Below are 144179 nucleotides of genomic sequence, written 5' to 3'. Positions count from 1 at the left end.
ACAGTTCTGTTGTGCCTTGCTCCTGTTCCAGTCTTGTCTTGCAGTTTGTCTTCTTGTGTACCGACCCGGCTTGTTAGTGAAACCTTTCTGGATATCGACCTCGGCTTACCCTCAACTATGTTTACCTCTCCAACTCAAGATCACGGCTATGCGGACTTCGACAACTCTCTACTCTCCAATCCCAGACCACGGTTTAACGGACTTCGACTACGCTGCTCTCTATAATCAAAGACCCCCGCAAGTATACGGACTAACCCACTCTCTCCTACCCAGACCCGGCTATGCTGACAATCCGCCTCCGCTGCTGTCGGTGCATGGTTTCATACCTTCCCACCTCAGTACCGGGGTCTTGTCTTGTTTGTGGGTAGCGCAAGCGTTATAAATAAACAGCAATATTGTGTAACCACTCTTTATTTTACCGCAGATTATATGGCCTATCACTGAGGTGGGAGCCTCAGTCCTATGGGTTACTATTTAATTCTTATAGTGTGTGGTACATGTTGTGTGAGACTGTAGTGACTAGACACAACACAGTGGTAATGAATTATAACAAGCTTTATATACTCGTATAGCTATAATTTGACGTGTAGCTTATCTCATATGAATCAGTACGGTGACTCTTAATCTCAGAATCACTCCATACATATATATATATACTTAAACTATACCAACAGTGCGAACGCTGCACAAACAAATAACTTGTATCTCTGTTCGGCCTCCCAATCATGGGGAACTTGCCTGTAGATACTGGTGTGCTAGCACAATCATTGGAGCTTATAAACTGTGTGTGGGTTGCAGGCCTGGTGCTTCACAAAGATCAAACTGTGATGGCAATATAACCGGAGCTTATATCCTTTGTGGGTTAGGTCACCCACTCCAACCTGGTGTAATTCCCACACATCTTGGCTCCCTAATCTCTCTCTGTAGTAGCCTCTGTCTGCCTGCTTCTCTCTGCACTGTCAGGTCCTGGTCTCTGCTGGGCCCTGCTGTATGCACTGGTCCAGTGGGGCAACTCTCTCTGCAGTTCACTCTCTCTCAGGGGTCCTGCATGGACTCTGTGCCGGATGGGCTTGCACACCCTCACTCCCTCAGCTCCCTTTCCAACTGTCGTTCCACTGGCTAAGCAGTCACATGGTCCAGTGGAATGTAATTCTTAAAGTGGCCATGCCCGGTGCTGATGGCAGACACAGGGGGTTACAGTTGAAACAAAAGTTAAAGTGGCTGCTCAGTGTTGGACAGAGTAGAACTCAGGGTGGAGATGATTGAGAGAGTATGAACGAAGTATAATATATATCCAGAACACAAATTATCGTTCTGAGTTGGCCTATGACAATGCCGGGAGTCATCGAAGCGCCATCCATGATTCCTTTTAAGCACTTAAGCAATGTTGGTCTTTCTCCCTCCTTATAGAGGTAAAGGAGAATTTTAATCCTAATAGAGGTATATTAGCATTTTATCTGGTAGTGTTAGGACCTGTGAACAGGGTCTGCCTTGTCGTGGCTTACAGGCTTACAATGCTTTGGCCAAAGGGTTAAACTAAATGACCCTTTTTCAAGAGAATATATAATTATTTTACTGTGTATTTTTGTCATATTGGATGTAGCATTGGGCTTCTCTGTCTAACCAACCAAATATGTCTTTATGTATTAGCGGCCAAGACATATTCTTAATATTATAAGTATTGTATAAATGTACCATTGAATACTTGATATTTTGTTAACATTAAAAATCAAATATTTTTTTTCCGAGTTAATTTAAATGCTCCTTTAACATGGCTTCTCGACAGAGAGGTGTAACCGTTCAATTATTAACATGCAGATGTACAGGTATGTACTAACTTTCTATTTGAGTGCAGCAGCGTTTTTGAACTGGTGCTGTACTGGGTGGCAGGGAATAGGATTATATTTGTTATAGAACACTTTAAAAGTAAGCTTCATTTATCAGATTTAGTTAATCACATAGACAAAAGATTAAGGATCACATGAGGGAGCTTTTAAAAAAGCACACTTTTATGAAGCACAAATTAGCTGACTAGACAAAATGCTACAACAGGCTGTCATATCTGTACTTTTATTGTGTAATCAGCCCAGAAAGTCAACACTGGATGACCTATCTTGTATTTTAAAAAACCAATACATGAATTTGCAATAAACAGCTCTATTTCAAAAGAGCACACATCCAACGTTTTTCAAATGTGTTTGTTTGGAAATGTAGAATATTTGTGTGTGCTGTTAAGATTATATAGAAAACCATTATATGTCACACTATATGACATTTTCTAGACCATTTCAAGTAGTTTCCGTGTCATGCCATGTCTGAGCACTGACGAGTGTAGTGTTAGGTTTCTTTCTTAACAAGTCTTCCATGGACTTGTACCATTTACAGTTTTGACCCGAAGACAGTGACTGATCCTTGAGCTAAATTCTATTTAAGGAGGGTAGTTGGTGTAGATAGAGCACAGCTTCAGACGCCCTGCAATGTGAAGCAGGGAAAACAAAACCAGGCCACTCCGCAGTAGTATCAAAATGTGTATTAAGCCAGAAAACACATACAGGGAACAAAAATAGGGCAAATACGAAACGCGTAGGTGCGTTCTATTTGCCCTATTTTTGTTCCCTGTATGTGTTTTCTGGCTTAATACACATTTTGATACTACTGCGGAGTGGCCTGGTTTTGTTTTCCCTGCTTCACATTGCAGGGCGTCTGAAGCTGTGCTCTATCTACACCAACTACCCTCCTGGACTTCTCACCTGATGGATTGCACGCTACTGATCCTGAGAGTGCCCCCTGGATGAGCAGGTAAAGTGCCAATGTGCCTTATCTAAATCCTGCTACTCAATGGACATAGTTCCTTCTTCATTATACTGTTAGGGTGATTATTGTGTACATCACGGTGGCTGTCCCAACTGACTCCACTTGTCACTTCCCCTACAGTTATTACGCATTCATTGCTTTATTGAGGGGCACTCCGTCATCGTCAGACCACCAAGCTTATGGTCTTAATTACAAATATGTTATATGAAGTTACCGGTTTGATTCTGAGCACCACATATACCACATCTCTCTAAATTCTATTTAAAGCTGAATTATTTCTCAATAAAAATCCCTGTATAATAAACTATTTTTATACATTGATTCTGTATTTCCATTTTCAGTGGACTAATGTGTTTTGTGAGAATAGTGGTGATCTATAGAGGTTTAAAAGATCACTGCTGCTGCTATTCGTTTAACTATCTCTAGTTCTGTTTTGTACTAGTGAAGTCTTGAAAGGAGGGTAGGAAATAGAATATATGATTTCTCTATAATATTACTCAAGGGAATTCAATAGAATAAGATTTAAAGACAAAGTTCCATATAGGACCAGATTGAACTAGTGAGGATAACATTTTTATTAGGTTAGTATTAGGTGATTGAAGCCTTTTAAAAAATAAAAAAACGGACAAGTATTTTTATTTTTGTTAGAATTGATGCTGACTACAGTATGTTTGCATTGCACCCATTGTAATAAAGTTCATTTTAATGCATTATCTTTCAGATCTTTTTTTTTATACACCGTAAATTGATCACTTGACCAAAACCAGATTACTTTATTATTGAGGTATAAGGCCAACACGATTGAAAATTCCCCTCACCTGTACTTTCACAAATAGTTGAAATACAAATGTTTGTTTTGTTGCTTCTTTTAAAGACAACCCCCTTGTTTAAGCCATTAAACATATCCTTGTAATTAGATTCGATCCTATGTAAGACTGCTTCTTTCTAGCAATAATACCCCATGTAACCCTTCTCTGCCCGGCTTCCAGGGAGATTACGTTGGTGTGCAGGGCGGCCGACAGGATGGGACAGCCAGAACTGCTGTTCTGGGCCTGGAGAGTCAGAGTGTCTGGGCCCAAGCACAGGTACCGCTTATACACATTTTAACAACATTGCATTGTATTTTATATCAGACAGACATGAATATGTTTCTCCCATTAGTGCCCACTCTTAACACTTGAATGGAAGTTCAGTTACTTGGTTGCTCTACGAAGATGTAGGATCCGGCCCCCCTTGTTGCTTCGGAACCAATATCAGTAATAATCCGATAACTCTGGACCCCTAAGGGAATCCTGGTGGGTCTTCCTTACTTGGCACAATACCTTTTGCCTGTTTGGGAACTGCCACTTCCATAAAGACTGAAGAGGAATCTGCGGTTAATGCTGATCCGCCGGCACCCAGGAGCCCTCTTTCCTGAGGACCTCTGTGGAGTGCCATATTCCTTTTCATTAACTATTCAGGACTCCATTCCTTATTTTAGGGATCATAACTTAAGGGGTACTGTCCCTGTCTACAACATAATAAACACAAGGGCCTGGTCTATGTTATTACTTTATATAAATACTTATCTACTGTCCCCAAGACTCCTCTCCTCTTGATCTCCAGGAACTTAACTTTCTCGAAACTTCCCCTTCCCTTATATACTTGTAGCCATGCATAACAATGTCTACAATCATCTCTCCTGCTGGCAGTAAAACCTGGTAAGTTACAGGAATGCCAGCAGTAATCATGGAGGTTTGCCCTCACACCCTGGTGAGGTGCCCTATGTATGGATGGGAGTGCCTACATGCGCTGAGTCCCTAGCTAGTGACATCAGAGATGTGCCTGCTTCCTCAGGTATATAAGGCACTGCACTGCCTAAAGTTAGTGTGGTTGCTGCGGGTTGATGTTACAAGGTGAAGCAGCAAGTTCAAAGGTGCCCACTAGTGCAGTAACTAGTGGCACCCTTCTATATCCAGCCAGAGAAAGCCAACTGTGTCCAGGGACCTGGCACATGGGTTATCTCCCTACGGGGAGAGGGAATCCCACTCCATTGGGAGGGCGTACCTTTTAAAGGGAATCACGGAACAATGTACGGCTGAGACAAGGACTGTGAGGGGCAGCTGGCCCTTATCACCACGCACAATAAATATGGCTTGTTTAACGAGAACCCCATGGTGTGAGTCTGCAATTACTCTCCTGGGGCCCTCACCACCAAGAAGGAGTTCCTCATCAGGACCATCTACCTGCATACGCATAGATCCTGATGAGGTGAAGGCGCTGCACGTGATGTAAGTAGGACTCGCACCCACTACCTCAGATACCTGTCTGGCTTGACATCCCCGAATACCATCATGCGGGAGACTCAGGAGTCCTGTTGCCTACAGGTGCACCACCATACACCGACATGTAACGGGGCTGGATAGACCACAGGGGCTAATGTAAGATTGGGTGGGTCAGACCAGAGACGAACAAGCGTTACATACTATATCCGTGATGTCATAAACAGGGTGGGGCCTTACACATGTCAATAATACTAGTAACCCTTTAGGAGAGGGTAACACCCATATCTTTATATTCCCACACAATCTGAACCAAATTACCATGAAAAACCTTTGTTTCAAAATATGTAAAACAATAAAGAGAGGAAAAAAAGGCCTAATGGAAACATACACGAATAAACAAATATTTAAAAACAAAAAAGGGGTATTCTTCATCTACAGTATGGGGTAAGTACAATAACTCCAAGACATACTTGAAAACGAGAGGTAACTCAATGTATTACTTCCTGGTAAAACATTTTTATAAATAAACTTCTCTTTATTTCAATATCGACTCAAAAGGGGAGCTTCTATAAAGTGATATTGTTGTGCACATACATTTTGAAATTCTACAGAATAATGTATTTTCTATAGTACAATTTAAAACTGAACGATACTTGCAACGTGAATTTGGGAAATTCCACTTTATTTTATTTTAGACTTATTTGGCCCAATGTAAGCATTAGAAGGACTAACCAAACTATTAGGAGAAGTAAGCAAATCTTTGATTTTATACTCCCTTCAATTTAGAGTGGAGAGAAAAAGGAGAGATGTATTTCCAGAGAGGTTTTAACGTTCAGGAGCCATTTATTCAATGCTTGTCAGCTTGTTAAGTGGGGTGAAAAGAAACATTTGGAAGTAATTTTAAAGGGCAGACATTTTGTAGGAAACTTAAAGCTACTGTGTATGCGCGAGGTGCACCAACTACTGAGCCACTGCACATGCGCGAACCTCCCAGACATGGCGGCGCCCTGCAGTGGCAGTCGCTGTGGGTGCCCGGCGACCCGCTCTCCCTGCACTAACCTCCCTGCACCGGAGGTAAGAGGGGGAAGGAGCAGAGGGACCGGGGGACCAGGGGAAACCTGGTTACACTTACATCAAATTCAGCTCTCAACATCCTCTTATAAGGTTCTTTTAAAAAACATTTTGGACAGTTTTAAAATGAGTATCCCACAGTATAAGAAGCACAACAATCCTTATCTTTGAGTTATATTACAAATGGCTCAGATACAAAAGCAACTTGTTTGTATGTAAATATTTGTTTCTGTCCATAATTCAGATAACAGTGCAGTAAGCAATTCAGTGTTCAAAAAGCAAAAGCTTAATTTTTAGCAGCTGTCGCTTTCACCACACTCACTAAATATGATGTTTAAGCAGCATCTAGTGGTTCAAGCTAGAAGTACAAGTGATAAGTTATGTATATGCATAATTACGATTATTATTGTTTGTAAAGTGCCAACATTTTGTAGCATGGTACATATTAATATGAAATCTCAATTTTACAAATACATGCAAAAGTAGCATTTGTAATAGTGTAATACTATTGATTAAATGTTGTACATGAAGTACAAATGACTAATTATAACTACTCACTACACAAATTGTTCAGACAGTAAAATAATATATTACTGTGACGGTGAAGGGGTTAACCAGGCTTATAATAAAGATCAATCCCACGTGGTTAACCCTGACCCGTGTGTTAGGGTCTTATAGTGTCAGCTCTGGGACCTAGATGTCAAAAATATATTACTGCAACTCTATACTGATTTTGCGACATTAAAGAATGATGTGATTTTTGCCTTTACTGGGATGCTGGGATCGGGAGATTTCTAGGCTGTAAGTTTCAGGGTGGGTTTGTTGGAGAAAGTCTTTGCAGAATGTGTCTATGTAGCGGGGTTCCGGAGTTAGGGGATACCCCAAAAGTTGTATCCGGAAATTGAGTGAGATCTTTGGATACAGCTAAGTGCATTACTCCGCCAACCTCGGACCCTGGAAACGTTCTTACAACTCACCGAAAGAGTCCCTGCTGTAGCATCTTCCAGACAAGGTAAATGGGTATGAAGAGGTTAAAATATATCGGCAGGTATACACAGAGTCCTTAGTATAGCAGGGGCTCCCCAGTATAGCAGAGGTACCCACATACATGCTCAGGTATATTGAACCTAGTTTAGGGGTTCAGGGGCTGCTCCAGCTAGTTTATAAAGCTGAGCAGGGTTTTAAAGTGTCTAAAAGTTGAAAAGTATTTTTCTCATGTGTGCCAGGAATGAGGCTAGTGATTTGTAGGGAATAGACACTCATTCCATTCATAACACCAGAATAGGAACTCATAACGTTTAGCACACAGAAGACAGGACACAATATATTTTATTAAATTGGTATAGTTTAATGTGTATATATATTGATAACCTGTAAATGAACTGTGGGATTTCAAAGTCATGGCTACCAGGCTTGGTGCCTATGCATCTGTAAGGAAGCCAGGACTTGAAAGCCTCAGAGATCCCAGAGGTGTGAACCCTTTTGTTAGCAAGGAGGGCTAACTGGAGCACCGATATCCTTAGTTCAAAGGGTCCCTGTGGCCTACCCCAGACTTAGTGGCATTGAGCCGGTGGGGGGTTTGGAATAGTGAATGAGCAAACATGGCGGTTAGTGCACATGCTCTCTCACTGTTCTGAAGCCATAGGTGCCAGCTTTCACAAACCTGGCAAAGTGTGTGAGTGGTTGGAGTTTAAATTCCCAAGCCACTGGTTGGAGGGCAAGCGGTGGTACAGCCTGTCCCGAAGTTTATAAAACAACTCGTCGCCCTCCCAGAACTCTCTCTGCTGTTGTTCTTTCTTGAGTGTTCCATGTGTTCCCAAGTGATTCCAGAAGTCCAATTTGCCATAAGGTCAAGCATGGGTTGGACTGGGCCCAGAGACACCTTGCTGCGATTGCAAGGAGAAAGGCTGCAGGACTTTTAAAACCGGAATGTTTTCTGTCCCCACTTCAGCACTGGACTGTTTTAAAGACTTTATTTCAACTAGGAAAGTCAGTTTGTCAACCCCAGACCTCAGTAAGTGTATCTTTTTCTGTCTATTGTAATTCAATGTGCGTTTGCCAGTTTCTATGCAATAAATTACAATTTATTTTACTTATTGGCTTTGCTCAATGATAAGATCCTGGTGTAAAGGTGTATTTAGCCTGGCCTCCCATGACAATTACATGGTGCTTTCACATTTTCTGAACTTGTGCGGACAAAACAATACAATATAGATAGATAGATAATCACGCATCACGCACTCAATTCTCCTCTTCACTTTTAAAGCTTTACACTCTTCTGCTCCTACTTACATCTCAGCCCTAATTTCTCGCTATGCACCATCCTGACACTTGCGTTCTGCTCAAGGATGTCTTCTCTCTACCCCCTTTGTATCTAAAGCCCTCTCCCACCTTAAACCCTTCTCACTGACTGCCACACACCTCTGGAATGCCCTTACCCTCAATACCCGACTAGCACCCTCTCTATCCACCTTTAAGACCCACCTTAAGACACATTTGCTTAAAGAAGCATATGAGTAGCACCATGGCTAATACTATACAAGATACAGAAAGCTTGGCCCCCTGCACATGCACTTACCTGAATGCCCTCCTACTGTTTCTGTTCGTTTTCCCCACCAATTAGATTGTAAGCTTCCCGGAGCAGGGACTCCTGTTGCGAAATGTTACTTTTATGTTTGAAGCACTTATTCCCATGATCTGTTATTTAAATGATTGTCACATGTCTATTACTAATGTGAAGCGCAATTGTCATGGAACAGGTATACCCCTGTCCGCACTTCTGTTTCACCCCCCCCCCCCTTTTTCTTGTAGCCCTGCTTGTCAGCTTTCTTAATGCCAGCTGTATGTGTTTGGTGCTGCACACAAACATAGTGCTTGTGTGGTAAATGCAGTGCCATTTCCCCTCTCCCAGCAGCTTGCTGCATTAAAGATGTAACATTATTGCTACATGTTGTAGCTTCCCCAGACACTCCTGTGAGTTGCCATGGCAGCCTCAGCCTCTCTCTAATGGGCTAGTCTGCTTTCTCCCCCTCTGCTCTGCCTACAGATGGTCTGTCCCCAGACTATCTTACCACCCAGCATACATTGCTTCTTCCTTTCCACCATTCCTCTGGACTCGTGAGTACCTCGCTGTAACCCCTGTAATGGTGCTGCAGGATTATCTTTTCACCTCCCTTTACTACTAAGCATACACAGAGATTTAGACCTACACCTCTACACAAGAAACTGTATTTACCTATGTAGCCCTTTTTGTGAACCGGCCTGACCCACCCAATCTCACATTGGCCCCTTGTGGTCTAACCGGTCCCTTTCCTTGCGGCACACCTCTTCTAAGGGACTACTGGTAACTGTATCACACCTGTGGCTCCAGGAGATCTGAGCCTCCGCTAGCTGGGAGCCTGGGGAAACCCTTACCATTTACCTGGTGCAGCGCCTCCACTTACCCAGGATCCCCGTTATGAAAGATAGCCCTGGGTAAGAAATACAATAACACACATATATAATACTAACACTTTACTGAACACACTTATAACACATTACATAACATCATGCTCTATCCGCATCACCTTAACCATATCACCTCAGCCCAATGTCTGGTGTTCCCACCCAGTGTCCTGTGATCCCCCACACCCAATGTCCCGTACTCCTACCGAGCTCGTGGGTGACTGCGCAGTCACTAAATTATCTATTAGGCCTGTTGGTGCACTTATGTGGAAATACCTTCCGAGCACTCCGATGCTCGGGCCTGCCACACTCTTCTCAAAGGGTCAGACGTGCGATGTATCCGTCTGATCCTATCCAGGTACTTCTCCAGGACCCCAACGAGGGTCCCACCGCTTCACGGGAACACAACCGTCTCACGGTAACAGCAACCGAATCACGGGAACAGCAACCGCCGCTATCCCTGTCTATCCCTAACTAACCCTAAAGTGACAGGAACCCTAACCTAGGGCCTGTCCCTGATGAACCGCAACCTGGGGTGGCTTGGGGGAAATATCCTAGGGCCTGCGGAGTAATAACCTGCCCCCCTCCCCTAGCTACCCAGTCCTATCTGTAACCTACTAACCACTAGATACTCCTAAAGCACCTGCAGCAGACACACCGCTCTCACGTCAACCTGCAGGTACTCACACACGCTGCACACACTGCGCCCAGCACATGCAGCGACACACACACAGCTAACATAACACACACCATATACTGGAACCCGCAGCAATTAATCCACTGCTCGCACGCTGTGCCTATTTGCCAGTGCGCACAGCCCTATCCGCTGTGGCACTGCCAAACTGCACCTTCCGCACCTAAGGGTGACCTTCCCTATCTAGGGCCGTCCCTTTTCAGTTACCCCCTGCCCTTACCGGGAATTGGGGCCTGCCTGTGGACCTAAGGAGAACCCTTACCTAGTACAGGAGCCACTCGCTCCCTGCACCCTTCCTTCTCCTTCCTCTGCCTCTGCCTGACTGACTCATGCAAAGCCCGGGAAATGTATCTCTTTTCCCGGGCTGAGCTTCCTCCAGCCCTATTGGCCACTATCAGGCACCTGGTGCCTGTCTCCCTATGCCTCCTGGGAATTGTAGTTCCCAGGGGGCTGCCTGAGTACTGGGGCCGCGTGCGCACTTGCCTTGCGCATGCGCGAACTACCAATGGCCGCCACAACCCTTTCCTACACTTCCCTAGTCTCGCGCGATCTCTCTGGGGCCTTCCCTGCACTTTCTGCCTACTGCGCATGCGCGAGACTCTCTGCAATGGCGGCGCCCTCTTCACAAGCCGCCGGGCCGGTGGCAACGCGATCGCGGCCTTAGCGACGGCCCGATCGCGTCCCCGGCAACCGGCCTTCACCGCAGGGCAACGCGCTACTCCCTGCACTGGCCCCCACCCTCGCGAAGTGCCGGCGGGTCCCTCGCAGCCTCCGGCGGCACCCGCTACCACACGGCACTCGCGGAGGGGGGCCAGCAAATGAATTTTTACCTCGGGGCTACACCTACTTTCTCCAAAATAAAGTAAGAAAAGAAACAGACCTTGTTGTGCTTGGAAAAGAGGGCGAGTTGACACTATCTGAGCTAAGTCATCACCACGTGACCCTCTGGCTTCCAGAATAGCAATGTACACTAATGGCGCTATATAAATAAAGACATACATACATACATAAGATAGATAGATAGCCTGGGTCCCCAGTTTGGTCTCCTTACCTCCGATAGCGCAGCAGAGGGGTGCAGGGGCGTCCGGCAAGCGCATCACACACTCAATTCTCCTCTTCACTTTTAAAGCTTTACACTCTTCTGCTCCTACTTACATCTCAGCCCTAATTTCTCGCTATGCACCATCCTGACTCTTGCGTTCTGCTCAAGGATGTCTTCTCTCTACCCCCTTTGTATCTAAAGCCCTCTCCCACCTTAAACCCTTCTCACTGACTGCCCCACACCTCTGGAATGCCCTTCCCCTCAATACCCGACTAGCACCCTCTCTATCCACCTTTAAGACCCACCTTAAGACACACTTGCTTAAAGAAGCATATGGGTAGCACCATGGCTAATACTATACAAGATACATAAAGCTTGGCCCCCTGCAGACACACTTACCTGAATGCCCTCCTACTGTTTCTGTTCGTTGTCCCCACCAATTACACGCATGCACAGAAATGTGATGACACGCATATGCATTTCAACAAGGTTCCAAGTTGTATTTTTTTATTATTCGTTTTAACTTTATTATCCTGTACAAATAAAACATTTAATTCGTTATAAATACTTTTTGTTGTGTGTGTTCATATTTTAAATCTTGTGCAGTTCGAGAATTTTTGTATGGCTAAAAGCTAAGGAGCCTCAGAAAGAACTTCTTTCCCATGTACTTTATATGAACTCATATTTTTAATCTTCATATTACAATTACACACACACACACTTGAAGTACTGTACGTGAATAAAAGACAGGTTGAATTGCAATTACAGTTTTTTTTAAGACAACTCGCGATCGCCCACTTGAGTTTCTCGATGGTATTGCAGACAGCGCTAAAATGCAATTTTGTGCACTGGATCAAAACACTAGTAAACTCGCGTCTTAACGCGGAAAATTTTCAAGAAATCTCGAACCAACATGGGGTGTCCAAAGGAATACAACCCGTGAAATGATCCAATAACGGCCGCTGCATCTGTATATGACTGCAGGTATGTTACAGTATTTATCATTTATCTGACCGTTATGTCTTATTTTTTTTTTTCATTTAATTCCAAGTTTGCACCATTTCACATTGTTTTGTAAAAAAATATATATAGTATGAAATGGTGCAAATTGGTGCACACGAAGTGAAATTTAGAAAAAAATAACATAACTGTCATTTATAAATAACATACACTCAAAGTCGGTGGAGGTGTCACATCTTTCACCATTGTGTCCAGTTTTTTGGCATTCTATTTTTCTTATACAAGAATTACAATTACAAATTAGTCACAGACTGGGTTAATTGCGGAATTCTGCACAAACTTTTTCCACAAGCTTCTTCTAACACAAATAATAATTCTAAAGCATTCTAAAAAATAACCAAGAGACCACATGAGATTATAAACCTAAAGAAAATTATCTTCTAAAAATTGTAGGGAAAATATATATTGAAATTGGAGTATGGAGTGCTGGCAGTGCCTTTGCTATGACAAATTAGGGTTTGTGGATAATGATGCTAGTAAAAGTATTAATTACTACAAAACTCAAGAAAAGTAAACAACAGTCAGTGTTCACAGTTGGTGTTGTGTGACATAACATAATATATTTAATTCAGCGCTTGAATGCATTTGTCATTAGAAACTATTATTGGTTCTTTGTGACTGCTTTGCTTGATCAAGGACAAAATAAGTACAATGATATCCGTTTATCAAATTTGGTTACTGTCAAACAGTGATGGTTATAACTAAACACTGGCCTTATTTCTAGTTGCCCATATCATATTTAATGATGTGTATGTTCTTCAGCAGGTCACATCTGCAGGCGTGTGTGCAATCAGTGTTCTCGTTTATTATTAATTTAGCCTTCCATTGAATGCTTTCTGCCACATGCTGAATATTGATGCTGCAGTGTTGCTGACTGCCAGTCTTTGAACATAAAGAACTCACCATACAGCTCATCTTACCCAAGCAAGTTTGCCTGCTGCCACATAACAGCCAGCCAGCAAGACTGCAATGTATCAACATCTAACAATAGGAATCCAACTACAGACAAACACAACTTTTAAATGACTATATTTGCAGTAAATACTTATTTAACAATCGCTGATGTAATCAAATTCAAAGGATATAAAAATCACACTATGAAGGAACGGACTTAATGGCCTAGTTATTCCTTTTAATGCCTTTTTTTGCTGATAATGCAATACTACATTGCCTACGGATGTGTTGCATTCCACAGGCATCCTCAGAGTCTCAACCAAGCACCAAAAATGCCCTTCTGTTCAGTAGAATCCACCGTAGTGTATCAAGTAGAACCTCCTTTCAATCTCCCACTTACCCCCTCCCCCCACACACAAAATATACACACCACTTCTTAAGTATCTCCTAAAATCTTTTAATGTTTCCCACAGCCACTTCAGGGTCACCCACCCACTTAGTCTTTCCCCTTCACAGTCCTTCGGTACCTTACAATGCCAGTATCCCCTTCCAGTCCCTCAGGGTCTCCCAGAATGCCTTCTCCAGTTCCTCCAGTCCCCAAAGAGTCTTATGGTCTCTTACAGTTCTCTAGTAACTGCTTCTAGTCTTTCAGTGCCTCCTTCCTCTCCCATCAACCCCTGATACACACACACACACACACACACACAACTAACCATAGTGTCCCACTTTTAGTGTATAGGCAATCTATGAAATTGGAGTTCTACCCAGAACACTCAAATATCATTTACTAGGGCCATTTGGGCATTGTTGTCTAATGTGGGTGCTTTCAGAATGGTAGAAGAATAAACACTTGGTAATAAATCTAAAAGAAAAAAGTCTAAACCACTGTGGCTAAATAAACAGGATGGGAGGAAATGGAAAGGAAAAGGCAGTCATTTAGATTCTTAAAGTCAGAAGGGATAGAGGCACCATATCAGAATTTTAAGGAATGTAACAAAAGTTGCAAAAGGGCAATAAGATTAGCAGAAATTGAAAACGAGAAAAGGCTTGCAATATAAAGTGTAATCCACCCTAAAATTTTATTTATGTACCTTAATAATAAAAATATTAGAAATTAGAATATAGGACCCTTTCAGATTGATAAAATAAAAGTAAATAAAGTACCTGGCCCCGATGCATTCACTCAGGAGTTCATAAGGAGCTAAATACAGTAATAGCCAATGATATATTAGATTCAAAGACTCCATTTGCAGAGGCTCAGTACCAAAACACTGGCGTAAAGCAGATGTGGTGCCTATATTTAAAAAGGAAGCTCAACCCAGGAATTACATACCTGTAAACCTGACATCAATAGTGGGAAAGCTACTTGAAGGTTTATTATGGCATAATATTCAGGAATACCTAATGGATAACAAAATAATTAGACAAAGTCAGCATGGATTTATGAAGGATAGGTCATGCCAAACTAGCATTATTAGTTTCATTGAGGAGGTAAGTAGGAATTTAGACCATGGTAATTCAGTTGATGTGGTCTATTTATATTTTGCAAAATCTTTTGATACGGTTCCACACAAGAGGTGAGTGTAGAAAATAAAGTAAATTGGTCTATGTAAAAATATTTGCACCTGGATTGAACACTCAATGAAGGATAGACAACCAAGAGTTGTTATAAATGGAACCTTTTCCGGTTGGGCTAAAGTTGTGCGTGGAGTACCTCAATGATCGGTACAACTGTTTTTTAACGTGTTTATTAATTACCTTAAAGTTGGCATAGAGCACAAAGTCTCCATATTTGCTGATGACACTAAATTGTGTAAGGTACAGATGTGGCACGATACTTGGAGCATGTGTGTCAGGGATTGGACTTCGGCTGAAGTGGATCCCAGTGGCAGGAACAGCAGGGAGCGTAGTAGGGGTCACAAGCAGAGATCGGCAACGAGGAGACTGGAACAGGATGATAGCAATAGCTAGCACAGCAGTAAACACAGGAACCTTGCAGGAGCTAAGAACCAGTATAAACAGGCAAGGGAGGAACAGGAAAGGGAGGGTTATATATGCAGGCTGAGAGGTGGAGCACAGGTGCAGAGGTGTCAGGAGTCAGAGTCTGGAATGTTCCTTAGTTTAGCAGCAGCAATCCCGGTGGACAAGTATAGGTACTGCAGACTAGAACAAGACATTGAGAGTGGCAGCAGTCCCGGTGGCCAAGCATGCCAAATGCTGGAAGGTAGCAGGGGCATTACAGAGTCCAAAAGGCATCACCAGATATTCATAGTGCCCATAACGGGTTCGGAAGGCTGTTTTCCATTCGTCACCGTGTCGAATGCGGACCAAATTATACGCTCCTCTGAGATCTAATTTGGTAAAGATTTTGGCTGACCGAATTCTTTCCAATAGTTCAGGAATCAGAGGTAATGGGTACCTGTTCTTCACCGTAATCTTATTTAGTTCCCGATAGTCAATGCAGGGGCATAGAGAACCGTCTTTCTTTCCCACGAAGAAGAGCGCAGCGCCTGCTGGAGAAGTAGAGGGTCGGATAAAACCCTTTGACAGGTTCTCCTGTAGGTAGTCATTGAGGACCTTCAATTCCAGTTCTGAGAGGGAATAGATTCTTCCAAACGGAATGGCAGCACCCGGTAATAATTCAATGGGACAGTCATAAGAGCGATGTGGGAGAAGCGTATCCGCATTCTTCTTGTCACACACATCTAAAAACTCAGAGTATGGAGCCAGCAGAAGATTTTCTTGAGACGAGGAAATCTTATGTATTCCTACACACTCAGGTATAGGGGTTTTAGGTAGACAGGCTAGCTGACAGTGCTCCGAGGGAAAAGTGAGGGTCTTTGTCTTCCAGTCAATTAGTGGGTTATGGATCATGAGCCATGGAATTCCCAGAATCACTGGAAACAAAGGTGATGGAATGAGACCAAATGAAATCTTCTCCTGGTGATTGGGCTCCATGATTAGTGTTAAGTTACTTGTTTCATGGGTAACAGGTCCAGAGCTCAAGGGAGAACCGTCAACGACTTCCATCCTTTTTGGCGATTCCTTGGCTACAAATGATACCGAATTGTTCTTTGGCGAATTCTATGTCCATAAAATTCCCTGCCGCCCCTGAGTCGACCATTACTGTGGTTGAAAAACTATGTGTTCCTTCCTCGATTATAATAGGAACCAGGAGGTGAGGGTGTAGCGAAGGAGGGTTATCTTTCCATTGAGAAGCAGAGAGAACAGTTTTTGAGATATCGTGCAGCTGATTTCTTCTAGGGCTCTGGAAAGAAGACTGCCTGGACTTGTTTGGGCAATCAGCAACCCATCGTTTCCGCAATATAAACAGAGATCTTCTGTTCGGCGTCTATTCCTTTCCCCGGTTGAGATGGGTCCCCGCAGAGTATTTACTTGCATCGGCTCCTCCTCAGTCTCCCCGGAACGTCTTGGGGTACTGACATCTCTAAACCCGGGGTTGCTTGGCATGAACCCCTGTCTCTCCAATCGTCTTTCCGTAAGCCTCCGATCAATTTGGATGCATAAACGGACAAAGTTCTGAAATCTCTCTGGGGTCTCCACCCGGGCTAGTTCATCTTTAACTTGCTCCGAGAGACCCTGCCGAAAATGGTATTTCTGCGCGGCCTCATTCCACTCAGTATCGTTAACCCATCTGCGGAATTCAGTGGCGTACTCAGCTGCCGAGTGTCTTCCTTGACGAAGATTGTTCAGAGTTGCCTCAGCGGTTGCACTACGATTTGGGTCATCAAAAATAAGACTCATGGCTTCGATTAACTCCTCTAGGTCCCTTAGTAGTGGGCTATCCTGTTCTAACATAGGGGAGACCCAAGCAAGGGCCTCATCCTTGAGCAGGGTTATGATCAGTCCAACCTTGGCTTCGTTGGTATTATAGATGGTAGGCTGAAGCTTGAACACATGTCTGCATTGATTAAGGAAATCCCGAAAAGATTGTTTTTTTCCTCCAAATTTTTCCAGAAGGGTTACACGGGGCGCGGTTTGCACAGTCACAGTCTTTTCAACAGATGCGGTGATTAAGGCTGCACGTAGTTCACGGTTTTCAGCTTCTGCAGCGGCAGCTCGTTCCTCTGAGCGGAGGGCACATCCTTCCGGGTGGACGACACATTCTTCCCAGCGGGCATCCCGTTCTTTCCGGAGGGTATCCTGTTCTTCCACGTGACCAAGATATTTGATAAGGTGTCCTTGTTGTTCTTGGAAACCAACCATGATACATTGTAAGTCCTGGAGTGTCCGAGCCTGGGCCAGGTCTGTTCCGGCGGAATCCATGTTAGGGCCTGTTTATTCTGTCAGGGATTGGACTTCGGCTGAAGTGGATCCCAGTGGCAGGAACAGCAGGGAGCGTAGTAGGGGACACAAGCAGAGATCGGCAACAAGGAGACTGGAACAGGATGATAGCAATAGCTAGCACAGCAGTAAACACAGGAACCTTGCAGGAGCTAAGAACCAGTATAAACAGGCATGGGAGGAACAGGAAAGGGAGGTTTATATATGCAGGCTGAGAGGTGGAGCACAGGTGCAGAGGTGTCAGGTATCAGAGTCTGGAATGTTCCTTAGTTTAGCAGCAGCAACCCCGGTGGACAAGTATAGGTACTGCAGGCTAGAACAAGACATTGAGAGTGGCAGCAGTCCCGGTGGCCAAGCATGGGTACAGCAGGCTAGAGAATATGACAATGTGGACTGCTGTGGGCCATTATCGTGGCCAAGCGCTCCCATGGCCCAGCACAGACGGAATTTCCCAGGAGGATTAATGCAGTGGGGGTCCCTGCTTCAGAATGGGACTCTTGCAGCGTTAATCCTACTGGGTCGCCACCTGTCTGTAGGAGCTGCGCAGAGAGAAGCTGCCCCTCTCTCTGTGTCTCCACACACAGCTCTTACAGCAGATCACAATATTTTTATTTTAGCATGTAGGATTGAAGCAGGGGGTCTCTGGACCTGAATCGCATTCATTTAAGGTCCGGGGACCCCCTGCTTCCCGAGGTACATGCCTCTGTATCGGGTGCCGGTATCTCCTGCAAGTTTAAATCTCAGTCACAGCCCACATGACCAGGACATTTAAACAGCCTCAAGATACCAGCACCCCATACTGAAGCATGTACCTATTACCTCATTAGCCAAATGTGGGTAATAGTGTTTTGGGGCATTAACCAAAATAAAATGCACATACAGTAATTACCAAAACAATAAAATACATTTGAAACATAAAACGCTTGATTGTCACTGTGGATTTCTAGATCCTCTCAATGTAGAGCCTAGATACCCACATTGGCAATCAATATTCAGCTTTAATTTAAAAAATACATTAATCAATGGCGCATGCGCAGTGCGAATCATGGAGGAAGCTGATTAGTACAGCTCCGTTTACAGCTGGATAAAATGTTTTTTTTTTTTTAAATGTCTTAAAATGGCTTGATCCGCATACTGGACCCCTGCAACACTTGTAGGAGAGCTCTTGCCTCATATAAATGCCCTCAAGAGGAAGGGGCAAAAGAAAGGAGACCATGAAACCGGACATAACAAACTTCTTTAGACGGTGCACAAGGGCTGTTAACATGGGGGAGACGAGCACAGCTACGTTAGGATGTTCCAGAGGTCTCGCAGGCTCAGCAACTTTCGGAGTGGGCCCGAGGTCCAATGAACGCATCAGAATTGCAGGTAATTTATCTGTCTGTGTGTGTGTCATAGGAGGAGCTGAGGGGAAGGTATGAGGAGGAGATCTGAGGAGCTGAGGGATAGGTATGAGGAGCAGATCTGAGGAGCTGAGGGGAAGGTATGAGGAGATCTGAGGAGCTGAGGGGAAGGTATGAGGAGGGGGAGATATGAGGAGCTGAGGGGAAGGTATGAGGAGGAGATCTGAGGGGAAGGTATGAGGAGGGGGAGATATGAGGAGCTGAAGGGAAGGTATGAGGAGGGGGATATATGAGGAGCTGAGGGGAAGGTATGAGGAGGGGGAGATATGAGGAGCTGAGGGAAAGGTATGAGGAGGGGAAGGTATGAGGAGGGGAGGGGAGAAGATATGAGGAGGGGAGAAGGTCTGAGGAGGGGAGTGGAAGGAATGAGGAGGGGGAGGGGAAGGTATGAGGAGGGGTGGGGAAGGTATGAGGAGGGGGGGGGAAGGTATGAGGAGGGGTGGGGAAGGTATGAGGAGCTGAGGGGAAGGTATGAGGGGGAGATATGAGGAGCTGAGGGAAAGGTATGAGGAGGGGGAGATATGAGGAGCTGAGGGGGAAGGTATGAGGAGGGGGAGACATGAGGAGGGGGAGATATGAGGAACTGAGGGGAAAGTATGAGGAGCTGAGGGGAAGGTATGAGGAGCTGAGGGGAAGGTATGAGGAGGTGAGGGGAAGGTATGAGGAGGGGAGGGGAAGGTATGAGGGGAGGGGAAGGTATGAGAAGGGGAGGGGAAGGTATGAGGAGGGGTGGGGAAGGTATGAGGAGGGGTGGGGAAGGTATGAGGAGAGGTGGGGAAGGTATGATGAGTGGAGGGGAATGTATGAAGAGGGGAGGGGAAGGTATGAGGGGAGGGGAAGGTATGAGGAGGGGTGGGGAAGGTATGAGGAGGGGTGGGGAAGGTATGAGGAGGGGTGGGGAAGGTATGATGAGGGGAGGGGAATGTATGAGGAGGGGAGGGGAAGGTATGAGGGGAGGGGAAGGTATGAGGAGGGGTGGGGAAGGTATGAGGAGGGGTGGGGAAGGTATGAGGAGGGGTGGGGAAGGTATGAGGGAGAGATATGAGGAGGGGGAGATATGAGGAGCTGAGGGGAAGGTATGAGTAGCTGAGGGGAAGGTATGGGGAAGGTATGGAAGACAGGGATGTCCAATGCTACATCAAATTGACAAAACATATATGGTAATGAGTATAAATTTTAAATACTTGAATAATAATAGTAATTACTTGTTTTTTTGGATTAACGACGCTTTGGCCAAAGGGTTTAACTAAAAAAAACAAGTAATTACTATTATTATTGAAGTATTTAAACTTTATACTCATTACCATATATGTTTTGTCAATTTGATGTAGCATTGGGCACTCCTGTCTTCTGTTGTATACATTTGCCACGCTCAGTAGCACTCATTTTGGCATAAATATATATTCATGATGTGGTGGATGTAGGAGTTACAGCTACCTGGGAATATGTGTGTTAATCAATTTCTGACTGGTAACAGTCAAATGGAGGTTGGTGGCACCTCCCCCCAGAGCTCGCCCCTCCCCACCTTTTTAACTTGGGAGGTTCTGGCAATTTGCTGAATGGACAAGACTCACTGCAGTTGCTTCCCCTCATAAAGAGGTAACAGGAAGGGTTCACAGTTTTAGTGTTAGGACCTGCATTTTTGGTTTACCTTGACGTTGGTATGCAGGCTTACGATGCTTTGGCCAAAGGGTTTAACTAAAAAAACAAGTAATTACTATTATTATTCAAGTATTTAAACTTTATACTCATTACCATATATGTTTTGTCAATTTGATGTAGCATTGGGCACCCCTGTCTTCTGTTTTGATTTATCACAAGAAATTGATGCAGATGAAGAGGGTGAAAATGGTGATTTTTCAGATAGTGATCCAAGACCTTTTCATCTGAAGTCGCAGCTTGGACAATGAAGATGAAAACTTTGAAGTGAAGATAAGTCTATAAAGCTGTGTGAGATAGCAGCATGTGGGGAATTGAAGGATGGGAATGTGTGTAAGGTCCCCTTTGGATGGTTCTGGTGACACTGACTTCCCAGTGGACTCTGGTGTAGAAATACATGTTGGTAAAATCATTGCTATAGCTGAAGACGTTAAGAACATAGGAAATCACTTCTTCAAATCTCAGAACTGGGAGATGGCAACAAAGTACAATAAGGCTCTAAGATATATAGAAAGCTGCAAAGCTTCCACAGGAGATGACATCATATCTAAGTTAAATCCTACAGCTGTGAACTGTAATGTGAACAATGCTGCCTGTAAACGGAAGTTTTCTGATTGGTGAGCAGTGATTGAAAGCCGTCATGAGGCTCTTGAAATTGATCCATCTAGCACCAAAGCAATTTACCGACCAACTCAAGGCTGGCTAGGATTACCAGATTATGAACAGGAGCATCTGAAGGTTTATGAACTAGCACACGATGACAAAGCCATCAGCAATGAAATACTTCAGGTTAAGCATATAATGTAGACTCTCTGGTCCGGAACATCCTGATTCCAAGTAAAGGGTGGGGAGAGGAATCATTTTGTTTAATGGATTGGGCAGGTCTCTAGCAAAAACCTGGCAGTAAAGAGAAGCTTAAGAGAGGGAGTACTGTTCTGATTCCATCTCACAGTACTACTTATAGACCTGTACAGAGATGTCAGGTGCATGCCCAAAACTGGTAAGAACCAGAACAGTCCATGAGGCAAGCTGACATCTTAGTTTGGGTATAACACCCCACCTAGTCTGTTAGTTCTTTGCTTTTCAAACTTTCTGTTTACAGGTCAGGGATCAGGTTATTCTTTTTCCCTAGCACTGCTACTTTCCCTGTCCCTTTTTATCAGACTTCCAGGTCTACTGTTCTTCAGATACCTTCTGTTTTTTTGTTTTGTATTCCCTTTGCAGTATTTGCATGTAGCACCACAGTTTCTTGCAGTTTACTTTAGTTTGTCTAGTTACTCCCTTTGGCCTTTATGCACGTCTGCTTTTTGCCTATCCCCTAGCTACCATAGGTTTTTGGTGTAGCGCTGCACATTTTGCAGACTCCATTTTGATTTCCCAGTCTTAGAATTTAATGTAAAACAAAAATAAAATCAGTTTTGATCTATTTTGGTCTCCTGTCTTTTGTGCGTTTCTGTTACCTCCAAGGGTTTCATGCATCCTGATATTCATGTGTACATAGGTTTTACATATTAACTGATGGAGGAAAGAAGAGAAATAAGCACTTGTCAATATGTACAGTTGGTAAATGTGGTTTCACAATACATTTAAATAATGATTTAATTTACAACATAAATAATACAAAGAAATAGGCATATAATACAGGGCTAAGAGCAACACATAGTAGTAATACTGTACATAAGAAAATATAATGGAACATAATTCTGCAATCCAACAGATCATGCATTAAAGTGAAAACAAGTATCAGGATAACATTCTCTCATTTTTAATGTATTATTAAATAATAATTAAATAATAATATGTTTAATAGTTCAGTAAATCTTAGACCTTAATATCTGTTAAAGCAAAACGATTGTATGTTTTTAGCAATGAATATCATTTATTTTAGGTTCTAGTAAGGAACGCACACATAATGGGAGAAAGAATGCAGATGAGCTTCCAGTAATCAGTGATCAGTTATAAATCAATTTATAGGAAATCACAATTGCAGTAATTTCTAGGGTCCTACACCAAATAATGTTATCGCCATATCAGTCCAATAAATATATAGAAGTAAATTTATTCAACAAACCTTTTTTGGGTTGCTTTATTTCATGACTCGCAACATTATACATTGACAAGCTTTCAGAAACAAAGCCATATTACTTAATCAGGTCAGAGTTAATTAGCAAATACTGATTATTTACATTTTGTTGGAAAAACAAGAACAGAGAAAATGTATTTTGTTTTTATAGTCATAAATTAAAAAGGTTCTTCATTAAACTGTGATCGTGCCGACAGGGTGAATCAGGTAAAAGCAGTCTATTGTGCTTTATACGGAGGAGTGGTGGTTGTGGACAGGGAGATTAGGATAAAGCGTTAAAAATTCATGCACCACAATAATGTTCAGTAATATATATTCCACATCTTTGCTCAAAAGAAACAGGTTCTATACACAAACTCAATTGGGGATATATATCAAGTATCCCAAACAAGAGCATTGCTCCAAAAAACAGGTGCAAAGACTGTGTTACTTTGTTTCAGTATATCAAAATGCTTTCCACTTGTACCAGTGAGAATTTTCAGGAGAAATTTCAGGAGTTTGGGGAAGAGAGAGTAAATGCAATATTTTATTGAGAAATGTATCAAAATGTGCACTTGTAAACTGTTGCAGATCGCCTTTTTATTTACAGAACACACTACTAAACCGCTACTAGATGCTTGAACATCTGGCCAAAAGTATTGTCAGAGGTACACAAAACAGAACCAGATATATAATATCAACAAACCGCTCCACAAAAGAATTGTGTCACAGAAACTTCTCAAATTATGCACTCAATATGCAAATTTATGAAAATATATTTATTGAAAAATTCAAGTGTAGAAAAGTCAAAATAATTATAGCCTAAGAATCTTGCATATACATACATATATACATATCATAGAAAAAGAACAAAAAGCACTCAGTAATAATAGTCAATGGTGTGGGTGCAGATCCTATAATGAAGAATAAGCAATACGATACCGTTTGGAAACGAAATCAGCAGGCAGCACTCCAGAATTGAACGAACAAGTGTATTGAAAAAATAAACACAAAACCAACGTTTCGGTCCACGAATGGGACCTTTGTCAAGGTGGTGCAGTTACAGGACAGAAGTGAACACATATATATACCCCTAGAATACTCCCAAATAACAAGTGCTGCACATCAAGTTGATTGCACAGCGGACCTCAATGTGAGCACTCAGTACAAGGTGTACTTAGCAGATCAATAGGAAATATAGTGGAAGCCACTGCAGGGGGATTAAAGTTCACACAGTGGCTCCCAAGCCAAAAGTGGTGTGTGTAGGCTCCACATGTCTGTGTGTGCAATCAACTTGATGTGCAGCACTTGTTATTTGGGAGTATTCTAGGGGTATAAATGTGTTCACTTCTATCCTGTAACTGCACCACCTTGACAAAGGTCCCATTCGTGGACCGAAACATTGGTTTTGTGTTTATTTTTTCAATACACTTGTTTGTTCAATTCTGGAGTGCTGCCTGCTGATTTAGTTTCCAAACAGTATCGTATTGCTATAAAAGAAAAACACAGTACAAGTGCGCAACTATAATGAATAAACAGAGTGAATTGAAATAAAGTGCATTAACCACTTAATACCCAAGTGAGTATAAGTAACTAGGTTACCAATAATGAGCGTCTGCTGCTGTGATAGGGTGGTCCAAGACCCTGAATCTAGACAAAACAAAACACCGCACAACGCTCATGGTGAAGAATGAACAATTTATATTAAAAAGTAATTCAAGGTTCTGCGTGCATCAGATAAAGGTAAAACAGGCATGTAACTGTAACTATGACAGTTGTTACCACTCAGGTATCAGGACACAGGAGAAGGCTGCAGCGGATCACCCAATGTCAGGAATCTGCAGTCATATCAGGCTGTGCTTTCATCTGCTGGGCTCTTTAGAAGCGGAGGGTTCCCTTTAGGCTTCCACGTAATCCAGGTAGATAAGTCCCAAGCTCCGTTTAGGAGTAGCTGGTAGAGGGACAGTCTCACCGATCAGGGTCAGCTCAACCAGCAAAGTTGATAGAATACTAAGGGTACTAGTAGATCAATAAAAGTATAATTCCAACTAGTTTCGTAGCAACTATAAAGGCCTGTTTCCCTGATGAAGTGGCCTTTATAGTGGCCTAAAGTTTCATTTGTTGCGACGAAACGCGTCAGGAACGTACCTTGCGACATTACGTCATCACGTTGTGTGCATCCTTTACGGCCGGGGAGCACATGGAGCTATAGTGAGGCTTACTCTGATACCACATTGATTTGGAGGATTTCGAGTGAACTGGAAAGACAGCGCTGTTTGGGAGACTGATTCCAGATGATCTTGGACTCTGCTGCGGTTCGGACTTGCCTTGGTGGTGATTATTAATCACATACTGCTTATATTTAACCTTTACATTGTGAGTGTTTTTAATCCCCCCATCCACTCTTCCCTACAATAAATGTTAGTGTTACACTATGAGGTGTGTGCTCTCTGTTTTGTTTTTCATATATATATATATCTCTATATATATATATAAATATATATATATAGATATATATATATATAACACACACACACACACACACACACACACACACACACACACACACACACACACACACACTATAGTAAATGTATAGGCAGTATTAAATGGGTAAGTATTTCATGTACAACAATAACATTTAAAAAGCACATATGAAAATAGCACTCAGCCTGTCCGCCGTCAGCTCCAGGGTCCCCCGATCTGTGACTTGCATGTGGATCAGCCGTTAAGTGTGTAGTAGTCGACATGGCAACCCTCAGAAGAGTCTCTTATGTGATACAAAGTCGCAGGGGTGTCAGCTAGGTAGCAAAAAGTTATTGGTGCCAACACACCTGGGTGATGTCAGATCTAACTTGTAAGTAGCCTTAGACAACAGGCTCACTGGATACAGTTCCTCAGCTACTTTTCCTTTAGTCTACTGAATAATCCCAGGATGTTCGTGCTGTCACAGGACAAAGTTACCAGTGTACAGTATACAAAATACATAAGTTTTAGAAACGTTTGTATGTTTGTATATTTTTCCTGCCTTTACTACAGTGTATATATATCTATATATAGATGTCCAGTGTTCGACAATTATATACATTTACACGCTCGGGGCGTGTGTATTTAACCCCCGGGCGAGTAAATATTGGCCCAAGCAGCACACGTGTTTTTTAAATTTCCCGCGCTCGCGCTGCTGTTTTTCCCGCGCTCGCACTGCTGTTTTTCTCGCGCTGGAGAAAGAAAAAAAAGCCGGAGGCGGGTTCATGTTGTTGGGGGAGATTACCCCGCCTCCGGCTCTCTGAGCAACTTTCCCTCCTCAGCGCTTCCACTCCTCCCCCTTCCGGCAGCCAGCCCCTTCCACGCCTGTCTGCCTCAGGCCCCTGCAGGGCCATCTGTCGCCCCCCCCTCCCATCGGCCCATCCGCCCCCCCTCCACCCCAATCTCTCCCGGCCTCAGTGACCCCCCTCACCCCAATCTCTCCCGGCCTGCGTGACCCCCTCCTCACCCCAATCTCTCCCGGCCTCAGTGACCCCCCTCACCTCAATCTCTCCTGGCCTCCGTGACCCCCCCCTCACCCCAATCTCTCCCGGGCCTCAGTGACCCCCCCTCACCCCAATCTCTCCCGGCCTCCGTGACCCCCCCTCACCCCAATCTCTCCCGGCCTCCGTGACCCCCCCCCGACACCCCAATCTCCCCCCCCCGACACCCCAAATCTCCCCACTCACTCCCGATCTCGCCTCCAACTCCGTGTCCCCGGCCTCCGGTGACCAGCCGCATCACTAGCCCCCCCACTCCTCTCTCCCCTGTGCCCGGATCCCTCACTGCCACCCGGTGACCCGCAGCGACAGCCGCCAAGGCCAAGGGCGACACCCGGCCTGCCGCTTCCTCGGCTGTCACAGAGACCGGAGACCACAGCGATCCACGCTGAGTAAGGGGGGGGAGAGTGTGTGTAGGGGGGGGAAGAGAGTGTGTGTGTGTAGGGGGAGAGTGTGTGTGTGCGTGTAGGGGGGGAGAGTGTGTGCGTGTGTGTATGGGGGAGAGAGTGTGTGTGTGTATATGTGTGTGTGTGTGTGTGTATATATATATGTGGGAGTGTGTGTGTGTATATATGTGGGAGTGTGTGTGTTTGTATATATGTGGGAGTGTGTGTGTGTATATATATGTGGGTGTGTGTGTATATATGTGGGAGTGTGTGTATATGTGGGAGTGTGTGTGTATATATATGTGGGAGTGTGTGTGTATATATGTGGGAGTGTGTGTGTATATATGTGGGAGTGTGTGTGTGTGTATATGTGGGAGTGTGTGTATATATGTGGGAGTGTGTGTGTATATGTGGGAGTGTGTGTATATATGTGGGAGTGTGTGTGTGTATATATGTGGGAGTGTGTGTGTGTGTGTGTATATATGTGGGTGTGTGTGTGTGTGTGTGTATATATGTGGGAGTGTGTGTGTGTGTGTATATATATGTGGGAGTGTGTGTGTATATATGTGGGAGTGTGTGTGTGTGTGTGTGTATATATGTGGGAGTGTGTGTGTGTATATATGTGGGAGTGTGTGTGTGTATATATGTGGGAGTGTGTGTGTATATATGTGGGTGTGTGTGTATATATGTGGGAGTGTGTGTATATATGTGGGAGTGTGTGTATATATGGGAGTGTGTGTATATATGGGTGTGTGTGTGTGTGTGTGTGTGTGTGTATATGGGAGTGTGTGTATATATGGGTGTGTGTATATATATATATATATATATATATATATATATATATATGGGAAAATGTGTGTGACACCAGAGGTACCCCCCCCCCAATCAGTCACCTGCCCCGGTCAGTCAGTCACCCCTGCACCGGTCAGTCAGTCACCCCTGCCCCGGTCAGTCAGTCACCCCTGCCCCGGTCAGTCAGTCACCCCTGTCCCGGTCAGTCAGTCACCCCTGTCCAGGTTAGTCAGTCACCCCTGCCCCCCTCTCTGGTCTCCCCCCTCTCTGGTCTCCCCCCCGTCTCCCCTCTCTCTGGTCTCCCCCGTCTCCCCTCTTTCTGGTCTCCCCCCGTCTCCCCTCTCTCTCTGGTCTCCCCCGTCTCCCCTCTCTCTGGTCTCCCCCGTCTACCCTCTCTCTGGTCTCCCCCGTCTCCCCTCTTTCTGGTCTCCCCCCTCTCTCTGGTCTCCCCCGTCTCCCCTCTCTCTGGTCTCCCCCGTCTCCCCTCTCTCTGGTCTCTTTCTCCCCTCTCTTTCTCTCCCCCTCCGTCTCCTTCTCTCTCCTGTCTCTTTCTCTCTCTCCCTCCTCTGTCTCTTTTTCTCTCTCCCTCCTCTTTTTTCTCTTTCTCTCTCTTTCCTCTCCTCTCTCTCTCCCTCTCTCTCTCTCCCCCTCTCTGTATCTGGATATCTTATTTACCCTATATATCTTAACTGTCCTATACTACACCAAAATAACTTATACTGCTTTCTTCCAGATCTGACTCAAGCTTCACACGGAAGACATCGGAACCCCCCCTAACCCAGAAGACAGGTAGGGAACACATCCCCTCCAACTTATAACATTGCGGGAATGAGGTACCTGGACATTGAGGGACTGCGGATCAGGTAAGATCCCAGGCGGGATTGCTGCTTTAGATATTGTGAAGCGGGGACATCCAGACACTGGTTAAGGGGTTCAGGAAACTAGTCATTCACCTGTGGCTTTTATTTCTAGATCCGACATTTACACACACACACGTAACAAGGACTAATTGTAGTATAATGTAATAAATACATTTGTCAAAAACGAATGTTGTTCTGACTAGGAATTTATTAAATGTATTTTATTTATATATTTTATTTTAAAGCGGGGTTGGGGGCGAGTAGATTTTTTGGTTGGGCGAGTAGATTTTTGGGTGATTTGTCGAACACTGTAGATGTCTATATAGATTTTGTTCCAGTCATATTTAGATACGCACACAAACACGATAATGGAACTCATAAATCTGACCTACATAAAAATGACTAGGAGAGGCAGCATGTATGAAAAAACAAATGCAATGTCCAATAGTGCAATTGAAATAAACCAGAAGTAGTAATATAAGGTGTGCCATCAGCACAGATCTGTCAGAGCAATAAGCATATGCTGCCTCAAAATGGTAGATTTGTTGTGATTAATAAGAGAAGATGCACAGAAAGTGACAGCAGTTAAAAACCACTTTGTCCACCTAGTCTGGTCATTTTACTACCTGCTGTAATACCTTTAACTCCATTACATCCTTGGCGTTACAACATTGTTAGGATATAGGATAGTCATGTGAACTCCCGTATTGTATTGGCCACCACCACCTTTGTTGGGAGGCTGCACCATGAACTTGCCGCCCTTTCTGTGTAGACATATTCTCTCGCATTTGCCCTAAACCTCCCACCCCAGATCGTCAGAGCATGGTCTCTTGTTCTAGCACATCTCACTCTTAAAGATGAAATCTCAGCCGGCCCGTTGATTTATTAGGGGCTTTTGAATGTGGAAACGTGTTTAATTTACCCTTATCCCAACCTGTCTTTATTAGAGAACCAAACAAATTAAGAGGAGGTGGGGGGGGGGGAGCCTCCGGCTGTACAAGCACCCGATGAATGGTTGCATTACACAAAAGGGAGTAGCCAGAGGAAAACAAACCCCTCCCATGTCAAACTTTAAAAAATAATATTTATAGGCGTCAGATTTGTTAAAAAGGATATCAATTACCCAGACGAGACCCCTTAAACATGTCACTGGAATTAGTTAGTTATTTGGTCCAAGGAAGGACTGCCCCTTTAAAAACATGCCTCACTGTTGCACTTTATTCATATCCTTGATGCATTTGAATGTTTCTATTATATTAACATGGTCTCTTCCAAACTGTTAAGTCTTTCCTGACAAGTTTTGAAAGAAAAACCATGCACCATTTTATTTACTTTGATACATCATATGATGTATATATCAAAATCTCCCTAACTCCTATAGGCACGCCCTCAATTACTGGTGAAAACCAGAGCAAACTTAAAATAATTTGGTGCACATAAGAGACGTGTAAAATACTTCAGTTTATAAGCAAAAGAGGTATGTGTTCTTTGAATCAAAGATTAACATGTATCATTATGATAAAATCTTACCCAGTCACTTTTCCATAATGACATTTCTAAGTGATTAAATGGTACTCTATTGAATGGAAATCTGTTGCCAATGATCTATATAAGAAAAACAGAGGCGCTCTCTTGTGCAAAATGGCAAATATTATAGTGAATATTTGGTGATAGTGAATAATGAAATAGTGTTATTTAAATCAGTGAAATATATCAATAAATTATACGATGCTCGAACGATGAGGAACATCCTTTGAACCTTAGGAAATGTTGGTAGTTGGATAAGGGGAGCTCAGGATCATGAAAGAGATAAAATGTGCAATATTGCAATAACCATAAGGTCTTGAAGAATAGTGATAATTATGTAAGTGGTCAGTGTACCACTACTCACATGGCCCAGATAAAGTGTAGACACAAAGGTTTCTTTAAAAGAATGATCCTTGTCTATCACAGCTGCTGGATGCCTTGGGAGCATAGATCCCTTCTTAGAAATAGAAAAAATCATGTACTCTGTACTTGCATATAAAACAACATCAGCAGCCTCAAATCGGAGCACAGTAGCAGCATGGACGGCGCGTCGCCTGGTTTCCTCAGTTCATGGGATTCTTCCCTTCCGCGTTCTTTGCGTGATGCCGATTGGCTCTGGGACTCCGTTAACATCCTATGACCAATGTTCGACAAACCTATACATTTGCTCGCCCCGGGCGAGTGGATTTAACCCCCGGACGAGTAAATATTGGCCCAAGCAGCACACGTTTGGTAGTAGGTGGCGAGTAGATTTTTTTTTTTGTGGCGAGTAGATTTTTTGGTGATTTGTCAACCACTGCCTATGACCATCACGGTTTCCTGACGAAGCAGCACACGTTGAAGAAATACCGTGAACTTTTGGAGCCATCACAGCCGCCGTAGGATGTTGACTGAGTCCCAGGGCCAATCAGCATCACGCAAAGAACGTGTCCCCAGCGACTGATGGACGAGGATCATTCTTTTAAAGAAACCTTTGTGTCTACACTTTCTGGGCCATGTGAGTAGTGGTACTGACCATTTACATAATTAGCACTATTCAAGACCTTTTGGTTATTGCAATATATGCATATTTTCTCTTTCATGATCCTGCGCTCCCCTTATCCAACTGCCAATGATCTTTATCAGAAGGCAAGCTCAAGATTGGATAGATAAACTCCAGCAGGTTTATTTTTGAGCTGATAGAAGAGAGACCATCAGTTCTGTCAATTGATAAGTAGATAGAAGATATCATGTTTTTGGGATGGATGACATTAAACAGGCATTGAATGTTTAAGGGTAGGAATTGTAGGTTTACATTTTGCAGCATTTTTTTCATTAGTGACCAATAGAATTGGCTTCGCTATGAGGGCAGATTATTTGTATAAAAACTGCTTCAGCAGTAAAGCAACACAGGAAACTGCGATAAACATATTAAACAGTAGAAATAAAAAATATGCCTTCCGGAATTTGGAATCGTAAGAATTGAAAATGTTGTTTTTATTAATGCATGTATTTGATAAAACTAGGATTAGCCAGGCTCTTACCACAAAGGTGTTCACTTGTGAACGAACATAGCCCATAGACTCCACAACCAATTTGCAGCCATATGAAATGTCCATGAGAGAGGGAGGGGAACTCAATATTGAAAGGAACTGCACTCTTTCAACTAGAACTGTGATTAACTCTCTTCAAAAATTACCAGAACTGCAGACACTTCTCATCAATATCTTCCCCACCACATTTAACTAGAAAGTTCAAAGCAATAGGAGACACACACACAGACACTAGGAAATTCTGGGTTTTCATAGAAATAAATCCTCCTCCTGTAGCTAAAGGCACCACTCTGCAACATCTCACAGTAGCAATGCACACTGCTTGATATATTATTCCCTCCCATTAAATGAACCTGGAGGTTCCCAGAGTCTGCTCTGTGGTCCCCCTAAAGCTGGGGTTCCTGTGACATGCAGAAATATTTGCCTACTGGACACAATGGCTACTTGCTCAGGGTTTGCTTTGGCAGTCAATAGAAAGCAGTAAAAACAACGGGAGAGAACGTTGAGACTTTCTGTTGGCGACCATGTTCGTATTTTAAATCATTTTGAGAAACCTACATGCAAATTAAAAATCCCTTTCAACCGGGAGGATCCCTGGGTGTCAAGGAGTCACATATGAGCTCCGGTGTACTAAGCATTTATATGAATGGGAGTAAAAGCGGGCTAAAGCTCATCAGCCTTTTATGTAGTTGGGCCTTAGGCTACAAATACTTTAAAGGCAAAGAACACAAAAACCACCTATAGATTTTAGGATTTAAAACAGTCGTTACACAAGCAAAGCATTTAGTTACGATAACAAAATTGATTAATATAACTTCTATATTTGCCCGATTTACTTAAAAAGGCACCGATTGAACACATTTAACCCTTTAAATCTGCCACCAAAAGTTCTCTGTACTATGTGGGACTGCCAATTTAACTAGCTAATGCTTGGATCCAAGATTTACATTATTTAAGAATAATATACATGACAAGTGACAAATTACTACCATTTCTGTGAATACACATACTAAGAATTTTAGCTACTTTTTTATGTTTTTATTGTGAAATATTGGATTTAGAAAAAAAATATACAAAATGCCAACAATAAGATGTGCAAGTACAGTATTCCCATAGTCTATACAGGTGAAAAAGCTTAACAGCTTCATTTTAAACTGCATATTTGGACAAATATACATTATGAAGTTTGGACAGCGATATTCACAAGCTTAAATGCACAAAACTTGAGCCAAAATGGCTCTCACTGGATAACGTTACTTAACAGTTGAAATCAGACTAGAAAGCACAATACATTACATCTTATCCAATCCACGTTAAAAGAAAACCCATTTGATATTTCAATTCACTAAAGACCAAAAAAAGACCATGGATATAATTCAAATATACTTTTTTTTTTTTTTTTTTTTTTTAACATTTAGTAAAACGTTCAAGGTTAAAAAAAAAATGAGGTTATGAAATAGATATAGATATAACAATCTGAACTTAATACTGTGAAGCCCCTAAAAAGTTAAGATGCTAAATATTTTCAATGAAGAAAGTTTGTTTAGCTTCTTAAATACAGAATGCCATTTGTAAAATCTTTCTGTGTGGGAAAATTGGCATTTGCCTTTTAGGAGTGAAGATAGAATAAAATCAACAATATATGTAAACATATAATAAGGGAGACTTAAGAAAAAAAGCGCTAAACATTTATTCATACTGCACTCCCGAATATCAATTGAAATAAATGTTATGCATAATCAGCCAGCCAAAACCACAGTAAGTATGACAGCAGTCCAAGCAGAACCCTTAATTTATTTTATTAAACATTTTGAACACATTTATTTATAGTGTTGAGGTTTAAAATATATACCTTTTGATACTGACTTGACAAGTAAAACATAACTGAAAAAAAGCAAAAACGAATGATAGTTTTTAACGTATTTGTGATATTTGTGTAAGCGTGCTTGTTGTAATTTTCTCAAAGAAAACCGATTTAGTCACAGGTTGAAACCGTAAAGCAGTGTGCATCTTTGTTTTGGGACATATTTTCGACTCAGATTAGTATAAGGATTTCCAACATGCAGCATTTCTCGTTGTAGCAGCTTCACTTCAGATTTTAAATAAAAATTGGCACAGTATATGGATTTATTATGGAAGCATATTGGATTCTTCTGTATCAAAGCTTTAAACAAAAATTAGTTAATGGATGCAATTTACATTGGAGGCTCAACCTGATGTGCAAAAGTATTTTTTTCCCCCTCTAAACCATACAAGATCTCATCATTTTTGCACCTCTCTTAGCAACACACTTTGATGTTATGACAGATGGAGTACCTAAAATACCTGTGATGGTGAATTAGCAACCATTAGAAAATAAACCTAATGTAAAGACTGTTGGATATCGTTTTAAATGGGCAGTCCAACTTTGGGAATATATAGCAACTAGTATAATAAACAATAAAATATATTGTAATAAACCACGGTCTACTATTTCTAATAGTGAATTAAATTACCTTAAACGATGAGAACTATTTATAGTAAAGTCTGAAACATCACAGAACATACAATACATGCTGGGTTTTTTACGTGTTAGTTTGGCATGTCAGAGAAGACAGCACCAAAATGTTAAAAATTTGCTTGCTCAGGGATGTGTTCTTTACAAGTTGAGGAAAATATATGACAACCCTTAATAGGCCAGAAAGAGAAAACTTAAAGATAAATGATTTCCCTAAAAGTTTCCCATACAAATTTAAAAACAAATGTAGAGCAAAGATGATTAAAAATGAATAAATGTATTTTAAAGTTAATACCTTTTAATGGTTAGCCGATGTTATGTTTTTCTCCTATGAGCCAATAGCAAAACCATCCACTTTCTAAAGCAGAACACCATTGAATGATCTCATAGTGCAGCATATTATCAGGATAAAAACTGTGTAGGTATATGCAATTGTTAAATACAAACATTTTGCACGATTGCATGGGACGGTTACAGACATAGCGCACATTATTTGATGAGTATTTTAAAAAAGCCGTCCTTTTACAATATACAGGTAGTAAACTGGAGGATATGGCATCTTTTCTTTTGCCCATGGAAGGATATAGAGAGCATGTTTTCCACATGCAGGGGACATGACATTGCAAATAACATTTGTGTTGGCCGGGCTTGCAACTCATTGCAGCCTCATTCAGTCTTTAAATAAAAGTACTTTCAGTAACTGCATTACTGAAACCACCTCTCTCCATGTAGTACTGAAGAATTTAGAGATTGAGAATAAAATATGATCACACCAAATTGAGACAAATCATGTAATACATACACACCTATTTATGCAGTTTTTTTTAAATATATATATATAAATATATATTATGTTATTCACCATACTTTTGGGGGGAGTGAACGTACACAGGGAAAAATATAACTGTGCCCACAACTTATAAATGAAACACACTGAATTATATTCTAGAAAAACAAATCTAATTTAATGTTCCTAAAAATAAACACAATTTATCAGGTTTAACTTTAAAACTCAGGTCCTCGCTCCAAAAACGTCCCACAATTGTGTTGCTTGATCAAACTGGTTTAAAGGTAGACTAGCAGATTTGATCTTTAGTTAATCTTTGCAATTTATACATTGATATGTACAAAAGCAATCAAACATGGTTTTAATACATAGAAAACTCCATATGTACAACAGCCCCAACATTCCTATAAATTAATATTACAGCAAAGGCACTTGCAAGTAAAAATCTACAACAGCTCTTACAAACGCACACATTTCCCTGCAGGCACTGTACAATATAGATAAACAGAGGATTTCCATTATCGTAGTATGAAATACAAACTACAGTACCTGATACCATAAATCTCAACTTTAATTTGTACAGTAGTTTTTTTTTTTTTAACTCCTTCATTGCTGGACAGGTCTGCAATATAATGGACTTGCAATGCATTGTTGGCCTCCCCAGCATGAAAGGCGATAAGCACCATGATTAATCCTGCCATATAGTTTTTAAAAAAAAGAAGAAAAAAAAAAGTGTAAAATATCTACTCACTAAAAAATGATAATGTGTTTGCCACAGCAGATGTAAGAAGCTCATTAAAATGCGAGCATCTACATAAAGCGAGGCCAGCTGCTGTGCTGAGTTTACCCATTTATTGCCTTTTAGAAAAAGAACACTAGTGTAATGATTCTCCTTTGCAATGGTTTAACACCATTGCAGAAATCAAACAGATGCGTCTTCAAGCCAGTTGAAGTTGGTTTGCACGTTAATTACAGTTTAAAAGTAATTAAAAATCACGTACTAACTATAAAAAGTGTACCAATTCATCTGGGGTACCAAAGAATTTCTCTTGTCGCTAAATGTTTTTTTTTTTTTTTTTTAAGGGCTTCACAGAATTACTCTAAATGTGTTCACAAATTAAAATGTCCTCAAGGAGATAGTATGCTGCCACTTTTATCAAATTTTTTACCCTTTGACAAGGCTGCAACTTGTTTCAGTAATTCACGATTTCTGCCCTGGAAGAATGAAAAAGTTACATTTATTACATTTCCAACTCAAATATATTAAACTATACACACACTATTTTACTTCAAAGAAAATATATTGAGTTAACTCCTTTTAAAGCATATCCTGGGTAAAAAAATATGTAAATTACATTAAAAATGATAGTTACAGAAAGAAACTGAAAGGTATGAAACAGCAGAATTCTTGAAAGATCCTAAATGGGTGTCTGTTTTAAGATACTGTAAATTGTTCCAGTAGGGAGGTGCTCAGTAAGAGAAGAGCAACCAGTTTCTTTATTCAATCTCATCACCTTAGATCAGTCTCCAGAAACCTGCATATGGTTCTAAGTGCTGTATGCAGTGAGGAGCCTGCTCAAATAACTAGGCAATGTGTCCTAACGTATTTGAGTTTCACAGGAAAAAATGACCTTGTGTCCAGACTCTAGGGATAACCAATGCTCTGTTAACATCTCAATAATAGGTGTTTTTGTGGTGCTGAACTATACACTATGTTCCCCAAAGTCAATAATTGGCACTGTTGTGCAATGTGGTTCATGACCACGATACTTAGGCAAGCTTTAATTATATAAAGCATGCCTTCGTTCGGTATACGTTTTGAACATCAGCTTGTCAATATGAAAATCAAATGTTAGTAGTATCTGTCGATGGAGGCTTTAAAGGTGTAGCTTTTGTCTCAAATACCATCGTTACGGTTTTGCAACTCAGCAAAAACTTTGGTTTTGAGTGATTCAGCTTACGACCTTTGAGGAAAATCGACCCCAGTACATTTTAAAGGCGAGTAGCACATCCAACAAAGTATTCATTGAACATGTTGACAATGGATGGGCGATTACATAAAACAGTATTACCATGTTTGATAATCAAAAGTTCCTGGCAGCTAGAGAAGCTAAAATATATTATTGATTAAATTCCAGAATGTTGCAGGATTTGTTGTTTTTTGATAGAACTTGTCAGAGTAATACAGTCCTTGCTCATCTTGTGTTTGTAATTTATCGAGAGTAGAGCAAGTTAAATGGAATCTATTCCACAAAATCTCCCTGAAGCGTCACAGCGCAAGATGTAGCCCATGGAAGGTGGATCCCTCAGACCAATTCTGCATAATGCAGCATGGATATCACAGAAATGTTGGAAAACCAACTGGAAATACTCAAGTGCAAGATCCGGTCTGGTATCAAATTGATTCAAAGCAAAATTCTATGCAGTTGTTAATGTACAAATGCAGAGCCCCAAGTCTTATTCTTATTTATGTTTTGTCTTTTAAGCATGAAGACTGAAGCTTTCATTGACACTTCAGTTTATCTTTCCACATTTAATGCTGCTGTTCTTTTAATTTATACAATACACTTGATATACACAGTGTACACCCACAGAATATATTATGTACACACAAGTGTATGTAACACACACAGTTTTTTTACCTGCAGTAGTTCAACAGATTCTTTGTGACCTTTTTCCATCACATTCATTTTCGTCCTCAAGTTAGACTCTTGATATTGGAAGTCCGCCTTCAACTCCGTTAGCTAATGGACACAAGAGTGCAGGGATGTATTTTTCAGAGAACACAGTGTTGAACAAAATGTTATCGTTTGGCTAGAATACATGTTTAAATCTGCTACATGGCTAGTTAGAGAAGTTATTCTAAACTATTTTTTCGAGAAAAAAAAAAAAACGAAAAAAAATTAAAAAACACATGCATTTTTAAATGTACACACACACACACACACACACACACACACACACACACACACACACACACACACACACACACACACACACACACACACACACACACACACACACACACACACACACACACACACACACACACACACACACAATTTAGACTGTGTGAGATATATATATATATATTTTTTTTTATTTTTATTTTTTTTGTCGAGTGCTACAGAGCTAAACACAATTTGGTTCCCAAGATACATACTGGTGAAGTTACGAAAATTACTTCTTGTTTTTTTTTTTTTTATAAAGGGGATTTAAAAGGCTTTCAAATACAACCAAAAATATCAGTTGGAGATCAAAACAGAATTAAAAAAACAAATTTCAGTTGATTAAAAAAAAAGTTGCATAAAACCACGTCTGTGATGGAAGGGCTATGGCACCGGCTATGGCACCGGTGCTGCCAACATCCTGGCTTCAGGGTCATGTGATTGCCTATCCCCGCCAGTTTTGGTCAGCACTATACAAACAAACGGGACATTATACACCGTGAACATCAAAAAGGTCACAAGTATCCCAGCTTCTGCAACATGGACTGAGCAGAGTGGTTAAATGCCTCAATTAAGTGCAATTAAAATGCCTTACCTTCTTATCTTTCTCTAAAATGGTTTGGTCTCTCTGTTGCAAAAGACGTTTGAGTGACATCACTTCTTCTTTCAATTGACTGATGAGGACAAAATTGTCGGTACCACCAGTGTCTGCTGACTGATTGATTGAGCTACTAAACACAAACAAAAATATAATTTAAAAAAAATAATAAAATGAACTCAAGTGTAGAACATGATTGGCAGGCTCCATTTACTATTCCCCATAGTTTTACTCTATAACTAACTATAAGAACACAACTTGGAGATAACCAAGAGAAAACACTAAGGCCGCAATTATAGTGCTCGCGACTTTTGAAGACAAGATTTTATTGGGGGGGGGGGGGGGGGGGTGAGGAGTTTGCGCGACTGTCACCTCACATGAGCGAATCAGCCAATGAGGGCGAACTGCTCACGTGACGTCTTGGCCACGCCCCCCGATCGAGTGCATGTTTTGTGTCCACGCCTCTACTATAATCTTAGCGTAACATTATTTCCCACACATTACATTTTTGCTCAGAAACATATATACTGAAATGTTCCAGCACTCACTGTCTATTGGAAAAAATGTCAAAACCGGAGTATGTCAAAATATGATTTTAATGAAGATAGCAAAATATACAATAAACCTGGAACAATGTCACGTTGGCAGGAAATACACAAAATGGACCCTGGGGATAGTGATGTGGGGTCAAATATACAAGGGAAGGGATAACACAATAGGAGAGGAAGGAACAACAAATAAAAGAGGGGGAGTATGTAGTGGGTGGGTAACCAGCATTACATACACAGCAGGAGAGAGAGGATTATCCAGACCCAGACCAAGGACTTTACAGTTGGCTTTTGTATCTATTGAGAATTTCATTGTCCTACTAGGATCTGGACTCAGTGAACCTTTTTCTGATTATAGTTATTGCATTTTGTGTTTAGTTGTGTTCTATATAGTGGGGTTATAAGGGTTTAGGGAAGTACCTTTTGTACCTGACCTACAGGCAGAGGATTTTTATACATTTTTTGTATAAACCAGTACTCTGTATCACCAGGTGGATTTATATGTTCACTGTGTTTAGTGTCCCCATATATCTTATCGGTCCAAGGACCTATTAAATGTTGCTATTTTAATTGATTCATTTTTACTTTCATGTGTTAGGGACCCATTCATGATTTGTAATTTTACATCTGTCTCTCTACAGTTCACTGTGTCATACATTTGGTTACTACTGTGGTAGGCGAGTGCATGAAATAGGGGCTTTCCTCTGAGCCTACTTTCCCCTTCTAAGGGGTAAAGCTCAGATTATTTGTGTGTATATGCTATTTGTATATGCTAAGAAGCCACTTCCCTATGCTGGAGAAGATAAAAGCTCCAACCAAGCAGATGGGACTTCAAATATCCGGCACCAAGAAGCACATTCACAGCATATTGCAAAAGGGTCTTAATCATGTAATAGAAAAAAAAGACACATAGCTTGAAAGTCCCCAAAGAGAACACCGATAGGTAAGATGACATTGGTTTGTGTGGAGGTTCACATGGGTCTCAATTAAATAGAAGTTTAGATGCTGAATCTTCACAAGAACTAGATGCACTATAGCTGCCATGGTATATATTATGGTTTTGCAATACTTCCTTCATACATTTAGTTTAGGATGATGTAGTGGCTTGTCACTGGAATTAGCACCAGTGATCTGTCTTCAACATTTTAATTCTTTGTTGCCAAACAACGGTTAGAGAAGTAGCATTTTGAGTGGACATACTGAGCCAACTTAGGCCCGGGTCATGGTGCCTTCGCTCACGCGGGGGTGTGGAGGCTGTGATTAAGCGGGTGCTTTCCCTGGCCACGGTGGACGGGCCATGGGGGGTGTGCCTAGGGGCGTCACGGAGTTGGTTCGCCCTCATTGGGCGAACCACTCACGTGACCGGCCTGTCGCACCAAGAAATCATTTGAACTGATTTCTTGCGCAACGCGCACCCCCTCTTGCTTCCGCGCGCATGCCGCATGGACGCAAACACTGCCTTAAGGCAGTCTGTTCGCTCAGCGTGCGGACGCCTCCGCACGGTCTGTGGTACCATGGCCCCAGCCTTAAAGTGCTTAATCTCAGACTCGCACTACATCACCATTCAAATAACCAGCTATTGTTCTACAAGTCTGACACTTTTCTAAAAGTGCCTCATGGTTGCCACTGCCACAATAAAACCGGTGCCAAGTATCTGCAGGACATTTGTCAGGAAGTCCCCTAAAAGTAACAGAAGCTTGAAAACTTGTCAACAAAATGTGAATGACAATCAAATTTGTTCATTATTAACTCTCAAAAAAAAAATAATAATAATAAAATAGAGAGATAGATATATCTCAACAACCCTTTTGGCTTTGAACGACAATTTGAAGCTGATGGTATTACTGCACCTTGCACGCTTCATTTTATGCCTATTGTAAATTCATGCTATACAACTATGCTAGAGGAAAGGATAGTGCTAAAGGTCAGTAATGGTGTATTCCACTAACTAAAAAAAGGGAATGATGAATTGCATGTTACTTTAGAAAAAAGAAAAAAAACTGCTTTTATGGATGCTTAATAATTTACCTATCTCCATTGGATGGCTTGGTTTCCATTTTGGGCTTTTTCTTTGGAGGTTCATTCTGAATTGCTGTAGTGGATTTATGACTGCAATGCACAGTGTATAGAAAAGAAAGCACACGGTTTATCATCAGATAGTTTTCCATTGAAAAATAAGATTATCGTTCAGAATCTCAACAGCAACGCTGCATATGCAAAGAAAAGATTCCTAGACTGGCAGTTGGTATAAATTCCAAGGGTCAGAGGAAAGACTCAACAAATATGGTATTGACAAGAGCAGGTAAATTCCTAATCTCAATAGTACACATGAGCAACCACAATGAATCTGAGAGGTGGTTACGAGGAGAAAAGTGAATTCTAATTTCCTATAAAATTAAAAAAATAAAAAATAAAACAAAGGAAGAACGTTCCCAAAACATTTTGAGAAATAATTGGACAACTTAAGAACCACTTAGCCCACCAAAAGTCTGCCTATTTTCCCATCTGCTGTAAAACCTCAGACCACCATTTGTTGCCGACCTTTTTTTGGTTAAGGAACCCCATGTGAAATTCTGAGGAACCCCCAACCCACTCTAATAGCGTGTCTGAGAACAGATGCATTTGAACTTCTTCTGTATTTGGTACAATTTTTAAATGACAGGAAACCCTTTAAGGATGCCCAGGGAACCCTGGTTGAAAAAGACTTGTCTATCCCAATATTTTTTTAATTCCCTGTGTTAGCCTTTACCACCTATGTTGGGATGATAGCTCGAGAATCTACCACCTTTTCCATGAAATAGTACTCCCTTATACATCCCCTCAATCTACCACCCTCCAGCTTCAGAGACTGGCCTCTTGTTCTAACATTTATCTTGCTGTGAAATATACTTCCCTCCTGTACCTTGTAGAAACCATTCATGTATTTGAAAGTTTCTATCATATCCCCTCTCCAGTCTCCCTCCTCCAAGCTGTACATATTAAGGTCATTCAGTCTATCCTTATAAGTTTTATAATGTACACCATGTACCATTTTAGTAGCCCTTCCCTGCACAACCTATACTGCAATTTATTTATATCTTTCTGGATATTTGGCATCTGGAACTGAACACTATACTCTAGGTATGGGGTGCACAAACTTCCTCTGTCGTGCCTCCCACCCCTGCCTTCTCTGCCCCTGGGTTGCGCCCCCCCCCCTTACCTTGAATGCGGCGTCAAATTATCCTGCAGCGTCATTTGACGCTCATCGCCATGGAGACAAGTGGACGCGAGGCCTGGTAAGTGAATTTACAGGTCTCGCGGCGAACAGCGGGGGCCTCTAACTACCGCGTCCCGCCCTAAAATCTGTCGTATCCCCCAGTTTGCACACCCCTGCTCTAGGTGATATCTTAGGGTGATCTATAAAAAGGTGGCATTACTCCCACTAGAACAACCCAGCATCCTGCTGGCCATGTATTTTAAGTCTCTGCATACATAAAGATTTTTAATCGCACGAACTGCTAGATAATTACTTATCGGATTGGAAAGGGGAGCCATATCAAAATTTGGTAAGACATCTAAAACAATACCTGATTTTTTTTTTAAATAAATAAATTAAATAAGAGGCTCAAAAAAGTGCCTGATAAAGTTTTACGTGCAAAAAGGCTAAGAACTAGTCTAAAATAAATCAAACTTCACATTAATATAATTAGTTATACACCTCCTGAGATTGCCAAATTTGTCCCACATCTTGTATTTATAGGTTTTCATTTAGCAGATAAAGATGATCATGTTAAGATACAAACCTCTGAAGCAATGTAATTAGGTAAAAAAAATATCAAAAACTCAAGTTTACTTAACACCCACCTTTGTTTCCATATTCCCTGCTCTGGTTCTGGACTCAGACTGCCAATTCTGTAACACAGAAAGAAGCAAATCTTCTTGAACATCTTTCTTGCACTTCAATTACATATGGCTAATTATTTACTGAAAGTGACCTTGTTTTGAGGTCTGAATTTAGACCTCGTGTGAGCTGCTGAATGAAACAGCTATGGGCATGTTTTCAATACCTTAGATCAGGGGTGGCCAACAGCAGTCCTCAACGGCCGCCACCAACAGGCCAGGTATTGGGGGTATCCCTGCTTGAGCAGAGGTGGCGCAATCTTGACTGAGCCACCTGTGCTGAAGCTGGGATATTCTGAAAACCTGACATTGTGATGGCCCTTGAGGACTGAAGTTTGTCACCCCTTCATTATGCATGCCTTTCGTATAATTATTATTATTTTTTTTTAAACAAACATTGTACAATAAAACAATCTATACTTGTTTTTATGGTACATCTACCCACATTTAGGTCAATGTAAAATAAAATCTGTTGCTCTTTTCTTGCTGGATGGATCCAACATGGAGCTACCAGAGTGATCAAATCATAGTAATAGGCTTATTATGTTTGATATAAGTGATTTTAGCAAGCATAAGTATTTTAATGATTTTAAGCCCCGGGGGTTGCTTTGGAAGGTTTTTTTTTTAAAATCTAAATCGCTTTTGTGATGGGACCGTTTGTGGGACAATGGATATACAGGCAATGTTCATTTCCATTTCTAAATTACTTTCCGAAAAGGAGCAAAAGAGATGCCAACATTGCCCAAACTGCTAAAATATAACACAAAAAAAAAGGATATATATATATTTTTTTAAATAAACATCAGCAGAAAAATAAATTATTTACTTGTGGTGGCCGCTGCCGTGCCTGTGGTGGTGATGATGATTGTGGTGATGGTGTTTAGAATTATGTTGGTCTTTCTCAGTTAGAGATGAGGATGAAGAATTAGAATGGGATGAACCCAAACTTTTCCGCTGCTCTTTAGTCTTCTGAAGCACCCTCTTGTACGATAGTGTGCAAAGCCAGCATAACAACTTTCCATCAACCTTATTAACAAAGAACAAGACTGGTTAAAGCCTGTCAGGTGAAACATGTATTACAACTGAATAAAAAAAGTGAATGCATGTGTTCAAATTGCAGGTACATTCATTTTATCCATCAATCTCTACAAAGTACATAAGAAGTATTTAGGAGACGTATGCGAGGGTACATTAAGCAGATCTTTAAAAGAGGTCTGATGGTAAGAAAGAGTACTAGAATAAGTCTAATTCCTGACTCTTGTACAAGCAATGGGCAAGACCATGCCACTTTATTACCCAAAAACCACTTCAAGCTTATTGAGCCCTTGCTTTAGCAAGAACTACTCTTTGGAGATTGCTTTTAAATGTGCATGCTACTCCAATGAGCTGCATAACACAGCTTTTAAAGAATCAATATAACCTGCACCATGAACCTTAATCCCTTCACTTTACCAAAATAACTGCAAATGATTTAAAACTAGAGACTCGCCTCCTTAATGACAGATCAATCCGTAAATAATGTGACCGCGCCATTTGTTTCACCAGGATCACAACTGGGACAAGCACCAGACCAAATATTCACTAGTTTTAGCGCAGCAAGTCACCATCAGTATGGCAGTATATCCAGGAAATGGAAAACACCATCTACTCCATTGTTGAGAAAAATATTACTTTTTGAATCAATAGATTTTCATTGACACGTTCAGTCGTTTGATGCATTATTGCTTTTGGATAATATAAGCAGTGCCTGTTAACTCCCAGTTTCTTTGGTTAGTGTTTTACACTTAAATATTTTAGCACCACCATATACTGTACATACAGTAAGTACCTTTCTTCTTCCCTCCTCCTTACGATCAAAAGCACATTGTTGTTTGCATTGTTCACAGGTCTGAGGAGGTCCGTATTTTTTCTCTGAGTTGGTGCAACGTTGACACTTTGTGCCAATGAATGCTGCTATGATGTTACAGTACTGACAAGGCTTGGGCTGTAATGGTTACAAAAAAATACTATGTTAATCTTGCGAATAAATCAGTGGCTTGCAATCAAACAGCAGTGATTATTTACAGATGGGTAAAGGAGTTTCTTAGGCAAGTTTCCACCAAAGAAAGAAAAAAAAAAAAAAAAAAACCCCCACATAAAGAGTAGTGCAAACTCAAAAGATGTATTAAGGGCACCACTTCAAGTTTACAAATGGAAAGCTATACCAACGTATTTGTATGTGTATTCTGGAAATGTGAGTGTTTGAGGCTTTTTCAAATCTTCATTGACGACATCTGCCATAATTTTACAGTATTGGTTTACAACAAAACAAAAAACAACACTAAACTGCACACCGATCACAAGGTAAATAGTGATTTCATATATATGGTTCCTACGTGTACCAAACTCCATACATTTCTTTCCTCCATCAAGTTAGATAGTTGAGATGTAGACAGCATATACACATACCAGTTTATAGTGTAAATATTAATAACAATTGGATTCAAAAGTTGACAACACAAAACAGTAAGTATTCCCAATTGTAACTAAAGGCGGACAAAGACAGGAAGAAACCAAGTCCTTTCTAATGTGACTTCCAAATGTGTTCAACACATTTTGGATGTCACAGGCATACAGAAAAGGTCACAATCAACTATATTTGCTGATAAATACCCTACCATTGCAGATGTACATTCTAATCAGTCAGCCTTTATCACAGAGGCTACCCTGGTTATAGCTGTTCATGTGACTTGTAATGGTTGTTATTTCTGTATGTGGGCATGTTTATTTATATAGCGCCATCACTGTACGCAGCATATTACAGAATTAGCAAGACTGTACAGGGGACATGTATGTGCAAACATTTTGTTCTACTATTGGAGAATGTACGCGTTTCCCCTCATGGATACATATGGCTATATGTGAGTTTTGTTTTCAAGTGGCTTATTAGTTATAAATGGTAGGCACGTGTAAATACGGCAGACAACCTTTATTTGTATGTTGAGCACTGTTATGATCAAATACGAACTTACCGTTCCAAATTGCTTAACATTTTGTGCACATTTCTTGCATATTGTGTTGGTTTTACTAGAAAAACAAGAGAATCATGAGGAACAAGTGAAATTAAAGATGAAAATGAATCCATAAAACTATTTAAACTAGGTTTCCCAAACATTTAAAAAAAAAAACTGTACATCCATACGAAGTGCATTCATTCTCCATTAAAAGATCCTGTAAAGTAGTTGTTCAAACATCTCCTTAGCAAGAGCAGGTATTTGGTCCGGTTATGTTATTTAGTCCCTGAAGAGGTTTCCATGTGGTTCAACTGAGAATTCTGTTGGACTTCGGGGCCTATCCATTGTTTTTCCCCTTTCTGTAGTTGTTAAAACGTGTTTTTTTTTTAATGTGTTCCTAGCAATGTTTCCAAACATTGCAACATGACGTTTATGGTAAGTTCACTGGCCTCATCTACGCCTTAGCCTGTCCCCATTCATTCCAGTTGAAATTGTCAACATGGGGTGTGACAATTGGTCTAAATGTGTTATGTGCCCCAGAAGCTGATCAGGCCTTTGACTTCAACTGGGAATTTGGTCTGAAAAGGCTCTATTGACTCTCATAGAATCAGACCCTAAATCTGATCACTGAATTAGGGCAAACACGATTGCTATTGAGTTTCTAATCGCACCATTGCAAGACTTTAATTGATTATTAAAAAAAATCTCTACTTGTCTGTTTTTTATAAAGGCATCAATACCCTAATGTTAACCTATTAAACATATCACCGTTACTGACTACATTTGATCGTGTGTGGGATTGCACTTTATGCAACTACTACTTCTCCCTTATCGCCAACATGAACATTCCATGGTGCAACGCCAGAGCACCGCCTGGTTCCCCTTACACATTAAAAATGTATTCACATATCTGACAGGAGTGCAACTTTAAAAACATACTGAATGAAAGTCCTTACCTCTCCTGTTGAAATTCTGACCTGCAGTATGTGCATTTTACCATGGGGTGAGCAATTCGACACTCCTACAAAAACAAAAAGCAATGCGAGTTGATATTGCGTCAAACAGATTTACTTAATATGTTATGCTATTAACAAACTGCTTACATATTAAAGTGTGGGATGAATTCTCTATACTGACTTATTTATTCTCACAGGTGCATTTTTAGAATAAAGTTTGATATGGAGATTGGCAATAGACCAGGGAATGTAACGAAATCAGTGTGGACAGCAATAGTAAAGCTAAAAATCTTTGGTCCTTCAATATGCTGTGAAGCCGTCTTCACACGTGCTGGAGAAGACAGCTTCACAACATTTTGCATGGGGGCTGTGTCAATCTTGCAATCTCATTTCTGTTACATGTACACCCCAATGAGTTCATGCTGAACGAGATTATATATATATATATATATATATATATATATATATATATAGTGGTTGACAAATCACCAAAAAATCTACTCGCCACCTAGTACCAAACGTGTGCTGCTTGGGCCAATATTTACTCGCCCGGGGGTTAAATCCACTCGCCCGGGGCGAGCAAATGTATAGGTTTGTCGAACACTGTATATATATATATACAGTGTTCGGCAAACCTATACACTGTATATAAATATACAGTGTTCGGCAAACCTATACATTTGCTCGCCCCGGGCGAGTGGATTTAACCCCCGGGCGAGTAAATATTGGCCCAAGCAGCACACGTTTGGTACTAGGTGGCGAGTAGATTTTTTTGTGTGGCGAGTAGATTTTTTGGTGATTTGTCAACCACTATATATATATATATATATATATATATATATATATATATTATACACACACACTTCTCTTGTGTAAGGAGGTCAAAGGTAGATTCATTTCCTAAATGGTGACAGTGGCACTGGGATTTGAATAGTGTCCATCCAAACCAAGACCATTGCCCCTAAAACATAAATCTATTTTTCCAATTGAGAACACGGATGTAGATTTCATTTCAAACTCGCAGTTGTACAGACAAGGAAGATTTGTGCTGTGCATGACATGGACAGCAAAAGCTAATGTAGTATAAACAGGCAGGACACCTTTCCAACCCCGCACCCACCTTCCCTCCCGCACTGTACAGCAAGTATTTTTGTTGTTGTTAAGGAACCCTATAATTATATTGTGAAATTCTGGTTAACCCTAACCCTCTTTAATAGCAAGTCATAGATCAAATGCATAAATTGTTCTGTATTTGGTACAATTTTCAAATGCATAGAGTACGCATAGAGGAACAATGAGAAATCCTATAAATATGGTGCACACCTAAGGTTAATAAAGAAGTTATTGTAACATCGATAAAATATAACTTTTCACACACCAGTGTACATACATGTATATTAAAAGTTATATCGATTTACAATAATGTCTTCAATAACCTCTACACTTCGTAGGTGTGCACCATATTTATAGGATTTATCTCGCAGTGTGCTCCTCTACGCACACCCCCATATGGTTAGACACATCTCGTACAGTAGGTAGCACCCCCATGTACATTTCACCTTCTGCTTGAACGAGGATTCTGTTTAATAAAACAAATTTAAAATGGACCTGAAAATTGCAAGGATCCCTTTAGGGTTGCCCGGGGGAAAACACACGGAAAGGTTAAAAGCCGCATCTCTACGATAACCCTAGCAAGGCCCCGCAGCAGTTAGCGGGCGGCTGCTCCTGTGCATGGGCGATTTGACGGTCTTGCTTTGTTGACCCCTATCCGAAGTGAGCGCTCGGATAACCGCGGCCCACAAGGCAAGTTATTACACAGCCACAGGGCCATCAACCCCGCTAACTGCGCTAGCGATGCCGATTTCCGCTTTTAAACTTCAGTGCGTTTCGTTTGGTGGTTTCCACGGATGAGCTTCAGGTTTATTGCACCGGTGCTGGTTACACGGGAGGATGTCGGCCTGGCCACTATGCGGTGTCCTTATCTGCACAGACACACAAGGCCTTGCCGGCTGAGGAAGAATACCTTGCACAGCTGCTGGCCCTGGGAGAGCTCCTCGAAAGGATACCGCTGGTTACACTTGGTGCAGGCGTACAGAGCCGAGGCCATCCTCCGCCGGCAGCCACCGATCAGTGGAGGGGCGGAAGTGGTGGGAGGGGAACGAGGAAGCCGAGGCACGTAGGGATGAGGAGAGAGTCCGCGCCGCTTCCGTCTGACCCCAGGAAGATGTGAGCGCGCAGTCCTCGCGTCGGGTTCTTTCACGGAATCACGCCTCGCGCCGTGTTCAGTGCGGCTCGTGCCGTGTGGGTCTCGCGCCGCGTTCAGTGCGGCTCGCGCCCGGCCGTTCGCCCTTCTCCTCACTACACACAGAGCCCGTCCTTCAGCAAGTTATTTTTATTAATTTCCTACCACCTTGACTTCTTTGGGTTATGTACGTGCTGTTTTAAAACAGAGTTGTAATATTGAATTGCCTCAACTTCGCAGTGCCTTCTTTCTTTTTGTTTCCTCGGCGTCACTCTGCCCTCCCTAGGTGTAAAAAAATAAAAATAAATAAAAAATGGGGAAAATAAAACCCTGTAACCGGATACTGACAAATCTGTAGCACGACAAAGGAAAAGCAGCGAGGACCAATCAGACCCGCCTGTCAGGAGGCGGGAACCACACGTTTGAAATAACGTGGCCTATGGCACAGAGCGGCTCCGCCTCTCCACCTATCAGAGAGCACGTATGGGTTTCGTAACGACGCATTGACGCCGAAGCTGAACGGGAGGTTCTATTTTCCATGCTTATTATCGTGTTGTCACCTATGCCTCTCCCGCAGCGGAAGGGTTAACGACGACAGCCGTGACGTTAAATCACACATGCCTCGCTGAGGCGGGGTGGGCTGAATGCCTGAGCCGTTAGTGTTAGTGGGTAGCTCACGTCGGCTGACATGTACTTGCAAGAATGTGTTATCGTCCCCAACATAGGAAGAAGCCCCGTCCCTCCCCAACACTACTATTCGACTAGAAGACCCCGCGCGGCTGATTTCATTGGCTTGCACAGGTGTCCGTCAAAAGCCAGGCGCGTGGGTGACGCATGCAAGCTGAGGTGTGACGTCACCATAACCCCTCCTGCCTTTCTCACTCCCCGCCCTTTGTGTCTGAGGAGCAGCCTCGCAGTGCCTACCTGCCGCTGCAGGGGATCATGGGAAGCGCGGGGTGACCCGGATGAACGGGCGACACTCAGGGAAGCCACCCGTTAACCGCGCGGAAGATGGCCGCCGCCTACCCATTGAAAACGGTGAGATGGAGATAGTGTTTGTGTTCATAAAGGCATACACCCCACCTGTACATATTTAGCAGGTGCAATACATGTGTGTGGATCCTGTAAAACCGGTTATACCTATGACGGCAGTGGATATTCACAGTTGAGTGCAAATAGCCGCACGGCTATTCGCACTCAGTAAACATCCCAGCCTGGAATCGAACCCTTGTCCCTTTACGGCTATTCGCACTCAGTAGAACTTAACTGAGTGCGAATAGCCAAGCTGTTATGAACAGGTTTCTATGCCTTTATTCACCAAGAAAAAATCAGAAAGTCTTATAGCTCAGTGGTTATGCTCCAGGCCATTCGCATAGTGGACCAGGGTTCCATTCCAGGCAGCGATGTTTATTTTTTCCATTTTATTTTCTACTGAGTGCAAATAGCCGCACGGCTATTTGCACTCAGTAGAACTTAACTGAGTGTGACTAGCCGAGCTAGTAGAACTTAACTGAGTGCGAATAGCCGAGCTGTTATGAACACGTTTCTATGGAACTTAACTGAGTGCGAATAGCCGAGCTCTTATATACAGGTTTCTATGCCTTTAATCACCAGGAAAAATCAGGAAGTCTTATAGCTCAGTGGTTATGCAGCAGGCCATTAGCATAGGGGACCAGGGTTCGATTCCTGGCAGGGATGTTTATTTTTTCCATTTTTTTTTCTACTGAGTGCAAATAGCCGCACGGCAGTAGAAAATAAAATGGAAAAAAATGAACATCCCAGCCAGGAATCGAACCCAGGTCTCCTGTACTAATGGCCTGGAGCATAACCACTGAGCTCTAAGACTTTCTAATGCTTTCTAGGGCACAGAGGCATAGAAACCTACTGACAGGACAGTGTTCCTAACAGCTCAGCTATTCACACTCAGTCCTCAGTTAAGTTGCTCGGCTATTCGCACTCAGTCCTCAGTTAAGTTGCACGGCTATTCGCACTCAGTCCTCAGTTAAGTTGCTCGGCTATTCGCACTCAGTCCTCAGTTCAGTTGCACGGCTATTCGCACTCAGTCCTCAGTAAAGTTGCACGGCTATTCGCACTCAGTCCTCAGTTCAGTTGCACGGCTATTCGCACTCAGTCCTCAGTTCAGTTGCACGGCTATTCGCACTCAGTCCTCAGTTAAGTTGCACGGCTATTCGCACTCAGTCCTCAGTTCAGTTGCACGGCTATTCGCACTCAGTCCTCAGTTCAGTTGCACGGCTATTCGCACTCAGTCCTCAGTTCAGTTGCACGGCTATTCGCACTCAGTCCTCAGTTAAGTTGCACGGCTAATCGCACTCAGTCCTCAGTTCAGTTGCACGGCTATTCGCACTCAGTCCTCAGTTCAGTTGCACGGCTATTCGCACTCAGTCCTCAGTTCAGTTGCACGGCTATTCGCACTCAGTCCTCAGTTAAGTTGCTCGGCTATTCGCACTCAGTCCTCAGTTAAGTTGCTCGGCTATTCGCACTCAGTCCTCAGTTAAGTTGCTCGGCTATTCGCACTCAGTCCTCAGTTCAGTTGCACGGCTATTCGCACTCACTCCTCAGTTCAGTTGCACGGCTATTCGCACTCAGTCCTCAGTTAAGTTGCACGGCTATTCGCACTCAGTCCTCAGTTAAGTTGCTCGGCTATTCGCACTCAGTCCTCAGTTAAGTTGCACGGCTATTCGCACTCAGTCCTCAGTTCAGTTGCACGGCTATTCGCACTCAGTCCTCAGTTCAGTTGCACGGCTATTCGCACTCAGTCCTCAGTTAAGTTGCACGGCTATTCGCACTCAGTCCTCAGTTAAGTTGCTCGGCTATTCGCACTCAGTCCTCAGTTCAGTTGCACGGCTATTCGCACTCAGTCCTCAGTTAAGTTGCACGGCTATTCGCACTCAGTCCTCAGTTCAGTTGCACGGCTATTCGCACTCAGTCCTCAGTTCAGTTGCACGGCTATTCGCACTCAGTCCTCAGTTAAGTTGCACGGCTATTCGCACTCAGTCCTCAGTTCAGTTGCACGGCTATTCGCACTCAGTCCTCAGTTCAGTTGCACGGCTATTCGCACTCAGTCCTCAGTTAAGTTGCACGGCTATTCGCACTCAGTCCTCAGTAAAGTTGCTCGGCTATTCGCACTCAGTCCTCAGTTCAGTTGCACGGCTATTCGCACTCAGTCCTCAGTTAAGTTGCACGGCTATTCGCACTCAGTCCTCAGTTCAGTTGCACGGCTATTCGCACTCAGTCCTCAGTTAAGTTGCACGGCTATTCGCACTCAGTCCTCAGTTCAGTTGCACGGCTATTCGCACTCAGTCCTCAGTTCAGTTGCACGGCTATTCGCACTCAGTCCTCAGTTAAGTTGCACGGCTATTCGCACTCAGTCCTCAGTTCAGTTGCACGGCTATTCGCACTCAGTCCTCAGTTCAGTTGCACGGCTATTCGCACTCAGTCCTCAGTTAAGTTGCACGGCTAATCGCACTCAGTCCTCAGTTCAGTTGCACGGCTATTCGCACTCAGTCCTCAGTTCAGTTGCACGGCTATTCGCACTCAGTCCTCAGTTCAGTTGCACGGCTATTCGCACTCAGTCCTCAGTTAAGTTGCACGGCTATTCGCACTCAGTCCTCAGTTAAGTTGCACGGCTATTCGCACTCAGTCCTCAGTTCAGTTGCACGGCTATTCGCACTCAGTCCTCAGTTCAGTTGCACGGCTATTCGCACTCAGTCCTCAGTTCAGTTGCACGGCTATTCGCACTCAGTCCTCAGTTATGTTGCTCGGCTATTCGCACTCAGTCCTCAGTTAAGTTGCACGGCTATTCGCACTCAGTCCTCAGTTAAGTTGCTCGGCTATTCGCACTCAGTCCTCAGTTAAGTTGCACGGCTATTCGCACTCAGTCCTCAGTTCAGTTGCACGGCTATTCGCACTCAGTCCTCAGTTCAGTTGCACGGCTATTCGCACTCAGTCCTCAGTTAAGTTGCACGGCTATTCGCACTCAGTCCTCAGTTCAGTTGCACGGCTATTCGCACTCAGTCCTCAGTTCAGTTGCACGGCTATTCGCACTCAGTCCTCAGTAAAGTTGCACGGCTATTCGCACTCAGTCCTCAGTTCAGTTGCACGGCTATTCGCACTCAGTCCTCAGTTCAGTTGCACGGCTATTCGCACTCAGTCCTCAGTTAAGTTGCACGGCTATTCGCACTCAGTCCTCAGTTCAGTTGCACGGCTATTCGCACTCAGTCCTCAGTTCAGTTGCACGGCTATTCGCACTCAGTCCTCAGTTCAGTTGCACGGCTATTCGCACTCAGTCCTCAGTTAAGTTGCACGGCTAATCGCACTCAGTCCTCAGTTCAGTTGCACGGCTATTCGCACTCAGTCCTCAGTTCAGTTGCACGGCTATTCGCACTCAGTCCTCAGTTCAGTTGCACGGCTATTCGCACTCAGTCCTCAGTTAAGTTGCACGGCTATTCGCACTCAGTCCTCAGTTAAGTTGCTCGGCTATTCGCACTCAGTCCTCAGTTAAGTTGCTCGGCTATTCGCACTCAGTCCTCAGTTAAGTTGCTCGGCTATTCGCACTCAGTCCTCAGTTCAGTTGCACGGCTATTCGCACTCACTCCTCAGTTCAGTTGCACGGCTATTCGCACTCAGTCCTCAGTTAAGTTGCACGGCTATTCGCACTCAGTCCTCAGTTAAGTTGCTCGGCTATTCGCACTCAGTCCTCAGTTAAGTTGCACGGCTATTCGCACTCAGTCCTCAGTTCAGTTGCACGGCTATTCGCACTCAGTCCTCAGTTAAGTTGCACGGCTATTCGCACTCAGTCCTCAGTTAAGTTGCTCGGCTATTCGCACTCAGTCCTCAGTTCAGTTGCACGGCTATTCGCACTCAGTCCTCAGTTAAGTTGCACGGCTATTCGCACTCAGTCCTCAGTTCAGTTGCACGGCTATTCGCACTCAGTCCTCAGTTAAGTTGCACGGCTATTCGCACTCAGTCCTCAGTTCAGTTGCACGGCTATTCGCACTCAGTCCTCAGTTCAGTTGCACGGCTATTCGCACTCAGTCCTCAGTTAAGTTGCACGGCTATTCGCACTCAGTCCTCAGTTAAGTTGCTCGGCTATTCGCACTCAGTCCTCAGTTAAGTTGCTCGGCTATTCGCACTCAGTCCTCAGTAAAGTTGCACGGCTATTCGCACTCAGTCCTCAGTAAAGTTGCACGGCTATTCGCACTCAGTCCTCAGTTCAGTTGCACGGCTATTCGCACTCAGTCCTCAGTTCAGTTGCACGGCTATTCGCACTCAGTCCTCAGTTCAGTTGCACGGCTATTCGCACTCAGTCCTCAGTTCAGTTGCACGGCTATTCGCACTCAGTCCTCAGTTAAGTTGCACGGCTAATCGCACTCAGTCCTCAGTTCAGTTGCACGGCTATTCGCACTCAGTCCTCAGTTCAGTTGCACGGCTATTCGCACTCAGTCCTCAGTTAAGTTGCTCGGCTATTCGCACTCAGTCCTCAGTTAAGTTGCACGGCTATTCGCACTCAGTCCTCAGTTCAGTTGCACGGCTATTCGCACTCAGTCCTCAGTTCAGTTGCACGGCTATTCGCACTCAGTCCTCAGTTAAGTTGCACGGCTATTCGCACTCAGTCCTCAGTTAAGTTGCTCGGCTATTCGCACTCAGTCCTCAGTTCAGTTGCACGGCTATTCGCACTCAGTCCTCAGTTAAGTTGCACGGCTATTCGCACTCAGTCCTCAGTTCAGTTGCACGGCTATTCGCACTCAGTCCTCAGTTCAGTTGCACGGCTATTCGCACTCAGTCCTCAGTTAAGTTGCACGGCTATTCGCACTCAGTCCTCAGTTCAGTTGCACGGCTATTCGCACTCAGTCCTCAGTTCAGTTGCACGGCTATTCGCACTCAGTCCTCAGTTAAGTTGCACGGCTATTCGCACTCAGTCCTCAGTAAAGTTGCTCGGCTATTCGCACTCAGTCCTCAGTTCAGTTGCACGGCTATTCGCACTCAGTCCTCAGTTAAGTTGCACGGCTATTCGCACTCAGTCCTCAGTTCAGTTGCACGGCTATTCGCACTCAGTCCTCAGTTAAGTTGCACGGCTATTCGCACTCAGTCCTCAGTTCAGTTGCACGGCTATTCGCACTCAGTCCTCAGTTCAGTTGCACGGCTATTCGCACTCAGTCCTCAGTTAAGTTGCACGCTATTCGCACTCAGTCCTCAGTTCAGTTGCACGGCTATTCGCACTCAGTCCTCAGTTCAGTTGCACGGCTATTCGCACTCAGTCCTCAGTTAAGTTGCACGGCTAATCGCACTCAGTCCTCAGTTCAGTTGCACGGCTATTCGCACTCAGTCCTCAGTTCAGTTGCACGGCTATTCGCACTCAGTCCTCAGTTCAGTTGCACGGCTATTCGCACTCAGTCCTCAGTTAAGTTGCACGGCTATTCGCACTCAGTCCTCAGTTAAGTTGCACGGCTATTCGCACTCAGTCCTCAGTTCAGTTGCACGGCTATTCGCACTCAGTCCTCAGTTCAGTTGCACGGCTATTCGCACTCAGTCCTCAGTTCAGTTGCACGGCTATTCGCACTCAGTCCTCAGTTATGTTGCTCGGCTATTCGCACTCAGTCCTCAGTTAAGTTGCACGGCTATTCGCACTCAGTCCTCAGTTAAGTTGCTCGGCTATTCGCACTCAGTCCTCAGTTAAGTTGCACGGCTATTCGCACTCAGTCCTCAGTTCAGTTGCACGGCTATTCGCACTCAGTCCTCAGTTCAGTTGCACGGCTATTCGCACTCAGTCCTCAGTTAAGTTGCACGGCTATTCGCACTCAGTCCTCAGTTCAGTTGCACGGCTATTCGCACTCAGTCCTCAGTTCAGTTGCACGGCTATTCGCACTCAGTCCTCAGTAAAGTTGCACGGCTATTCGCACTCAGTCCTCAGTTCAGTTGCACGGCTATTCGCACTCAGTCCTCAGTTCAGTTGCACGGCTATTCGCACTCAGTCCTCAGTTAAGTTGCACGGCTATTCGCACTCAGTCCTCAGTTCAGTTGCACGGCTATTCGCACTCAGTCCTCAGTTCAGTTGCACGGCTATTCGCACTCAGTCCTCAGTTCAGTTGCACGGCTATTCGCACTCAGTCCTCAGTTAAGTTGCACGGCTAATCGCACTCAGTCCTCAGTTCAGTTGCACGGCTATTCGCACTCAGTCCTCAGTTCAGTTGCACGGCTATTCGCACTCAGTCCTCAGTTCAGTTGCACGGCTATTCGCACTCAGTCCTCAGTTAAGTTGCACGGCTATTCGCACTCAGTCCTCAGTTAAGTTGCTCGGCTATTCGCACTCAGTCCTCAGTTAAGTTGCTCGGCTATTCGCACTCAGTCCTCAGTTAAGTTGCTCGGCTATTCGCACTCAGTCCTCAGTTCAGTTGCACGGCTATTCGCACTCACTCCTCAGTTCAGTTGCACGGCTATTCGCACTCAGTCCTCAGTTAAGTTGCACGGCTATTCGCACTCAGTCCTCAGTTAAGTTGCTCGGCTATTCGCACTCAGTCCTCAGTTAAGTTGCACGGCTATTCGCACTCAGTCCTCAGTTCAGTTGCACGGCTATTCGCACTCAGTCCTCAGTTAAGTTGCACGGCTATTCGCACTCAGTCCTCAGTTAAGTTGCTCGGCTATTCGCACTCAGTCCTCAGTTCAGTTGCACGGCTATTCGCACTCAGTCCTCAGTTAAGTTGCACGGCTATTCGCACTCAGTCCTCAGTTCAGTTGCACGGCTATTCGCACTCAGTCCTCAGTTAAGTTGCACGGCTATTCGCACTCAGTCCTCAGTTCAGTTGCACGGCTATTCGCACTCAGTCCTCAGTTAAGTTGCACGGCTATTCGCACTCAGTCCTCAGTTCAGTTGCACGGCTATTCGCACTCAGTCCTCAGTTCAGTTGCACGGCTATTCGCACTCAGTCCTCAGTTAAGTTGCACGGCTAATCGCACTCAGTCCTCAGTTCAGTTGCACGGCTATTCGCACTCAGTCCTCAGTTCAGTTGCACGGCTATTCGCACTCAGTCCTCAGTTCAGTTGCACGGCTATTCGCACTCAGTCCTCAGTTAAGTTGCACGGCTATTCGCACTCAGTCCTCAGTTAAGTTGCACGGCTATTCGCACTCAGTCCTCAGTTCAGTTGCACGGCTATTCGCACTCAGTCCTCAGTTCAGTTGCACGGCTATTCGCACTCAGTCCTCAGTTCAGTTGCACGGCTATTCGCACTCAGTCCTCAGTTATGTTGCTCGGCTATTCGCACTCAGTCCTCAGTTAAGTTGCACGGCTATTCGCACTCAGTCCTCAGTTAAGTTGCTCGGCTATTCGCACTCAGTCCTCAGTTAAGTTGCACGGCTATTCGCACTCAGTCCTCAGTTCAGTTGCACGGCTATTCGCACTCAGTCCTCAGTTCAGTTGCACGGCTATTCGCACTCAGTCCTCAGTTAAGTTGCACGGCTATTCGCACTCAGTCCTCAGTTCAGTTGCACGGCTATTCGCACTCAGTCCTCAGTTCAGTTGCACGGCTATTCGCACTCAGTCCTCAGTAAAGTTGCACGGCTATTCGCACTCAGTCCTCAGTTCAGTTGCACGGCTATTCGCACTCAGTCCTCAGTTCAGTTGCACGGCTATTCGCACTCAGTCCTCAGTTAAGTTGCACGGCTATTCGCACTCAGTCCTCAGTTCAGTTGCACGGCTATTCGCACTCAGTCCTCAGTTCAGTTGCACGGCTATTCGCACTCAGTCCTCAGTTCAGTTGCACGGCTATTCGCACTCAGTCCTCAGTTAAGTTGCACGGCTAATCGCACTCAGTCCTCAGTTCAGTTGCACGGCTATTCGCACTCAGTCCTCAGTTCAGTTGCACGGCTATTCGCACTCAGTCCTCAGTTCAGTTGCACGGCTATTCGCACTCAGTCCTCAGTTAAGTTGCACGGCTATTCGCACTCAGTCCTCAGTTAAGTTGCTCGGCTATTCGCACTCAGTCCTCAGTTAAGTTGCTCGGCTATTCGCACTCAGTCCTCAGTTAAGTTGCTCGGCTATTCGCACTCAGTCCTCAGTTCAGTTGCACGGCTATTCGCACTCACTCCTCAGTTCAGTTGCACGGCTATTCGCACTCAGTCCTCAGTTAAGTTGCACGGCTATTCGCACTCAGTCCTCAGTTAAGTTGCTCGGCTATTCGCACTCAGTCCTCAGTTAAGTTGCACGGCTATTCGCACTCAGTCCTCAGTTCAGTTGCACGGCTATTCGCACTCAGTCCTCAGTTAAGTTGCACGGCTATTCGCACTCAGTCCTCAGTTAAGTTGCTCGGCTATTCGCACTCAGTCCTCAGTTCAGTTGCACGGCTATTCGCACTCAGTCCTCAGTTAAGTTGCACGGCTATTCGCACTCAGTCCTCAGTTCAGTTGCACGGCTATTCGCACTCAGTCCTCAGTTAAGTTGCACGGCTATTCGCACTCAGTCCTCAGTTCAGTTGCACGGCTATTCGCACTCAGTCCTCAGTTCAGTTGCACGGCTATTCGCACTCAGTCCTCAGTTAAGTTGCACGGCTATTCGCACTCAGTCCTCAGTTAAGTTGCTCGGCTATTCGCACTCAGTCCTCAGTTAAGTTGCTCGGCTATTCGCACTCAGTCCTCAGTAAAGTTGCACGGCTATTCGCACTCAGTCCTCAGTAAAGTTGCACGGCTATTCGCACTCAGTCCTCAGTTCAGTTGCACGGCTATTCGCACTCAGTCCTCAGTTCAGTTGCACGGCTATTCGCACTCAGTCCTCAGTTCAGTTGCACGGCTATTCGCACTCAGTCCTCAGTTCAGTTGCACGGCTATTCGCACTCAGTCCTCAGTTAAGTTGCACGGCTAATCGCACTCAGTCCTCAGTTCAGTTGCACGGCTATTCGCACTCAGTCCTCAGTTCAGTTGCACGGCTATTCGCACTCAGTCCTCAGTTAAGTTGCTCGGCTATTCGCACTCAGTCCTCAGTTAAGTTGCACGGCTATTCGCACTCAGTCCTCAGTTCAGTTGCACGGCTATTCGCACTCAGTCCTCAGTTCAGTTGCACGGCTATTCGCACTCAGTCCTCAGTTAAGTTGCACGGCTATTCGCACTCAGTCCTCAGTTAAGTTGCTCGGCTATTCGCACTCAGTCCTCAGTTCAGTTGCACGGCTATTCGCACTCAGTCCTCAGTTAAGTTGCACGGCTATTCGCACTCAGTCCTCAGTTCAGTTGCACGGCTATTCGCACTCAGTCCTCAGTTCAGTTGCACGGCTATTCGCACTCAGTCCTCAGTTAAGTTGCACGGCTATTCGCACTCAGTCCTCAGTTCAGTTGCACGGCTATTCGCACTCAGTCCTCAGTTCAGTTGCACGGCTATTCGCACTCAGTCCTCAGTTAAGTTGCACGGCTATTCGCACTCAGTCCTCAGTAAAGTTGCTCGGCTATTCGCACTCAGTCCTCAGTTCAGTTGCACGGCTATTCGCACTCAGTCCTCAGTTAAGTTGCACGGCTATTCGCACTCAGTCCTCAGTTCAGTTGCACGGCTATTCGCACTCAGTCCTCAGTTAAGTTGCACGGCTATTCGCACTCAGTCCTCAGTTCAGTTGCACGGCTATTCGCACTCAGTCCTCAGTTCAGTTGCACGGCTATTCGCACTCAGTCCTCAGTTAAGTTGCACGGCTATTCGCACTCAGTCCTCAGTTCAGTTGCACGGCTATTCGCACTCAGTCCTCAGTTCAGTTGCACGGCTATTCGCACTCAGTCCTCAGTTAAGTTGCACGGCTAATCGCACTCAGTCCTCAGTTCAGTTGCACGGCTATTCGCACTCAGTCCTCAGTTCAGTTGCACGGCTATTCGCACTCAGTCCTCAGTTCAGTTGCACGGCTATTCGCACTCAGTCCTCAGTTAAGTTGCACGGCTATTCGCACTCAGTCCTCAGTTAAGTTGCACGGCTATTCGCACTCAGTCCTCAGTTCAGTTGCACGGCTATTCGCACTCAGTCCTCAGTTCAGTTGCACGGCTATTCGCACTCAGTCCTCAGTTCAGTTGCACGGCTATTCGCACTCAGTCCTCAGTTATGTTGCTCGGCTATTCGCACTCAGTCCTCAGTTAAGTTGCACGGCTATTCGCACTCAGTCCTCAGTTAAGTTGCTCGGCTATTCGCACTCAGTCCTCAGTTAAGTTGCACGGCTATTCGCACTCAGTCCTCAGTTCAGTTGCACGGCTATTCGCACTCAGTCCTCAGTTCAGTTGCACGGCTATTCGCACTCAGTCCTCAGTTAAGTTGCACGGCTATTCGCACTCAGTCCTCAGTTCAGTTGCACGGCTATTCGCACTCAGTCCTCAGTTCAGTTGCACGGCTATTCGCACTCAGTCCTCAGTAAAGTTGCACGGCTATTCGCACTCAGTCCTCAGTTCAGTTGCACGGCTATTCGCACTCAGTCCTCAGTTCAGTTGCACGGCTATTCGCACTCAGTCCTCAGTTAAGTTGCACGGCTATTCGCACTCAGTCCTCAGTTCAGTTGCACGGCTATTCGCACTCAGTCCTCAGTTCAGTTGCACGGCTATTCGCACTCAGTCCTCAGTTCAGTTGCACGGCTATTCGCACTCAGTCCTCAGTTAAGTTGCACGGCTAATCGCACTCAGTCCTCAGTTCAGTTGCACGGCTATTCGCACTCAGTCCTCAGTTCAGTTGCACGGCTATTCGCACTCAGTCCTCAGTTCAGTTGCACGGCTATTCGCACTCAGTCCTCAGTTAAGTTGCACGGCTATTCGCACTCAGTCCTCAGTTAAGTTGCTCGGCTATTCGCACTCAGTCCTCAGTTAAGTTGCTCGGCTATTCGCACTCAGTCCTCAGTTAAGTTGCTCGGCTATTCGCACTCAGTCCTCAGTTCAGTTGCACTGCTATTCGCACTCACTCCTCAGTTCAGTTGCACGGCTATTCGCACTCAGTCCTCAGTTAAGTTGCACGGCTATTCGCACTCAGTCCTCAGTTAAGTTGCTCGGCTATTCGCACTCAGTCCTCAGTTAAGTTGCACGGCTATTCGCACTCAGTCCTCAGTTCAGTTGCACGGCTATTCGCACTCAGTCCTCAGTTAAGTTGCACGGCTATTCGCACTCAGTCCTCAGTTAAGTTGCTCGGCTATTCGCACTCAGTCCTCAGTTCAGTTGCACGGCTATTCGCACTCAGTCCTCAGTTAAGTTGCACGGCTATTCGCACTCAGTCCTCAGTTCAGTTGCACGGCTATTCGCACTCAGTCCTCAGTTAAGTTGCACGGCTATTCGCACTCAGTCCTCAGTTCAGTTGCACGGCTATTCGCACTCAGTCCTCAGTTCAGTTGCACGGCTATTCGCACTCAGTCCTCAGTTAAGTTGCACGGCTATTCGCACTCAGTCCTCAGTTAAGTTGCTCGGCTATTCGCACTCAGTCCTCAGTTAAGTTGCTCGGCTATTCGCACTCAGTCCTCAGTAAAGTTGCACGGCTATTCGCACTCAGTCCTCAGTAAAGTTGCACGGCTATTCGCACTCAGTCCTCAGTTCAGTTGCACGGCTATTCGCACTCAGTCCTCAGTTCAGTTGCACGGCTATTCGCACTCAGTCCTCAGTTCAGTTGCACGGCTATTCGCACTCAGTCCTCAGTTAAGTTGCACGGCTATTCGCACTCAGTCCTCAGTTCAGTTGCACGGCTATTCGCACTCAGTCCTCAGTTCAGTTGCACGGCTATTCGCACTCAGTAGGAAATAAAATGTAAAAAAATAAACACTCCCCTATTGACATTCTATACCCCCTGTATCTGTAATCAGCGCGGCTTTAGGCTGAGTCCCCAGTCAGCACTGTGGCACGCGCGCGGCGCATGCTCAGGCCTACAACGCGATCTGCGTTCTGAGGGGAGAGAGAACGTTTGCGATGGGAGGGGGCGTGGCGGTAGGTTTGCGGGGGCGTGGCCATGATGTCCCGCGGCTGGTACGCCCTCATTGGCTGAACCGCCGGCGCGGCCTGGCCACGCCTCCATCGCAAATGCCAATCTCAAACTCCCCTGCCAGCTTGGGGAAAGGTGAGCGACACGGTAGGGACTGGGACGGAAGGAACTGGGTGGGCGGGGCTTGATCGCACAGGCCTGCGCTGTAGTACTTACTTGGACCGCAGCCTTCGGAGCAGCTTACGCATGCGTGCGCAGGCGTGTGTAAATGCCGGCGACAGCCAAGTTTAAATATACGCTCTGAGGGGAGCGGAGGAGGGGTCACGTGACAGCAAAAATCCAATGGGGATGAGGGACTAGACTCGTCTCCCGCCCCACCTCCGCCACACCCTCGCCCCGCCCCCAAAGCGCGCTCACTGCCTCACCTGTCAGGCCACAAAAAAGCACCAGCTTCTGTAGGCGAGGCAGAGCAGGAGCGCGGCCCGAGGCACCATGCCAGAGTCCTTAGGCGCGCTGCTGCTTGGCACTGAGCCTCTGCAGCCGCAATGAGAGCAGCTTTAGCAGGGGCTCGCGCACGCTTCCGCACGCCTGCGGATGCGTGTCTTAATAAATCTTTCGTTTCTTAGCTTGCCAGAGCGCAGGGCCGGTCACGTGAACGTTTCTGCCAATGAGGGCGCACCAGCTCCGTGACGTCACTGGCCCGCCCCCAGACACGCCCACGGACGGCGCGCGCTGTAAGGCCATGGAAAGCACCGCTTTCCCTCAGCCTCAGCGCACCTCCGCATGGCTTCAGTCTCTATGGACTAAGCCTTAGGCTGCGGCCTGGGAGGGAGCGTGGCGTGCTGGCACACGAGCGCTGCGCCCTTGCTCGGCCGTGCAATTTGTGGCTAGGTGCACGCTCATCTGGGGGCGCGGCCACAACGGCACTGAGCTGGTTCGCCCTCATTAGGTGAACCGCTTAGGTAGGCGCGGCGGTCCCAGTCACTGCCACAGCGCACTGCTCGGCGTGCGCTGTGCATGTAAGCACCACCTCTCAATGGGGAAGGGCCCAGTACGCACCTTCACGCTGAAGGTGCAGCCACGGTGTGCTGCAAGTTTTTATAAACACAATGAAATTTATTTTGCCTGTTTCTAGCGAGCTGAAGGAGCTATGAGATGTAATTAGCTGGAATAGCTGTGAGTAAAGCTGTATGTCCCTTGATGTTCAAGTTCTGTTTAAAATATTTTCTCAGTGGCCTTAAGCATTGATAAGTTTGGTATGTTTGAATATGTAAATGAGTTTTCCCCCCCTCCCCCCTCTTAACTTTTTGCTGTTAATTGACCAACTCAAAAAAGCTGAATTATTGGGGCAGGGGGAGGGTCATATGACTGCTTTAGATGTATAAAACACATATCCCCCTTGCATTGGCCTCTTAAGCGTGATGCATTTAAAGTTACAATAATAGTTAGACTCTAGTTTGACTAGAGGTGCCTGGGGGACTGCATCCTTTCTGCAAACTCTTACTCAAGGCAACAAATGGTGAGCATATATGACCACACTATGATCCCATGCTTGTTAATCTGCATAATTTAACCCCCCCCCACCCCCCCCCACCCCTTTACAACTTATTTCACTGCAGCCTCTTCCAAAACAGCCTGCACAAAACACTGAAACCCAGATTTGACAATAGCATTGCAATGCAGCAAAACATTTGACAAGGAACAGGCACACCCTTGCTGTTTAGACTGCACACACTCACAACAGCTCCATGCAGAAATGCCTACCTGTGACATCATGAACCTGCTATGTATCTTAATTTTTTTCTTTCTCCTGGCCTCATGGAGATGTTATACCCTCTATCCACAACAAACTCATCCATCCTGGCCCACAACCAACATCACCAGACACCCTGGACTACTCAAAAGCCTTGCTCTATCTACTGAATGTTGGTGGAGATCTCTAAAAACCAGCACACAACCACTGCTCACTCTAATGGCAAACACCACAAATATACAACTTGCAAAGAACTACCCAAATTCCTACTCGTACTGTTACTCTCCTTAGCAGGTGATATTGAACCTAACCCAGGTTCTCCCATTTCAGCTCTGTCCCATGCCCCTGAGAATTCTACCTTTAATTTCAAAAAAGGGGTATTTGTCGCCCATATAAACATCCTGAGCCTGCTGCCCAAACTGGAAAGCACTAAGGGCATGGTGCCTTATGCATAAACAAAAACCATCGTTCTTACCGTAACATGGCTAACCCATAAAACACCAGATGCAAATATCGCCATCAAAGGATACTCCATTTTTTGGAGAGATAGGTCAAAGAGAGGAGAAGGAGTGTTATTTTATATTGCAGACACATTAAAATTTACACTGTTACATTGCCCCCCAAGCCCACCCTCTTTTGAAATAGTAGTCGGCTAAATCTGCCGCCCCTTTTCTAAGACCATCTTTCTCCCTGCCATCTACCGGCTCCCTAAAGCCCCTCTACAATCCCTGACAGATATCACCCAATTTCTTGGCTACATTTCCTCTCGGAATGAGATGAGTGAGCTGCTAGTTCTTTGTGATTTCAACTGAAATTGGCTTTACCCACAAAAAGCCACATTCAACTCAAGTCACTTAACCTATCAAAACTCCTTTTTCAAGCCACACGGACAAACCTGAAATTGCATAACCATTCCTTGATAGACTGGATTCTCTCCTCAAACCCCAGCAGAATCCAATCCTCTGGCATCCTGCCTGATATTTTCAGTGATCATGCAATAGTGTATTGTGTAAGGAACATTAAACAGCCTCATTCAAGCCCTAAAGTTCTCCTCACTAGAAGTTTTAAAAACTTTAACCCACAACAGTTTCTGGATGACCTTAACAACTGCCCATGGCACAGAATCGAAGTAATTCACGAACCTGATTCAGCGCTCGAATAGTTCAACTCAGAGTTCTAAAAACTCTGCAATAACCATGCTCCACTACGCAAAACAAGGGGCAAACAAGACACGCACAATATTACTCTGACAATCTCCACCAAAATACATAAAACCCAGCTAACTTCTGGAAGGTTATCAACAATATATTCCAGCCTCCTAACCATCAACAATCAAGTTATATCACTAAAGGGGGATATTACTCTGACAAACCCCACTGACATTGCAAATGCATTCAATGATTACTTTGTGGGTTGTGCCACTAACTTATTAGCGAAACGCAGGCCAAACCTCAAACCTGAATCTCATCCAGGGAGTACACACATAGCCCCACCCGCATCCAACACTGCCCACAATTTTCATTTTGGCCCAGTATCTGAAGAGGTGATTACACAAGCACTCCTCAAACTAAAAATAAGCTGGCAATGCGGACCCGACTTAGTACAATCCAAGTTCCTATGACTTGGTGTCCCAACCATTGACAAACCAATTGCTTCCATAGTCAACTCTATCCTGTCAGCAGGCCATATCCCTAATACCTGCAAAACTGCCAGAGTTGTCCCAATCTTCAAAAGTGAAGACAAAAGCACTGTCTGAAACTACAGGCCAATCTCACCTCTCCCAATGCTATCCAAAGTCATGGAAAATTGTGTCCACTCCCAATTAAACGATTTCTTGAACAAATTAAATTACCCTTGCCAATTCCAATCGGGCTTTCGCACCAAACACTCCACTATAACTACCCTGCTAAAAGATTGCAATTAAATCCAGTGTGGAATGGAACGGGGACAACTCACTGGTGCAGTGTGCCGAGTTTTTTCAAAGACTTTTGACACAGTTGATCATGCTATCCTGCTTAACAAACTCCAGAGCTCTGGAATAGGGAAACATGCTTTAAACTGGTTTCAGTCCTACCTATCAGGAAGATCCCAACATGTGTCCATCTCAGGCTCTAACTCCAACCCCCTGGATATCACCTGTGGTGTCCCGCAAGGCTCTGTTCTGGGGGCCCTACTCTTCTCAGTGTTCAGCAATGATCTTCACACAGCTTTTAAGGAAACCTCAATACACATGTATGCAGACGACACAATCCTATATGCACACAGCCATAGCCTCTCTGACCTTCAACACATAATTCAGTCTGACTTTTTGACAGTCGAAAACTGGATTTCACCAAACAACCAGCTTTTATAACACTAACAAGACTGTAACAATGGTATATGGGACCAAGACTACATTTTGAAAGCTTCCAGTCACTTAGCTCCTGATTAGAACCAACGCTAACACCACCCTAACCCCTGTCACTAGTTTTAAATACCTGGGCTTATGGTCTGACTCCCACTTAACATTTGGAATGCACAATGATACCCTGACAACCAAGACCTATGCCAAACTAGGGGTACTTTACAGGAACAAATCCTCCCTAAGTCTCCTGATCAGAAAGCGTATTGCACAGCAGATGCTAATGCCAATTATTGACTATGGAGACATAGTATATGGCTCGGCTCTTCAAACCCACTTTAGCAAACTTGACACCCTCTACAATTCCATTTGTCGTTTTGTTCTCCAATGCAACTACAACACACATCACTGTGAAATGCTCAAAGAACTAGATTGGTCATCACTAGAGTCTAGGCGCAAAGTTCACCTTTCCTGTCTTGCCTTTAAATTATTCATAGGCAAGCTAACCAGCTACCTGAACAAGCTCCTCACCCCTAGCACTTGCAGCACTCATCATCTGAGATCAGACTCCAAAAGACTATTCATGGTCCCAAGGCTCAACAAAGTATCCGCCCGCTCCTCCTTCTCTTACCGTGAACCCAAAACTGGAACAGTCTCCCGGAGACTCTCACATCCACCACCAGTCAAAGCTCTTTCATAACTAGGGCTGTCTCACATTTTAACCTGGTCTGTAACTGTTTCATACGCCCATAATATATATTATCTCTAACTGTGCACGCAATGTCTTGTATATAATGTATACCGTGCTCATTATGTAACTGTACTTGTAACCATGTATTATTTGTCTTCTCTGTGCCCAGGACATACTTGAAAATGAGAGGTAACTCTCAATGTATTAATTCCAGGTACAATATTTTATAAATTAATAATTTTACAACTTGCGACGGAGATGTGGCAACGCCATCACCGGCGGTTCTCCCATTGAGAGCGAACCTGATGCATGTCGCCATGCCCACGCACCCACAAATCCCGTACCATGCTCCCTCCTGTTGCAAGCTCCCTCTCTACATGTCAGACCGCAGAGCGCGGTTAGCGCTGTGCACGCTTTGCCCGCCGGCGGGCGCGAGTGTCACAGTTAGGACTGGGATCCCAGCACAACGTGACGCGCTCGAGATGGCAAATTCAATTTAGCTTGCTGTATAAGCGTCTCAAGCCCCAATGCTCACCCTGCCCAGACACAGTATGCATAAAGCTTTAATACCAATTATAAAATGTTTCACGAAATATGTGCTGTACACCATTGATCTTAATCAGTGTCGCCAACAGCGAGGGAGAAATGGACACCCACACACCACCCCACCACACACGTTCTCTCCCGGTATGTCGCCTTGTTCCGGCTGCTGTTGATCAAGTTGTGGTCGATTATAAGTAATTTGCTGAGAAACAATAGAAGTCAAAACATAGCTTTTAGCATGTTGACATTATTCTGAGAAAGCGATCGCAGTATACCAAAGGTTGTTTATTCTTTTTATGGCTATGTGAGATTGCACCTTCAATAGCCAGAGCTGAATGTGGAGTCTGCAGACTCACTAGTCTCCTAAATGACAGGGCGTCAGAAGGGAGCGCGTCACGTTGGTGCGTGGTATGTCGCAACATTCTGTCTGCTGTGTATGATTGCACACCGCCCAGCAGACAGGCGCCAACGCTGCGTTGTGAAGCCACGTGTGTGAACGCTGCATAACTCTTGTCTCACTGGCTGAGCGCTATGTCTGCTCCAAAGCGTTCTGTTCAAACTCATGCGGCTCAGTCACGGTGGTGTGTGTGTGTTAGTTCATCCTTACTCTTGCTGGTGTCAGCGACTGTTGCTGGTGGCCTCTTCTGCCAGCGGTGACATCACTTCCGTCACCCCTGCATTCCGCTTCAAATCAACTCCATTTACTGTCACTGGATTTTGCTAAGGTGCTATGTGCCGCTAAAGAAATTTAACTTCAAAAACTAGAATAACGCTATTTCACAAATAATGGCTAGCCATCCTGTTTTCTTAGTACTTTAATTTCAGCTAAGTAACATGATTCATAGTCGGAAAAATGACAACTGCTGATCAATACTTAAGCACAATAAATGACACGTAAATATAGATGCGCGCCTGTGTGACGTTTTCGTAAACACTTGAAATTTAGCTCATCTACATTTCGATACTGAGTTGCAAGTGTCCAGAATTATTTTATGGTAACTTTTAATATATTTTTCATATTTATACTTTCCTTGTTTCCATAATTTTTATGTATTTGAAAATATTTGGAGCACATTGTTGTGCGTGCTAATAAATAACATCCAATGACAACAATTTAACAATTAACCTTAAAAGTGATCTAAATGAATATTGTGTGTGTATGTTTCCATTATTTTGGGGTTGTATAATTTTTTTTACTCAAAAATTAAAAAAAAAAAAAGATACTGTAGAAGCATTAGCAACTTATGATCGCACAGAAATACTGTACGCGCATACTTCATAAAAGAAGCTAACCAAAATATAATAATTAGTGATTAAAGGAAGTGCAGGGTGCATTTTTAACACCAATGAGCCCCCTAATCAAGTTATGGATATTTCCACACATTGATGTAAATTTACATAAAATTGAAAATGTGCAAAATTAAAAAAACAAAGAAAAAATAGAATGCAAATAAAGCCAATTTTATACTATTTTAACAATTAATGTTTTCAGTAGTTTAAAAATTATACATCTTATACTATATTTGTGAAAGCACTGTATGCATCTCCTGTGTCCCTAGGGGAAATCTCATTGGTCCCTTGTGCCGACCGTCCACGCACACCTCTCATTGGCCTGAGGCAGAGTGACGGTCCAAAACACACACACACATATACACACATATACATAGAGAAGTAGATAGATGTATCTATAGGCATACCCCGCTTTAAGTACACTCACTTTAAGTACACTCACGAGTAAGGACATAGCGAACAATAGGCAAACGGCAGCTCAGTCATGCAACCGTCATGAACAGCAATACCGGCTCCCTACCTGTACCGAAGCTGTGCGCAAGCGGGGAGACTATAGAGCCTGTTACAAATGCCTTATTTACATCAGTTATGCATATATAGGATGATTGCAGTACAGTACATGCCTCGATAAGTGGGAAAAAGGGAGTGCTTCACTTTAAGTACATTTTCGCTTTACATACATGCTCCGGTCCCATTGTATACATTAATGCGAGAGAGAGGGTTAGGGAGAGAGAGAGTGCGAGAGGGGAGTTAGAGGGGCATGTGGGGGGGGGGGGGCTGACCGACCGGGGCGTGGCTGGCCGACCGACCGGGGTGTGGCTGACCGATGCTGACAGTACTGTATGTGTTGGCTGACTGGCACTGAGTAATACTGCAACATATACAGTACTGTATACACACACTCCCATATAAATATACACACACCTATATATAGATATAGGTATATAGATATAGGTATATAGATATATATATATATACTACACACACACATATATACACACACACATACATAGATATATATACACACGCACACGCACGCACACACACACACGGAAAGGGGCGGGTGTCAGGGTTCTGCTCGCCACAAACCAGGACCGGACCGCGAGGCTGAGGTAGGGTTGTAAAAGCACCGACCTGAGACCGCGCAGGCTGATCCGGATTGCGCAGTTCGTTGTCATACGTAGCAGGATCAGGAAAGGAGAAGACAGCGTCGTCGTTGTACAAGCCAGGGTCAGGACAGGAGATATCAGGATAAACATTGTTCAGGCAAGAGTTCGGCAACAGGTAGTCAGGAGAGCCCCGCTTCAGCTTAGGAGCGCGGGGTTGGCCTCTGCGCGAGCGACGACCATGGCCCATGGTACTGGTCACAGGAGATGGTAGGCAGACCAGAATAGCACACCGCTTTGCTGCACGGGTGCACCAGTGCTACAGCGCAAGAGTCCTGAGCGGCTGGGGAATCCTCTGTAACAGCGCAGGAACCAGGACACGGCCTCTCTAGATTAGGGAAAGAGTAGGCCCCAGGAACCAGGAAGCTGAAGATCCACAGGGAAACCTCCGCTACAGTGCAGGAATCAGGAGACTGAAGGGCGCGGGGGATACCTTTGCCTCAGTGCAGGAAAGCAGGAAGCTGAAGACATAGGGGATACCTTTGCTTCAGCGCAGGAGAACAAGCGGGAGCTTGAAGGAAGCTGAAGGACGCAGGGCGGAACCTCCGTATCAGCATAGGAGAACAAGCGGCTTGAAGGGAGCTGAAGGACGCAGGGCGGAACCTGGTATCAGCATAGGAGAACAAGCGGCTTGAAGGAAGCTGAAGGACGCAGGGCGTAACCTGGTATCAGCATAGGAGAACAAGCGAGGGCTTGTGGCAAAACAGTAGACATCCAGTTAGGACTATGCTCGGCAGGGAGCATTATGGGAAGACAGTACTTAAAGGCCAGCGGGACAATCCCCGGCGGGGGTGTGAAGGTACTGCTCCAATGAGTGAATGCAAGTATGGTTGCAGTGAAAGGCTGCACAGCTGCAGTAGATACCAGAGGGAGTGTGTATTGCTTTGGTGAGTGAATCCAGGCTGCAGCAAACATCAGGAGAGGTGCTCCAGGACTGCACCGGTCTGCAAGGTAAGGCAACCAGTAAACCGCGGAGCGGATTCCTTACAGGGGGGTTAAGGCCGCGACCAGCACCACCAGGCGCCCCCCCCTACCCGCTTGAGGGGCATCCCCACTCTCATCTTCCGCCCCGGGGGGGGGGGAGGGGGGGAAGAGCCGGGGACAGGAGAACGCCCCGCTAACACCAACATAACCGGGACAGGAGGGAAGGCACAAAGAATTAAAATAATACTTACTGTGTCCGTGTCCTCCATGGAATGGCTGCTCGTTGGGGGCGGGCTAATATATAGAGTCTGGCCGCGCGCCCACAAAGCCTGGGAGCGCGCGCCAATCAGATGGTAGGGAGGGGGAGTATTTGTTTTGTTTCTGCAAGCGCGAGCGCGGGAAATTTAAAAAAAAAACACATGTGCTGCTTGGGCCAATAGTTGCTCGGCCAGAGGGTAAATCCACTATCTGGCCATGTAAATGTATAAATTGTTAATACAAAAAGGTTGTATTAAGTGTGTTTATGTGACTTTTTGTGGTATATATATATATATATATATATATATATTTATGTGTATATATATATGTGTATATATATATATATATATATATATATATATATATATATATATATATATATATATATATATATATATATCTCTGTCTCTCTCACTAGGAATGTGTATTAATATAAAAAATAGCTGCAATAAAATAAATCTAAAAAAAAAATTACCCAAACACACCCAAAAATCAGACTTACCAGCAGGGGGGGGGGGGCGTGGCGCAAGGGTGCTTGCGGGTGGTGGTGGCGGTACTGCGGGTGGGGGAACAATGCTGCGGGGGGACGGCAGTACAGGGGTTTCCCGCGGCTGCGTGGGTTGTCTAGCGGCTGTGGTGTGTGGCGGGACAGCCCTGTCATGGGGGGGTAGGGAGGGGTGGCGGTGCAGAGGGTGGGGGTGGCGGTGCAGCGGGGAGCCCGGAGGCTGGTCACAGCAGTTGCCTCCAGCCCCGCTGCAGGCATCACGCCACTGCTCACGCGCGCACCAGTGTGCTGCGGTGGCGGGCCGATGCTGGGCCGATGGGGGGGTCACAGCAGTTGACATCAGCCATGAAGCACCTGTCTCGCCAGCTCCCACGTGAAACAGGGCTCCCTCTGACGCCGGCGTGCCGGAAACTTAACCATGACTACATCCGGCGCTACCACAGGGAGACACCGCCATTTTTTTGCAGCAATTTCTTTTTTATTAACAGGCGCCCGGCCGCGCTGGGGCCCGGGCGGCCGGGTCAGGGACGCCAGAACCCTTTCTCCCCCGCTGTTGGCGGCCCTGATTAAGATGGCGCGCTGTCTAAGGCCAGGGAAAGCACCCGCTTTCCCTGAGCCTCAGCGCGCCTCCGCACGCCAGCAGGAACCCTGGCCAAGGCCTTATGTGTCTGGCCAGGGTGAGCATTGGGGCTTGAGACGCTTGCAGAGCAAGCTAAATTGAATTTGCCGCCTCCAAGAGGTTCACCTAATGAGGGCGAACCAGCTCAGTGCCGTTGTGGCCGCGCCCCCAGATGAGCGTGCACCTAGCCACAAATTGCACGGCCGAGCAAGGGCGCAGCGCTCGTGTGCCAGCACGCCACGCTCCCTCCCAGGCCGCAGCCTAAGGCTTAGTCCATAGAGACTGAAGCCGTGCGGAGGTGCGCTGAGGCTGAGGGAAAGCGGTGCTTTCCATGGCCTTACAGCGCGCGCCGTCCGTGGGCGTGTCTGGGGGCGGGCCAGTGACATCACGGAGCTGGTGCGCCCTCATTGGCCGAAACGTTCACGTGACCGGCCCTGCGCTCTGGCAAGCTAAGAAACGAAAGATTTATTAAGACACGCTTCCGCAGGCGTGCGGAAGCGTGCGCGAGCCCCTGCTAAAGCTGCTCTCATTGCGGCTGCAGAGGCTCAGTGCCAAGCAGCAGCGCGCCTAAGGACTCTGGCATGGTGCCTCGGGCCGCGCTCCTGCTCTGCCTCGCCTACAGAAGCTGGTGCTTTTTTTGTGGCCTGACAGGTGAGGCAGTGAGCGCGCTTTGGGGGCGGGGCGAGGGTGTGGCGAAGGTGGGGCGGGAGACGAGTCTAGTCCCTCATCCCCATTGGATTTTTGCTGTCACGTGTCCCCTCCTCCGCTCCCCTCAGAGCGTATATTTAAACTTGGCTGTCGCCGGCATTTACACACGCCTGCGCACGCATGCGTAAGCTGCTCCGAAGGCTGCGGTCCAAGTAAGTACTACAGCGCAGGCCTGTGCGATCAAGCCCCGCCCACCCAGTTCCTTCCGTCCCAGTCCCTACCGTGTCGCTCACCTTTCCCCAAGCTGGCAGGGGAGTTTGAGATTGGCATTTGCGATGGAGGCGTGGCCAGGCCCCCGCCGGCGGTTCAGCCAATGAGGGCGTACCAGCCGCGGGACATCATGGCCACGCCCCCGCAAACCTACAGCCACGCCCCCTCCCATCGCAAACGTTCTCTCTCCCCTCAGAACGCAGATCGCGTTGTAGGCCTGAGCATGCGCCGCGCGCGTGCCACAGTGCTGACTGGGGACTCAGCCTAAAGCCGCGCTGATTACAGATACATGGGGTATAGAATGTCAATAGGGGAGTGTTTATTTTTATACATTTTATTTCCTACTGAGTGCGAATAGCCGTGCAACTGAACTGAGGACTGAGTGCGAATAGCCGTGCAACTGAACTGAGGACTGAGTGCGAATAGCCGTGCAACTGAACTGAGGACTGAGTGCGAATAGCCGTGCAACTTTACTGAGGACTGAGTGCGAATAGCCGTGCAACTGAACTGAGGACTGAGTGCGAATAGCCGAGCAACTTAACTGAGGACTGAGTGCGAATAGCCGTGCAACTTAACTGAGGACTGAGTGCGAATAGCCGTGCAACTGAACTGAGGACTGAGTGCGAGTAGCCGTGCAACTGAACTGAGGACTGAGTGCGAATAGCCGTGCAACTTAACTGAGGACTGAGTGCGAATAGCCGAGCAACTTAACTGAGGACTGAGTGTGAATAGCCGTGCAACTGAACTGAGGACTGAGTGCGAATAGCCGTGCAACTTAACTGAGGACTGAGTGCGAATAGCCGTGCAACTGAACTGAGGACTGAGTGCGAATAGCCGTGCAACTTAACTGAGGACTGAGTGCGAATAGCCGTGCAACTTAACTGAGGACTGAGTGCGAATAGCCGTGCAACTGAACTGAGGACTGAGTGCGAATAGCCGTGCAACTGAACTGAGGACTGAGTGCGAATAGCCGTGCAACTTAACTGAGGACTGAGTGCGAATAGCCGTGCAACTGAACTGAGGACTGAGTGCGAATAGCCGTGCAACTGAACTGAGGACTGAGTGCGAATAGCCGTGCAACTTAACTGAGGACTGAGTGCGAATAGCCGTGCAACTGAACTGAGGACTGAGTGCGAATAGCCGAGCAACTTAACTGAGGACTGAGTGCGAATAGCCGAGCAACTTAACTGAGGACTGAGTGCGAATAGCCGTGCAACTGAACTGAGGACTGAGTGCGAATAGCCAAGCTGTTAGGAACACGTTCCTGTCAGTAGGTTTCTATGCCTCTGTGCCCTAGAAAGCATTAGAAAGTCTTATAGCTCAGTGGTTATGCTCCAGGCCATTAGTACAGGAGACCTGGGTTCGATTCCTGGCTGGGATGTTCAATTTTTTCCATTTTATTTCCTACTGAGTGCGAATAGCCGTGCAACTGAACTGAGGACTGAGTGCGAATAGCCGTGCAACTGAACTGAGGACTGAGTGCGAATAGCCGTGCAACTGAACTGAGGACTGAGTGCGAATAGCCGTGCAACTTTACTGAGGACTGAGTGCGAATAGCCGTGCAACTGAACTGAGGACTGAGTGCGAATAGCCGAGCAACTTAACTGAGGACTGAGTGCGAATAGCCGTGCAACTTAACTGAGGACTGAGTGCGAATAGCCGTGCAACTGAACTGAGGACTGAGTGCGAATAGCCGTGCAACTGAACTGAGGACTGAGTGCGAATAGCCGTGCAACTTAACTGAGGACTGAGTGCGAATAGCCGAGCAACTTAACTGAGGACTGAGTGCGAATAGCCGAGCAACTTAACTGAGGACTGAGTGCGAATAGCCGTGCAACTTAACTGAGGACTGAGTGCGAATAGCCGTGCAACTGAACTGAGGACTGAGTGCGAATAGCCGTGCAACTGAACTGAGGACTGAGTGCGAATAGCCGTGCAACTGAACTGAGGACTGAGTGCGAATAGCCGTGCAACTGAACTGAGGACTGAGTGCGAATAGCCGCGCAACTGAACTGAGGACTGAGTGCGAATAGCCGTGCAACTGAACTGAGGACTGAGTGCGAATAGCCGTGCAACTTAACTGAGGACTGAGTGCGAATAGCCGTGCAACTGAACTGAGGACTGAGTGCGAATAGCCGTGCAACTTAACTGAGGACTGAGTGCGAATAGCCGTGCAACTGAACTGAGGACTGAGTGCGAATAGCCGAGCAACTTAACTGAGGACTGAGTGCGAATAGCCGTGCAACTGAACTGAGGACTGAGTGCGAATAGCCGAGCAACTTAACTGAGGACTGAGTGCGAATAGCCGTGCAACTTAACTGAGGACTGAGTGCGAATAGCCGTGCAACTGAACTGAGGACTGAGTGCGAATAGCCGTGCAACTGAACTGAGGACTGAGTGCGAATAGCCGTGCAACTTAACTGAGGACTGAGTGCGAATAGCCGTGCAACTGAACTGAGGACTGAGTGCGAATAGCCGAGCAACTTAACTGAGGACTGAGTGCGAATAGCCGTGCAACTTAACTGAGGACTGAGTGCGAATAGCCGTGCAACTGAACTGAGGACTGAGTGCGAATAGCCGTGCAACTGAACTGAGGACTGAGTGCGAATAGCCGTGCAACTTAACTGAGGACTGAGTGCGAATAGCCGTGCAACTGAACTGAGGACTGAGTGCGAATAGCCGTGCAACTGAACTGAGGACTGAGTGCGAATAGCCGTGCAACTTAACTGAGGACTGAGTGCGAATAGCCGAGCAACTTAACTGAGGACTGAGTGCGAATAGCCGTGCAACTTAACTGAGGACTGAGTGCGAATAGCCGAGCAACATAACTGAGGACTGAGTGCGAATAGCCGTGCAACTGAACTGAGGACTGAGTGCGAATAGCCGAGCAACTTAACTGAGGACTGAGTGCGAATAGCCGAGCAACTTAACTGAGGACTGAGTGCGAATAGCCGAGCAACTTAACTGAGGACTGAGTGCGAATAGCCGTGCAACTTAACTGAGGACTGAGTGCGAATAGCCGTGCAACTGAACTGAGGACTGAGTGCGAATAGCCGTGCAACTGAACTGAGGACTGAGTGCGAATAGCCGTGCAACTGAACTGAGGACTGAGTGCGAATAGCCGTGCAACTTAACTGAGGACTGAGTGCGAATAGCCGCGCAACTGAACTGAGGACTGAGTGCGAATAGCCGTGCAACTGAACTGAGGACTGAGTGCGAATAGCCGTGCAACTTAACTGAGGACTGAGTGCGAATAGCCGTGCAACTGAACTGAGGACTGAGTGCGAATAGCCAAGCTGTTAGGAACACTTTCCTGTCAGTAGGTTTCTATGCCTCTATGCCTCTGTGCCCTAGAAAGCATTAGAAAGTCTTATAGCTCAGTGGTTATGCTCCAGGCCATTAGTACAGGAGACCTGGGTTCGATTCCTGGCTGGGATGTTCAATTTTTTCCATTTTATTTCCTACTGAGTGCGAATAGCCGTGCAACTGAACTGAGGACTGAGTGCGAATAGCCGTGCAACTGAACTGAGGACTGAGTGCGAATAGCCGTGCAACTGAACTGAGGACTGAGTGCGAATAGCCGAGCAACATAACTGAGGACTGAGTGCGAATAGCCGTGCAACTGAACTGAGGACTGAGTGCGAATAGCCGTGCAACTGAACTGAGGACTGAGTGCGAATAGCCGTGCAACTTAACTGAGGACTGAGTGCGAATAGCCGTGCAACTGAACTGAGGACTGAGTGCGAATAGCCGTGCAACTGAACTGAGGACTGAGTGCGAATAGCCGTGCGAATAGCCGTGCAACTTAACTGAGGACTGAGTGCGAATAGCCGAGCAACTTAACTGAGGACTGAGTGCGAATAGCCGTGCAACTTAACTGAGGACTGAGTGCGAATAGCCGAGCAACATAACTGAGGACTGAGTGCGAATAGCCGTGCAACTGAACTGAGGACTGAGTGCGAATAGCCGTGCAACTGAACTGAGGACTGAGTGCGAATAGCCGTGCAACTGAACTGAGGACTGAGTGCGAATAGCCGTGCAACTTAACTGAGGACTGAGTGCGAATAGCCGTGCAACTTAACTGAGGACTGAGTGCGAATAGCCGTGCAACTGAACTGAGGACTGAGTGCGAATAGCCGTGCAACTGAACTGAGGACTGAGTGCGAATAGCCGTGCAACTGAACTGAGGACTGAGTGCGATTAGCCGTGCAACTTAACTGAGGACTGAGTGCGAATAGCCGTGCAACTGAACTGAGGACTGAGTGCGAATAGCCGTGCAACTGAACTGAGGACTGAGTGCGAATAGCCGTGCAACTTAACTGAGGACTGAGTGCGAATAGCCGTGCAACTGAACTGAGGACTGAGTGCGAATAGCCGTGCAACTGAACTGAGGACTGAGTGCGAATAGCCGTGCAACTTAACTGAGGACTGAGTGCGAATAGCCGTGCAACTGAACTGAGGACTGAGTGCGAATAGCCGTGCAACTTAACTGAGGACTGAGTGCGAATAGCCGTGCAACTGAACTGAGGACTGAGTGCGAATAGCCGAGCAACTTTACTGAGGACTGAGTGCGAATAGCCGTGCAACTTAACTGAGGACTGAGTGCGAATAGCCGTGCAACTGAACTGAGGACTGAGTGCGAATAGCCGTGCAACTGAACTGAGGACTGAGTGCGAATAGCCGTGCAACTTAACTGAGGACTGAGTGCGAATAGCCGTGCAACTGAACTGAGGACTGAGTGCGAATAGCCGAGCAACTTAACTGAGGACTGAGTGCGAATAGCCGTGCAACTTAACTGAGGACTGAGTGCGAATAGCCGTGCAACTGAACTGAGGACTGAGTGCGAATAGCCGTGCAACTGAACTGAGGACTGAGTGCGAATAGCCGTGCAACTTAACTGAGGACTGAGTGCGAATAGCCGAGCAACTTAACTGAGGACTGAGTGCGAATAGCCGTGCAACTTAACTGAGGACTGAGTGCGAATAGCCGTGCAACTGAACTGAGGAGTGAGTGCGAATAGCCGTGCAACTGAACTGAGGACTGAGTGCGAATAGCCGAGCAACTTAACTGAGGACTGAGTGCGAATAGCCGAGCAACTTAACTGAGGACTGAGTGCGAATAGCCGAGCAACTTAACTGAGGACTGAGTGCGAATAGCCGTGCAACTTAACTGAGGACTGAGTGCGAATAGCCGTGCAACTGAACTGAGGACTGAGTGCGAATAGCCGTGCAACTGAACTGAGGACTGAGTGCGAATAGCCGTGCAACTGAACTGAGGACTGAGTGCGATTAGCCGTGCAACTTAACTGAGGACTGAGTGCGAATAGCCGTGCAACTGAACTGAGGACTGAGTGCGAATAGCCGTGCAACTGAACTGAGGACTGAGTGCGAATAGCCGTGCAACTGAACTGAGGACTGAGTGCGAATAGCCGTGCAACTTAACTGAGGACTGAGTGCGAATAGCCGTGCAACTGAACTGAGGACTGAGTGCGAATAGCCGTGCAACTGAACTGAGGACTGAGTGCGAATAGCCGTGCAACTTTACTGAGGACTGAGTGCGAATAGCCGTGCAACTTTACTGAGGACTGAGTGCGAATAGCCGAGCAACTTAACTGAGGACTGAGTGCGAATAGCCGTGCAACTTAACTGAGGACTGAGTGCGAATAGCCGAGCAACTTAACTGAGGACTGAGTGTGAATAGCTGAGCTGTTAGGAACACTGTCCTGTCAGTAGGTTTCTATGCCTCTGTGCCCTAGAAAGCATTAGAAAGTCTTAGAGCTCAGTGGTTATGCTCCAGGCCATTAGTACAGGAGACCTGGGTTCGATTCCTGGCTGGGATGTTCATTTTTTTCCATTTTATTTTCTACTGCCGTGCGGCTATTTGCACTCAGTAGAAAAAAAAATGGAAAAAATAAACATCCCTGCCAGGAATCGAACCCTGGTCCCCTATGCTAATGGCCTGCTGCATAACCACTGAGCTATAAGACTTCCTGATTTTTCCTGGTGATTAAAGGCATAGAAACCTGTATATAAGAGCTCGGCTATTCGCACTCAGTTAAGTTCCATAGAAACGTGTTCATAACAGCTCGGCTATTCGCACTCAGTTAAGTTCTACTAGCTCGGCTAGTCACACTCAGTTAAGTTCTACTGAGTGCAAATAGCCGCACGGCTATTCGCACTCAGTAGAAAATAAAATGGAAAAAATAAACATCGCTGCCTGGAATGGAACCCTGGTCCACTATGCGAATGGCCTGGAGCATAACCACTGAGCTATAAGACTTTCTGATTTTTTCCTGGTGAATAAAGGCATAGAAACCTGTTCATAACAGCTCGGCTATTCGCACTCAGTTAAGTTCTACTGAGTGCGAATAGCCGTAAAGGGACAAGGGTTCGATTCCAGGCTGGGATGTTTACTGAGTGCGAATAGCCGTGCGGCTATTTGCACTCAACTGTGAATATCCACTGCCACCTATGACACAGAAGGGTTTTGCGTGTATTTGAAGATGCATAGGTTAAGGGACTAACATAGGAATTGCTTAGGCTACGCTTCTAGTGCCGGCTACGGTTGCTGGAAAAATCAAATTGAGATGACTTCAAGTGATCGCGACCAAGCCGCGCGCTTGCTATAAGCGCACGCGATGGCGGCAATGCATTTGTTTTTATGCAATGTCGCCATCGCTATAAGCGCAGCCTCCCAAGTACCTCCGCCCAGCACAAGTACAGGAACTAGAGTGGTACATATTTTTATGTTTGTGTCATGTATGGCACACCTGTGAGCGCGTGACTGTATGTATGACAAGGATTAATACACGCATCAATACTAACAAAATGCCCATCTCCTCTCAATGTCTCGTATCATGCAGGGATGCAACCAGGGTTGCCATTACTATGGGTTTGGGCTACGGGTTTACCTTTTTTAAACCTCCGGGTGGCGGCGTTCGGCTGCGGCATCTCTTCGCATCCTTGGTGTCCTCCCGGCATCTCCCACCAGCAACTGCTGTTAAATGGCGCCTTGTTGCCACCACAACAGGACGCCTTGTGGTGTTGTGCCACGTTGCAATAACGTGATGTCACGTAGCACCATAAGGCGTCCCGTTGTCATGGCAACTAGATGCTTCGTGAAGCCCCATTGTCATGGCAATGTGGGGCCGTGTGACGCCACCCAGCTATATTGACAGCAGTTGCAGGGGGAGATGTCGGAAGGATGCCATAGGCTGCAGGGAGACGCTGCCGAAAGTAAGCGCTAAATTTTAAAATGTCGTCGTCGGGTTAACCTTCTATAGAAGGTGACAACCCTTTGTGCAACAAAGTGAGTAGTGAAACATTCACATGGAAAAAACAAGACCCTATCCAGTGCACTAAAAAAAAAAATTAATGAACTCCAAAATAATTACATTTTGTTGGATATCAAAACTCAATCTAAAAAAAGCCTAACTATGGCAACTCGGTAAATATTGTATAGAACGAGCCTGGGTCATGTAAGAGTTGTAATGTGTCAAACGTAAGGGAGAAGTGGGAGAGACCACTGACATGGGCATACGCTGGTAACATAGATTTCATTACGGGTAGCTTGTCTATGGATCACAGTTATACATCGCCCTGTATATATGTACATATAGGTAGTTTATCACAAATTAAAGTTTGGTACATCATTACAAATCCTACATGACCCAGGCTTGTCCTATACAGTATTTACAGAGTTTAAGCTCGGGTTTTTTTTTTAAATGGTTTTTAGATCTAATAAAATGTTGTTATTTTGAGTTCATTATTAGAAGGTTTTCATTGAGTGCACTGCATAGGGTTCTGTTCATTCCATGTGTATGTCACAGCAATCTAGCTGATTGACTTATCCTAGCATGGTCCCTCAAATGAATAATATGTCCCCTTCAATCCGTCACGTTTGTCATGAACACACCTTATATATGTGACCAGGGTTAATACATACAGCTGACTCACCTTCACCTGTTCACAGGTCCCTCGAGTGAATAATGTCTACGATCAATCTGTCACAATATATCTTTAAACCGCTGCCAAGCTACACCTTTTTCTCACTCATGATGCAACTACAATTCTAATTCACTCCACCTTGTCTTGAGTACTGCAATTTTTTTCTAGTTGGCATTCCCTTTGTCTGCTTATCTCATCACTCCACGTCTGCTGTTCCACTACGCAAATCTGTACACTGGCTTCCCATAGCCGCCTCATAATCAAATGTAAAATTGTAGCTCTGACTCGCAAAGCTCTCAATGACGCTGACCCCCGCCCCCCTTATATCTCCGTCCGCTGGTGGGGTGTGTGGTAGGTGCATCAGGGGAGGAGTGTATGGAAGAAGAGCTGATAAGACTCTTCTTCCCTTTTTAGCAGAGATTATCAAAAAGTCCCCAAATTGCACGCGCTTTGTGACCCACACAGTATGTTTAGAGTAGTAATTTGCAGTAGTGCAAAGTAATGGAGTGATGAGCTAACTAATATTTAAGTATAGATACTCAAGGGTAGTGATAGCGAAATTGTAGTGGATTCAAAGTGTTGTTCTTTAATGAAACAAATAATTGGGGTGATAATAATACCTGAGAGAAGCGTCACTGCTATGAGGAGGCACAGTCATGAAGCCTAAGGCTAAGGCCCCGCTCCCTCAGTCAGCGCACCCGCACTGCAGACAGGCGGCACGCTGACAGGCACAGACCGCAATATGCGGTCTGTAGGGAGCCGGGGCGGGAGTTGGAGGGGGGGTGTGGTTTGAGCAGAGGGACCCGCTACTCCCTCTCCCTCCACGGGCTCGGTCTCCCGGGCTGCAGGAGGGAGTTGCTGCGGGCTGCTGTAAGGTAAGCAGCTCCCTTCCCCCTCCTCACACACGCTGATACACACACACACACCACCCCCTTCCTTGTGTAGGAAGCTGTCTGACAGCTCCCGCCCCCGCCGCTGATAGGCTCATCAGCGCACCACGTGACGCGTCACCGCTCGGGATCACAATTTTCTTGCATCCCCTGGCGGCTGACGCGTCACAGCGCGTAGTGAGCCGAGCAGCGAGGGGGGACTGGGACTTGCTCAGAAGGATTCACCTGCTGGTGGGGAACGCTCACGTGGCTACCCGTGCCGCCGGGCGCAGCGGGTCCCAGCCCTAAGAACTAACAATAGAGTGCAAATGTGTATGAAGCACACTAATATATTTGGCTATGTGCCAATTCTAAAAATCATAATGAGCTCTGGATAGTTTCATCGTGGTTGCATCAGTTGAATACTGTAGTTTCCGTCTGCTGTCAACCATGTGTAGAGCGGCATGGGAGATTGGTATATAGGTCGTATCGTCTTGGTGCCTGTGCAGTAGTGGTAACACTGTTGCTGTACATATGTATAATGTAGCAAATGAAAATCTGATCCGTGAAAGGATTGTAGTCAGTGATGAAGTAGACCAACCCGGAGTGCGTCTAAATTGTTAATCAGATGCTGGAAGTGATCTTTAGGATAGTGGCGGCTTGTTGGGGGAGCACTCGAGCCGGGGTTAATGTACAGGGGTTGGTGCAGCAGTGGTAATTCTTGGGTGCTACCACTTATTAGTTTGTTGCTCAGGTAGTGTTTCACAATAGCAAACACAGATGGACACCGGATAGTGGTTATACTGTATCTGTGAGCGTGTTCACCTTTGCAAATAAGCAGTATGGTCCGTGGATGATTATAGCGAATGAACCAATAGAACTCCCTATGATGTATCTAATTGTTAAATGGAGGGAGTAATCTTCGGTTATTGGTGGCTCGTGGGAGAGCACTCGAGCTGTGGGTCATGCGCCGTGGTTGCTGCAACAGTGGTAGCTGTTGAATATATCCGTTTGTTATTCGTTAGCTGCTCGAATGGTGTTTCACCGTGGAGAACACAGAGAAGGATACCGGAGCCAGGAAGAGAACCGCCTTCACACCTCGTGGAGGTGGTGGAACACTTGTGTCAGGGATCAAGAGCAGCAACAGCTGCATCAGTGGTAAATATTGGTGGACACAGCGACTCGTGAGGGAGCACTGAAACCGGGGTTCATGTGCCGCTGTTGCTGCCACAGTGGTAACACTTAGGCCGTGCATATAGTGCTCGCGACGCTGCCCAAAAACAAATACATTGCCGCTGCGTGTGCTTATAGTAAGCATGACGGTGGCAATGCGACGTCATGTCGTGGACTTTGTAAGCCGGGAATATTTGATTTTTCCAGGGCTGTCACCTAATGTGACAGCTCCTGAACAAATCAAATGCCCGGAAGCCCGTGCAGCAAAGCGAAATATAACTTTCTCTAAAGGCGATGGGTGACGTCGCCGGTCACGGGCACTATACGCGCAGCCTTAGGTGTATCAACTCGACGTTTTGTTGCCCGAATAGTGTTTTGCTGTGGCAGGCACAGAGATGATCACCGGAGCCAGCTAGTGGACTGCCCGGTATATTAGCTAGTGTCCACACTTCGTGAAGGTGGCGGGTCGCTGTGGTTAAATCATATCGAGGACCAAGAGCAGCAACGGCTGCAGCATTGGTTTACGGGCTGTGTATTGGAAATAGTTCGTGGCAGAGCACTTCTGGATATCGGAGCCAGCTGGGGGACAGCACAATATGCAGGCTAATGTCCAGATATCGTAGAGATGGCGGCTCATGATAGAGCACTGATACCGGGAACTACGAGCAGCGCCGGCTGCAACGGTCGTAGGTATGCATAAACCGTTTAAGTTCCTGTTTACATATAAACGGACATATATATTTCCAGTTTGGGTACAGCAACCTGGTTTGCAGGCTAACGCACAAACTGAATCAAGGTGGTTGCTCGTGGCAGTGCACTCGTAGTAGACAGCTTGCCGCAATGTCTGCAGTTCTGATAAGTGAGTAGACGGGTGTCTGTGTCAAATAGTATTTCGCGGTGGAACTGATGGCAGTAAAGGTGAGGAACGAGACCACCCATGATGTATTTGTGAGGAAGCACACCATGATGGCTAACCTGTACAATGTTGACGTAATGAGGCAGGTTCGATCAACAAAAGATCATTCAAGAGAGCTGGTCCCAGCCATGTTCAATTTTGGAGATAGTCCGGTTCCAGAATACGGGAAGAAACCGCAACAAGAAAAGATGGCTTGTAGACAAGGTTTTCTCAACGCATGAATGGGACATAGGGAAGGCTCAGTGAGTTCAACACAAGATTAAGATTCGTCTTCGTGATTCTCGCCCTTTTTGAGAGAGGTCACAGAGATTGGCCCCAGCTGATGTGGCAGATGTGAGGAGACACCTCCAGGAACTAATGAGAGCTGGCATAATTTCTGAATCCAGAAGCCCGTATGTATCACCCATAGTGTTAGCCCGGAAAAAAAGGGAGCTGTGAGGCTGTGTATCGACTATCTCGTGTGTGTGTGTGTGTGTATCTATAGCTAGCAAAAAATGGTGAATATGCAAATCCCTAACACACTATCAGTGTCAGTAGGGGTCCAGTAAATTGATCCATGTGGTGAAGATAGATGATGGGTATAAATACCAACCGGCAAATTGTGGCAGATCCGATGGCTTTTGGTTTATAAATCTTTAACTACCAACCTTTTTTGCTTCTAAAATGGAGAGTCCCAATTGAGCTGATCCGGGATTTCCGCCAATTGCGCACCTGTCAGCTGGGACCTCCCGTGAGCACGACGGTGGGAAAGCTCAAAATGAATAAAGACAATCTGCTGACGTCAAAGAGCCGGAATGGCCACACCGCTGTAACAAGGTAGCCGCAAAAGTAAGCAGTATCGTGGGACTCCAACGAACGATCCTTTGCAGCCGAAGATCACTTTGGAGCAGAGTACCCGCAGATGTCAAATGGTACGTAAAGACCCATCAACCGATCCTCCGCTGCCAGGAACCACACAAGGTTGCCGCAAATGTTGGGTGGCACTGTGAAACTCCATTGATCCTCCTCCAGCCGGAATTCCCTGATTAGTACACAGCAGATGTCTGCAAATGTGGAGACAATTCTGTAAATCACTTGCAGACATATACATATTAAAGTGTGTATGTATGGATGGATCTATACATCACGCTCTGGAGAGACATTTTTGGACACATTTTGATGCAACAGATTTTTGTATCTTGGGTCCCTGTTTATTATAGCAAAAACAATGCTTTTAAGACCCTGGCAGATATGATATAGATAGAGAGATCTCTATCTCTCTTTCTCTCATTGCAATTGAGTAAGGAGTTAATATTAATTCATTGAAAGTACCTTGCGCAGGAGAAAGGTTAGTTGGCTAGAGTAGCTGTGTATTAACCATGGTTGCATATGTAACACCTTTTGTATTGGGGAGCACCAACAGGTCAGGCTTTTGTCCTCTGGTTCTTGGTACAGCGTCCCCATCCTATGAGGGTACTGCCAGACACAGGATAGGTACCCATAGTCACCTTCTTTACCCCTTGAATGACTCCAGGCTCAGACGGTATAATCAACTGGTCTTTATTGCAGTACAACGCATGCCTCCATGCTCTCTCTTGATCCCTGGAGCAGCCCCAAGAGTCCCTACTTAGCTCCCTTACCCCCTGATGGGGCAAGGGAGATGCGCTCCGACTCCCACTGAGGGAGGGAAGGGAAGACACAATTTAGTGGAGTGCCAGCTTTTATACCCGGGGGAGGGGCAGGTCGAGGTACTGACAGGCATCACACCATCTGCATGTGACCCAGTCAGTACCCTCCCCAGGCATGACACTCCAACTTGCCAGTAGGCCTGCACCTGGACATGATAACATTGTAGCTATCCAGGCTGCAACTGCAAGCTAGGGCCTGTGCAGGAGTTTAACCGCAACACTGCCTGTTCCTATCAGGACTTGTAGTGTTGAGGCCAGTGGAAAGGCTATAGCCAGGGGCACTAGGCTACACATATCTTAGTCAAATGCTTACTTGTGGGCTGCTTGTGACAGTTGGTATATGTGGACAGATTGAGGGTATATATTGTTCTTTTGAGGGACCTTTTGCAAAGGTGAAAAGTGTGGATTAACCCTTCTCCCATATACAGGTCACGTGCTCACAGGTGTGCTGTATGTGACGGCTGTTCTCCCCCAAATCTCCCAATTCTCCTGTGGGAGTGCAGTCGCCAATGATATATGAATGTGTCATTTTGGTTTTGTTAAATGGCCATTAATTGCGAGATCAATTTATTTTTTTTAAGAAAAATTAAATTCCAAAATTGGGTTTCCTTAAGAATCAGTGGTTGAAATAGAATCCTCTGTGCTCTTGCTGGGGTGTTCAAACTTTTTTTTTTACTTTGCACTCCCCCCCTTTACCTTCTCTCCAGTGGGGTGGCGTCATTTGACGTTACGTTGTCATGGTGACAAGCAGCGGAAGAGGCTGTCACGAAGGCCATACGCACTCCCCCAGCATTTTTTTAAAATGTTGTGGGGAAGACCACTGGGCCTCTAAGTGCTGCGCCCCCAGGAAGTTTTATCTCCCCCCCCAGTTCGCTCACCCCTGCTCTATAGAATCAAATTTGGTTTTATATCTTACAATGTCAACCTAATTTTGTCTTTCTGTGTTATTCCTACTTTCTTAGGTTTATATGCGAGGGAGATGTTTGCTGTTTTGTTGCAGTGAAAGAGGTTGAATAGTTGGTTCATGTTATCTTAACTCCGGCTTAATAATTGAGTTTAAATGTACAAAAAAAGTTTAACTGGATTAGAAGTTGATGTAGTGTAGACGTTCTTCATACAATGTTGAATCAATGCTATATTGGCATGGTGTCAACTATAATCTTAGTTAATATTTACATACAAAAAAATGTGTCTTTTTCCCCTCCCCTTTCTATTTATGTTCATGCGAGACACTATCCTTTGTAAACAGTCATGTATGACTGTTGTCCTAAAGAAAACCACATTTAAATCGGAGACGCTCGTTTCTGTACCCGTAGTCATGTAGCATAATGCACTGTTTCCTGTCTGACAAGATTTATTTTCTAAATCTGGTATGAACTTAATTTAATTCTAATGGCAAACATTGCGACTTTGCGGCCAGCATCAATTCTTATGTATCCATCCATAGAGGGGCAACCGCGCGGGCTGATCGATCAGGCTGCCTAAAGGCAGTGATCGCGTCTATACAGCGTGCGCGCAATGGGGCAGTTCGCCCAATGAAACCAGCTCCGTGACGTCAGTGGCCCGCCCATAGACGCGCCCCCGGACGGCGCGCGTACTAAGGCCAGGGAAAGCACCCGCTTTCCCTCAGCCTCCGCGCGCCTCCGCACGGCTGCATTGTCTATGGACGAAGCCGTAGGCCTGGGACATAGTTCCTTTAACAGTGCTGAGGCGCGCTGAGGCTCAGGAAAAGCGGTGCTTTCCCTGGCCTTACACAGCGCGCCGTCAGGGGGCGGGACGGGGGCGGCCAAGTGACGTCCCGGAGCTGGTTCGCCCTCATTGGGCGAAGCAAGACAATCACGCGCTTCCCCAAGCGTGCTGAGGCGTGTGCGAGCCCCTGCTAAAGCCGCTCTCATTGCGGCTGCAAGGGCTCATGACCATGCCCTAGGCCTTAGAGGGCAAGAAGCTTTGTGTGGACTGCCATAAAGCAGCAGCAGGGGAGTCAAATGAATACTTTCCTATCTTGGATGAAAGATACAGTAACGCAGAGTGTTCTGCGGTGAAGCCAGCACAAAGGAGAGCAAGGTCTCAGACCAGCCTGTATAAAGTGAGAGACTCCTCATCGGACGAGATGATGTATTACCAGGTATCGGAAGGGGAGTGTTATTCGTCAGAGCAAGAAATGCAAGCTGAAGAATCAGAATTTGATTTAGAAATGGTGGATCCTCTTATAAAGGCAATGAGAGAAACATTGGAGTTGGAGGATACGGAGAAATTGCTCAGAAATCAGATTATTTTGGAGAAGGCAGAAGAAACCCAGATGTTTTCCAATTCATCAAGTAATCAAGGATATGATACAAATGGCATTATCACAGCCGGATAGAAAAGTAAATATTCCCAAAAAGTTTAACAGAATGTATCCTTTTTTCACAAGAAGACGTAAAACACTGGGAAGTCAGTCCTAAGATTGCAGCAATTTCCAGGGTGTCAAGAAAAACCACTGTACCAGTTAAAGATGCAGCATCTCTCAAAGATGTGATGGATCGTGTTTTGAAAAAAGCATATGTGACAGCAGGTACAGCATGCAAACCGGTGATATCAAAGACATCAGTGGCAAGAGCAATGCGGATATGGATTGCTAATATAGAAGAAGCATTGGAGAAAGGAGTGAAGAAAACTTCTATTCTAAAGGCGGTGTCAGAAATCAGGTGGGCAGCCGACTACATAGCAGAAGCGTCGCTGGATGCAGTGAGACTGGCCCCAAGTCAATGGCCTGTACAGTAACAGCAAGAAGAGCGCTATGGCTCAGTCACTGGATGGCAGACACAGATTAGATCTAATACAGAGTGCTTTTCCTGGTAATGTACAGGGTAATAAAAGCTTCTGTCAGACTTAGAACTATGGGCCTCATGCAGAGAGCATAGAATTTTAAAATTGGCGAATTTCATAAAAAGTAGCTTTTTTGGAGAGTTTTATTCTCCATATGCAGAAAAGTGCGAATTCTGCTATGTTTAACATGGATGCGTGTGGCGAGTTTAAATTGGCGAGATGCGCGCTTCAGAAACGTGTAAAAACAAATTCGCGCCTTTTTTTCCCCTTTACTATAGGCGGCGAGCGCCATCTTGCCATCTTTTCCTGGCGCGGCAAAAATGCGAGAATCGCGCCATTTTTTGGCGCGAACAGCCGCTATATGCCGTTCGCACCTCTCTGCATTCGGAGAGTTTTAAAAATGGCGAGATGGAGGTTCTCGCCAGCCGCGAGGCGAGTTTTAGCAATTGAAAAAACAAAATGGCGCGTTTTTCGGAACTCGCCGTTTTCTGCGCGAAATTGAACAAAAAATGGCGAGTTTTGAAATAACGATGCTCTCTGCATGAGGCCCTATGTCACTAATTTTGACAGTTTTATTATAAATCATTCTTCCTGGTAATGCACAGGTTATTAAGAATTTATATTAGTGTTAGGGACCCTTGAGATGTGATCTACAGTGTAGTGGCTCTGGGGCTTACAATAATTTGGCCAAAATGTTATACTAAAAGACCATTTTATTTAATAGATATCTATACATAAATATTTAGGCACTGTACCGTGTATAAGTTTCACTGGATGTGCACTGAGCTCTGTCTGTGTTTTATGTTCTGTCTCTGGTTTCAAATATATATTGCCATGCTCAGTAGCACTCCTCTGTGACACTTATATGCTTATATATATATGTTGTGGTTATTTTGGGGGTTCAATATGAGCTTGTAGGTGTCCTGCATGTCTTTCTCAGTAACCGAGAAATGTAGAAAATCATTTTTCACTGAAGGAGTAGTGGAGGCATGAAGTATGTTCCCAGTAGAGGATGGGAGATGCTGACACTGAAAGCTTATATAAGGTTCTAGTTAGTAGGCAAATGGGAGAGCGGAAGGAGCAGGGGGATTGATTATTTTCTGCAATACATTTTGGCTTTATTGCTTGAGCCAAAAGTCAGTCAGTGTAGCTGGGGGTCATAACGCATGACATTTTTCTCAAAAATGTTTAACACCTATTGAGATTTCCTAACTAATGAGACTACATGCCACATACTATTCTATACTATTCTATTAAATTTGTTATTGTCTCATTTTGTTTTTCTTCAGCTGCATGATCCCTTATCTGGAAGCTCTAAAGAACCATCCACACAAGATGCACAATCTACAAGCTCGTATGCAGTCTACCCGAGACCAAAGCCTTTCATCAATTCAGAATTACAGCGTTCCCATGAGAAACCAGTTCTTGCATATCCGCAAAGCAATAGTAGAGGTAACACATTTTATAAGTACTTGTTTTTCAGAAGAGGCGTTGCTTGTATTCCCTTTTATTTATTTTTTATTATTTTTTAGAATCTTGGAGATTTTGAGTCTTAATTTTTGTGTTCTTGTTCCCTTCCCATTTATCTCAAAAGAAAAACAGTATACATTGTCAGCTGTCATTAAGTTAGAGCTGTTCATGATGTCTCTTGCTTCAGAGTTCACAAGTTTCTATTGAACTGTATAATTTTTAAGAATGAGGAGAGTGGGCTGTGATCATTTTAGTAATTTCTTAGATGAGCAGTTTATCTCGTTTATGTTTTTCAAGAAAATCTCCTTTATACTTGGCTAGAGGTGAAGAAATTGTTAAACATTTGAACACACTGTAAACCAGGGGTGTCAAACTCGGTCCTCATAGGCCAGGTTTTATGGATATTCCTGCTTCAGCACAGGTGACTCAATCAGGCATATCCATAAAACCTGGCCTGTAAGTTGTTCATGAAGACTGCGTTTGACACATCCTCTCTAAACGTTCTCATACTTTATCAGTAACTGTATTTGTTGTATAACATTTTGTTCTTGGCTATTTTAGGCTTTGATTATGTACTATACAAACAAGGGACAAGACCCTATTAGAAATGGTTGTTTTAATAATTAATATTGTTAGAGATTGCTACAATTCGTAACGTTTTCTCTGACTTAAGTCTGCCACAAAAGCAAGTAACGTCAAACGTTATCAATTTAATGTGGTTGGAGAGTATTTTTCTGTGACATGATTGGCGCTTTTAGGTAAGATGTGTGACCGAAGGCAATGTTTTCAAGATTCACATTGTCGCACATTATCATTTCTAGTACTTCTGATCAGGGTGTAACCACTCTTTCTACAGACAAATTATCTTCCCCTTATGCGTGGTTTCTCTGAAGCATGCTGAATGCACACAGGTCCGATGGTGTCATTATTGATTCATGTGATTTTACAGAAACAGAAAGAATGAACTATTTGCCTGAAAAGTGTAAATAGTGATTTTATATTTTTTTTAAGAATGATTTCATTTATTTAAGGCAACCAATTATTACATTTGTATATTTTGAAACCTAGATTTGTCTGCAAGATGTCTGTTTAAGCTGATTCTGGTTCCAACCTTTCATTGTATCAGACAACACTGTCTTCACATAAGTAATTTGAAACTTTTGGTAAACTGATGGCACCTGTTAATTATTCATAAGCCAGTGGTTAGACAGCTATATTGCGTCATTAACTCCATTTTGTAATATCTGATCTTACTAACCTTTTCAATATTATAGTAGCTAAACCTATCATGTATTTCAGTAAGACGGTTTGAGAAGTATTTTTCTGTTGCAATACCATTCTCCACAAAATAAACTAAAAACTTGACTATAGACTAAAACATAGCCTGAAACAATGTTTTTTTTTGTTTTTTTTGTTATAACCTTTCCTTTAAACTAGTACGGCATTATGTTACATTGTAGGAGAGTAGATATTTTTTTTAATCTCCATGCCATTCCTAAATGCGTTTTGGATGATTATGTGATGGGATAATGTCTTCCTGAGTGCACCCATATCTTTGCTTTTGAAGGAAGTTTGTTTTGGCCTATATTGAATTAGAATTTTTAGGCATATTCTGTCCATGGTGGGGGAAACACTATTGTGAGTTTTTTGGGGTGCAAACCCCACCCAAGAATGAAAGTGGACCCCTCCTATTTTAACTTTAGGTGAGGATCACAACCTACCCAGTATGATAAAGCTCCCCAAGGTTGGCTCCACTCACCCAAGCTGCCATAAATATTTAGAAGCCACAGAAATAAATTCTGGGATTGTAGAGTTGACTGCATAACTTAATATTTAACGAAAGAAAGATATCCATGTCCATCCTTTTGGTTTCAAAAGAAGGCATCCTCTCTAACCTTTCAATATTCTGGGTGATGCTCTTTAGGAGACCACTCTCCTATGACGTAACTGTTAATTATGCTGCACATGTTGGGGCTTGGGTGGGAACCTCTTTGGGGTATAATGGTTTTTCCCCCTTGGACATTTCATGACTGTTGCTGTGGGTGGAACCTATGTGAAGGTCCTGCAAAGCTGTGTAAGGCTGCGCTTATAGTGACGGTGACGCGACGTCAAAACAAATGCTTTGCCGCTGTCGAGTGCACTTATAGTAAGCGCAGAGTGATGGCTTGGTCGCGATCGCTGGAAGTCATCTCAATTTGATTTGTCCAGCGACCGTCGCTATAAGCGTAGCCTTATTAGAGAAGGAAATGCTACTACAATAAGAGCTTATCTTATGTATATATGCAGTTAGACATTTCTGTAATGTTTGGGGTAAAAGATTAAACCATGGACATTATTTTACTCTTTTTAGCAGCTAGCAATAAAGCACATATGTTTTGCCTAGGTTTAAATAATATTATTTATAATATTCTTTATCATTGTGTGCTTTTAACACTGCCAGTACTAAAAACGATAATGTATTCACCGCTCAGTAGTAGAAATGTCCCCAACACTCAAAATATTAAATGTCACTTTTGCTTAGATAAAAATTAAGTTGTGGGATCTCTTAAGTAGGCCATATAAACACTGTACTGTACACAAAGGGTAGAACATAAGATTTGAGACCTCACTTTAACATTTCAGGGTTGCCATGTTTGATAGATATAGATACATATCATTATTTTTATTTGTTTTTTAAATCCTATACGGGATTTAAAATGAAGGCATCTATTGCCCATTGTGACGAACGCCACTACCGGTCTGCACATGTCTGTTAAAACATCCAGCTGACTCGCTTACCTCCCCGCAGGGCACTAAAAATGAGCAATATCTCCCCAAAAAACATCACACTACACCTCAATTACGCTGCCACCACTAAGACTAATTTTGGGTTTTACTCCTTTTGAGTCCTTTTCTAGTCCCATTGACTAGAACAAATTATGTAATTTTATACAAACCCAATGTGTCAAAATGTGTTTAATCTCTTCAAAAAAGGTTCAATTAGAGTCCAAAGACTGTGCTTATGTTTTGAATTTTAAAATGCGAAACGTGTATGGTGCTTGTTGCAGAAAAAGGAATGTTACAGAGACCTACAATATATATACAGACAGTTTTTATTTAAAAACAAAAAACATGGCCTTATATGTTGCCACCTATTCGACTCCTCAAGAGGTCATGAGATTTAAAATTAACATTTCTGTGTTTATTGGTATAACACCCCCCTCGGATGATTTTCTGATTTTTATTTTGTACTCCATTTCATTTTATGCTCAAACTTTACCTCGGTGACCAGGACAGGCCAACCTCTTAGTCCTGGTCACAGAAGTAAATCTTTCATGACCTGGCTGGGAGAGAGAATGGTTTGTTGTAAACCCAAATGAATAACCCAAATGAATCTGAATATAAAAATCAACATAACTCTCCCTATAAAGGGGGAAACAAGTATCTGAGAAATGCAACCCAGACACCCTGTCATATTTAAGGTCAGTATAATCCTATATTTTGGCTCGTCAAAAAAAAAAATAATATATATATATATCTCTATCTCTCTATCTCTCTCATCTCAATTGCAACAAGAACAGCCAAGGACATTTGTCCTCTAGCTATTCAGCTAGTGTAGTTTGGAACACAGGAGGTTTTACATACATTATTTGCAGTGTGTGAGCTAGCCGCATATTTCATTTAATCAGTTACACACTCAAACTGTTTTTAACAATTTGAGTATATATATTTATAATAGGATGTATTAAAGCTTATTTTTAAACATACCTGGGCGATCCAACAAACATCATATACATCAAGGTGTTTGTCCTTCACTATCAACGTCAATGTCCTAGCTAGTTCTCTGGATAAAGGTTTAGTTGTACAATGAGAGGATACCAACCGGTACGCTTATTAGTATAGTATCTTACTGTATACCGGCATGTTTGGGGTTAATTAGGAGTGCACCTCACAAAAGGATAAATCAATATCCCCTTGTTTTTGTTTTTCAGCAAGCTTCCAAGGAAGTTATTTATCCTGGGCTGTACCCTATAAATAGAGCGAGCTTCTCCTGTCATTTTTGTTTAACTGTACATAGGATCAAACTGCTAAACTGCTATTTTGTATTTTATTTTTACATGTGACTGACCAGATTTCTTTCTTTCTCCATATATAGCTATATTCTCCGCGTTAAAAAATCTTCAAGAAAAGATCCGTAAATTAGAACTAGAACGGGTTAATGCCGAGGATAGCATGAAGCGTTTGTCGCATGAAACTGTAGAGTACAAAAAACGGATAGATAAGCAAATTCAATTCAAAGATGGCTTCAAGACTGAAGGATCCAGACAGAATAAAGGTATGTTTTTAATACTCAACCATAACCCTTTGCAATAGTATTAATTCTGAACACAGACAAGATTTGGAAACTATGAATATAGATTTATATTTTGGATAGACAAACATTTTGGACCCTTTCATTTTTATTTCTAAAAATGTTTTACCAGGAAGTAATACATTGAGTTACCTCTCGTTTTCAAGTATGTCCTGGGCACAGTTATGAGTTATGATGACACATACACAGTTAGATTAAGTGAGCAGGGTTATACATTATATACAAGACATTGCATGCACAGTTAGAGATTCCGTAATATATGGTATAGGCGTATGTAACCGTTACAGACCAGTTTAAAATGAGACCGCTTTAGTTTAGAAAGAACTTAGACTGGTGGTGGCTTTGAGAGTCTCCGGTAGATTGTTCCAGTTGTGAGATGAACGGTAAGAGGAGGAGCGGCTGGATACTTTGTTGAACTTTGAGACCATGAACAGTGTGACGGGAGCTTTGAAACAGGCTATTAATAATACACCAAAAAAAAATATATATATATATAACTGGGTTGAACTGGGACGAGACTTAGATATGATAAAATATAATTTATTCCTTGATAAAGGTGAACACACGAGATATACAAATAACAGGCAAAATATAGACACTTACTTAAAGATGGAAATGATGAAACAGTCACATCTGGACTGGCAGTTCATACAGCAATCTTCATCATCCCAAGACACGAAAAGCCATGAAAAGACCTTGCATGTAGACATTGCATAGCATTTCTCTCAGCAATCAAGATGGTATAGAAGAACACAGGATAAAGGGTGAACAACCGTTTATAAACCTTTTGTAACCCTATCCTTAACATTAAGTACAGGTGATTGGTTTTCAATTACCTGTAGCCACTCACTAACATGGGAACACATTTTGATACATGCCCCCCAGCTAGTTGGCACATGCTCAGTTGGACTCTGGGGTCTCATTTCTGCAGCCCCACATTTGCATCAAGAATGCCAGCCAGTCTACTAAACGGAATTTCTGGCAGGATACCCTTTGTTGTAAGGTGTGAAATGGGACACTTATAGCCTGCTCTGGTTTGAGTCATCTCCGCCCTCCTGTAAACAGTGTAGGTGATAAACTCCTTTGAACAGCACTTAAATTCTAGACATTTTGATGCTTTCCCTGACCATCTGCTGCCTTATGGCCAAGGGAATTTCCTCTGGTTTTTGTCCATACCTTGGGACACAGTATTAAAGATAAAACACAAACATATTAAAATATCCGGTTCCGTTGGGTCCAGCGGGTCCAAACTTCCCAGTTCTCAATGCCGGAACTGGGACACCCTATGGTCCAATTTGCGACTTGCTACGACCGGAGTTACACAAATACACTTTAAACCGTTTTTCATTTTAATACAAAAATTCCGCTGTAAATTAAATCACAGTGTTTCACTAAATCCCCATTGAAAACAACGGGCTTCGCCGCCATAGACCTTCAATGGCAAACCGCCGCCGCTGGCGGCTATGGGAATCCGCCGCCATAGACTTTCAACGGGGCCACGCCGCCGTTGAAGTCAAGGGGGTTTTTCCGCCATTGCCGGTCAATGGAGATTGGCCGCCATTGAAGTCTATGGGAAAAGTCCCGAACTTTCAAGGGGGTCCATACTCCGTCGGGTTGGTCCAAGAGGGTCAAGGATGGTTCTGCAGCGATGCCGGGGCAGTGACTACAGGTACCCCAAACCCTGGCCCTCTGGACCCTCCGGAACCGGAGATATGGATTCCTAAATTTCAGCTTTTTACACTTAGCCGTTTTCTTGAGCTGTTTCTGCCGCCGCCATTGGAACCTATGGCGCGACCCGCTCTTCTGGACCCCCGATAAGGGTCGAACCGAGGATTCGGGGACCCGGTTGTGGTAGAGTGGGGGGAGGCCTAGGAACTAGGGGCAAAAATAATTTTATTTCTAGGTGCTCTAGAACTGTTTATTCCCACGCCACTTGTCGTTGAACTTGACTGCTAAGTGATCAAAGCTCTCTTATTGAAAAAGTATCCGCTTTGCGGTTTTGCGGTTTGGACGGCAGCCAACTCGTTCCTGGAAAGGGCCCGTCGAGGAACCTCCATTGAAGTCAATGGGCCCATTGACTTACAATGGGAAACCGCCGCTCCTCCTCTCGGACGCCACCTGCTGGTCTTCACAGGGAACAGGACCAAAACAGCAAGATTCGCCATTAGAATGCATTGAGCCCTAATGGCGGCCTATGGGACCCTGCAAAATGGTGCCTGAAAAGGCGGGAAAATTACACAAAGGGCTATAATCATTAAAGATCTATTAACCCTTGTACTCCTGGATGGATCCTAGTGTGTTGTTGTGTGTTACTCGGGCGCTAGCTCTAACCGGCACTTGGTTAATGGATGTGTATTTTAAAGATTGAAAGGGTATAATACAACCTTAATCGAAGTACTCTTGAAAAGTCCTCGTGTGACTCAAATTACCCCACTAGGGTCTATCCTGGACCCTTGATATATATGAAACAAAAGAAGAGATGGGGGAGCACAATGTGAGGGGGATGTAATATCTTTCACTGACGGTCAATGTGGTGTTGTAGACTCTATTGATCCCTCATAGAAAGAAAAACTCCTTGGATAGGGAGTTTGCGTACAGATGTGTAATCACAGGGTTAGATGGAATAATAAATAAACTTACACGGCCTTGTGTAAGTTGTATCCCATCAAGGTTTCTTTTACTTCTTTTCGTGTCTTGCTTCTGAATTGTGGTGCTTCTTTCTTTCTGGTCCTTTTGTCTCCTTTGGGTCGGTGTATTCTTGACTGTAGTTCGCCTCTCGTGCGGATGTAAGTGTAAACAATAAAAGAAGGCAATTAGGCACATACATACACAAGTCTGCTGCGGTATGGGGGTGGAGCAATATGATATTGCATGTATCAAATACTGATGGATAATATCCCACTCACAAGGCCTAATGTGAGTGATCTCCTATATCCGTATCTTGTTAACACCAATACGATTAACCAATCCTTGGGTGGATAACATATAGCCAATGACCAGGGCTCAAATGTTCAAACCTGGTGGGGGAGGGATAATATGTTATCCACCCAAGGATTGGTTAATCGTATTGGTGTTAACAAGATACGGATATAGGAGATCACTCACATTAGGCCTTGTGAGTGGGATATTATCCATCAGTATTTGATACATGCAATATCATATTGCTCCACCCCCATACCGCGGCAGACTTGTGTATGTATGTGCCTAATTGCCTTCTTTTATTGTTTACACTTACATCCGCACGAGAGGCGAACTACAGTCAAGAATACACCGACCCAAAGGAGAAAAAAGGACCAGAAAGAAAGAAGCACCACCATTCAGAAGCAACACACGAAAAGAAGTAAAAGAAACCTTGATGGGATACAACTTCCACAAGGCCGTGTAAGTTTATTTATTATTCCATCTAACCCTGTGATTACACATCTGTACGCAAACTCCCTATCCAAGGAGTTTTTCTTTCTATGAGGGATCAATAGAGTCTACAACACCACATTGACCGTCAGTGAAAGATATTACATCCCCCTCACATTGTGCTCCCCCATCTCTTCTTTTGGATCCTAGTGTGTGTGTGATGCAGACACTGATATAACAATAAAACATGGGAACAGGGATATACATTTTCATGTTATAACAAGGGTTAAATCACATTTCTGGACCTCAGCCCAGTTAACCCCTTGTCTCCCTGGTGAGGTCAGGGGATGGCCAAATGGGGTGCAACCCCTTTAATACCGGGCCACCCCCTTTCGATCGTCACAAACAGTCTTTTGGAGTAATTTCCTTTGAAACTAGAGCTTTGTGCTTGTACTTTTTTGTTTTTGAGAGCAATGGCATGGACATAAAACGAGCAAAATGTTAAACTCTTGTTTAATTACATCAAGTAAAGCCATTACTGAAATCTGTTTTGTTTTTTTTGTTTGTTTTTTAACTGATAAAAAAAAAATACAAATTGCTCTAGTCTGATTGTTTTTAAATGTTTGAATCTCTGTATATAAAGAGTAAAGTACAGCTCAACCCCGTTATAGCGTGATCCACTAGAACGCGGATCCGCATACAACGCAGTGTGAGCGTGGCTCCTGTTTTTACAAAAACAAAGTGGTTTTTTGGGGGGGGGGGGGTTTGGCAAACTTCCAGGATTTGCCGGGATGAATATTCGGACACACACACACCACCCGCTCCATGTACTTATTTATTTGCTACCGCTGTGAAAAGTGTGAGCGGGTGGTCTCTTTAGAGTCAGAGATTGCTGATCTTAAGAGGCAACTTGCAATATTGAGGGACATTGGCAATCTTGAAAGGGAATTAGAGCTCACTGAGCAGGCCCTTGCTTCGACTAGTGGTGCAGATGGTGGCGCTGTTAATGAGAAGCAGGTAGGTTGCTGGGTGACAGAAGGGGAAGAAGGGGCGATAGGGAGAGGCAGGTCGTTTCTGAGCTGACACATCCCAATAGATTTGCCATGTTGAGTGAAGATATTGGGAATGTTGGGGCAGAAATGGCAAGGCTGGGGGAGACTAATTCCTCTAGCAGCCAGGGGAATAGTTCCTCCAGCACAGAGGGGACTCAGGATGCTCAGATACAAAGAAAGATTGTGGTGGTAGGGGACTCCATTATTAGGAAGGTAGATAGGGCAATCTGTTGCCAGGACCGCATGAACCGAACAGTTTGTTGTCTTCCGGGTGCTCGGGTTCGGCACATTGCGGATCGGGTAGACAGATTGTTGGGGGGGGGGGGGGGGCTGGGATTGACCCGGCGGTCTTGGTACACGTTGGCACCAATGGCAAAGTTAGAGAAAGATGGAGGGTCCTAAAAAATGATTACAGGGATCTAGGCCAAACGCTTAAGGCAAGGACCTCCAAGGTAGTATTTTCTGAAATACTATCAGTGCCATGCGCTACCGCAGGAAGACAGTCAGAGATCAGGGAGGTTAATGCATGGCTAAGAAAGTGGTGCAGGAAGGAGGGGTTTGTGTTTTTAGAGAACTGGGACTCCTTTTCTGAGAGGTGCCATCTATATTCTAGGGACGGATTGCACCTCAATGAAGAGGGATCTTCTGTGCTAGGGGAGAATGCTAAAAAGGTTGGAGGAGATTTTAAACTAGGATGGAGTGGGGAGGGGAATGAAACAGATAATGAACTAAATGGAATAGATGAGGATACAAGGTGGTATGGAGGTAGAATGGGGGCAAGTGCAAGTTTGACAAGCAGTGAGACACCTATAGTAAATACAGATAATACTAGTAAACTTCTAAAGACTAAACAAAGTGGGCGCAGAAAGGAAGGAGCAGATAAGATAATAGTACAGGCAGAAAAAAAACTGAAATGCATGCTTGCTAATGCAAGAAGCCTGACAGATAAAATGGGGGAGCTTGAATTAATAGCTGCAAGGGAGCAGTATGATATCATAGGCATTACTGAAACATGGTGGGATAAAACTCATGACTGGACAGTTAATTTAGAGGGTTATTCTCTTTTTCGGAAGGATCGAACAAATAGAAGGGGAGGTGGAGTATGTTTATATGTTAAACCGGATCTAAAACATATTATAAGGGATGATGTCTATGAAGGGAATGATGAAAATGTAGAGACTTTGTGGATAGAAATTAGCAGTGGAGGTAAAAGTATAAAGAAAATGTTTGTGGGAATATGCTATAAACTACCAAATATCTGTGAGATTGAGGAAGCTAAAATACTTTTGCAAATGGAGAAGGCATCAAAACTGGGTCATGTTTGCATAATGGGGGATTTTAATTATCCAGACATAGACTGGGGCAATGAGTTTAGCGTTACAACAAAAGGGAACAGGTTTTTGGGGGTGCTTAAAGACAATTATATGACCCAAATTATTGAGGAACCAACCAGGAGAGGGGCAGTTCTGGATTTGGTCATATCAAACAATGTAGAAATAATAACAAATATTCAAGTCCTGGAACATTTGGGTAACAGTGATCATAACATGGTCTCATTTTAAATAAATTATCAATAAACAGATTACTTGGGTTCAACAAAGATACCTTCAACTTTGGAAAGGCAGATTTTAATAAACTTGAGGTCTAATCTAGTAGTAATACAATGGGATGATGTTTTTGCAGGGCAAAATGTAGAAGATAAATGGGCAGTCTTTAAAACATTGTTAGAAAAGCACACTTATCAGTGTATACCCTTGGGTAATAAGTATAAAAGAAATAAGTCAAAACCAATGTGGCTAAATAAACAGGTAGGGGAGGAAATGGACAAGAAGAGGAAGGTGTTTAGATTCTTTAAGTCAGAAGGGACAGAGACATCGTATCAGAATTATAAGGAATGTAACAAAAATTACAAAAGGGCAATCAAAATAGCAAAAATGGATAATGAAAAAAGGATTGCAATAGAAAGTAAGGTCAACCCTAAAAAATTCTTTAAGTACCTTAATAACAAAAAAATGAGAAAAGAAAATATAGGACCCTGTCAGTGTGAGATGGGTAGGCAGATTATTGGAGATAAGGAAAAAGCTGAGGTATTAAACAAATTCTTTGCCTCTGTGTTTACCAGGGAAGAATCAAGTTCAATAGTAGTGCCGCAGGAGGAAGCCACAACCTCCATATTAATGAACAATTGGTTAACTGAGGAACAAGTTCATAAGCGACTTGAAAAAATTAAACTTAATAAGGCACCTGGCCCCGATGGCATACATCCAAGAGTTCTCAAAGAGTTAAGCTTAGTAATAGCAAAACCATTATATTTAATATTCAAGGACTCCATTTCCACAGGCTCAGTACCACAAGATTGGCGTAAAGCAAATGTGGTGCCTATATTTAAAAAGGGAGCTAGATCACAACCGGGAAATTACAGGCCTGTAAGCCTTTCAATAGTAGGGAAACTACTTGAAGGTTTAATACGGGATAATATTCAGGAATACCTATTGGAAAATAAAATTATTAGTAATAGTCAGCATGGATTTATGAAGGATAGATCTTGCCAAACTAAACTTATTTGTTTCTTTGAGGAGGTAAGTAGGAATCTAGACCAGGGTAATGCCGTTGATGTGGTCTACTTAGATTTTGCAAAGGCTTTTGATACGGTTTCACACGAGGTTGGTGTACAAAATAAAGAAAGTTGGACTCAGTAATAATATATGCACCTGGATTGAAAACTGGTTAAAGGACAGACAACAGAGGGTTGTCATAAATGGAACTTTTTCAGGTTGGGCTAAAGTCATGAGTGGAGTACCTCAGGGATCGGTACTGGGACCCCTGCTTTTTAACTTGTTTATTAATGACCTTGAGGTTGGGATCGAGAGCAAAGTCTCCATCTTTGCTGATGATACTAAATTGTGTAAGGTAATAGAATCAGAGCAGGATGTAATTTCTCTTCAGAAGGACTTGGAGAGACTGGAAACGTGGGCAGGTAAATGGCAAATGAGGTTTAATACAGATAAATGTAAGGTTATGCATTTGGGATGCAAGAATAAAAAGGCGACTTACAAATTAAATGGAGATATATTGGGGGAATCCTTGATGGAGAAGGATTTAGGAGTGCGTGTTGACAGCAGGCTTAGCAATAGTGCCCAATGTCATGCAGTAGCTGCAAAGGCAAACAAGATCTTATCTTGCATCAAATGGGCAATGGATGGAAGGGAAGTAAACATAATTATGCCCCTTTACAAAGCATTAGTAAGACCACACCTTGAATATGGAGTACAATTTTGGGCACCAATCCTAAGAAAAGACATTATGGAACTAGAGAGAGTGCAGAGAAGAGCCACCAAATTAATAAAGGGGATGGACATTCTAACTTATGAGGAGAGGCTAGCTAAATTAGATTTATTTACATTAGAAAAGAGGCATCTAAGAGGGGATATAATAACTATATACAAATATATTCAGGGACAATACAAGGAGCTTTCAAAAGAACTATTCATCCCACGGACAGTACAAAGAACTCGGGGCCATCCCTTAAGGTTGGAGGAAAGGAAATTTCACCAGCAACAAAGGAAAGATTTCTTTACAATAAGGGCAGTTAAAATGTGGAATTCATTACCCATGGAGACTGTGATGGCAGATACAATAGATTTGTTCAAAAAAAGGTTGGACATCTTTTTAGATGGGAAAGGTATACAGGGATATACCAAATAAGTATACATGGGAAGGATGTTGATCCAGGGATTAATCCGATTGCAAATTCTTGGAGTCGGGAAGGAATTAATTTTTCCCCTTAATGGGGTTTTTTCTTTGCCTTCCTCTGGATCAATAAGTATAGATATAGGATAAAATATATGTTGTCTAAATTTAGCATAGGTTGAACTTGATGGACCTATGTCTTTTTTCAACCTCATCTACTATGTAACTATGTAACATCTTGGCTGCAATTTCTCCCATGTTGTCCTAGCATTTTTTTCGTTGCCTGCTATTTGTGTTGCACACTAGATGTCACTTTAAAGCAAATGAGTGAAATGCACACTTTCAAAGATTAATAATACTCCATAGTATTCAATAAACGGAGGATTGCATTTTTTAATGCAATAAGGAAATGGGCCAAGGAACGAGAATCCATGGGGAGGAGGGGGGGGGGCAGCCGGAAACCAGAGATGAAGTTTCCATACCACAAGCCGTCTGCAATTCGCTCCTCTCCTAGGTCCTGTCTGGCAAGTGATGCTACAGCTGCTTGTGCGTAACCTCTAGTCACCTCAGAGCGTACCCATCCTCCAGCGATCCCCAGAGGCAGGCACTGCATTGGGAGATAGAAGTGAGCGTGATGGAGAGATCATTGCCGCACTGTTGAGCCTGCTTGAGATTCCATATACAATATGTGCATCAAAGTACCTCTGATTGCTCTGCAATTTCCTCTTTAAATGAAAATTCCCCCAAAACACAATGTTAAAGAACTAAAAACAAATGTTCTGGGTGCTTTAGGCAGAACACCCGCTGTGTCTGTTCATCTCTCTGCAGGAGAAAACACAAGAGGCGGGAGACTGGAAACATTTTCAGGAGACTCACTGAATTTCAGGGCGAGTTGGCAACAATGTAACTCAGACCAATAGTTTAACCACAGACTAACATTTTCCCTCACCCCATATAAATGCTGCAGCAGCAGCGCTCTGGTCCAAGCCAAGCACTCCAAAACCATAAATACCTAGAGCAGATGCTAAATCCTCCCAAAGCCTAAAAAACAACTTTAGCCACTCGGACTGAAGCTTTTGTCTTCTCCCATGAATGTCCCTCTAGATTCTTACAACAAACAGGACAGACGGAGAAAGGAAGAAAAAGAGAAGACCTCACCCCATTTCTCTCTCACACACACACACACACACACACACACACACACACACACACACCAGCAAGGCATGAAGCTGAGCACCTGCACGGGACCAAAAGAAATTTGCAGTTGCCCCGGGTAATGCGCTGATTGGCATCAGTCTGACACACATCTCCTACGTCTCTTGATTGTGGGGATTGTGCTGCTGCCGGCGCCTCCACCTCTCCCCATCCCTTACACAGACAAACTCCCCCTCCGGCGGAACCCCTGATCGGGTGCAGTGGCCATTTTTTCCCCGCAATCCCTGTTATAATGCGGTGGCAATATGTGGACCCCAAGCACCGCGTTATAACTGGGTTCAGCTGTACGTTCATAAAATGGGCATTTTTAACACTTAAAACAAAGTAATACATACCAAATTATTTTGCAAAAAAATGATTTTATGCTTCGAAATCATTGTTCAGAAAAAGCATCTTCTAATATAGGCGTGCGCAAACAGGAGGACGGGGTCGTGAGATTTTCTGGGGGGGGAGGCGACGCTTACAGATGCCCTGCACTTTTCCCCAAAGCATTGAAATGCCGGGAAACCACGCAAGGTTCTTGCCTTGTCTCCAACTTCGCATCACCATGCAAAGCGGCATCAAACAACGCCGTGGGATCACGTGACGTTACATGACCCGCAGCGCCATTCGATGCCGGAGACCAGGTAAGGGGGGGAGCAGGCAGGGCGGCGCAGGCAGAAAAGTTTGCACACCCCTGTTCTAATAGATGAAGAATCAAAAATTAAAACCCGGTGTTGGTGTTCATTTCAATTATATGAAATAAAGTATATTGTTGAACAAATGTAATCAATTTCACAGTGGTAATAGCATAAAGCCTGTGTATCTTCATGGCTTTTCTAAATCTGTCATTTTTAGTATGGCAATGTTGGCCTACTTTTACCAAGATGTCTTGAATTGCACACTCAACTGTCCTACAGTATTTTTTAGTTAGTCTCAGAGTTCTGCAGTCCAGATTATCTTGTTGGTGATCAACATTCAACTGTGTCACAAAACATTGTATTTGAATCCTATAGTTTATCTCTGGAAGATGAAGCAATTGTGCTGTTTTAGCCGGAGTCTGTTTATTGATATTACTCGGTCATGTTTGGGCTTACAATAGACTTGCTAAATATCTTCATCTTGTAATGTCCTCATATACAGCACCAGTATTTCATGGCGTTTTTTTTATTTTCAGATCTGTCCACCCAATTGTCGGCTGCAGAGTCTCGATGCGACCTTTTGGAAAAACAGCTGGTGTACATGAGGAAAATGGTACAAAATGCTGAAAGCGAGAGAACTTCAGTGCTAGAAAAACAGGTAAATGACTGCCGTGCGCATTAACGTTGGTATCCATATGCAGTTAATGCTCCATATTGAATTTTATGAGGTTATTCATTAAACTCTGGTGGTGCTTTGCATGGAAACTCCCGTTGAAGTCCATGCGATGTTCTGTACGATAGTGTACTGATCAGCACTATCAAACTTGAATGAATTCGTTTTTTTATTATGTTGAGCAACTTTTATTTACCCTGCTTTTCATAAATATTTAAAAATTACTTATTTCATTCTTGCTTATTTCTAAATTATGGTTACTTCTGTCTTTTTTTATTTATTTTTTTTGGTACTCAACCCCATTTTCATAACCTGCACATTTCCGTTTACTTTGTTTAGGTATCACTTGAAGGTGATCGAAACCTTGAACAATTACATTTACAATCCAAACTAGAAAAGTTAGATGTGCTGGAACAGGAATACCTGAAACTTACCACAATGCAAGTGCTGGCAGAGGTCAGTAATGTGCTGTTAACGTGCTCCGCTCGTGTGTTTTTGAGTGAGTGGAAAAACTTCAGAAGCCTATTTCTACCTCCTTTAATCTCTGTGTTGGGATTCTTATTTGTTTCTTGCACCTCTCTAGAGAACATCTTTTATTGGCTATCAGGGTTTCATTATTTATTTTTTAAATGGCCGCTGGTCTGTGTGGCCATTTTAGAATTTTGTAGCCAAACATATTTTTCGATCTTCCACCAAATTTATTTTACAAAATGTGTTCAAAGTTATTTCGTTTTCTCAAATACTTTAGTCTCCTTCCTGGGTTTATTGCTTCTTTTTTGCATCCCTGTTCTGGGCCCAGCCCATTTAGATGCAGGGGCGATGGGGAGGTGTCCAAGAGCAACTGTGATATGGTTTGTAGCGTGCCTGTGACGTCACATGAGCGGTTCGCCCTCATTGGCTGAACTGCGCACGTGACCCGACAGTCGCGCGGCAAATCAAAAGATTTTGTCCCCCGAAAAATAGGCCTCACTGTCGCTCTCGTGCACACGCGATCCTATGGCCGTGTGCATTGCCTTACAGCCTTTTGTTTGCGGCACGTGCGACGGAACACGCGCTGACTATGGACACGGCCTAACAGAGCAGCTCTGTTCTTGCTGATACTGGCCCCGCCCCCAGATACTTGCCCCGCCTCCTCTGCCTCTAAAACCAGGACATTTTAAAGATTTCAAACTAATTGTCAGGACACAGGGACCTGTACTGCAAATCCGTGACGTCTGGGCACCCTAACCTTTTAAGAGAAGGGGACTGTGGTATACAGTGTAAATGTGCATTACACATCATCTTTTGGATGAGTTAAAAAAAAAGTGATTTTAATAGATTTTATTTATTTATTTATTTTTGTGATCTTGTCTTGCTTTTTAGAACAAAATTCGTGAAATGGAACAGAAGCTCAGAGAAGAGGAGCATCAACGCAAATTAGTACAAGAAAAAGCAACACAGGTAACTTTCATTGTTGGTAATTACATAACATTCTAATGTGCAGATATTTGTCTGCTAGGACTTCAAATGTGCACATAGCGGAGTCGCTGTCCCTCCCCTATTTATTAGGGGGTCCAATTTATTCCATTTCTGAGAAATGATCCAACATGTGGGTCTAGGATCAGGGGTTTTGTGGGTTTTTTTTTTCTTCCCTCATTTACTATGCATAATGGGAACCAAGGTGTAACGTTACTGCCTGCAGAACAGGATACGGACCCGCAGGACAGAGGTAGGGAGTAATACACAAACCTTGGCCTGGGATCAGAGGCCTGAGATGCAGGGATAGTTGGATATGGTTCCAAGGTCGAGGCAGGCAAGGAGTAGTCAGGTCCGGTTTCAGGGTCGAGAGAGGCAGCATGCAAAACAAAGGCAATATATATATATATATATATATGTATGCGTGAGTTAATCTGTTTTATATTACAGTGCTTGCTTTCTACTTGTACCGACGCTGTTACACGTGATTCTGATTGATGGGAATTATTGTGCCAATGTAACTTTTTTGAAAAAATTTTTTTATAAAAATGTTTTACCAGGAAGTAATACATTGAGAGTTACCTCTCGTTTTCAAGTATGTCCTGGGCACAGAGTTCTAAAAATACATTGTATTCACAGTAATGGTCATGAAAAAAAATAGGTGAATAGGTTACGTTACCGGTTTGTATTTGGAGTCGTTTATTAGGGACCATGTGCAGGGTCTTGTATAACTTTATTAAAATACTGTACAGCTTTGAAATATAAATCTACTTTGTGATTTTGGAATTACAGGAAATATTGCCGTGTGTGTGTGTGTGTGTGTGTTCAATGTCATACTTTGTGAAACCGTAGGTTCCAGGAGACAGATCAGCTGTTGTTAACCCGGATTAGATATCCTACATTTATTAAACAAAAAAAACAAGTAGTCTAACTATAACCAGTTTCAATATTTTCACTAGAACCATTTTACAAAGACAAAATATATGGTACCATATTTACTTAGCAGTGCTAATTCATGAGACTCCTGGCATTGGAAGACTTTTCCTTGAGTCCATTCACTTAAATGGGCCGTAAGATGTCTTCCACTGCGCCAGAGTGTGGAGAGTCTTATGGAATAGCACCGCCTGGCAACTATGGGCCGTGATCTGCCCAGAGAGGATAAAATAAATAGAACGCAGTAATATTGGGAGTTAAATGGTAACCACAACCTTGTTGGATTTAAAAAAAATATATATACATATATATTTATATATATATATATATATATATATATATATATATATATATATATATATATATTTCGTCGTGCCACCATAATGGGCAAAGTTTTTGAAATATATGTACACACGGGAAGAAATAACAAATATGTTGTGAATACAATTTAAATCATTAAAAGCACAAAGTCTTACCTCCATTCCATTATAGTGTCCGGTATATTTTATCCTTTTTCAGAATTATGACCACTTAACTATAAGGCAGTATTCTGGTGGCCCTGTGACAATGAAAAATTGTGTTTTTTTATTTGAAAGCTGAAGCTGCTGTCACAAAAGGCATCATTGCTACCAAGAGATCGACTATTGAAGCCTCCAAAAAGGGCTCATCGGCGGTGCCTAATGCGACTATCTCCAGCTTTATCTTATCCATTTCTTCACCTCCAACTTCAAGCGTTAGGACTGCAGAAGACAAGACTGCTGGTAAAACCAGAGTTACAGCTCTGCAAAACCAGAAGGACACTGATCAAGTTAAAAAATCTCCTCCGGAGGATGTTACATAAATATAGAAAGCATATGAGACAAAGAAGAGCCCTGCAGAAGTCATCTCTTTTATTTGAAGTACTTCTGCGACGACTGCAGAAAAGCATTCTGCTGTTGAAGTTGAGCCAACATGCCTATAAAAACAGAGCCTCTGATCTTGATTGTTCTTTGCCTTATTCTGTTCCACTATCTACGTCTGACAGGTCACTGCAAGAACAAGCGCAATATAAGATACATTTGTCAAGTACCCATATGTATGGCTACAAACCTGGGGCACGATATCCACTGAAGCAGAATCGGCATTCTACCCTAAAGTTAGGAGACAAGCGACAAACCCAGAAATTTGCTAAATTCTCTGCTTATCTGTCACAATGTCCATGTTTACCTCAGAAATCAAGAAAGTACGGGGAAGCTTTATCTAAACGGATATCTGGACAACGTACGTCTCCAGTCCATCAGACAGATGTGCTCTTTTCCAGACCATTGAAAGCCTGTGAGGGATCAGTACAATCCTCATCACTTGGAATAGGTTGCATGACTCCCTTGGGAAGACGTCAGAAAATACCCCAGATGGTAGATTTACATTCAGCACCTGCTAGTTTAAATGAGAAAACACCAAAAGTGGCATTTACAGGATCAAAACCTATAGCGTTGGCTAAAAAGAATCCAAAGGGGATTGTGCCACATTCGGTTTCTATGTACAGGGGTCTAACGGGGCCAGGAAGATCATTCTTGCCGTCGGCATGTTTAATCATCTCTCAGAGCAACCCATATGATCCATCTACATACATAGTACATACGAGCATGGCTAAGAAGAAGCCCAAAGCCATATCCTCTCGACCTGTAACTTTTTTTGAGCATTGCTCGCAAGGAACCAAAAGGTTCAACATTTGCAATGTCTGTGCATATGACCAGAGGTCAAAAGAAACAAAAAAGGGTCAACCATCTGGCCGTAATCTCAAAAAGAGCTGCAGGGACAAGCCCAATGGTCAAATCTTTAAACTAGCTATCAAAAGTCGCCATCGGCTACATCCTCCATGGCAGTAACAAATAAACTGTCATATAAGTCTAGATTCCTGGATAGATCTTGTTGTCCTTAAGGAGCCACAACTTTGTCTGTGCGAAGAAAGAAAAAAACGACGACAATGAAAAACTTTCATTAGTCTTAGGAAGATGTTGGAGGTTCAAATCACCATTCATATGATGAATCTCTGGCTGTTAATATGAAGCTACATTATGTCATTGTGGTTTTCAAATAAATTAGACTTGGAGAAGTTGTAAAATTGGTCACATTTGAAAAAAATCTATGTATGAATTGTTTTGTTGCCGCAGTCATCTAGGTTTACTACTGGTATATTTTAATCAATATTCATTTAATATTTTCCAGTATTATTCATTTAAGAGTCGACAATCAGTTAATGAACTTGAGCTTTTTTGATTATTTTTTTTTCTTCATTTCTATTGTTTTTTTATTTTTTATTAAATTGCTCTCCTTATCGTGTTTCTGTTGCACAAAGCATTCACATGACACTGTTGCATGTGCATTTTTAGTTTATAGTATGTCGTTTGTGTGTGTATCTAGATCGCTTTTGCTATACCCACTTCTATTGCAAATGGCAATAGGTTAGGTTTCCATACATGTCATTGATAACCCAACAGAGTCCCCCCTGGTGTTCAATCTTATCATTGATCCCAGCATTCCACAATCCGTCTCATAAGATGCACGCAATATATAGATGGTGGAGGCACACAGTTGTTGCTGCAGAAAGAACTTTCTCAGATATGCCTGAATCTATGTATGGTATGCGTCTGCTTCTATTGTACTGTATATATTTATATAATGCCCACAGTGTTCTTAGCACTTTACAAAAGAGACCGTCCAGTACAGGGAATTATAGTGCAATAAACAAAATTTGACACTAGAAAAGGCAATCCCTGCCTCGGAGTACATATAATCTAAATCAGCGGTGCGCAAACTGGGGGGCGCGAGATTAACTGCGGGGGGGGGGGGGGGCAGGGTTTACAGAGGCCCTGCACGCTTTCCGAAGGCACTTAAATTAAGTGCCGGGGAAGATGCAAAGGCCTCTGTAAACCTTACTTACGTGGTTCAACCGGCATCTGGAGACGCGGGGTCATGTGACATCATGACGCCCTGACGCTGGTAACCACGGCAAGGGGGGGAAGGGGTGCGTGGAGAACAGGACAGCCGGCAGCGGGGGCGCAGGGGAAAAAGATTGCGCTCCCCTGATCTAAGTGGTATGTTAGAGACTTGGAGATGGCAAGTGAGAGGATAAGTGCAGTAAATGGCAGTGCTTGACTGGTTGGTAGGAGTGAATGTGGGTCTGGGATATAAGCCAGGAGTCTAGGTTAATGAAATGCGAAATTTAATAGGTGCGTTTTAATGTTTGACTTCAAGGTGTGGAGAAAGGGTGCTTGACATATACTGAGTGAGGGAGTTCCACAGGTAAGTGGAAAAAGTGTGGAAAGGAGACCATTATGGGTAGAGCGTAGAATATGAGCAGTGGCATGAATGTGAATGGAGAAGGATAAGGAGGAGTCAAATGTAAAATGTCTGAGACCTGAAGAAGAGACCGGTGTGTCCTAAAACTTGCGTGTAGAGGGAGAGGGGGCTGGCCCGGTATTGAAGGGGTTGCACCCCATTTGGCCACCACCTGACCTCACCAGGGAGGCAAGGGGTTAACTGGACTGCGGTCAAGGAAGGTGGCTTACACCTTGTCATGTCATGAAAATGTATGTTCCCCTGTTCGCATGTTTCATTATAATCCTGTATTTTAAAGATGTTTTAAAGTGCATTTCTATATCTCCAGTTCTGGAGGTCGCAGAGAGTTGATATTTGGCCAATATGTGGAGTCACTGTAGGCATTAAGAACTGGCAAATTTCGACTCACTGAGCCCACCAAAATGGAACTTATTAATATGTGTAGATATTAAAGTGTATATGTATGGTATTTTGGATCTGCCCTGAAAATGCAGACCCCATCTGCTATGCTAATAGGTCATGAAGGGCAGCCGGCTGATTGAGCCTAAGCACTGTGATCAAAAGTTAACTGCCTGATCGTTTACACTAAGTACTAATCAACAGATCAAGTACTAATCAACAGACTCTGCCACTCTAATTGTTACCTGAGGGTGGAGAATCATCAAACTGGAGTGGTTTGTAAGTGTTATGTCTACACGTACAAACAATGAAGATACTTCATTTGATAGACTGGTCGTCGCCCCTGATTTAATTATGGGGCTACCCATAGAGTCCCAGTACACATGGGCTAATTAGCTGGGGGGCATGGGTTAATCTGTGTCTCCACGTTAGGGATTGGATACAGATAATTGTTCACCAATAGTCTGTATTCAATGTTAAGAATAGGGTTACACAGGTATATAAACTGTGTCAACCCTACAGTTTTTAGTTCTTCTTCTGATACCATCTTGAATGTCACCGGATTGCTGGAGAATTGCTAGCTGATACTTCTCCATCCCCCAACCCTAAGTAAGTGTTACCTTCTTGTCTGTTAATTGTACTTTTTAAGGAATAAATACATTTTATTATATCTAAGCCTTGTTCAGTTCAACCCAGATATTTGGTGTTCATTATATCTTGTCATAAGCTACCGTGACAAGCTCTATAATTAACTGGTGGCAAGCGGTGGGATTGAACTGAACCTATATTACAGTGTTCTGCGGGACTCTGTCATATAGTGGGAACTCGAGAGTAATTGCGAGTTCCTGGGACTAAAGATATTGAACACACAGTAGTGCAACAGTTAACACAAGTTGTAACACCACCTCACTGCTGCGACCGTGAACCATGAGCGAGGCTGAAGGCTCATCCAACATGAGGACCCAAGCTCAGCTGAAGGACAAGTGCCGTGAATATGGACTGCCCTATGAGAACCAAGAGGTCGCAGACATGGTTGACGCAATCGGTGACTATGAAGCCAGGCTTGCAGAGCCTCAGGATACGGCTCAGCTTGCCCTTATACAGCCACCCGGAGATCAGGGAAGGAACCTAGTGCCGGGGCGGTGGAATCCCAGGGAGGGAACGAGTGCACCTCCCGGGAGCAGTGCAACAGGAGGGGTACTGGTTGCTGCGGCTACCAGTCCGTTCACCCCTGAAATGTTGGCACTGATTACTGCGTGGGGAGACAGAGGGACACCGGAGGAGCGGCTGAAGTTTATCACTATGGCAGTGAACAGACCCGCTTATTGCCCCCCTGTCCAACCCAACAACGATGAACTTAAACTGTGTCAGCACAGTCTCACCAAGTTCGTGGAAGGTTCTGATCAGATCGACAGTTTTCTAAAGAACTTTGAGACAGTGTCGGCGGTACAAAGTGCTTCCCCAGCATAGGGTTGCACGTTTTGACCCCTTACTGTCCAGCTTGGCTAAGCAGACGATGATGGAGCTTCCAGATGAGTATGCTGATGACTATGACCACCTGAAAGAACTGTTATTGTTTCAGTACGGTTTTACCCCTGAAGCCTACCGGGGTAAATTCCGGCAGGAAGAGAGGCAGCCCCAGGAGTCCTATGTTACCTACGTGACCCGCATGGCTTTGTACGGGATACGCTGGGTGGAGGGCTATGAGGCACGGACTTACCAACGCCTGCTGGACCTCATCTTTCAGGAGCAGCTCATGCAGCAGTGCCCGCCGGCGGTGAGGGCTTGGGTGTACGACAAGAAGCCCAAGACTTACCGGGAGGCGGCGAGGCTTGCAGACGACTATGTGGCCAGCCGAGCCCTGATGACAGCCAAAGCAGTAGCCAAGGTGGGGCGGCACCGGCCAGAAAGTCTGCCAATACCCCCCAATGGACTCAGAGGCCGCCTGTGGGCATCAGTCCACCGAAGGCGGGGGAGCTCCGGCACGAGCGCCGGTGCTACAACTGCAACCGCCCTGGTCACATCAGACCAGATTGCCCGGAACCCCTGCGTTCCGGCGGACCCCATCAGGGGCAACGCACCCCAGCTGCGAAGCCGGTAGCCCGCGTGCGGGTGGCTTCCACCACAGACTCCGGACTGGTCATGGAACCAACTCCCAGCGAGACGTCCCAGGCAGCACCTGTCCCGGTTTCATCGGTGCCTACAGCTAGGAGCGGAGGACATCTCTGCGCGGACATGCAGCAGACGGGCGGCCGGAGCAGACATCTCACCCCGGTCACAGTCGGTGACCGGCAAGCAGTTGGCTTGCTGGATTCAGGAGCTGCAGTGACCCTGGTCCGACCTGATATGGTCCGGCCAGAGGAATTGATCCCAGGCCCTGGGATACAGATCACTGTGGCCGACGGAGAGCCACGTTTCCTGCAAGTGGCCAGAATCTTTTTGGATTGGGGAGGGCAAGGGTGTGCGGGAGGTGGGGGTTTTACCCGGTTTGGATGCCGATGTTCTTCTTAGCAACGATCTGGGTCCGATGACCTGCACCTACGACCGAGTGCCCAAACCCGCTGCAGTGGCGGCAGTTACCCGGAGCCAGACAGCGGCAATGGCGGCGGCGCCAGTCCCCCAGCCTATGTGACCAACATTAGCGGAGGGTGCAGAGGAGCCCGGGAAGGTAAGCCAGGATCAGTTGCAACCACAGACGGACTTACTGTTCCCCCTTCACCCTTCCCCATTCTCCGGACAATGACATGACTGGGGGTGGCCAGAATTAGGAGCCCAGTTTAGGGAGGCAGTGAAGACAGACCCTGGCCGGCATGAGACTCCGGGCGTCCGAATCTCAGGCAGGGGAAGGCACTGAGCACTGCCTATGGTATAAGGGACTCCTGTATAGAGAAGAAAATAAAGAGCTTACTGGGGTTCTGTGTTTAGAGAAGAAGGGAACCCAGGGATAGAGGAGGGATTGACTGGTAAGCGACAGCTGGTAGTGCCCCAGGGGTACCGACAGCAACTGTTACGGATAGCTCACTCTATTCCGTTAGCGGGACATCAGGGGGTCACCAGAACGCGAGCCCGGTTATTACAGCGTTACTACTGGTCGGGGGCATTTCGAGATGTAGGCACTTTCTGCCTCTCTTGTGATGCCTGTCAGCGAGTGGGTAAGGCGGGCGACCGTGTGAAGGCACCCCTGAAACCCCTACCGATAATAGGGGAACCCTTCCAGAAAGTAGCGATGGATCTTGTAGGACCCCTTATGATTCCTAGCAGGTCAGGGAAGCTCTACACCTCACGGTGGTGGATTTTGCCAATCGGTACCCTGAGGCGGTAGCAGCAGCAAGATAGTGGCAGCAGCTTTGCTGAACATTTTTTCTAGGGTAGGTTTCCCTAGGAAGGTCCTAACCGATCAGGGGTCGCAGTTCATGAGTGAACTGTTACATTGTCTCTGGGATGCATGCGGTGTACAGCACCGGCGCACTACCCCTTACCATCCCCAGACAAACGGATTATGTGAGAGGTTTAACGGTACCCTGAAGCAGATGCTTCGGACCTTTTATAGAGGCTGATGGGAAAGACTGGGAGATTCATTTACAGCACTTGCTGTTTGCCTACCGAGAGGTACCGCAGGAATCTACAGGTTTCTCCCCCTTCGAGCTACTATATGGCCACAGGGTACATGGACCTCTGGACCTATTCCGTGAGGGATGGGAAGGGGAGGCTACTGATGCTTCAGTGATCCAGTATGTAGTAGATCTCCGAGACCGTTTAGAGATGCTCCTGGGGGGTGGCCCAGGACCACCTCAGGGCTGCTCAGACAAAGCAATGGTATGACCGGCATGCCCGTAGCAGGGAATTCATCCCAGGACAGCAGGTGCTTGTTCTCAAACCCACTCGGGAGAACAAGTTGATGGCTGCCTGGTCGGGACCGTACCCGGTCATCCGAAAGGTGAATGAGTACAACTACGTTGTACAGGTAGAGCCTGAGAGGCATAAGACATATCACGTCAATATGCTGAAAGAATACAGAGCACAGAGCATGGGAGCAGTAATGGCCATTTGTAGCCCACTGCTGGAAGATCCGGCGAGCAATGCTCTGCCTGATCTCCTAGGGGAGGCTAGGCAGGGAAACACTGTGGAGCAGGTAGAGATAGGGGCACAGTTGAGTGTTAGGCAGCAGGTAGAAGTTAGGGACATGCTAGCTAAGTTTAGGGTCCTCTTCACTGACATGCCAGGGACCACACATCTCACAAAACACCCAGTGCACACAGGGGATCTGCAGCCTCTGCATAAGCACGCTTATAGAGTGTCAGCAGAGGTCAAGACCAGTATGGAAAGGGAGATAGAGGAGATGCTGACACTAGGGGTAATTACTCCGTCCCAGAGTCCTTGGGCAAGCCCGGTAGTTCTAGTCCCTAAGAAGGACAAGACCACCCGGTTTTGTGTGGACTACCGCTTGCTCAACGCTGGGACGGTGTCAGATGCCTACCCCATGCCCCGCATGGATGAGTTACTGGAAGAACTCGCGGGGGCAAAGTATCTGACCACTATGGATTTGAGCAAAGGCTAATGGCAAATCCCACTGACCCTGGAGGCTAGGGAGAAGTCAGCATTCATCACTCCAAGTGGCCTCTGAGTTTTTGGTGATGCCATTTGGGATGAAGAATGCCCCGGCTACCTTCCAACGCCTGGTCAATAGGTTACTGGAAGGGATGCAGAGCTATGCCAGGGCTTACTTAGATGACATTGCTGTCTTTAGTAATTCCTGGGACTCTCATTTAGGACATGTAGCTGCGGTGCTAGATAGGATCAGGGAGGCTGGGCTTACCTTGAAACCCACTAAGTGTATGGTAGGGATGGCAGAGGTCCTTTACTTAGGGCACAGGGTGGGTGGAGGACACCTCAAACCAGAGCCAGCCAAGGAAGAAGCCATAGTTCAGTGGCCTGTTCCAAAAACTAAGAAACAGGTCATGGCATTTTTGGGCACCGCAGGGTACTATAGGAAGTTTGTCCCACAGTACAGCGCCGTGGCCAAACCCCTGACTGATTTGACTAAGAAGCAACTGCCTGTGTTTATCACCTGGACTCCTGCCTGTGAAACTGCTTTCCAGGCACTGAAAACTGCGCTTGCTGGGGCCCCCATACTGGCTGCCCCAGACTATACCAAACATTTCCTCATACAGATTGATGCCTCGGACTATGGCATTGGGGCTGTGTTGAGCCAAGTGGGGGACGACGGTAGAGAGCACCCTGTGGTGTACCTCAGCCGAAAACTACTCCCCAGAGAAGTGGCCTATGCCACCATTGAGAAAGAGTGCTTGGCCATTGTGTGGGCACTCAAAAAACTCCAGCCCTGTGTGTATGGAAGGGCTTTCACGGTCCTCACAGACCACAACCCCCTGAGTTGGCTGCAGAGGGCATCAGGGGAGAATGCCAAGTTGCTAAGGCAAGAGTTGGCAAGAGTTTGAGTTTACTATTCAGCACAAAAAGGGTAGTGAAAACAGCAATGATGATGGACTTTCACGTCAGGACTATCCCTCTGAGACGGAGTTCGTTAAGGGTGCCAGCAGTGCCCCACTCCCCGTTAGGGCCAGTGGGCCACAGGTCACCCATTAAGAAGGGGAGGTGTAGAGGGAGAGGGGGTTGGTCTGGTATTAAAGGGGTTGCACCCCATATGGCCACCCCCTGACCTCACCAGGGAGGCAAGGGGTTAACTGGACTGCGGTCCCGGAAGGTGGTTTACACCTTGTCATGTCATGAAAATGTATGTTCCCCTGTTCCCATGTTTCATTATAATCCTGTATTTTAAAGATGTTTTAAAGTGCATTTCTGTATCTCCAGTTCTGGAGGTCGCAGAGAGTTGATATTTGGCCAATATGTGGAGTCACTGTAGGCATTAAGAACTGGCAAATTTCGACCCACTGAGCCCACCAGAATGGAACTTATTAATATGTGTAGATATTAAAGTGTATATGTATGGTATTTTGGATCTGCCCTGAAAATGCAGACCCCATCTGCTATGCTAATAGGTCATGAAGGGCAGCCGGCTGATTGAGCCTAAGCACTGTGATCAAAAGTTAACTGCCTGATCGTTTACACTAAGTACTAATCAACAGATCAAGTACTAATCAACAGACTCTGCCACTCTAATTGTTACCTGAGGGTGGAGAATCATCAAACTGGAGTGGTTTGTAAGTGTTATGTCTACACGTACAAACAATGCAGATACTTCATTTGATAGACTGGTCGTCGCCCCTGATTTAATTATGGGGCTACCCATAGAGTCCCAGTACACATGGGCTAATTAGCTGGGGGGCATGGGTTAATCTATGTCTCCACGTTAGGGATTGGATACAGATAATTGTTCACCAATAGTCTGTATTCAATGTTAAGAATAGGGTTACACAGGTATATAAACTGTGTCAACCCTACAGTTTTTAGTTCTTCTTCTGATGCCATCTTGAATGTCACCGGATTGCTAGAGAATTGCTAGCTGATACTTCTCCATCCCCCAACCCTAAGTAAGTGTTACCTTGTCTGTTAATTGTACTATATTGCTGTGTTCACCTTTTTTAAGGAATAAATATATTTTATTATATCTAAGCCTCGTTCAGTTCAACCCAGATATTTGGTGTTCATTATATCTTGTCATAAGGTACCGTGACATTGCGCACTCGTTTGTTTTTAACCATCAGTAGGCCATTCAAGGTATCTGCCACCTCTTTTTTGTTTTCTTACAAAAGCCTGCCTGTGCAGTCTACCCTACGGGCTATCACGGTATCATCCTCTGTTTTTGTGTTTGACTCCACCGGTAACATTTAATCTGCCTAATTTATTTGCAAATGGGTGCGAGCAAGAACCAAAGTTAAATGGATCTCTGCAGACGTCATGTACTGTATGTGTAGCCTAGAAATAAACCTTATTCCAGACTATTACTCTGGCAACATTAAACCTTGGGCTCTTAACATTTAATGTTGCCAGAGGAACAATCTGCAATAAGGTTTATTTCTAGGCTACACATACAGTACATGACGTCTGCAGAGATCCATTTATCTTTGGTTCTTACTCACAACTATGGGCAAATAAATTAGGCAGATTAAATGTTACCGATTCGCTTCACACACAAAAATAGAGTATGATACTGTGATAGCCTGTGGGATAGATTGAACAGGCTTTTGTAGTAGTAATCTTCTTTTTTTTTTTTTTATATATATATAAATATGTGAGGGGGTGGAAAGAGTAAGAGGCCTTTAATGGCTAGAAGCATAAACACAGAGATAAATGATCTTTAAAATTTTAGAATAGTGCATTCTGTTTCTTTAAAATAAAAAATAAAAAGATTTCTGGAGCTGTTTCTTGGGTCATATAGTATTGAAAGTAGTTTTCACTCCTTGACATTTTCCATTTCATGCAAAGAAATATGGATAGAACAAAATAAAGATATCTTATTTTGGTTTGACATCTAATGTGTTGCATATATTTCAAATCAAGTGCTGAACAAAGTCACTTGTTTGAACTAGGGACTGATTTTAAATGGAGCAAATTAAACATGCAGCTATTTTTCAATACTTACGGTAACCATATTTTTAAAGGAACACATTTTCACATTTATTTGAAACTACTTTTTTGCACTTTTAACAGTAATTGCAGATTTATTATTACAGGTATGCTTTTAGGAAACGTTTAAAAAAAAAAAAAAAATTGTGCTTCCAATGATGGTTTCAAACATTTTAATCAGAATAGTGAATTTGTTTCAGGAAACTTTTATCATTACATGCTATTATAAAATGCAAAACAACTTTCATCTTTAGAATTCACTCATCAAAATTATTTCTGTGTCCACTTTAATGCAGCTTTTTTTTCTTCAGACCCAACACTGTTCATTAGTCTAAAGACTCATTAGGGCTATTAGTTCCTGATAAGCAAAAAGCAAACTAGATACAGAGTTGGCAAAAGTGTACACAAACTAAATTCAACGCGTTTCGTAGTGTGACACTACTTCCTTCTCTGATGAAGTAGCTTCAAGCTACAAAATGTTTTTTGCCTACTCTGTACCCAATTCATTAGTATTGAGGCAAAAAAAAATTTTAAGCTATTATAACCTCACACGGACTTGCTTGGTTGAATTGCGGGAGGTGATGTCATCTGCGGGCGCTTTGGTGCTTGATGAGTGCATACCGCTTCAGAGTGGGATTTTGTCTGCACTCACTCACCCAGCCGGGAAGGGGTCGGGGGAGTGGTGGACGCTCTTGGAGCTTGGACTGGTGACCCTTTGCAGGAGCTAGTGTTTTCATCATTCCGGTAACCACCCACTCACCTGTCTTTCGTCGACATTTACCCGGGCTGGATATCGGTGTGGGGCTACTCTGCTGGGACTACCTGTGCTGGAGCCAGCACCTACACTACTTTGGTCGCTACACGTTTACCTGCCCTCCGTTGCCACTTGCTTCCAGCTGGGTGCCGGCGTGAGTGTTTTACTCTGTCAACGTTCAATACGGTTTTTATACCACCACTTCTCATTTGAATGTCCTTTTTTTTTATTTATTTTTTTGTAGGTGCATATATTACCCCCCCCCCCCCCCTTTTTTTTTTTTTCCTCTTCTTTCTTTCAATAATTGACTTAAATACTACACCATAAGGGTTTTATGCTTTTTGTTTTTATACTAAAATACAATAAACAAATAAAGTAATGGTAACAAAAAAAAAATCACACAATACCTATCTTTGTATGTATGTTTTGCCATTCCTTTAAAAATGTGCAATTTATTCATGAACTTTGTGTGTGTTTCACTGTCTTGGATACAAATTGTATTTTAAAACAAAGATGACAGATTATCAGCAAATGTCAAGACCATGACTGACAGTACAAAAATCCTTAATTTATGTTGTCTAAAATTGAAAAAAATGATTCCCATTTAGGGGCAAACATACAGGAAGGACCAGTGCTGGACAAGTAAAGGAATGCAAAATGGGACCCTGGCAATGTGCTGAGATAATGTTAGCTTACAGAAACCTTCTTTAAAATTACATTTTTGGGTTTATTAATTGCATAGACTGATCTTGATATGCACTTAGTTTTAAATATCTTGTCTGCACAGTTTCTATTGTTTTTAGTAGTGTTCTCTGTGGTTTTTATGCATTGCAAAATGTATTTTATTTAAAAACACGTACATTTTAAAGTGAAATAACTTCCAAATTATTTATTTTTAACCTTTATTCTATATAAATCTAATTAAAAACAAGTATTAATTTCTCATTCTTAATGCACATATTTCTTGCTTGATGAATATCTTCCCCCAACTCGAAGCAGAGCACTGACCCCTGTTTTACTTACACTTTCGACACTGAAGGGGAAAGTTCGAATTCCACATTTTTGATATTCTGTTTCTTTTATTTTTTTTGGTAGCTTCAGGTGGGTTTGGAAACTAATCGAATTTTGCTTCGGTCTTTAACGCCTCCTACAAAACAAATAAGGGCAAAGAAAAAGAAAACATTGCAGCTAGACAAGGTACTTATTTTTACTTTTTCAATTGCTCTACCTATTCTATTGATGTTTAGCTCAAAATAAAGATATTCCCAGTTGGACGTGGTGGGAATTGTCCTCTTCAGCAATGACATTATACACGAGAGGAGCTAAAGGAAATGATACTTGCAAAGTGTTAGAATCGCATGGAGAATTTATTTCGAAACGCCATAGTCCTTCCTAGTCATGCCATATATGTATTATGAGTTTATTGGAAACTCTAGTAGAAAAAGAAACAAAGTACCGTTTGCCAGTGCTTCCAGATAATGAATACATTTTAACAATGTATTAACTGATTGATTTAAATAAACTTGCTTGAAGATGGACTATAAATGCATCATATGAGTATCTACATGTAATAAAAGACTATTAGCTCAGAATGAGTGGGTGTAAACATCAAGTCCTGCGGTAGATAATGGAGTCAGTAACTGTGGAGTAACAGTCTTGACTGATTCTCTTCCTAAGTGGACAACCAACCCTAGAGCTTAATATGCAATATGCAGTCTTCCTCCCAAAGTCTGACCATAGTATGGGAAAATAGTGAGATTACTCACAGTATTATTTCCCGTGCAAGCCTCACTCTGACAACGTAGTGCAAAGGATCCAATAGAGTAGAAAAAGCGGAGCACAGCAGCAAAAAATGTAGGGCTACAATACGATGACTAAATATAAAAACGGCTTAAATCAATCAGATGACAACATGGCATGGGCGAGGTAAGTAACTCCAATGCGTTTCGAAGTACTGTTTGACAATGCTGGAACACGCAAAACACATTGGAATTACTTACCTCGCCCATGCCATGTTGCCACCTGATGGATTAAAGCTGTTTTTATATTTAGTCCTCGTATTGTAGCCCTACATTTTTGCTGCTGTGCTTCATTTTTTCTACTTTACTGTATTGGAAACTGAATGCTGACTGAGATTTGCCCCATGCTTTTCTGCCACATTTCTCTTGTTTGAGGCTGAATTATTTATTCTAGTTTACATAGGAATTATTTTTCCTTTGTCTAGGGTTCTGTCCCCCCCTGCCCCCGCACAAAAACACCACTGCATGTAAAATAAATGTCTTGTGTCCCTAGTCAATAAGCTCCAAAGCGGGTTGCACCACGAGTGGTGAATGCTGGCATTGAATGGTAATGTTCAGACTACCGTAGTATGATCCACCGCTTTGTATTTTAGTGAATCTCCGCCTATAGGCCCTTTATTCAATAAGTCGAAATGCAGGTTATTGCCTTCTGCTAGTTAACGGACAGTCTATGGTAGTTAAAGGAGCAATAGATTGGACCTCATTTACTCTTATGGTAATCTCTCTCCTTGAGGGGGGGTGGGTCTTTTTTTCCAGGCCCCTGCGATTGCGTGCCTTGCCGCGGTGAGAATGTGTAATAATAGTTTACTTGTATTTTGGTTTAAAGGTTTCCCCAGGACCATTGTAAGTGGGTCTAGAAGGATCCTCATCTCAATAGTCTCCCGAATCAAATTCTGCACTATTATCCAAAATCTCTGTATCTTTGGACAGAACCACCAGATATGGGCCATATCCCCTATACCACCACAGCCTCTCCAACAAAGATTCGTAGCCCCTGACTCAACTGATGTGGTGTCGGGTACCATCTAAAAATCACTTCGCACAATTTCAAAAGAGAATATTTATAAAGAGATGTATTCGTTGAACAAGAAAAAACGCACCAAGATGAGAGATAGATATTGTATTAGCAACAAATAATAAAATTAGTAACTTACATATAAAATTTCTTTAATAATCCCCGATTCTGGTGTCTATCACAGGAGTAGGGCATCACATAGGAAGTATGAAGGGTAATCTCAGTTCTGAGAGATCAGACCCGCGCGCTGGGGCTGTCTCTGTTCACTCTCCTGTCCTCCACGTGTGGTAGCGTGGTGCAGAGTGTAGCACACATGTGCAGGAACCGGGGCCTTCAATAGGTGTCCTTAGGATGCCTGTCCGTTTTTGATAGCATAGAAACGATCGGAAATAAGCAGGAACGGTACACTTGAGTGTGTACTGGTGGTGGGTAGTAAAACCGCCAGCCACAACAGTCGCGACGCGTTTGAAGGCCCCGGTTCCTGCACATGTGTGCTACACTCTGCACCACGCTACCACACGTGGAGGACAGGAGAGTGAACAGAGACAGCCCCAGCGCGCGGGTCTGATCTCTCAGAACTGAGATTACCCTTCATACTTCCTATTTGATGCCCTACTCCTGTGATAGACACCAGAATCGGGGATTATTAAAGAAATTTTATATGTAAGTTACTAATTTTATTATTTGTTGCTAATACAATATCTATCTCTCATCTTGGTGCGCTTTTGTGTTTTTTCTTGTTTTGCTGATATTGGTATCACCATCGGGGTTCCGGTGGAGACCACATTTGGAGGTGGGGGAGACACCTCATAAACACAGAAGCAGCAAGAGAACTGAGAGGGACCAACACTCCAAGTTTAAAGAGCCAGAGCGCGGACTGAACTTTTCATTACTAGATGTATTCGTTGCATTGTCCCATATCTTCTCAGTCTTCCCATGAGATCTCTATCTATAAATCCTGAGCCCATTGATCAATATATAATGGTGGGCGTAGAAGGCGTTAATTTTTAGAGAAATAAGGACCTGATCTAAAGTTGAGATGAGTCCCCTTTGAGAATTTCCATTTCTACAAAGCTCCACAAATACAGAGCTATCTGAAAAAGACCCACCCGGGGACAGCTACCTAACATAATGGCAAACTTGAAGAAATCTGAACACCTCAGAGCCAGTTAGTATTTCTGACAAAATTCCCCGAACGTTAAGTCTACCTTTTAGATATCAAATCGCCCACATCTCTAATATTCTTAATCTTCCACACACATCAAAAGTACTGGTAAACCATCCCGGACCAAAATCAGGGTTATCGAAGAACGGAATGCTTCTCGAGGGAGCTGATATTGAGGTTTAGCCCTTTGCCATATCTTGAGAGAGAATCTTATTACTGCAGAATCATAAAGATCTGGGCTAGAGTGTTTTATTGATTTGTTGTTCCATTGAAGAGCCGGTAGTGCCGATGAGTTACGAAGTATATTTTCTATGTCCACCCACCTACCGGTATATTGTTTTTTCTGGGAATGCCAATAAAATATCTCTTTCTCTGGGTGCGAGCATGACTGATCTCGCAACTCTTGGTCTTTTGTTTCCCCATATAAACGGCATAATCTTGTTCTGTAAATCACTTATATTTTATCGGAATAGCGACCGGAATTGTCTGAAAATAATTTAGTCATTTCGGGAGAACGTTCATCTTAACTGATGATACGGCCCCTCCAAGATATTTGGTGGCCATTCCATAATAAAATATCCCGTTTGATTCTTGTAAAAAGCTCTGGGTAGTTATATTTATAGAGATTGATCATTATTTGTGAGAAAAATCCCCAGATATTTCAGTCTTGCTTTATTCCAATGATAATTGAAATGAAGTTTAATTTTACTTCAGTATCTGATAGTAAAATTTAGTGCTTCTGACTTAGAGGAATAAATTTTGTAACCACAGAGAGAGAGCGAGAGCCAAACTCGGAGCACTTTTTGTAGATTGGGAAGGGAAGTCAGGGGGTTGGAAACTGTCAAATTAATATCAGTAAACAAAGATAATTTGAAATTTTCCGATCAGATTCTAATGCCCTGTATATCAGGGGTTTTCCTAATTGTAGTTTTAATTTGATTTAACTCGCCTCCCGACATTTAAAAAAAAAAAAAAAGCCATTGGCGAGTCATATAGGGTCTGAACCCCTTTCAGAAATGGGCCGGAGAAACCGAACGCTTGCATAGTTCTATCCAGAAAATCCCATTTGATTCCGTCGAACGTTTTTTCAGCATCTAAACTCGGTAACATCGCTTTGAGTCTAGAGAAATATAATCTATAATATGAATAATTTTACACGTATTATCCGAGGCTTGACGCTTACTTATAAAACCTACCTGGTCATTATGTATTAGACGGGGAAGAATTGGATTTAATCTATTCTCTAGTATTTTACTATAAATGTTTAAATTTGTATTAAGCAGTGAAATTGGCCTATAACTTGCCTAACTCATTGGCTCTTTACCTTCTCTAGGTATCACTACCAAATTTGCTTGAGACATTTGCATAGGAATCTGGGTACCCTTTAAAAAAAACTATTGAACAGATCGCGGAGATGTGGAGCTAACTTTCCAAGGTTTTTTTTTTTTATAGTATAAATGTGACAATCCGCCCGGACCAGGAGCTTTTGAGGGTGTCAAACCTTTAATAACCTCTCAACTCTATAATATATATTTTAGCGTTGACTCTCCAGCTCATCCGTAGACAACTTTGGAAAATCGCATGCCTGTAAATAGCTATCTATTTGGTCCATAGATGCTCTATTAAAATTGGGGTCTGAATCATGATTATACAAATTATTATAGTATTTAGAAAACTCCTCAGCAATTTGGAATGGGTTATATGTAACTTCCCCATGACCCCATATTATCGCTTAAACTTACGATTTAGATTTAACCCCTCTTAACTTATTTGCGAGCAACTTATCTGCTTTATTTCCTTTATCATAGTAGGTCTGACAAGTTCATTTTAGTGCCTTTTCTGTGTCTTCCAATCTTGATCTACGTAGTTCCTCTCTGGCCTGTTGTAGAAGTTTATACATTTTCCTGCATGGGCGTTTATGTTCCTGTTCTAACTCAATTATTTTTGCCGAAATACTTTTCCTCAATTAAGGTTTTTGACTCTTTTCCTATATGAAGCTATTGAAATAAATTGACCTCTATCTAATAGAGGCTTTGTGGGCTTCCCAGAGAGTGGTCGGGCTTTCAACTTAACCTTTATTAGGCTGAGTCTATGGTAACTGCAGCCGTGCGGAGGCGCGCTGAGGGAAAGCGGGTGCTTTCCCTGGCCTTAGTTCGCGCGCCGTCCGGGGGCGGGCCAGTGACGTCACGGAGCTGGTTCGCCCTCATTGGGCGAACCGCTCACGTGACCGGCCCTGCGCTTCTGTGAGCGCCGAAACAAAAAAAAAATTAAGAGGCACGCCTGCGGACGCGTGCGCGAGCCCCTGCTAAAGCCGCTCTAATTGCGGCTGCAGGGGCTCACTGACAAGCGTCAGCGCGCCTCAGCACTGACCATGGACTCAGCCTTAAACATAAAATAATTTACCAATAAATTCCCTATCTCCTCAATCCCAGTCTGATTTCAGAAGCAAATCATTTAGACGCCATTGAAAAACCTTGGGTTTAATAAAAGGGGGTTTCAGGACCAACTCCACTGGGGCATGGTCCGACAATGTTTGAGGGCCTATATTTGTCTTGGCGACTCTATCCAACAGATTCGCGGAGACAAATATATAGTCAATTCTTGTATAAATATTGTAAGGGGGAGAATAAATGTATTGTCTCTTTTGGTTTTTATCCTTAGTGCGCCAATCATCTTCTAGCATAAATTCTTTTGTGAGTTTCCTAAAACTTCTTCTTTTGTGAAGTACATAATTTGCTCATTTTTGATTTGGCGACGAGGACTTGTCCAGATCGGGATTCAGGGACATATTAAAATATCCGCCTAGTATTATATCCCATGGGGGGGATTCCCCAATTCCTTCAAGAATTAATTTAAAAAAATAGATTTGTTGATAATTCGGAGCATATATATTCACTAGGGTTACCTTAATCCCTGACAAATCTTCAGCATTATAAATCTACCCTTCTTAACTCCTTTTTTAAGGCCGCTCCCAGTGGGAGGGTTTGGCAGGACACCCTGATTCCCTCCCCTTGGAGAGCACGTAGATATATCCACTTTGACGCTATGCACATTTAAATGAACAAGCATGTATTTTCATCATTTGCAGACCTTTGTTTTTACACATGCTGTATGCAGTATTCTGACTGTATACCTTATTGCTTTGACTGTTTACCACCTTATATGAGCCTGTCGGTATTATGACTGTTTAGTGTTGAACAGCGAGTGAGGTTGTAGTCATTCTCTTTTGGCTTATATTAGTCCGCTTTATGCAGTGTGACGTTGTACCTGTATAGTATTTGCTATACTTAGGTCATAGTGGGATATACTCTTTATCAGCATTTTGGTTACTCTATTCCCCTCCATTGCTGTTGTGCTATACAGTAATTATTGTAAGCTTATCTGGGTATTAATCCAGACATTATACATAGGGGATAATACCTTTTTAGGTTCCCTTACATGTACCTACATCCTATGTCTATTCTTATGTAATTTTGTGCTACAATCATTTTGGGTACGATTTGAATATAGCCTCTTTGATCTTTAAAGATTCGTGACAGGTGTCCATGTCATTTTTTTAACCATTTGCGTACTGTATTTTTATATTCTATGTGAAAGTAAAAGAAATTTGTGATAAATTTTGGTACACCGGAGTGCTTCGTTGGGATTCTTTTTCTTTTGTTACATATTTCCCTTTGCCCTAGACTAGAGCACCGCCGCCAAAAGGTATTTTACCGTTATAAGCTGTGTTTTTGTGGGTACCTTGACTGTGATACAGAGTGCATGCGGTATTGAGTCCCAAATACAAGTAGATTAATGTCCAATTCCGGGCATGGACTGCTTTCCAAACAGGAGAAACACCTTCTGTTGAAATCTAAAAGAGGAAAGCGCACGGCCCGTAGTGTAAATTGCTACAAATTTATTACAAAAATATAGGGAAGGGGGGGAAAAAAACCTCACTCCTAAACAAACAATATAAAGAGCATTTCGTGAACATTAAAGTCACCGCCTGCTGGAGTAGGTACTTCAAGCAGATCCTTTATATGTGTATATATAAAATATTTTTTTTTTTTTTTTTTTTTTTGTTTTAAGAAACCCAACCATTTGAGCAGCTCTCACGTACAGCCCCATTACAGGTTACGTCTAGGAGATGTGCCTTTCGTTGCTGGAAAGGTATGTATAATATCCCAAAACAAATGTGATGTTTTCAGATTTCCTTTACAAAAAGGTGGTTTGTTTGTTTTTTGTAACCTTAAACACATTATCAGGGTAGCCACGACACTTGGCCTCATTTTTCCATTTCATGGTTGTAATGTTAGCTTGAGCTTAAAGGAGCACTCCTGGCGACACTTATTTATTAATAGGATTCAAGCAGGGGGTCTTCAAAGCTTGAATGTGTTAATTTAAGCTCCGGAGGCCCCCTGCTTCCCAAAATACTTAACCTCCATAGGTTCTGCCGGTATCTCTGCGCAGTTTAAAGCTCCCGATCACGTGGGCTAATAGGAAGCCGCAAGGGATGAGGTCACGGCTTCCTATTGGCCCGCAGGACTTTTAAACCGCTATATTGTGAACCCACCCAGGGCTCCTACCGGCAGCACTTACGGAGGTAAGTATCTCTGAAAGCAAGGGGTCCCTGAAGTTGAACTAAACGTGGTTCAATTCTGGAGACCCCCTGCTTCAAACCTTTTTTTTCACAAGGAGTGCTGCTTTTAAAGTCTGCGTACTAATGAAGTGAGTTACGGTTCTTATTCTAGATAAACTGAAGCAAAATGAATGAATGTGAGTTACGGTTCTTATTCTAGATACACTGAAGCATCCTATGAGGCAGATTTCATACTACATTTACCTTTGAAGTCTACAGGAAATTTAATCTGCAAATGGCCGATTGGGCTTTGCGGCTAATATAGAATCAGCCTTAAGTTTGGGTAATGCCTTTGTATCAAAATCCCACTACTGTAACTATTAAATATTTTATTTTTAAGCTCTCCCCCCCTCCCCCCCCCCCATTATTATTTTGTAAAATGTATTTTGGATTTGGAACCGTGCTAACCCTTGCTCCTGGGACCCACCATTTGCCATGATATTTACCTTGTCTGCCAGACAAGTAAAATCAGATGGCTGCTAGTGTTGTCCAATTACGTTGCAGCTTGCTACTGTCCTTTTGGATGACGGTCATTTTGATTTCTCAGTAGGGACCAGAAACCCCAGCACATACAAAATGTAAATGTCTCTTCCAGTAGCTGTATAATGATGAGCACAAATCTATCCAGGGCATGCTTAAGCTGTGCAAGTGTCGTATGTATGTAAATGTTGTGCTTTTTCCAGTACAGTAACAGACAGAAACAGGATTATCTGTCAAACAGAAGAGTGGTTCCCAGTATACTGGGAGTAATTTCAAACCTAGAGATCTATGAATACCACTTTATATGGGGTGATAAAACACTGTTGATATGCCAGAGAGAAGTTACATATTTAATTAAAGAGCAAAACACATTTTCTGAATGTTACCAACATTAATAATACCTTTTAACGTGTCTTTTTAACTGATCTACGTACTAAAGCATGTCTCTTAGTTTCCCTTACATAATTAACAGTATGCATCTTTTAAGGGATTGCTATGTAAGGGTGTATATCCTCAGAAGTGTACAGCACAAAAGGTGTCGGGTATAGGGTCTGTATTTTCCATCTCTACTGATGTAATCTATATTGTTTTAATCAATTAAAGGACTTTTAATGGCTTTATATGCATGCTATTTTAGTGGTGAGCTTTTGGTAAATTCCAAGCAGAAGAAGAAAGAAGGCAACTTAGTTATTTTTCTCCTTAGAATCTACAAAACAAAAGGCAGCCGGTCCTCCCTACCGCTAGGACCAGGGTGGCCAACCCCAGTCCTCAAGGGCCAACAGGTCGGGTTGTAAGGATATCCCTGCTTCAGCACAAGGGGGTCAGTCATTGACTGATCCACTTGTGCTGAAGCAGGGTATCCTGAAAACCTGAGCTGATGGTGACCCTGAGGACTGGAGTTGGCGACTCCTCTATTAAGAGCACTGTTGGAAGTATCGCCGTTTTTTGATTCTCTAAATTGGTGTGCAACATTTTCTGTTTCTTTTTCTGTTTTCATTTTGAGCTTTTAGTAAATGCACGTCACACGTGATTCAAGTTTGCAGTTTGATACTTTGATTTCAGCATGCTTTGTTTTACTGAATTTGAAAATGGATAAAGGAAAATATTATGGACGCCAGATTTTGGAAGAGTATGTTTGTCTGGAGTATCTCTATCTGGGTTGTTGGGTTCCAGTTCCTTGAGCGGAACAGACCACTGAACAGTGGATGTTGTCTGAGAAATGGCGTTAATGTTTTATTTTTGCCATATGTGTTGCTTTGTCACTTTTTGTATTCAAACACACGTTTTGCTATTACCCAGCAGCCATGTGAGTGATTTTGCTAACATATTGCCACCTCGATGGTAAACATTTTTTTACCAGACATAGTTCTTGCACCACTATTCTTTGCTATAGAAGGTACTAGTGGTTTTCTTACCTGTGTTGAACAAGTTATACAGTAACTCACCATTTGCTACGTAACGTGGTTTACAGTATAAGTAATATCTGTGCCACCATGCCTTTGTATTGCTGATATTTGGTAACACAAGGCTTTGCTTTTCAAGGTTATTCTAGTCATTAATACACTAATTAATGCTATCCTGCATGGGACATTTCTGTTGCACAGGTGAAATTCTTTTCCATTACACACATGGTCCTGCATTTGTGCCGCTGTGCAGCAGAACATTCTAGGAGCTTTTCCCACCACTTATAAAGTATTACTGATGCAGGTAACCAGTAAGGGGGTGACGCAGAGCTGTAAGGATTTAACAACGATGTGGTTCATTCAACATGTGAACTCATTCAGGTCCATAACCCTGTATTTCCCCATTCTCTCTGCATACAACGCTTCAATTGCAGCCAGGGATTCTGGGTAATCACATGCAAATTGGTTAAAAAAAACAAATTACCAAACACTAATCTGTTAAACTGTTAAATTGTTATTTTCAATGTTGGATAAGTATCTTTATGTGCAATGTTTTTTAAAAAGAAATCAAATCCTACGTAAAATCATATGAATTGTTAATTTTGGTTAAAATTTAATTTAGAAAAAGGCATTCAGTATTTATTTAATTGAAAGAACTGAATAGTTTAACCTATACCTATTTTTTTGTGTGTCTTAAGTCTACTAGCTCCAGCCACTCTGTTCGTGCTAACGTCCAACACGTCTTGCATCTCATGAAGCAGCATAACAAAGCCCTGTGCAACGAACGAGTTGTGAACGAACATCCAATGGAAAGAAAAGAGAGCAATGATAAAAAAGCCAATGGTGAGACGTGGACATCTGATTCTGCTTTATCCTCTTATGAAGAACTGTCTGAGGTTCTGCTCACTCTACAGGACGAGTTTGGACAGATGAGTTTGTAAGTTCACTCAAAATGTACCCTAGTGTTTTACCATGAAGAGATTCCATTGCATACCTCCAGTAAATGTGCTTTCTAAACCTGCAACTGACAGATTAATTGAAATGTAGTTTAAGCTGCACATGTAATTTTCAGTTAACTTCAGTTTGATTTTATTTATATATATATATATATATATATATAATACTGAGTTAAGTTATGGTGAGTAAAAAAAGTGACAAAAACCCTCCACAGGAAAGCAAATATGCAAATACAACTGTATGCTCATCTGCATGTCTTAGGCAGGTCTGCAACCCGCCTTTCCCCATTATCACCCAGCATACAGCACTTCCACTGCAGCAAGGGATTCTGGGAAATGACATGCAAATGAGCACACAGTGTCACTTTTTGCCTCAAAAACCATTTTTAACATGGTTCCCTATAGGCTTAAGCTTGCTGCATGATCACAGCTTGGGTATGCACCTTAACCCCGGCTGTGCTCAAAGCTGTGACCATGCAGCAAGCTTAAGCCTATAGGGAACCATGTTAAAAATGGTTTTTGAGGCAAAAAGTGACACTGTGTGCTCATTTGCATGTCATTTCCCAGAATCCCTTGCTGCAGTGGAAGTGCTGTATGCTGGGTGATAATGGGGAAAGGCGGGGTTGCAGACCTGCCTAAGACATGCAGATGAGCATACAGTTGTATTTGTGTATATATATATATATATATTTAAATATATATATATATATATATTTAAATAAATGTACTTCTGAACAATTTACACTTGGCAAATAGTAAATGCGGTCTTTCGGGGATGTAACTTTTAGTGTTTGGTCTATTTTTAGTGATCACCAAGAACTGGCAAAACAAATCCAAGAGGCGTACTCTGATAGACTGAAAGAAGATCTGGAAAGAGAACTGGAGGCTCTAGTAAAAAGAATGGAAGCGAAAGCGGACCAAATAACTAAAGTCCGCAAGCATCAAGCAAGGGTGGGTTCTTGTAAAGCTTTTGCGTACTCCATGGCCTCCGCTTGTCTTTGTAACTGTCCCTTAACCACTTTTATGCCAGAGGAAAAGCTTTGCATAAAAGACACTTCTGATGGTAAAGATTAGGTGATGTTTCATATGTGGTGTCCTCTGTTCACTGCTATGATCAATAGGTTTTCCAAGCATGCAATGTTTCATTTTAGAAAATGTACAAAACTGCTTTTCTACAATCGGAACCCTTCAAAAATCTTGTTTTTATATTCATACATTTTTGACCAACATACACATTGCACATCCAAACCAACGTGCATTGCACATCCAGACCAACGTGCATTGCACATCCAGACCAACGTGCATTGCACATCCAGACCAACGTGCATTGCACATCCAGACCAACGTGCATTGCACATCCAGACCTACGTGCATTGCACATCCAGACCAACGTGCATTGCACATCCTATCCAGACCAACGTGCATTGCACATCCTATCCAGACCAACGTGCATTGCACATCCTATCCAGACCAACGTGCATTGCACATCCTATCCTGACCAACGTGCATTGCACATCCTATCCAGACCAACGTGCATTGCACATCCTATCCAGACCAACGTGCATTGCACATCCTATCCAGACCAACGTGCATTGCACATCCTATCCAGACCAACGTGCATTGCACATCCTATCCAGACCAACGTGCATTGCACATCCTATCCAGACCAAAGTGCATTGCACATCCTATCCAGACCAACGTGCATTGCACATCCTATCCAGACCAACATACAGGTTAATCATGTTTCAGCTAATACTAACAAATACAACTATAGTAATAAAAAAATCCCAGCTTCAACTTTAATAATAAAAGTTCCTCTAGTCTAAAGCATTTGAAAAAGATCTAAACTAAAAAAGCTGAAATGGGATCTTTAGTTAAAAAAATAAAAAAACATACAAAAGATTAGCATCTGCAGTTCAGTATAAATAGTAGTTTCTTTTTAGATGTTTTTAGATGCATGTCAATTCTAGAAGGTTCTCAATTTCTTACGAAGTCTACACGCACATTTCTAAACTGTATGAATGACTCCACCTGCAAGCAAACATGTTCAATCATTTGTACAGAAAACTCACTTAAAGACCTTGTCACGCAGGGCCGGCTGGATGGCAGTGTCATCGGAGCCAGTGCAATCAAACTGATTTCTGGGGGAGAGCACGGGGCCTCTAACTCTCTCTCACCTGGTCCGGCAGCGTCTCCTCCTGCAGCGTCTCGTCATGGCGTCACGTTGCCATGACAACGTGGCGCAGCGTCGTCTGAGGAGGGGAGGCTGGACAAGGTAAGAGGCCCTGCAGCGAGCCCTGCAAACGTCCCAGCTGGCCCTGCCAGTAGGGCACAGGGTTTAAAAAATGTCTCGCCTAAGTCGATTTAAAAAAAATAAAAAATTTTAAGGTACTGTTTCATCATAGCACTGCAGACCTCTTTTGGTGGTAAAGCGGCCGCGAGCTGCTCTGCTTCAGAAAGTCTCTCTATTCACCCCTAGGCTCTCTCCTCCCAGACAAATTGATTTTTCGAGCATTGCTAATGTCATGTATAAAATGTTAAGTAAGGCTGTCCCTCTCAAGCACTGATAGTCTATCATCTTTAGCACTGAATAAAGAAAATGTACAAATTCCAAGATAATAAGCATATATATATTATTTTTTTTCCCCCCCAACAGCTTGGAAAACTAGTGAGGGAATTGAAGCCCAAAAAGGTGACTTATGAGACACAGACGAAGGACCGAAAACACCTAAAAGGACTGAGAGAAGTCTCCACGACGGATACAAGTCTGAGCAAAGTGAATCCTGGGGAAACGAGCCGAAAAAGTCTTCAGTTATTACGGGATATGCAAACTCTGCAGACTTCCCTCCAAAAAGATGATATAAGTTGGGACTACTGATATAACTATTCACTGCAATATTTCTCAGGGAAAATGATTTACTTGGATCTCTGTAGTTTCATTTGTGTTCCAGCATAAGTGCGCTGCGTTGCACACTTTGCCATGCCAGGTTTTTTTTCATGATACAGAAATCACTTATGCACCTAAAGTAAATTAAATCAATAAGGATGCAGGAATGCAAAGGGATATAGACGATACCACAAATACATCTCAGCAAGTCACTGCCACAGTGACTTCTATATGGAGGCAAGATAAATACCGGACTTGTATTTCAAGAAATAATTGTTGCCGTTTTCAATATTTTCTCTCCTTTTTACCTTTCTCAGCGATAGTGAGAAACTAGTCAAAAAGGGAATTGTTATGCAGACTTTCATTGACGGTCTCCTTTTAAAGCTACTGTAGTCTATATTTTATTGGTTGAGAAGACTCCAAATATAATATGCAAGCAAAGGATACAGATTTCCACATCTGAAGAAGTTGAAACTGCCAAGAGTTTCGGGATGGAAGGCACTTACAATAAGTGTTTCAAAATGCATGTTTGCAATCGGATGAAACAAACCATTTGAAAAACTGAAGTGTATTTCTTAAAACTTTGGAAACATTTTGCTGGTTCATACACTAGTTGGTTAACCCAAAATGTGTACATTTTGAACCTTGCCCATAATATACCATAAGGCCCTTGTGGATGCTTGCTTAAATATAAATGTCTTATTTGATTTAACCTCTTAACTGCTGGTTGGAAGAATTGTCATATAGGCCTCCATCACTAAAGGGATGTAATCAAATACTTACAGTACTGGCATGCTGAAGTATCTAGCTTTTTTTGTAATTGTTTTTAACTCTTGCTATAATCCATCATGGCATTGTGAGAGAGTGACTTTTCTTAAGTTCTTTTTAGGATTAATAAAATGTTTGATACAAGGCATTTTACCTGAGCTAAACTACTGAAGCCATGCTGACACTGACAGGGTAACATGATCATTTATAGTAGCACCAATTGACTTTAAACGTTCGTGGAAGGTCAACATTTTTAATATTTTTGTTTTCAGATCCATGGAAGTGACTCGCTACATATGAACTGTTCTATATTTGCCTTTAACATGGAATTCTGGGTTGCTACTAATGTTTTATAATATATAATATATATTCACATCTGCTGTTTACATGTATATTTTATACATCAGGTTGCCTGTTAATAATCATGTAAGTTATTCCTACAGCTATTTGCATCTTTCAGTACTCGCATGGCACCCAGGTATCAGCTTTTTGAGTGCAGTTTTGAAATTTTAAATGTGTAAATAAATATTAATATATTTGGCTGTATAGACTATTTTCGTATTTTGAATATACAGAAATAAAAATGAAAATTGAATGTTCCACTTATTTCTTTTTAAATCCAGACTCCAATTCATAGTAATGTCGTCAGTACTTTTCTATTAACCCTTTCAGTGACATGACCGCAGCACCAGTGTCATGGCCCATCTGGCAAGTTACAATTGCGTGGTTGCAAGGTCACTGCTCCTGTGTAGTGGTTACCATGGTCTATCCTAGAATTGAGCAAAAAGATGACATTTACTGCATGTCACAAGGACCACCAGTGTGCCGTCCCCTGTGATGTCCAGTGAACGTCAAAACGCCACTCAAGTGGTTAATGAGAAATATTGTAGTACAATGGCTGGGCCACAGAACTTAAAATAAATAAAACTTCCTACTAATTCCAGTACTTCATATGGTTACATTGTTGTTTCAATTACATTTGAAGACGTGCCCCTAATGAAAGGTGTCTATTCTGTTCTGTAAAATTGTTGGGGGGATGGGAGGGGTTGGTGTGTGTATTTTCAAGCCTTGTCAAATTTAAAACTAACCTAATGAAACATCACTTGGATCTCGCTTTGTACATTTCAGTACTTATTGTTCTGATGGCAATCGCATGATGACTGAACATGGACAACAATTCGCAGCCTGGTAAATTGGGCTTGGGCCCTATTGGATGTGCTGTGAAGCAGACTTTCCCTGTGCTGGAGAGCAGTTCAGCTCCTGAAAATAAATGGGGCTAATCTTCAGTGTAGGGAAGACTAATATGCAGCAGACTGCCTGTAGGACAGATTCCTATTCAAAGGTCATTTTTATCCATTCATTACCGCTCCAACATTAGCTTATATTTCATTCTGTGCTTCAAAGTCGTGACCCTCTTAACATTGGTTTTACCTTTTTTGTTTTACGTCATACTACTTTTGGATCTTGCAACACTTTCCCTTACAATCTTTCCAAAATGCTGCACCTAGTATAAGTTCCTTTACAATCCTTCCAATATGTTCCAGCTACAGTCATTTCCATTTATTCTAGAAATCGCATCCGCTTAGCCTCCTGTATATTCCTCTTATTCGTTTGGAAATAAATTCTATGTTCTCAACAAAGATCTCCACTTGAAGACTAACACTCCATCGTTCCCTTTATCTCAGACAAGAAGTGAGAAGGGATGTAGTGCGAAATCAAGGCTGTATCCCTTTCGGCTTTGTTTTCTCTGCCACACTATTCTGTTTCATTCACTATTACCTGGGGAACGCTTTACCCTCTGTTTACGTCCAGCACCTTCTCAACCTTCTCAACCTTCAAACCAAACCTAAAAACACGCCTTCTGAATGAAGAATTTCACACGCCTGAATATTTCTTGCCACATCAAATCAATTTTACTTGCCAGCCACCATGGACGGGTACTGTTCTACATTGTGTGAACCATTATCCTTCCGTCTCTTCAGGTCCCAATTTCAATGTACAGTACTGTGAAGCTGCTTCCAGTGCTTGAGAAGAATTCGGCTTCCTTCAAGTGAACAGGATTAACATCTCCAGCACATGGAAGCTTTACAGCATGTCAAATAAGGGCCCAAGAACCAACATGCGTCTTAGAATGTATGCAGACATTCCTCATTATATCACATGCTTCCAGGTTGATGCACTTATTGTTTTGGCAGTCACTGTATTCTTATGTCTTGTGTTGTGTTCATGCTTTGCATTCTATGAATAAAAATAATTCATGAATGCATACAAGGACTCACGTTTTTACTCTGCAATACAATGTGTTTTTTTTGTTTGTTTTTGTTTTCCCTACTAGCATAATAGCTGATAGGGACTTAAAAACATTTTCTTTTGCACTATTTGATTGTGGAGAACATGTTCTTTCCAGTTTTCTAAATTTAGCTGTTGGATGCTACCCAGTATAGAAACAAGAAGTGGACGCATTAGAAATTCAAGCGCAAAACAATTTGTTGGAAATCCCTTTAGTAATTTAGTGCAATTGCTAGTAAAATGCAATTTTTTGGGGAGTGAATACAATGTAATTGATTAAATAGTCAACGGAATCCTTAGCACTCCAACAGAGAAAGTTATATAGTACAAGGACCAGTCTGGGTTCCAAAGAAAATATATTAAAAAAATAAGTGTGCATTTTAAGTGAAACTTTTTTTGTGTTTTGTCACAAATTGTGTTTGTGATGTGTTTTGGTTTTTAATAAAAAAAAAAAAAAACACCAAGGCGCATGCGTGGTGGCATTGGGTATGGAGCATAAAGAAACAGCTCCACCAGTGCCTTTATAACACACAAAATCAACTATCAAACCTAATAAATAGAAATACAAAACACAAGAAGTGATAGCGGAGGAATCGGGGATGGCAACAAAACGAAAACAGGCAATGGATCTGGAGAATTATTTTACTAATTCAGATCTAGGAAGAGCCCCTGCGAGGGAATCGAGCCACTGCTCTGACTGAGATGGAGGCACTGAGGGAAAGGGCAGACGGTGGAGACAGGGAACTGGTCACATGAAGTGATCTTAAAAAGGACCTGAAGTCCCTGTTCAATGATTTTAAAGTCCTTACTACAATCTGAGCTACAGGCGATAAGGATATTAATCTCATTGGAGACAGGACTGATGAACTTGAGAGAAAAATGGACGCAACAATCAAAGCAGTGGTAAAAAAACCCCCATAAAACTGCCTATGTGAAGGCGCAAATATCATTGACAAATAGGAGGATTCCGAAAACCGGGATAGAAGAAATAAAGAGGATCCCAGAATAAATTGTTGAAATTGAGGATTTTATATCTAGATGGATAACCTCGCTCCTTCCAGGTAAAACAGAGGCAGAAATTCTCCTGGATGGGTGTCACATGGCCCTCAGAGCTCGTCCCCAATCAAGTGAGATCCCCAGAGATGTGATCTTAAGATGTCACCATTTCAAAGTGAAAGTGTTATGTAGGATCACACGGAACTCTCCTACCATAACGTTTGAAGAAATAAACTTACAGGTCTACCAGGATCTGTCTCCTAACACCCTGGAAAGGAGACGCAGACTACAGCCTATAACCAGAGTCTTAAGGGAACAGGGTGTCGGGTATCGGTGGACGTTTCCCTTTGGACTCTTGGTAATTAAAAAAGGCCGGGCAGTGTCCATCAGATTGTTAGAAGAGTCCGGGGTGCACGTGGAGGACCCACCCGGGAACAAGAAGAGGGACAGGTAGTTATTACTGCAATGGAAGCCCCAACAACGGAGGAGAGAGGGAAGCGTAGTCCCCTGTAGCCCACGGGACAGCGTGGGACCCAAGCAGAGGAGCGGAGACCCCAGGTGAGAGCCACATGGAGACTTGTAATGGTGGTGTTCCAGAATCAGCAGAGCATCCAACATGGGGGGTTGCGCTAAAGTTACCGGTTTGGCGGCAGCAGCGGAGAAGATGCCGGTGGGCCCCTGTACCTGGATGGGGGTTCGTGTAGTCTGCCCCAGGTGCGAGGAGACCTACCGGCCCAGCAATTGGAGGCGGTGGTGACTGAGCACCGGCAGGAGAGCCAGGACTTCAAATCCACGTTCCACAGACAATGCGGGGAGGCTCATCACAATAGGCATTGGGGAGATAGTTTAAGGAAGGAGAGACAGGTGTCCCATAAGTTAAAGTAAAGGGATTGGCCCAAGAGGTCTGGTCTATTTAAAGAGAGGGCTCATTAAAGATGGTGGTAACTAGCAATAGAAGAGAGGGCAACAAACACAATCTTAAGGGCTCACAGCAGGGGGACAGGGGAAATAATATATCACCACACGCAAGGGGTAAGATTAGCGGTGGAAGGAGCTTCTTTCCGAAGTCTAAATGTATTTATTTTTGGCGGTGGAGTGGTAATTGTGTAGGTTAGCATAAGGGGTTCAACTCCACTCTGGTTTGGTAGGGACAGTACAGGGAGTATATACTGACTGGGGAAGTGGTCTGGATTAATCATATAACAAGGATCCTCATCTGACAGCACAGGGACCCTAGGGATCCATGGAGGCAGACTCTGGGTTAGAGGTGGTGGGCTGTTTAAGGAATCTGGTTATTGGGCTAGTGAAGTATGGACCAGTGTACAAACTTGGACTAAATATCTGGACAGATATAGGGTGAATAAGTCTGTGCTTGGGTCTAGCACTAGAGGCCAAAGGGCTAGTTGCGGAGCTGCCTAATATATGTTCAAAACATGGACACTATGGACTATCCTGTAGGACTGCTCGCCTATAACCCAAAACATTGACTGTGGGAATGGGGAGCCTTCTGTTGATGCTTTGGTTTGGGTTAGAGTTGTTTTGTAACAGTTCATATGTATGTTAATTTAGTTGGAATATAATGTACTATTTGCAGGGCTGGGTATGGAGCGGAAGCTGCCCTGCCTGGGTTACCTCCATGTTCCAACTCCTTGGTGCAAGGGGTAGGAATATCCCTGACACCAACAAAGTCCCTTGGGAGGCCGGACGCCCTCAGGGTCCGGTACCATGGGCCCTATTAGCTGGGCACCAGGGGAGGAGATATTTCCCAAGGGCGGCTGAGTCTAGGCCGTATGTGGCCCTTATAGACTCAGATGCATTGGTTGTTTCCCAATCCTTGCCGTAAGTTTGGTCTCTCTCGCCCATTCCCTCCCTGTTTGTCTTGAATGTCAAGAGGCATCTCAATAGTCTGCAGTGCTCAGGGCGGGGGGGGGGGGGGGTCTCCTGTGCGGTCCTTAGAGGCAAATAAGGTAAGCAATCTTACACATATTCACGTCATTAAAATTTATCTCGCACAATGGCCTAAATAATTTGTGCAAACGACGTTTAGCATTCTTGGACTGCAAGAGAGAGAATGCTGATGTCACTCTCCTTCAGGAGACTCATTTTAGCACATCTAGTTTCCCGAAATTCTTTGATAAGCATTACAGACACTGGTATTTATCCTCAGCCCCTGTTAAGAAGCGAGGAGTAGCAATCATGCTTCATAATAGGTTCCCACTGGTAGTTGAACAAGTCAAGAGGGATAGAAATGGAAGATATTTAATCAAAGAAGGCAAGCTGCAGGGTCAATCACTAACAATAGCTACGATCTCTGCCCCCTGCGAGCATGACAGTTTTTTGCCTCTTTCTTCACCACCCTTGACAGAGTGGCTAAGGGATACACCATACTAGCAGGAGACTGTAACCCAGTGGTAGATCCCGAGCTGGACAGCTTGACCCTGGCCAAAAGATTCAAGAGAAAGAACATTGATTTCACACGTGGCTTGAGAGACAGACAACTGATAGATATTTGGAGGGAACAGCACCCTGGGGAGAAAGGCTTCACCCCCACGATAGTTATAGCAGAATTGATTACTACTTTGTCTCTAGCAGACTGGTCCTGAAGGTTTCTGATACACGGATCCATGATATTTCATGGTCAGACCATGCACCAATCGAAATATGGTGCTCTCAGATTAATCTAGACAGGCCAGGAGCAAATTTGAAGCTAAATGGATCAATTATTAAAGTCCCTGAGGTGATACAGACACTCAATGGAGAAATAGATCAGTTCTTTCGAATTAATGAAGGTAGTATAGAATCCTACCTGATCCTCTGGGAGGCTCATAAAGCGACGCTCAAAGGTACCCTCATTAATATAGCGGCAGGGCGTAAAAAGAGAGGGAAGCAAGAGTAGAAAAATTACAGGATAAATTGGAAAAACTCAGCTCTACACAAGCGAACGTAAGAGAAAGGACACTCTGAAAGAACTAAAAGATGCAATAATTGAGTTAAATTTATTACTTACCTCCCAGACTGAGAATTCGCTCAATTAGTCAAAGAGGAAGTTTTTTTTTATGAAAAAGCAAACGGGCCAGATACCGTGCTAGCAAATGAAATTAGGAATAAACAGGCTAATTATAACATTAGTAATATCCGTAGAAAATCGGGAGATATGACCTACAACCCCAAGTTAAACGTAGAGGAATTCAAACAATACTATGAGAAGTTATATAATTGAGAGAAGGTCGCCCATGGGGCCAAAATGGAGCTAGCTCTGAAGGAGTTCTTAAACGACTCGGGTTTGCCTGGGTTGAGTGGGGATTTGAGAGAGCAGTTACAAAATGACTTCACTATCAAAGAGGTATTGGAGGTCATTAAAAATCTGAAACCTTCCAAAGCCCCAGGCCCTGATGGATTCTCTAATCTTTATTACAAAAAAATTGCCAAATCATTAGCCCGTCACCTTTTGCGAATGTATAATGCAGTAATGGCAGGTACCTCATTCCCGAGTCAGATGCTCCAGGCTTCAATTTCCTTAATATATAAAGGAGGTAAAGACCCAGCAAATTGTAAAAGTTATAGGCCAATATCACTAATAAATTCAGACATCAAAATATATTCTAAATTACTAGTAAATAGACTGGGTCATATTCTACCCCGACTGATCCACCCTGACCAGGTAGGATTTATTAAGAATAGGCAAGCAGCGGACAACACCAGACGAATAATTAACTTGATTGAATTGGCTACCAGCAAAAAGATCCCGAGCATGGTGTTAAGTCTAGATGCGGAAAAAGCCTTTGATAGAATAGATTGGTCATATTTAAAGGCTACATTGGGAGCATTTGGCTTTGGTGGTAAAATCATGGCACTGTATTCTAACCCAGTCGCAAGGGTGACACATCATGGCTTCCCCTCTAACACCTTCCAGATTGAGTGGTACCAGACAGGGGTGCCCACTCTCACCTATGTTGTTCGCCTTATGCATGGAACCACTGGCAGCCCAAATTAGAAAGAACCCGGATATTTTGGGTATTAAAATAAGGATCAATTGCATAAACTAGCTTTATACGCAGTTGATGTCATACTAGTATTATCAAAGCCGCTCACCTCCCTACCCAATCTATTTAATATGCTAGGTAAATTCAATAGAATATCGGGCTTCAAAATAAATCAAGCCAAATCAGAAGCTCTAAATGTGAATCTGCCCAAAGATTTAGAAAGCTGATCTCTATAAACTTCAATTTTAAATGGCAGCTAGTAGCCATTACGTATTTAGGAATTTACATCACTAATAGCTATAAGACCCTGTACAAAGCAAATTACCCTAGTATACTACAAAAATTGAAAGGATATATTGCGGCGGTGGTCCTCATACAGCACATCCTTCCAAACCAGGAAATACTATATCAAGATGAATCTGCTCCCCTGACTTCTCTAGTTGTTCCAAACTCTGCCAGTACCAGTTGTGCTGAAGGATATTCGCTTGGTGCAGAAGTTAATATCTAAATTTGTATGGAATGGTAAAACCCAGAGAGTTAAAAGTAACATTCTAAAGAGACCAATTTGGGGTGGGGGGGGGGGGGCGGCTAGTGGTACATTGCCTTTTGTTGTACTACAGGGAGGCCCAATTATGTAAAATTACACAATGGCACACGAACCCTTCTCAGAAAAGATGGGTAGATCTGGAAAGGGAGATCGGCTCTCCACTGACATTACATAATCTGATTTGACTCCCGAAAAGGATGCTTAAATACATCCATGAGCCGCTTTCCTCAATGACCAATTTGTTAGCAGTTTGGGAGGCCGCCAAGTCCAGGTGTTCCCTGACTTCCAAAAATTCATTAGTGACCTCATTACTTGATAACCTCGACTTTGCTCCGGGGCTGAATAGCGGGGATTTTAAAATCTAGAAACAAAATGGGTATTGTAGACACACACATCAGAGAGTAGACTAGATATCAAAACCTTTGACCAAATTAAGTCAAAGACATTCCCAACTCTGAATTTTTTAGGTACCTTCAGATCCGGGCTTTTTATAATAAAATTACTTCCCCGCCTCCATTGACGAATTTTGAAAAACCTCAGTATATTAGAAACAGATAGGAGTGGACTAACCTCTCTATTGTACAAGGAAGTGATCCAGTTTGGAGTGGAGTATGAAAGGAAACTCCCATATATAGCTAAATGGGAAGCAGAGTTAGGGGAAGAATTTGATTCAGAAGACTGGGAGGAGATTTTCCTGGCAGCTTCAAAAAGGTCAATCGCACGACTTTAAAGGTGAACGCATATAAAATCCTAATGAGGTGGTATCTCACTCCACTTAAAATATCCAAATTTGTCCCAGGTTACTCCCCATTGTCTAGGTCACAATGTGGAGAGCTAGCAGACTTGTTGCACATGCTGTGGTCCAGCCTTGTTTGACTTCCTTATGGGAGCCAATTAAAGATTGGCTACAGAGGATTTTGGGCCTCGTAATCCCTATGGACCCATGACTGTTTTTATTAAACAGACCACTACAGGGTATATCCAGATCAAGCTCTAAATTAATTGCCCACTTTTTGACAGCAACGAGGTGCGAGATTGCAGCATTGTGGAAACAGAATGAGATTCCAACCGTGGCCAAAATTAAGAATAACATTTGGTTTGTGTGCCAGATGGAGAAATTAACAAATTTGGTGAATGACTCTGGCAATAAATTCCAAAAAGTCTGGTTTCCATGGCTGGCCCAGACAGACATCCCAGGAGTGATACTGCTTTGATAGTTCTAGGTACGTTCTCCTTTGATTCGTAATAGGGGGTCCTGGACCGCAACGGAAGCTGGAAAGAGACAACCGCAACAAGGGAACCAGGCCAAATTCTTGACGCTTTCACAAGAATCTGGAATAAATGAAATAAACTTAGACAGCAAAGGACAAAATAGACCTTCAACACTGTGGTGCGTGCGGCGGCTACTGCGCAGGCACGCCTGAATGGCGCTGAGCGTGGGAGTCCTCCGAACCTGCGCCAGCTGCCCTAACGGCCTCTTCTAACAGCAGTGACTGCACTTCCGTCTCCTACAACGCAATTTACTCCAAGGGAAGTTTTAATTTGGTAGGTGCCAGCATAGACTTTTCACTTCAAAAAGATATCCATGGTGCGCATGCTCAGTGCGGGCTAAGATGGCAGCTAAAGACACAAGCTCCACAACATCCCGTGTACTAATATACGCACACAGCGAGAATCCAAAACTAATTTCGGTCAAAATACCAGGAGCAGAGCTGGATGCCATCATGCCTCCGAAGGGAGAGAAAACAAAAAAGAACCAAGGGGAATTCCTGGAGTTCTTTAAAAAGCAGGAACACTCCAGAAAGGCACAAGCCATGGACCCACAATCCTGTGCTTAGTCCGAATCAGTCGGAAGGAGATGCTTTCCCCTCTTGCAGAGGTCAGAGACAGACAAGAGAATGCCGAAAATAAGGACCGCCACAATGACCTTAGGATAAGGGTCATCCTCAAATCGGAAACAAACATTAAAGAGTTATTGGGTAGGTGGCTCACTGTGGCGACCTTGCCGGAGTAAACAGCAGAATCTCTGCTCCTGGATAAATGCCACTGAGCTAAACCCCAGCCAGGGGACCGACCACAATTTAGTAATCCGATTCCGCTATTATAGGACTAAGGAGGCCTTTAGCGCGGCAGCAAGGACACCGGGTGACCTAAGATTTGAGAATATCCCTCTTCAGGTATTTGCGGATTTATCTCCCTTCACCTTTATAATGCAGGAGGAATTTAAAGAATATAACCATGAAGCTCAGAGACAGTAATAATAGATATAGATGGGCATTCCCGTTTAGGCTATTGCTTTTGTGGGAGGGAAGGGCTTTCACAATGAGAGCCAGAAGAGGGCCCAGCTTTTCTGTAGACGTTAGGGGTTGTGGAAGCCCTCAGAAGGACAG

General features: G+C 43.8%; 2 protein-coding genes across 7 annotated transcripts; one reads left to right on the top strand and one right to left on the bottom strand.

Moving 5' to 3' along the window:
- Positions 1–33533: 33533 nt before the first annotated feature.
- On the bottom strand, positions 33534–49430 carry FAM76B (family with sequence similarity 76 member B). 4 transcript variants are annotated; one of them, XM_075592469.1, is made up of 10 exons: positions 48523–49426; positions 46500–46564; positions 45562–45616; positions 44379–44534; positions 43377–43576; positions 42515–42562; positions 40700–40780; positions 38121–38253; positions 37220–37321; positions 33534–35792 (listed from the first exon to the last, which is right to left on the bottom strand). In XM_075592469.1, exons 1-10 carry the CDS (start codon positions 48604–48606, stop codon positions 35706–35708), a joined length of 1011 nt encoding a protein of 336 aa, XP_075448584.1. In that variant the 5' UTR covers positions 48607–49426; the 3' UTR covers positions 33534–35705. The 4 variants fall into 4 exon arrangements, with proteins under 4 accessions (XP_075448584.1, XP_075448583.1, XP_075448585.1 ...); XM_075592468.1 differs by having other exon boundaries at positions 38121–38256; positions 48523–49422; XM_075592470.1 differs by lacking the exon at positions 40700–40780 and having other exon boundaries at positions 38121–38256; positions 48523–49430.
- CEP57 (centrosomal protein 57) lies at positions 48684–134569 on the top strand. Of its 3 annotated transcripts, XM_075592467.1 has the most exons (12): positions 49157–49779; positions 89341–89503; positions 93657–93836; positions 104337–104458; positions 104813–104929; positions 105836–105913; positions 119976–120077; positions 126931–127011; positions 130062–130300; positions 131126–131270; positions 132412–132594; positions 132976–133112. In XM_075592467.1, exons 1-11 carry the CDS (start codon positions 49753–49755, stop codon positions 132550–132552), a joined length of 1395 nt encoding a protein of 464 aa, XP_075448582.1. In that variant the 5' UTR covers positions 49157–49752; the 3' UTR covers positions 132553–132594; positions 132976–133112. The 3 variants fall into 3 exon arrangements, with proteins under 3 accessions (XP_075448580.1, XP_075448582.1, XP_075448581.1); XM_075592466.1 differs by lacking the exon at positions 132412–132594 and having other exon boundaries at positions 49234–49779; positions 132976–134569; XM_075592465.1 differs by lacking the exons at positions 119976–120077; positions 126931–127011; positions 130062–130300; ... (1 more) ...; positions 132412–132594; positions 132976–133112 and adding an exon at positions 107458–108969 and having other exon boundaries at positions 48684–49779.
- Positions 134570–144179: the final 9610 nt, after the last annotated feature.

Source organism: Ascaphus truei, chromosome 3 (genome assembly GCF_040206685.1).
Source record: "Ascaphus truei isolate aAscTru1 chromosome 3, aAscTru1.hap1, whole genome shotgun sequence".
Lineage (NCBI taxonomy): Eukaryota > Metazoa > Chordata > Amphibia > Anura > Ascaphidae > Ascaphus > Ascaphus truei.
Note: the sequence above shows the minus strand (reverse complement) of the source record. Positions and strands in the feature narration are given on the sequence as shown.

Coding starts and splice junctions, on each gene's coding strand:
- FAM76B (XM_075592468.1), bottom strand. CDS start 48,606: ATGGCCTCGGCTCTGTACGCCTGCACCAAGTGTAACCAGCGGTATCCT. Junction 45,617..46,499: donor TCAGAATTTCAACAGGAGAG/GTAAGGACTTTC, acceptor TTGTTTTTCTAG/TAAAACCAACACAATATGCA. Junction 43,577..44,378: donor AGGAGGAGGGAAGAAGAAAG/GTACTTACTGTA, acceptor TTTGTTAATAAG/GTTGATGGAAAGTTGTTATG.
- CEP57 (XM_075592465.1), top strand. CDS start 49,753: ATGGCCGCCGCCTACCCATTGAAAACG. Junction 104,930..105,835: donor CAATGCAAGTGCTGGCAGAG/GTCAGTAATGTG, acceptor CTTGCTTTTTAG/AACAAAATTCGTGAAATGGA. Junction 105,914..107,457: donor TACAAGAAAAAGCAACACAG/GTAACTTTCATT, acceptor TTTATTTGAAAG/CTGAAGCTGCTGTCACAAAA.